The sequence below is a fragment of the Apteryx mantelli genome, chromosome 10 (assembly GCF_036417845.1).
Source record: "Apteryx mantelli isolate bAptMan1 chromosome 10, bAptMan1.hap1, whole genome shotgun sequence".
Classification (NCBI taxonomy): domain Eukaryota; kingdom Metazoa; phylum Chordata; class Aves; order Apterygiformes; family Apterygidae; genus Apteryx; species Apteryx mantelli.
In genome coordinates, this window is record NC_089987.1 from 5,623,656 (window position 1) to 5,735,679 (window position 112,024).

The 112,024-nt window shown below is 39.3% G+C and overlaps 3 protein-coding genes across 6 annotated transcripts; 1 reads left to right on the forward strand and 2 right to left on the reverse strand.

The window, feature by feature from the left end:
* Positions 1–1,214: 1,214 nt before the first annotated feature.
* Positions 1,215–13,947, reverse strand: HSD17B2 (hydroxysteroid 17-beta dehydrogenase 2). The gene is made up of 5 exons (XM_067302880.1): positions 13,638–13,947; positions 8,809–9,021; positions 8,303–8,488; positions 4,433–4,570; positions 1,215–3,322 (listed from the first exon to the last, which is right to left on the reverse strand). Exons 1-5 carry the CDS (start codon positions 13,921–13,923, stop codon positions 2,964–2,966), a joined length of 1,182 nt encoding a protein of 393 aa, XP_067158981.1. The 5' UTR covers positions 13,924–13,947; the 3' UTR covers positions 1,215–2,963.
* A 20,717-nt stretch (positions 13,948–34,664) lies between these two features.
* SDR42E1 (short chain dehydrogenase/reductase family 42E, member 1) lies at positions 34,665–37,646 on the forward strand. Its single transcript, XM_013941259.2, has 2 exons — positions 34,665–34,935; positions 35,771–37,646. Exons 1-2 carry the CDS (start codon positions 34,883–34,885, stop codon positions 36,876–36,878), a joined length of 1,161 nt encoding a protein of 386 aa, XP_013796713.2. The 5' UTR covers positions 34,665–34,882; the 3' UTR covers positions 36,879–37,646.
* A 3,538-nt stretch (positions 37,647–41,184) lies between these two features.
* On the reverse strand, positions 41,185–111,723 carry PLCG2 (phospholipase C gamma 2). 4 transcript variants are annotated; one of them, XM_067302428.1, is made up of 33 exons: positions 111,652–111,723; positions 106,055–106,288; positions 88,149–88,289; positions 85,032–85,125; positions 83,511–83,558; positions 79,226–79,310; positions 78,426–78,509; positions 76,936–76,979; positions 75,667–75,739; positions 74,404–74,505; positions 74,113–74,231; positions 73,695–73,780; positions 72,545–72,665; positions 71,496–71,664; positions 68,913–69,017; positions 68,601–68,690; positions 66,956–67,134; positions 65,989–66,189; positions 64,558–64,677; positions 63,048–63,228; positions 61,808–61,876; positions 60,528–60,637; positions 59,589–59,685; positions 58,624–58,690; positions 58,181–58,338; positions 55,567–55,669; positions 54,107–54,316; positions 52,517–52,662; positions 51,342–51,456; positions 49,928–50,095; positions 49,101–49,189; positions 45,526–45,710; positions 41,185–44,698 (listed from the first exon to the last, which is right to left on the reverse strand). In XM_067302428.1, the coding sequence occupies exons 2-33, from the start codon at positions 106,248–106,250 to the stop codon at positions 44,656–44,658; spliced, it is 3,798 nt and encodes a 1,265-aa protein (XP_067158529.1). In that variant the 5' UTR covers positions 106,251–106,288; positions 111,652–111,723; the 3' UTR covers positions 41,185–44,655. The 4 variants fall into 4 exon arrangements, with proteins under 4 accessions (XP_067158529.1, XP_067158530.1, XP_067158531.1 ...); XM_067302429.1 differs by lacking the exon at positions 111,652–111,723 and adding an exon at positions 111,387–111,410; XM_067302430.1 differs by lacking the exons at positions 49,101–49,189; positions 49,928–50,095; positions 51,342–51,456.
* Positions 111,724–112,024: the final 301 nt, after the last annotated feature.

The window sequence follows — 112,024 nt, forward strand, 5'->3', positions numbered from 1 at the left end:
TGTGTGCTTACATATATACGCTCAATTAGTGTGTGCTATTAAGTGACATCTTAGGGAATTGTTACTAGCCCTTCTTTTAGGCTAAAGCCAATTTCTTTAAGTTTCAGGTGATTTTCTTCACCATGCTGCATGGGGTTTTTTTTAGAAATGTTGTCTGCAAAAATAGATCCAAACTAGGTTTTTTTTAATAGATCAGTTTCCACTGGTAGAACTAAACAAATACCCTCCCCTCCCACCCTTAAAACAGCTTTGTAATAGTTCAGTCTTTTTAGAAAGTCAAGGAACACAACACTTGAATACTGGTACATGAGAGCATAAGCTATAATCAGTTTTAATATCTAAATGAGCATGTTGGCCACAAACATCCACAACTTATGCTGTAGTTCTCCCAACCTTCAGACTGAAACAGTTTGGATTCTTTGCAAGGCAATCCATTAGCAAAGAAAATTTACCTCTAGAACTACAACTGTTAAATGATGTATAATTTGATAACATGTTACAACAGAATTATCGTTAAAACACAAAATAAAGTCCCTGTGGGAATGAAATAATAACAATCTTCAATACTGCAATTATTTGAGACTGGCTAAAAATGTCTTTGCAGTTACTTGAGGAGGCATAAAAAGGCTATTTAGGATATGAGTCTCCCAGGGTGGGGGGGAATCATGCCTTCCATATAGACACCTAGTTTAACACACCTGCAACGTGCAAGATAATATTCCTGCTAAGGAACTGAAGGGGAAAAAAAAATTACATTTTATAACTACAGGCAAGTAACACAGCAGCGATTAAAGTTTGTTATGAAGACAGTTACATAAAACAGGCAACAGGCTATAAGGAGGGATTTGAGTTGCATAATGTTTATTAGCACCTAAGGGCAAAATTACAGACCGCTTAAGTTATACCTTGTCCAGGTGTTAAGTGAAAAACAACCACCTCCACCCAAAATGGAGATGGAGATAGCCTGCTATTCGCTAGTTCCCTAACCCTGAAGGTACTCAAAACTCAGAGGGGGGCCCTGGGTACTGCGAGTGTCCGCAGTGTCCCTGTGGGAGCTGTCCACGCCGGGCTCTCCCGCGGCAGGGCCCTGACGCCTTCCTCCTACGGAAACACGGGCAGCCTCAGAATTGAGGCAAAACCACCTAGCTGGGTGTGGCACTGGTTCCCCAAAAGCATGAAAGCTTAGGTCAGACAAAGAGTCAGAACAATCCAGCTTCTAAACACAATTTATTATGTATTTTTACCGGCAAATAAAAGAAGTGTCATGGAAAAGGTAAAGGAAGAAATGGGCAGGGAGACAGAAGTAGCCCCGGATTGCCTAAGGGAATAATGTTTTTGCTTTCCTTTGAGAAAATGCAGCCAAAAATCTGTCACAGAGACTTGCGTAAATCCACCAGGAGTTAAGCCACGGTAGCAAAAGTCACAACAAAACGTACAAGACAGAAGGATTTCCACACCAGCACGAGAATTAAAATAGTGGGCCAAAATCGCTGACCATCCTCTATGCACTTATAGAAGTCTTGTATTGATATAAAAAGACACATAGAAGATGGAAGGAATATTACATAGGCAAATTAAATTGTAATTTTGATCAGCTGACTGGCAGAATAAGTGACATGACTCAGATTATGACAGAAGATTAGAATTTGTCCAGAAAGACCAAGAAAAGAAGTTCATCTCCATTCAAAGCCCCGAATGTAACGACTTTCAACTTTCCATCATCCGAAAGGAAATGGATTTTGTCATAGCAAGGCCTAGTATAGATGGCCACACCAGGGAAGTCAGATGAATGCGGCTTCCCCCCCCCCCCCAACATATCAGAACCTTTCAAAAAAGGACAGTGCGAAGAGCAATGCAAAAAAGGGTGGGACTCTGTGAGGATTTTTGACATAAGCAGCAGGAAAGCAAGTGGCAGAGAAGCACTCAATGCCCCTACAATAAATTCACTGGAACGACTGAAAGCATAAAGGTGCAAGACGCACGAGATGAGAAGAAAGGGTAGCTCAGAAGACAGACAGCAGACCTCAATAAAGCAGACATGAAGACTTACTGGTCTTCAAGAAGCAAGCACAAACACTCCCAAAGCAGAGGGGGAAACAGGAAGAGTATTAGGAGAAACTAGCTAAATCATGAGTTCTTCACAGACACAAAACTAAATAAGAAATTGTACAAAAAGTGGAAGTGAGATCAGAGTTTACTAACAATTAGAAATAAAGAGGTACAAGCATATACAGGAAGAATACAGAATGTCCAAGACAGCGATATCAAAGTAGCCCTGGATATACTCTTTTTAAAAAAAAAAAGTAAAGGAGATTGTTTCCTTTTTGGTGAAGGTCTTGGAAAAAAATTGAGCAGACAGATCAAAAAAATTTATGTTGCTTAGTCTAGCAAAGAGGACATGTCATAAACATTAGAGCTATACTTCACAAAACCTGAGGGGGAGAGGTGTTAGGAAAGGGTCAATCATTTTTCATGTCCACCAGGGACAGAAAAAAAAGAAAAAGAGTCTTAGTCTCAAGTTGCAGGATTTAGATTAGACATTCAGAAAAATCTTTCCAACAGTAAGAAGAGATGACTTCTAATGTTTACAGTGTTCATGTAGCCATGTAGTCTAAATTTTTTTATTTATTTTTTTTAAGAACAGGTTAGACAGACATCAGCATGTTGGTAATAGTGCCTCTTGAAGCAAACAGGAACTAGATAACCTCTCAAGATACCTTACACAAAAGGCAGGAGAGGAAAGCATCTCTCATTGTTAAACAACAACAGAAAACAAAATTCTTCCAACTAGGCCCTGTCTGGAGATTATCTACCACTTTTCCTGGATGTCACACTTAACAGAGATTTGCCTCGGTTTATGAGGCAGGGCAAATGCAATTTAACAAAGTACAATAAATAGCAGTGTCTTAAAATAGTGTTTTTCTCAGCTATCTCACCACCCAAGATAAATGCTGACGGACGCTTCAGAGGTTCTTGTTTCTAGCTTCTGATGTTCTCAGCACTCTTGGGACAGGCTCAAAGCTTTGTAACTTACTAATGAAAAAGTCATACACCCAGAGAGGAAAGTAGCAAAAGATGCAAAGAAGCATATAAGCCCCTTTGCCAGGGGTATACAAGCCGTGCGGCCTCTTGGCCAGTAAAGCGTGCAGAATGTCATTTAGCACGGGGGAGAGGTCAGAGTCACAGTACGCAGGCATGCGCAGGAGGTAGCTCTTCAGCTCCAGGAGGTAGTCTTCTCCATAATCTCTCCTCACGCCTGCTGGGAGATTCTCCATTAGGTCCTTTTCTTGTTTATCCCATAGTTCGGGTGTGCCTTGTATACCTGCAGTAGTAATCATCATGAGAGAGCAAATGGGTTTGGGGCTGAACTGGAATATTCATCTATAACGAATAGTGAAGAAGGTCTTTCCCCATCTCTCAAGCCCCGATTTACATAGTTGTCCTAAACTGTGTCAATGCAGAAACAAAATACATGTGGGTAGTTACAACTGTTTTTACAGTGGGGGGGGGGGGAGGAAATCATGAAACATAGACTATATGAAAAGCACGTGGTTTATGCACAATTCTGTTACCACTTATACATAAAAAAACTTTCTCACAGCTAAGTCAGTGTCTTTTTTTCCTTGCCATTTTTTCCTTATTCCTTTTGTTGCTATTTCTAATTAGTACTCATTAATGGAAATACGATTGAAAGGTGCAGCAGAAGATCAGCTTGTAACCCAAACAGGCTCCAGAGAAATGTGTTTATAGAGGTGGGAGGAGGAGAATTTGGAAGAGAAGGCAGCAGAAGCACATGGGAGAGGAAGTGGAGGATGAAATCTTTGAGGTTATCTATAGTAACATCAACAGCTAATAAGCATGATGAAAGGTATTGCTGCAAATACTTTGATACAGGATACAGCTCAGTAAAGAGAACTCTGATATTGAGGAGGGTAGGACTTTACAGGCTAAAAGAGAGTCCTGAAGTTCTCATGCAGGAAAAGCAAGCCATAAAACCCAAGTCAAACACAAAGCGATGCCTGCTTTTTAACTTTGACAGGGCCAGAGCAGAGGGAAGTTACCAATTCTATCACTGGGAATAGCTCAGCAATTGATTTTAAGGACAAACTGTGACCCACTGCACAAAAGTTATAACAAGGTTTTCAGTATTCCTCAGTGAGGACCTTTCCCTAAGTTTTGCTTTGTCTCGAAGCAAAAGGAGTTCTCTGCTCTGCCCAGGAAAAAGGATGCCCTAGTAAAGTAGAGGCAGGCAGCGTGAAGAATTGAAGGGGGTAGTTCCCTTTAAAAAAGTAGGTCTTAATTTCGGTAATGAAAGTGAAGATTGGGAAAAAAGTATGACTGCTGAGGATTGTTCCTGGCTCTGTTTGAGGATGCTGGACTACAGGAAAGTTCCAAGAAACAAAGAGAACTATCTAAAATGTCAAATACCAACCTGTTCTGAAGCCCGATGGATGAATTGCAGCAACTTTAATTCCCCATTTGGAAAGCTCTTGCCTCATTACTCCAGAAAACATGGACAGAGCTGCTTTTGATGCACCGTATGCAGCATACTTCGGTAGTGGAATGCCTCCTGCAGGAGCAATATAAACATGATAAAGCTCAACTCCAGCTCTTTCCAGCTTTTGTTTCAGTGATTTAGAAGGATGATTATAGTGAAACCAAAATTACGCAGCTCTCACTGAGGTTAAAGACAAGTCAGTGAGGGAATCATTTCTTTCTGGAAGCAAGGGGGGAAAAAAAAAAAAAAAAAAGGTATTTTAAATTAGCAGTTTGTTATCGCAATTATGCTCAGTAACACCTGATAAGATACCTTGTAATGCAGAAAGAATAAACTGTATTGCATTTGAGGGTAAAAACTGCTGAGAATTGCAATGACTGTTGGTTTCAGAAACACAGATAATGTTTTAGTTCACATGAATAGTGAAGTGATAGTTTAATACCACTGGTTTTGTTGTCACTGTAACAGATTTCAAGCTCCCATGTAAACCACAGTTCCAACAGGGTACAAAATCTCAAATCTAGCTTCACAATGCCAACTGGTGTTCCAGTTTTTCCAGCTAAAATCAGAAAGACCAGAAGTAACAGGACAAGAGTGAGGAAGACCTTTGTGGACAAACCAAAGTTTGTCCAGTTTGGAATCATGCCACTGGTGTGCTAGGAATCCCAGAAATCTAACTCTGGAGCAGAACCACTAGGGATAGTTATATCCCCTCTTCTTTCATCTCAGCAGCATTTGTTCAGATGGAAAAGATAGAAAACAGCAAGTATTTTAGGTGAATTTAAATTAAATCCATATGTTTAAGAAACAAATGTTTCCAAAAAAAGAAGAAATATTTTCCAGATATGGAGATTCCATTTGTCTGTTCTTAAAACTGAAAAACTCATCACTGTTTCAGCCTCAGAAAAATTAAAAGACGTTTTAGGTTGAGCAGCTTTTAGTTTGTTCGGTCTCCCTTTAGAAACGCAGCCTATTTTGTCACTGCACAGAAGATCGCTGCCCAGTTCAGGAGGCGCTGCAAGTGCCGCGGGCCATGCTCGTGCAGCGGGGAGGAGGGACCAGATCACGTAAGCCTTCCCCTCCCCAGGGTGCCTCATTTCTCCTTCCGCCTGCACCAGTGGTTGGGCTGGTGCATCCTCTGATATAGCCTCCATTTCCAACAGACAATATTACACGTTTGTCTCAATACATTTTAATCTTTCAAAAGAAAATACTTTGATAATGGCAAACTTTCAGGCAAGCCACTGGTGCCGTTTGTTCAGTTTTGTACTGCAATGACCAAGATGTCTCAGGGGCTTCATACACAGAGTCAGGCAAATTGCATGTTAGCTTTTCTGCTGTATGCATACGAATGAGTTTGAATTTCAATTGGTTTGAACCAACTGAATCACATATTCTTTCCCTCCGAGGTCAGGCTAACCTCAAATTCAGTTAAATTAGCTATACATAGACAGGAATAGACTCGGCATAATGAGGCCTCACTAACTTTTCTGCTAATGTTTTGCCAAAGGACCCTCAAACCCTGTGTAAAGAGGAAGCTATTTACCAGAACTGGCCTGTGTGTAAGAACATCCATGTGAACAGTTATAGTTTAAGAAGGTCATTATTGATTCCAGTAATGCCAAATTATTCAGGTTAGGGAACCTCTACATTTATCCCTCCAAGGCAGCTTGGGTATTCATGCTAAGAATCTAAACATCTGTCCAAACACACCTGAACAACAGACAAAGATTTCGTTAAAATGTTGGCACTGAACCATAAACATAGGTGTGCAGATACCAAACATACTTATAATAAAAGGAAAAAAAAAGAAAAAACAAAAGATAACATCAAAGCAAGACTGATGCCATATCCTCAAGGTAAGCCATGAACAGAAGGTAATATCTGCACAAGTCCCCTAGGCAGCCCAAGAGGATTCAGGTGGGCACGAATGCACCAAAATGAGGGTCCAAGCAGACAAGGCATACAAAAATTTTAAAAGCAGCCAATGTGATAAATCCTTAAGAAATCTTCATAAAACCAAAATATCTTCCAGCATCATGACATCCTTCATCTAGCAGGTCTAATTTTCAAATGAGCTTTCTTGCTCCTCAGCTGCTGGCTATTATTATGATGATTATTATTGCTTCTGTTTCTACATCTTAGCATCTCACATGTCCTCCTAGAATAGAAGGTTATGTCCTAAAGGCACCAGGGTGGGGGTTTTTTGCTGTAAATACAGGATTTCCCATTAATGGGATAAACCTGAAAAGCACATTATACCCTGTTAATTCTTAAAAAAAAAAAAAAAAAAAGGGGGATTTTATTCATGAAAAAACTTACCACTTCTCTAGTAAGTTAGGATAAAGTATTTTTCTAAGATGATGATAAAAAATATTTTAGAAGAAATATAAATAAACACACACATTCTTCCATTCCCAGGTTATTAACAGACCAGGCTCCAGGACAGGACGTGCACATTATGCTTCTGTTCTGTGAATCTTGGCTATAAAAAGACAAACAGCTTTATCTGTTGCTCAATACATTGGAATGAGAATCTAAATTTAGGCTCCTTTTTATTTAATCAAGATCCTTCTTATTTAATTTAATGACTTTTATTAAAATTAAAAATTAATTTAAAAAATTATCTGTGAAGTCATTTACAGAAGCCTGTCTTCTTTAGAAGAAACCCAGACCTGTGAGCTCAGGAACTAGCACGCAAAAAGATCTCCAGCTGGACAGAAAACTTGTCTTTAAGAACTTTGTTTCCTTTCATTTGCTAACTTTCCTTTTTTCATATATTCCATTAACATATCTTCTTTAAAAAAAGTGAAATACAATATCACTACCTACATATGATTCCTTCTCCTTTTAAGCCTGGGGAGAAAGAATGATTATATAAAGTTTTGCTATTCTGTCATCCAAGCAACTGGAGTTATACAGATGGCTGATATTTCAATTTTTTCCCCTATACTCAGCAAATGATTTAGAACAGCAGCCTGAAAGAAAGCACATGACACTATCCCTACCTTTGGGAGTGGGAGATGGCTGTAGCAGAGCTGAGCAGAAGGTGCACACTCTGAAAAAATCATAGGATAGAGTGAAAAATAAAGCTGGCTTTTGTTTTCTCAGAATTAGATTTGTTTCTCTTCAGTAGGTGATTTATCATTGCGCTTTCCCACTTTAACTACGGTATTTGAGCCCTATGAGAGTAGCGAAGTGGAGCTGCCCAGCTGAAATATCTACCTAACATTTGTTATAGACAGTTACAAATGGCCTCTGGTTTACAAATGGTAAGAGTCTTGAACCTACGTGAAAGATATTTATATTCCAATCTTAACCCAAATTATAAAAAAAGGTTGAACTGAGCCCTCAGCTGTAACCATCCCAAATAGAATACCTATTTCTGCACAAGACAACCCTTGGACATCTCCACAGCAGACAGTATGGTTCAATAACACTCAAAGTGAGGCAATTGCAGCCTTCTGCTGGAATGTGTTCTAGAAACACCTGTGTTTTAGCTCCAGCCTTTCTGGAAATTCATAAAGCTACCCCTCACAGCATCTATAACACAAGATCTGAATTTTATAATCCTTTCTATATAACAGTATTTTAAACTAGATTAATCTCTTCTTCTTTAAGAACTGGTTACTAAAACTAGTCTCCTAGACAAAAGAAAAAAAGGTACTTATTATCTAGATATTAATTTTCATAGGCATATTGACAAGTAAGACTGACCAACACCTTCATCAACATTTATGCCAAGGAAGTTAGTCATTACTAGTGTTGCATCAGAAGTTTATCTGAGGCTTTGTCTCAGCTTACCTGCCATACTTGATATGTTAACAAGCCTTCCCTGGGATTTCCGAAGTAATGGTAAGAAGGTTTTGGACACCTCCACGGCCCCAAAGAAATTCACATCCATGCACTGCCTGTACATGCTCATGGGGAGCAGCTCGCCGTCTGCGGGGAACCCCAGGATGCCAGCGTTGTTCACAACTCCCCAGAGCCCTGAGAGGAAGAGAAAGCACAGGGTTGCTATAAGGCAGGAAACCGGCTCCACAAAGATTAAACTGCTGAGCCTGGTGGTCCTCCAGATTGAAGCTGAGATGCTCCGTAGCTACAGATACACAGCATGCCCTCCTTGGGATACCATCACCATTTTTTATGTGCCCCAGCAAGCAGGAGTCATCAATATAAATACCTTGACTGCCCACAGATGGAGGTAGGGAAGACCTACACACCTAAGCCATGATGCAACCAACAGGTAAGAGATGCACCTAGCAAGCAGGTACATTAGTATCCCCATCATAATGGCACAAAAGCTGTACCTGTATTTTGCACTTTCTCTGAAACTTTGAGATAGGCTTCCTTGACTTGGGTAGGATTGGTTATATCCAGCTGCAGGAGGGAAAGTCTCTGAGAACAGGTCCTTCTCAGTTCTTCAGCCCCAGGTCCGTTCTTATTCAAAACCCCGGCAAATACAACAAAACCTAAGTTATCCAAATATTTAGCCAGTGCATGTCCAATCCCAGTGTCACTTCCTGAAAGTATCAGGAAAAAAAAAAAAAAGTGAGTTAAAAAGTGAGTCTGTCCTGAGCCATTATCTTCTGAAAAATCAGAGGCACTCAATGGAAATACTTGCAAATATAATCAAATAGAGGATGAAATGAAGTCACTCAGAAATACAGCTACAATAGTAGAAGAAAGGTACAGGTTTAAGAGTTTGAGGAACTGGACCTTTGCATAGTCAGCAAAGTATTGCTCATAGAGTATATCCTCTTCACTTTACAAACAGAGCTGGGGGCATCTGTCCATGCTCTCCCACTGAGATATTCCAAGATTTACTTCATACATACAAAGAAAATAAAACCCTGGAATAGCTTTATGCAAGTATTCAGACTGAAACCTGATAACAAAAGTATTTAGGAATAACAAGAGGAAGAAAAAACCACAAGTATTTTACTTTGAAATGACCAATGAACAAAGCAATAATAGGGCACTGGAATTCAAAGAAATCACTAGATAATATTTCTTAATCCAAGGAAGTATTATTTTATTCAACTCTCTACCACCTGAATCATTCTATTATATACTTCTTTGGTCATAAGCTGTTACAAAGCCAAAGCTAAGTAGCGTTTCTTTAACTGTAAAAGAGCTCCTTGCTTTCAAGCCCTAAGAATACTTCAGAAGGGCATTTTTAGACTAAGACAAATAATATCAGCTATTTAACTTATGCAGATTTGCATCACAATTTCTCTCATCTTCTCCAGCATCAGACTTACTCCCAATCTTTGTCCATATAATGTAATGAACTACCAAATGCAGCAAACACTATTAAGGCAAGCACACTTATAATAACAATCTTCACAGTTATGACTGTGCAATTTCCCCCACCCGTTAAGAACAATAAGTACTTAACAAGTAAGTCAACTGATTTGCAAGTCTCTCTGTTCAACTGCATATTTTGCTGTCACTATCTTAAGATACTTTTAAGTGTTCTCTCTCTTGGTATCTTTTCCAGTTCCTCCATCTGTCCTTTTGTCCATCTACAGAGAAACTTCTTAGCAAAGGAGGAAACATCTCACTCATCTGCGAAGAAATGACACAAGACTCTCCTGAAGACAGGAAAAGGGGTTACAGAGACTGCTGTAGCTGTGCCAAGTAAGCGCCAATGACAACATCAGGAGGAAAACGAGAAACTTAAGAAATGAATGCTGCTCTTTTACATCATAAAACAGAGATACATCAGCATGCTGCACAACACTGCACTGTAGCCTCTATTTTAACTGCTGCAAAAAAAGCTCTTGTATGCTGATGTGCGCTGAAATCTGTGGAGCTATCCCAGATTTGGCTGTCTCCTGTAATAACAATTTATTATGTAAATGCTCAGCTTCTGAACCGTTCTGCAACACGGCTGGAAACCTGAATGTGGGACAAAGGGCTGGGACTCCTGCCAGCTTTTTACCATTTCCTCATTTGTGAAAGGGCTGCAATACTCCTTACTTAACCTTACCAGAAATTTTTAAGGGTTAATCTGCAATTTCAGCACGCAGAGGAGGATATTTCAATTGTTATTAATGGGCCTGTTTCTGCACCCTAAATCCTTAGTCAATAGAATTTGATTACCAGAGAGGCTCATCTTAATTAATGCTAGACTTTCATTTCTGGTCTCTGTCTTCTAACTGGAGTTTTATTCCTGAAAGGTGAAAAAAAATTAATTTCCAGGCGATTTGAAAGAAACATGTACTAAATGCCTAGATCAATCAGTCCAAGATGTTGAAAGAAATTATTCATGCTGTATTTAATATTTAAAAAAAAAACAAAACACTTTTTGGCATTTCTGAAATCTGCAGTTTCTTGAAGGTGCACCAGACCACCATAGAGCATGCCTAACTTCTCCCCCACCCCAACCGGAAAGAGAAGGGAAGAGAAAACATACATTCTTAGGATTCCCTGGAGAAAAATGAAAAGGCCTGCAACCATTCTGAAGACATAACAGACTTGAGCTTTGGAGTGGGGTTTCTTTTCTTCTTCATTTCTTTTTTCATGAAAACCTTATTTCTGGGTCAAATCCTTTCCAGCAAGTACATACATGTAGAGCTACACATTACTTAACCCAAAGTTTTACAGCACAGCTTTAACTTGGGAAGGGGAAAGTGCATAAGAACTAGGGACAGCTGTAGCAACCCTGAGAAGGAAATACAAGCAGTATTTATCTGTGCCTGCTGCTGGGCTTATCCAATGCTTTAGAAAACACACACACAAAGATCGGAGTTTCTCTGTTGAAGTCCTGAGAACCTCCACCTCTCAACACAACATTTAAATAATACAAGTTTCTTTCAGCCTTCAGACCTCAGTTAGGTCTTCTATATAGAATGGCTAGAGAATTTCCCTCCCTTACTCCTGTATCAAAAATACTATGTGAACAATTAAGAGATTTCTTTTAAGAAAGGCAGTCAGTATTGACGGTAGCCAAATCATTACACAGAATTCATTGGTATTGTGAACTCATACTGGGCATCAGAAACACCAGGTCAAACACTAAGACTGAAAAGATGAAATTACCTGAAGAAAAACTCATCCCACTGAACATAAAATAACTAAAGCAAGAGTTTTACAACTCCTGGTACTTTGGATCTTCATGACAATTTAATTCCTGGAGATGCTGGATATCGAGTCTATCAAACTACATAAAAGATTTTCGGTAACATTGTCAGCATGTTCGTATGCCCAGGAGTTTCTGCTTAAGGACACCTGAAACACTCACTCAGAGAGAGAGAGAGAGAGAGAGGATCAGCAGAAATGGTTTATCAATGACTTCAAGACTGCTCACACGCCTGCAGCTATTCACGTGAAAAAGCTTTTGGCAATGGGCAGTTTTCCCTTATCGTGGTGCTCTAGTGTATCATTGGCTTAAATTCGTAACGTACAGCAACAGCACCAGTGCAGTGACCATCCAGAGGGGACCAGACCAGTACCTGACAAAACCCAGAGGTTGCTCCATCCTCTGTTAAAACGCAGCTCTCAGGAGGGATGCGTGGTAGCTCTTTAGAGGAGCACAGCAACACTCCTCAACAGCGTAGAGCTGTTGCGGGGCTGCGGGGGTGGTGGTGACACCATTTCTCATGAAATCCCTGCCTCAGGTCTTGTCTAAATGGGGAAAAGTGACACCAAAAATGATTGAAAGGCACCTTGCTATTGTGTACACGCTCACACGCAAATCCTACAGTTAGTAGGGGGAAGAGGACTACAGTCAGAGCAATTTAACCCAGAAAAGCCTTGAGTGAAACTGTTGTTTCAGCCGATTGAAGTTTGATTGATTGCGTACTGGTTTGGATTCAAATAACAACTGAGAAGAGCCTCCTCAGACATGTCAGCTGTGAGAGATGTCCAAACTTGCATTTCTTCAGGATGGTTCCAGCCCGTTTACAAAGAAAACACATTCAATTGCTGGAATACAGTCAAGTGTTCTTCACTCATCTATATTGCTCTCATTCAAATTCTCTAGGGCAGATAAGTTCTGAGGGAGCATTTTTTACTGAAGAAACGCTAAACTGCATTCTTACAAAAGGAAGGAAGACACCCGAGTGTAAGCACAGCCCACTGCCTCTGCAGGGGAGGGGTGGAGGAATGCTCCCTATTCCCTGCTCCTGATGCCCATCTGCATTCAATACACCTGCACAAATAAGGTTAGCCAGCACACAGCTGCTCAACTGGGAGGCGAGAACTTACTGCTCATCTTGTCCTCTCTTTCACCTTTGGTATTTAATCCCTGTGTTAGTGCTTGCTAGCAAAAAACAAATTGAATTATTTTCCAGGACTCCCTTTACAAAGAATGAAACTCTGAACTAAGTAGTTCTATAATTCAAAGAAACTTAATTCAGCTTTCCAGAGGCAAAAATAAAAACTAAAATAAGTTACCAGTGCAAGAAACAGTAGGTAGTCACTCCAATCTAAATGTGTGATTAACACAAAGAAACAGCTATAATCACAGTATTTAGAAGAAGCAGGGGGGAAAAAATATATGTATTTATGAAAACTTAAAACTACAGAAGTGACATCCCTGCAAACCAAAAGTGGGTTTTGAATAGAGCAGAGTGTTAATACAGGGATTGAATTTATTGCTTATGAACTTTCATTACTGGTGAAGAAAATTACTCACTCCTGAAAGATTTCATACATTGTTTCAAAGAAGAGGCACCAAACTGGTATCTTGAAATATATGCATGATATTCATAGCATGTACTATGCAAACATGCACATCAAGGATTAATAAATTGTGGCAAACAAGATTAATAGTAGTATTCTAAAGGCCTCCAAAAATTAAAGTTTCTCCTAAAAGATGAGACCATCAGAAGCATTCTTATGCTTTTTTCACTAGTTAACTTCACAAGTATGTCTAAAAAGCTACTTGTAAAAATTAAATAAGGCACTAAAAAATAGCATCTATTAACATCCTTTTCCACATAATTTCAGAACATTTATTTACCTGAGGGGGAAAAAACCCACTGGAAAAGCAAATAAAATGAGAAAGAAGAATAAAAGAAAACCCAACAAACTGCCTTTCATAGATGCTTAACCTGACACTACAAAGTTCTCTAGCACACCTGTGAGAGAAGCCGGTTTTTACTCCCCAGACTTTGGAGCGGTGCCTTACCTGTGATGAGCACAGCTTTGTCGCCCACGGGCAGCACTGCCCCGGCGCCCAGGTACGCGGAGGAGACGAGACACGCTGCCGCAAACGCAACCAGCCCCCCGCAAGCGCCCAGCGCGGCGCAGCTCAGCAGCCCCAGCGAGGCCGGCAGCAGAGTCCACGCCAGCGCGCCCGCCGCGTCCACCTGGCTCCGCTTGGCCGCACGGAGCACCGTCGCCCCAAACAGCGCCATTACGCCCGCGTAGAGCCATCCCAGGGAGCTGCCGGCGCCGAGAGCATCCATCCGCATAGGCGAAAAGCAGACACACGCAAACCCCACAGCCGGCAGTGAAAAAGCAGGTGTTGCTAACTGCAGCGTGAGTTATATAGGGGCCGGGTGAGGGGGTGGGGCAGAGAGAGGGAACTCCGTTCAAAGGTTTGACATGAGTTGCAAAGCCAACAGCCACAAAGCACAATCTCACTTACCCTTGACATCGGCAAGGAACAGAAGCCTTTCTCTTCTTACCTTTTATTTCTTCTGCCTGATAGCTCCACCTTCTGAACGATATGCTGGCTGGATAATGATTGACAGCGCTGGGAATGGATGTGATGTAGCAAGCTCTGGCTTCAGGACAAATTTAACTGCTATATGTTTCACGTTTAGAGTACATTTCCCTAGATAGTAAAAAAAGAAGTATTTCCTTTACAGAAAATATTTGGAATTTCCTGCCTAAAAAGTGAGTGTAGTTTCGGTGGCCTTAATTTTGACGGGCAGTGACAAAAATGAGTCACTGTATTTATTCTCAAAACCACAAACTCCGTGGCGAGCTTTGCACGTTATCATGTGTGCCACTCCTGGTCCACCCTTCTTCAAACAACCTTCGACAAAAGGCCAAGAATTACCTTCCCTGATTTAGTGCCTATCTTGGGCTATTTACCTATTCCATATTCATGGCAATGCTATACTCACGGTTAACTGAAATCCAAAGGGGTTTGTATGATAGGGAGAGGCTGGGGTGAGGATGAGGATGGAATTTTGGTAGGAGGTAGTTTGTTTCCAAGGGCATTTTGTCAAGAGAACAACACCTGAGATTGAATCTTCAATTGACCTCCAATGATGACATTAACCTTAGTTTTGATAGGAATCATTGGTTCAAAACCCAGAGCAAGCTGAAAAAAAAAAATTCAATCAATTAATGGTGTTCTCTGAAAGTTATTTTAACAATAAGAAAACAATGCTTTAAAATCAATCTAGCTAAAAGGATTGAAATACAACTTAGACACATTTAACTCGTTTAAAAATCCCTGCTAATAGGTTTGAGAGATGAGTCTAAATTATCACATAACCAGCTAACACGATTCAGCTACTTCTTAGAAAGAAAATGCACTGTTGACCTATTTTATTTTAGATAGACACTGAAGGATTAAACTGCAGGGCGTAAACCTAACATGAGATATAAGCACATTTCCATTCCATTATTCCTTTGGGGTTTTATGGGATGGTAAATCTGTTGGCTATAAATTTTTACAGCCAGTAAAAATGTTTACCTACCTCTGTATGCAGTTTACATTAGAGATGAGATCACTTTTTTAAAGGAACATTTTCCTAAAGGTCTGTTTTCCATTCATTATTACTGTGAACAACTCTCATTCATTCATCCTTGTGTGGCAATACTAGTGCACAGAGCGGACTAATTATTTTTATTTCTCTCTGTCATTTGCTGCTTCTGCTTTTATTAGCATTATAAGGGCAATTATACTTGAGGTCAGTTATGCTCTGTCCTTGGTTAAAGCTTCTCCTTAAAGATTTCTCTTGGAGACTGTTGTTTTCCCTAGCTGATCGGTCATTATCGCATGCTTTCAGTGATCGCTGATGGGTTGGCATTTCAAGTGTCACTTCTCACACTGGAGGATGCTGCGCTGGAGTTTTAGTACAGTGGGAAAACGGGCAGAATGAACCACCTCCACCCAGACACCCACCGTGGCCTCCCCTCCGCGCGCTGGGAGGGAAGGAGGTGGGTGAGGGCCAAGCCGCGTGGCCAGCGTGCCGGGTCTCCACACTGAGGTCCCCATCAGAGCCTTTGCCTGCTCCCCGCATAGCCCCACCACGTGCCCTCGCTCCCACCCACCTGCCCACCTGCACGCTCGCCCTCCGGCACGCGCAAGCCCTCCATGCCCCATAGCCGCTGTCTCTTCAGCTCATATTTGCTTCATCGTCTCCTCCCCACACCACTGCCCGACCTCCAGTTCACATCCATGCGCACCTCTCTCATACACAGAACCGGAGGGCCAGGGGGACGTACCGCTGGCGATGCTGCGTGCACACGCCGCATGGGCGCCTGCTGCTGCACGCTCACGCAGCGTGCGTCGGCGCCCACCCAGGTGCACGACGACTGAGGAGAGTTTGGTGGAGACTGATCTGTGTCTGAATTACTGCTGAATTTATATTTTGAACGCAAAATGTTAGCACTGAAGGCATGGGGGATTTCCGGTGAGTAGCTGACCATGTGTTCACCCTGCAGTGTGTGAATAAAATTACATGTAAATCCATACATGGTACATGCCAGGAGAGAGGTTACTATTGAAAAGGAGAGTATGATCTAAAAATGGCCGAGAAGCATTAATTTGGAGTACCCACCTCCCGTACCCTCAGCCCAGCCTGTACTTCTCAGACTCCAACAGACAGGTTGCTAGTTGGGGATTTTTCAGTACAATTTTGCAGTGAGACAAGTTTTAATCGTTTCATTCCCACCATCCATCTTAAGAAAGCATCTGCTTTTTATGTCTGCCATTTTGGTACATCTCCAGTTCTCATTGCTGTACATTAACACAAGTTTACAATTGAGTTTGCATTAGTTCCTGTTTCTCTACAACATGCCTGTTCATGTTATGAATATACATCCCTATCTCACTTCCATCTTGATAGCTCTGCTGGCAAAGATGGGGCTCCTCCAAATTATCATCCTTTCCAGATGTTTTTTGCCTTACAATAGGATGTTGCTTCAACATGACATCTGAGTTACAAGCAGGATTGATTTTGGCTAATTGATTTTGAGCTAAGCTTGACCTTCTATTTTGGCTAGGATATTTGTCTTTCTTCCTAGCTTTTTAGAGGCATCACACAATAACTCAGCGTCCTGTCCCTTTATGCCCTAGTCATCTACATATTCTATACAGGAGGCTGAACACTGCTTCCGTAGTCAGGCTATGACAATGCCAAACAGCAGAAGAGGAATGATTCAGACCAGCCTCCTGGCTTAAGCTGTTCTGTTGTCTGATTACTTACCCTCACAAAGTACTTCGATCTCTGTGCACCATTTTGATAGTGCTGAGGGCTTTGACTGGGATTTTGCAGAACTCGGGTATGCTCCACAGCCTAAGTCTCTTCACGCTAAAAGATATCTTTTGAAAGTCAATTAAAGCAATGATGAAAGAACATGCCTTTCATGAAGAGCAAGCCTTTCATGGTACTCTGCAGCATGAGTATCTAGTCTCTGCATGATCTCTTGAGTCTGAATCACAACTTCTTGAAATGCACTGCCAACCTCTTTTTCCTGGTAATGAGCGTTCTTCTGTCTTTGCTTTTCATGCCTCCATTTCCAGTTCCAAACCTTTCCTGCTGGGTTTTATTCATTCAGTGAATGCTTCTGTGGCTTTCTAGCATAGTATCAGCATCCAGCTCAGCCACTAGGCCCTCAGCCTCTCTGTTATCTTTCCTTGCATCATTTTTCACTTCTTTGGCCAAGCTTCTCTTGTGCTTTCTGTCTTTTTCCAGTAATCCACCAATCAACATTTTTCCTTTCAGCATCTTCCCTTCATCCAAAGGTACCATGTGCAACATCCAATACTTATCCAATATTTGTTTTATGTTGATATTCTTCTGTCCCTGCTGCAACATGAATTACATTGTCTGCAAGCACTAACCATTTTTCTTCACATCCAGTCTCTATCTCAGCTTCCTCTGCCCCTGACCGTCACAGATTTATTTTTTGGTTTAAGCTGGAATTTCTCACAGAACTCTCTAGTTTTCGATTTTGCTCTATTTATTATTTCGTTTGCTGATTCAGCCGCCTTCTGTTTCAGTTGTGCGATGCAATGACTGTCGCTCCCAAGAACCTCTGCTTCGTGCGCCTTTGTAGCTTGGGTAGGGGAAATGCATTTCAGGTTCTGTGGGGAGGTTCTTGGCTACAAGGCTTTTTTTGGAAAATAAAATCAGCAGAAAATAGGTCAGAATTTATTTCAGCAAATAGATCATTAACCAAGTTAGGAAAATGATTCTTAGGAAAAAATATATGTATAAGCAGAAGAAATATGAAATGATTTACTTGGATTGACTACAGCTTCTGAGAGTGCATACACAACTTCATACATTTGGATTTTGGCAGGCTTAAGGGCTACACAAACAGTTGTCAGGCTATAAGTCCTGGATGCAGAAGTTACTGAACTTGCATACACAAAACTCATTTGGGCAAATAGACTTTGCACTTACAAATACTACTGAACTTTCATGCAAGGGTTGAGATAATCCTCTGCCTTCAGAGAGTTATCTATTCACGCACTTAACCTGAAGCACATGAATTGTCCCAGTAAAGGCAACAAAACTATTCATCTGCCTAAAGATAAGAATGTAGCCAAGTACCTTTATGAATTAAGTTCTCTGAGCACACAGACTTGTACTGAATAAGGGCAAAAAAAGGTTATGTGCAACTGAAAATAAGGCTGTGTAACCTCTCCTTTTCTTCATACTATTATTTCATTAATATCCACTTAGAGAAAACAATTCCTGTAGAATCAAGAATATATCTATTAAGAAAAAGTAAGAAATATGTTTTACCTCCCAGTTATTGGAGATTTTGCCTTTATAAATATAGTAACAGATGGTAAATTCAGAGATAGGCAATAAATCGTGAAGATCACTTGGCAATGAAGAAACAGCTATTGCTAACCTTTTGTCAGTAATCAATTCTAATAAAAACTAATAATAATAATAATAATAATAACAACAACTACTTCCTCAGCTAAAACTCCTGTTACTTTTTCAAGTGTTAGAACCTCAGAACGGGGAACTTCTTCAGCACTGATGGTCAAACTGGACATACAAATCCTCTTGGCAGGTACCCCATACAACATAAACATTAGCATATACCTTCAAAAAAAACCCCTGCAATTTCCATTTTCCACCTGAACGCAATGCCTGCAGCAGCTGTATTTCTGAATCAGTAGGCCTCATGTTTACATGCCATATGAAATAAAACCATTGGTCATAAGTTATGCGTCGCTATTTAGATGAACTCTAATCACCCTTTGTAAATTTTCTGCAATAGACATAACATCTTAAATCAGAGAAATCATTAAGATTATGAGCACTCCTCTCTATCTGCAAGGGATGTTTTCTTCTGTAACTCCACAGATGTCTACGCTTCCCTGAGCTTTCAAGAACAGTTAAAAGTGGATTGCACTCTTTCCAAAATAAGTCATTTTTTATCAACCCAATTGTCACTATCCTCCAACAAGAGGATAAAATCAAAAAAACTAAAGGCAATTAGTTACTCTTTAGAAAGCTGGCCAGGAATCATCTGTAGGTTATCCTCATGAGAAATTACACTTGCCTGCCTTTCTTCTGTCATCTGATAACATGAAACGGCTTTCACAGAACCGTCAGTGTTAGAGAAAGAAGAAAAGGCATCAGTTTATCTTAGTCCACTTCTCTGATAGCAACAAACTCTTTCCTAAAGTTTCCTTTGGTACATTCAGCCCTGGTAAAATTCCAGCCCTGCCTAAAACTAGCTCATAGTGTTGTGGTGCCCTAATATATGAGAAATAAAGATGTAACTATACTCCGGGCTGGAAAATTAGTTTGTTTTTCCAACCAGATTTTTATTAGATGAACTCTATACCTTTCCCTTTCCTGCAGATTTGACTCTCTGAAGTTGATGGCAGCATTTAAGTGCCCAGAATACAAATGATTTCCACATTTTCCTAGCCCCCAGTCTACTTGTTTCTTTGCAGGTGCTTCCTGAAATGCAACAGTGATTTTCCTTGCTTTACTTTCAGATGGTTTCTTCTAACCATATGTTGTACAGACTGTATCTACATCAGTAAAAAACACTCTTCTGCATCTTACTTCTGTAACTTTTCCTCTGCATGTCTCCAAACAATGGCAGACCTTTGCAAGCGAGCTAGACATGGACCCACATTGTCCAAAGCAAGATTTTGACAAAAAAGTCCACAGCTCCAAGTCTCTGTGCACTTCACTCTGTTCCCCGCCAAAAAGAAACCCCTTCAAAGGGGGGGATATACTACATCACCAACATTCATCATTCATTGTGGATAGTGACAACATTAAAAATAAATCACACACAACTTTGAACCCCAAGGCATGTCTCTGAGCTCTGAGCATGGGTTCTGCAATGGGGATGAAAGAAAATGAGTGGTAGCATCTCCCTATCGTCACCTGAGTTATTAAATATGCACATCTGTGACATGCCTTCCCTTCCATTTGCAAACTCATATAAACATTTCTGCATCTCATAAACAGAATTCACTTAGATTTTCCTCAGTTATACCAACTAGAGCCTTTGAAATGAAAGCTGAAATGAAATGAGATGAAAAATGAAAGATGATTCAAAAAGTATTGTGATCAACCATGACAATGTGTCACCTGCCCTAAATGCATTCTGTTTTCTGTGACTTGAAGGACAAGTCACTCGCTTTTGAAATGTGAGGCCGTGCACTTTTCCTGTTGAAGAATCATGACTATCCACACACCTAAAACTAGACAGATGATTTAATACCTTGATGAATGAGGGCTCAAATACCCATTAGGTCAAAATATTCCCTAAGAGCCCAATCCCACAGACACTTAGGTACATTCTTATCTTAAAATATATAAACATAAATATAAATACATGCAACTAAATGACAAAAATGTTCATATACATGTATTTAAACATGTGCATACCTGCAGAATTAGACCCTATCTTAAAGGGCATAGTTTATAATTTCTTTTACTAATGCTAAACTATCACTTGACTTTTAATTTTCATTTCACAACTGCTTTTTTAACAACATATACAACAGCCTTAGGCAAGCCTCTGTCTTGGATGTTCATGTGCAAACTTTGCTGGAATCACTGAGGGCTATGCACATGTAGCTTCAAAGGCAGATTTGGGACCTATAACTTTAATTCAACCACCAAATGGAGCTCCAGAATCCATTAAGGAAAAATAACTAGTAACAATCTGTCTTTATTCATCATGCCGAGAGCAGTTAATCAAACCTAGTGGACATTTTTACTTTCTTCTTTCTCTCTCAACAGCTTTGAACACAGAGGTAGCCTTTCTATAATTAAACTGAGCATAGTAGCTCCTAGACAGATTAATTCTGGAGAGCTTGTCAAAAATGTCAGAGGGCATACAGGTTCTGGGTCTTGTCCCTGGGATTTATATATATATATATATAAATTAAATTCAGTGGCTGAATTAACTCATGAAAGCAATGTCAGAGTATGGCTAGGGGCTACAGTCTCGCTTGTCTGCTAATGTATTTTAGGGACTCTCCAGTCATTGTAAGCTGGTTCACATTTGCAAAATGAGTGAGGCCTCACACTTTTCACTTTATTTCTGAAGGGCAAGAGTTTACTTAACCTCACTACCTAAATTTTCTGCAGAACGGAGGGCAGATTCTGGATTCAATTAGTAAAATTAAGAGCTAGGGATAGCCCACACTCTTAACCCTATCGCAGTGACAGCAGTGTTAGAGTCCCTTCTCTACAATAAGGTTACTGTTAAGGTTGCAGCTCAGGATATCACTTCTGCAGTGAACAAGCGTCTCTAGGAACTGAACTGAAATACAGGATGCAAATGGCCAACAGAAGGCAGCTACTTTTACTGATTGCTGAACCACATTTTTACTAGTGACTGGAGGGCAAAAATATCTGTAAACTCATTGACAGACTTTTGAATCAACCTAAAGCTGTTCCAAGTACAGGAGTTACATTCTAAGAAGCTGGAATAAAATTAAGTGCTTTATGCCTAACAATTATTCCAGATACCTGTTTTTAGGGAAGCTCTTAGATATATGAATATGTTTTCTATTAATTTTAAGAGGATAAGCATGAATATCCAAGGTTGTTTTTAGATCTTGATTACTATTAATAATTAGCTCATATGTGTTTTCAATTTCCCTTTTTCTAAATTATAACATTTTAAAGCAGAACGTATCTGCAATTCTTAAGGTTTTTATGTTACTTGTTAAATATTCTGTTTTTTCAATTTAACTTTATAGTCAAATTTATGGACTGAAACTAGGATTTGAAAGTACCAGCCTAGGAGCAATTCTAGCTTCCCTTAAACTGGGTTTTTATTTTATTTTTAAATAAAGGAAAAGCTCAGGTCAAATATATCCTTGTGCCGTGAAATTAGAATTTCAATGCCATATAAAAGTTTTAAAGTTATTATCTTTATATCTGGTTACAAAGAAGAGTTAATTAGCATTACTTTTGATTAAACAATGTAATCTCTAAAGGACTCAGGCAAAATAAGAAGGGAATGTCCCAGAAAATGTCATTCAATGACTCCATAAAAGAGAATGGCAGTGTGCTTTCAAATTAGTCACAAAAACTGGACTGCATTAAGTATTGACAGAAATCAGCAGATATTGGCAAAACACTATGAGCCAAATTCTGCCCATGGAATCCGTTTGTGTACTTGGGGGTATAATTCTGCCTCCATATGTTTAATTGCTAATAACTGGCTCATCTCTCAGTCTTCTATCCCCATAGATATTTTCAAAATGACAAATGGAAATTGGGCATCCAATTATACTTGGAAAAGTGAGTAAGTATCAAGTATCTGTAGTACCCCTAGAAATCAGACACAACAGCAGAAAATAGACATGAAAGAGTTATTGTGAAGAGAAACTATACTGGCATAATCTCTCTTTAAAGGGTATCTTTCCCTTAGGAACGTTTAAGCGCTTAGCTATCATAAATACTCCAAGGGGCAAGATGATAGAATTCCTGTTCCCCCAGTACAGATGAATGAACTGAGGCAAAGAGAGGTCATCTTCTAATTACTCGAAAAATCATAGATGAAAACTCCAGAGTCATGGCACTCAGTCCTGGACCCTGCTGCTTGAATATGCTGCCTTCCCTTTTAATTTCTTTTTTTACATTTCCCAGAATGCCAGTTGTTAATTGCTCTATAGGACCTAGATATCCTAACCACAGAACAACTCCCATTGTGCTAGAAGCCATTCAAGTAAGGAACAAAAAAGACAATTTCTTCCCCCCAAAACATTACCAGCTAATTTAAAGCAAAGTACAACTGTCAAAGATATTGAAGAATACACTGAGACAATAGTGATCAATTTGTTCGGGGGTACTCTTTGAGCACAAGTAACCTAAGGACAATCATATTATGTTTTACAGACATCATAACAGAGATTTAAGATCAGCAGTGAATCACATTGTAGATGCTTATAAAGAATTCCTCCAGAGAATGAAGGAAACATGAGAAAAAATAGGAAGATGCCCAGCTGAAAATGCAAAAAGTGGGCACTGGAGACTGGAATTGCAGGTTCATCAGAAGAGGGAGTTACCATCTCCATGCTGAATCAGAGATGAGCATAGAAGATAAAGACATACATATGTAAATGGGCAGACACAAGTGAAGAAAAATTGCTTTTGCGAAGACAGCCAAGGAAAAAGGTGTTACTAATTCAAGGGCATTACACCAAAAGCCTGAATAAAAAATTGCATAAAGATATTGCCCATGGGCAATTGCTAATTATGACACACCTGGCCTCACTAGTGTGCTTCACAGACATGTTTTCTGTAGCTGGAGACTTCATTCCACAATGAAATACGAGCAATATACTCCTCTTCTCCTATTTATTTTTCCTGATGTTATCATTCCCACTCACTTCACATGTGTTAGTTATACTTTATCATAAACTGAGTTTCAGTATTGCTGAACCCAAGCACAATTAATCAAAATAAAAATATGAGATAAAAAATTACAGGAGTCTAAAGATTATAAATGTGAGGATCTTACTATTCACTCTTTTGTTTTTGAAAGCATAGGGTATTTGGATGTGCTCCAACTTACCAGCAGAACAAGTCTCAAATCCTAGATCTTCACTCAGGCACAAACATTATCAACATTCTGGCAGAGCCATGTACAGCTAGAATTTGTGGAAAAAGTACCAGTGAGATGACAAGCCACTTGAATTTTTTATAAGCTGCCATTTTGCAGAACTGCTACAGGTTCAAACAACACCTTTTAAAATTGGTCCTGAGCACTGCCTCACTATTCAGTACTTCTGGAAGGAATAGTTTATGCCCCGCTCTCATCTTTTTTATTTACCTTTCATATGTCTCCCTTGAAGAATCCACTGCTTCTCTTAAGCACCTTACACATGAACATTCACTTTTTTACTTATAAGGCTATAAGCAAAGAGGGATTGTAACTCAATCCCCCTTGGCCCTCTCTGCTGTCTATCTTCTGGGCTAGGCCAAAAAAATAGCTCATATTTTCAAACTTTTCTCCTCAACCAGGGGAGCTAAAAACTGGAAAGTATTATTCAACCATAGGAAGAGCTAGCCTCAGTACTGGATGTCAGGCATGGAGGACTTACCAAAAAAAAGAGCATGTTTCAGTGCAGGATGAGAAGGAGCATAGAACTGACTTCATTTGAGGACAAAAGTCCAGTTAGAAGAAGCTGAGTGGGACTCTTGCCACTCACTGTGTCCCTCACGGGAAAGGATGTCTCATGCAAAATTCTTTGTTTTTACCCAGTACAGGTCAGAGAGCAGGTCCTCTCTGGAAGGGAAAGTACAGTCAAACCTGAGCCCCAGCTCAGGCAGATGAGTACCTTTAAGGGCTGAGGACTAAGCACAGGTTACACAAAACAAATGAGAAGTATAGGAAACTTTAAAACTGCACTTTAGACTCTGCCAGACCTTGGCAGCATGTTAAATAGCTACTGCAACCTGATGAAAAGGCTAAACCACAGTCAAGTGTTATATCAGTAGCAGGCCTGCACAAATGGGGCTACAATTTACAACTTGTCCATTAAAGTTCAAGCTTACAGTAATGCAAGCCAGAATGTTAAGAGAAAATACAAAGATTTGTAATAAAATTGTGAGAATTGACAATTATTTTCATCCATCCTTTTGAATGCAATTGTATACTTTTATGTTGTGTTGTTATAAAGAAGTCTCTTCGTACAAATAAAGTTCTATTTTAGTAAAACACCAGAAAACATGTAAAGCCTTTATAAAATCAGTACTTATAGTAAAAGAACATGAAGACTTATCTGAACAATATTTAAGGTTTATACTTGGTACCTTGCCTACAGGCCTACAGCTCAACTACTAATAAATTCAAAATTGGACAGCTCCATCACCCAACAGCTTACAAGGGAGTGTAACTGTTATCATGACAGTCACAACTCAAAGGCTACAAACGCAGCCACAGGATACAAGGAATGGAATTAAAAATAGCACTGTCAGCCTTCCTTACAGTGCTCTTGTGCAGCCCTCTGGCATGATGCAGGAAACAGATTACAGCCCACTATGCAAGAAACACATTCTGTAGTGTTTATATATGTATGTTTAGGTTACCCTTAACTTTTGTACTAAATATTCTTCTTTTTATTCCATAAAAGGAGGAAAGTAAATTACAAGGTCATACTCATCAGCATCTTCATCCCAGGGTATCCGATCGTGATATTAACTTCAGTTATTATGTCCAGAAGCACCCACTGGTCAATTTTTTTAAGGAATTTAATAACTCTAATAATTCTAATTTTAAGAAGTCTAAATTATGGAACACAAAAATGATGTGCTATTGCGCCAAGATTACCCATAAAAGCTCAAAACATTGAAGAGAGATGTTCATTAAGACCCCTTCCTAAAGCATAATCTACAGATTCTGTATTCAGTCCTGGTTGCATAGCCTTATTTCTTGTTTGATCTTACCAGAGATAATATGGGGAATAGGTTTGCTTTCTAAATGGGAGGAGTGCTTGTAGCATATTCCCACAAGGGCCATTCCAACTTTGAAATTCTTTCCCAAATTAATGATCTTCAAGACATGATGAGAAGTCCATCACTGACAAAAAGCTTATTGAAAAGGCATAAGCAGTATGATTCCTTCACAGACAGGACACACTGAGAGTTTGGCTGCATAATATATTCTCATTAACAGTTACAAATTATGAGTCATTGTGTTTTTTTAATTGTAATTATAAAAGGCATCTTTTCATAATCAGATAAAACAACATGGAACGGGGGATGATTATGTCTGGTAAATTCATAATGTGCATGCTTCTTAAGTGTGGTTAACCACCTGCTTTAGTTGATGCCTGTTCCCAGCACAGATTACACTTTTTTTGTGAGGTTAGGGAAAGGAACAGGGGTCAAAACTATAGAGGAAATGCAAAAAGTGAAGTCTGTTTGGCTTTTCTGTTAATAATTTGGCACTTAAAGGAGTCTTACTGGCCATTCAAACTGCTTTCCCAGACAGTGTTTTTTAAAAAGGCAAAGGAGCTAGGGCAGTGTCAGTGACAGACTTGGAGAAAGTATTACACTTTGAGTTGTTAAAGCTGAATATGTAAATTGATTAAGCAAGTAATTTTCCTTTATATCATTTTATTCAGCTAGTGCATAAAGAACTCCTTAGGTACACAATTATTTTTTTTAGAACTTGAAGATTACATATTAGAATTGAGAGACTTTCATTATACAAGAAATTCAGTTACTAGAACATGCCATTCTTCTAAATCTTTTAGAAAAACATTTCAGTTTATATACCTTGTCCATAATGCATTTGGTGTTCAAATCTTCCACATTCCTAGGATGAAGGAAGAATTAAGCTGATGTATGTCCTGGAATTAATCCAGCATTTTTAACTAGCACAAATCCTGTTTCGATGGGCTGGATATTCTTGAAAAGATAAAGAAGTACTTAAATGCAAAGCTCAACCAGAATTCTTTTACTGCAAGAATCAAACAAAAAAGTCATATATTTGACTCCCACAGTTATTCAGATCTTGCTTCTCCCTCAAAAGTAGCAAAAACACAAAATTAGTTATAACCAGATGCTGCACCATAACTTCTGTTGAGTTGAATGAAAATTAAGAGCAAGAATAACTTGCAGTAAATTACTTTAAGTTACAGCACTTGTACACTCTCAGTTGAATAGTTCCCACTTTGAACATGTCCTTCATGTTACTGTTTCAGGACAAAACATGTCCAAATAAGATTTTTGAACAGAAGATAAATGTCTGTTTATAATCATCTCTTCTTTGTAACTTTAGTAACTCTGACACTTTGTAGAGTTAAGGGATTTATTTTGTTTTGCAAAAGAGCCTTAACCCTTCAAAATTTTTGGTTCTGAGCAAATCCATTTCAAAAGAAAACTCATATTTGTGCCAGAACCTCTTGAGTTGAAATGGCTCAGAATTAAGTCATAGATCAGGCCACGATAAAATATTTATGAATTCTGAATTCTACAGTCAAACATTAATTTCATGGAGCAGATAAACAGTATCACAGATACATAAGAAAATACCAAGATGCCATTAAGTACGTCTTCAGAGGTCACCTAATTTAAACACAGCTAAAGCAAGAAAGAGCTTGCATCCTTTTCTTGAAGTTTTCCTCTGTTTATATGTTCTATTGCTCAACTAGTCCTTCCTCTGCAAAACTATGTAACTTTTGCTGTGTTTTCAAGGTAACGACAGAACTAAAATGCGCAGTACCATTTTTTAGCCAGCATGTGTTCTGCTTTCTTGCTGTTCTAAGTGCCTGAAAATGGAAGACCACTGCCTAGACCGTGAACACTGGATCATGAATATGAAAACAGCAGAAGTAAGTCTGAAGATGGATAAAATCTGTATGTTTCCCTTCCACCTCAGCAAATACAGCTTTCACCTTGAATCCCATAGAAATGCCACAACAAATTCAGGCTTTAGTGTTCTTGCTGACACATCTCTTCTCATCCTCAGCACCAACACCTGCAGATTTCTTATTCACAGACAGAAAATTAACACAGTACAAAATACAGATTAAAAAAAAAATTTGCCTCAAGTTTATTCGGCAAACGGTATAGCACCTGCTGCTTGTGAAGCCAAAAGATCCTGTAGATCCTTCCAAATGATCAAAGTAGTACATCTCCAACCATCAACTAGATGATCAATTATTAAAGTCAGCAATTCATAGTAGACTGACCTCATCTTGCTTTCACTAGCTAAGAGCGGAAGATCTCTGGAAAACTATGGCTAGCTGAATTTAATTATGAATAACTATAACAGAGAAGCCATTCCTCGTTATCAGTTTGGTAAAACAGAGCAGTTGGATGCACATCGATCACACTTGAAATCCAACTAGATAATTACTGAAATGTAAATATATATAATTCCATTGTAAAATAGTTGTCTATTTAACTAATGAGAAGACTAGCTTTAAGTGACTAAATCAAAGACATTCAGAACTGCATTCCAAAAACTGTCCTCCCTCATTTTGAGAAAAACATCTGTGAAAGTCTTTTCAAGAATATTTTGCTAGTCTTTCGTAGGACAGCTGAACATACTGACTTTTAAGGTATATAATCCCCTCAGGTCAAAGGGCTCAACAGTTTAGCCCTTGTAGTCTTGTGTAGCTGCTCTGCATTACTGGAATTATTCATGAAGTAAAGCTACAGGACTGGATAAAATTTGGCTTTTTAACTATAAAGCACCACAATGGCATTGGATAACATACACTTTTGTACTATTAAGTACTAACATTTGCAACATATTTTACAAACAGATATTAGCAACTCAGAACATCGGATAATACATCAGGTCAAATGACAACTTAAAAAAAATCTAAGCTAAAAGGAGCTTAAGGTCAGTATTTTTAAAGTAACTACTTACTTCAGATGCCTAGACTGAAATGCTTATAAGTAGCTGTTAAGAATCCTTTGAGACTTCATTTATCTCCACAGAGGTTATGAACATTAACATCTGTTCATTCTGAAAATTGGGTTATCTATGTATTCTGCAGGGTACCCAAAGAGACGCACAGAATATGAGCAGTTATTTTGTTATCAAAATAAAAAGACATAACACAGGTTATTCTCTGTCCAGTCTTCCAACCACTAACTTGTCCTAAAATATGTAAACTTTCTTTCTTGCCTTCCTTCTAGGGTAAATAACTAAATGTCACTTCTGAAAGTATGATCATCTACATTTTTGAGGCACTACAGAAGGGAAAAGAAGTCAATTTCTGATGCCTTCACAGAATGTATGCATCACTTCTCATTTCTGAATAGAAAACTCAGAATCAAGTTTGTGTTTTAAGAATCCTTGCAAAAATAATTCAAAGTCGTTTCAGAGCCTTTTATAACAATGATTTTTCAGAAATAAAGCACTAAAGATGACCATAGTGAAACCATGTCGTAAAATCCAAGACAGTCAGGGGAAGCTACCCAGCTTAAGTTGTTCCAGCCTGTGAACAACTACCTGGAAGGAAAGTTGACTTCTGTCATTCCACTGTTTACTGATAGAGTACACATATGCTGCATGAAAGAGCACCTGGATGGCAACCGAGCTGCAAGAACTGATACCATGACATCAAATATAACACATATTAATGGTGCTGTGTGAGATAGCTGTGCTGCATCAACTCTGTGATACAACAGCACCCTCTCTCAGGTCATGCTAAAAAATACATAACTGTAAAAGGAATTGTAGACATTTTAAGCAACGGGTTGAGCTGGCAACTGCTACATATTTCCATCCTACATGACCTTTCCTCATAAGAGGGACAAAGACCTTCTGAGCATTTTGTACCTTCTAAAAAGCCAACTGCATCCTTCTGTGCCCAGCTACATCGCAGGCCAGAGCTGCTGCCACAGCCTAGTGAGAGGAGGCTACGAAAGGCTCCTGACTGTGCCCGGCTTTGAGCGGAGTTGCCTCATACAAATCAGGGGGGATGGAAACGGATCAGAAACGGCCCTGCACTGCTGCTGCCAACATCACATCTGAGTGACTATATGCTTTCTTTGTTGGACCTTCCTGCTGGTCACGTATGAAAAGGAACTTGCTAACTACAGGTGAACAGCTATTCCAAAATCTGTATCCACATCCAAAAGGATCCTAGAACTAGAATGACACTGGTACTTATTTGTTGTTTGATATATATGCAAAGAATTATATAAAGAAGTCGACATATCTTGAACGCAACATATACCTAACCTCTTCCTTCACGCAAAGATCTCAAAACACTCTGCAAATAGTTTGAGGCTTTGCAAGAATCCTGTTGATTTTACTTTCCATTTTAAGAACTTCTTTTTGATAGGGAATCTACTTCTCTAGCCTCCTACCTGCATCTCTTTCTAGTCAGTACCAGAAATAAAAACTCATATCTCCTAAAATGAGAGAACACAGAACAGTTAGATAAGGAAAAAGGCATAAGGCAACTGCTTCGCTGAACAAATATCAAGATATTTTAATTATTCTTGACAAACAGTGAATAACATTAATACCAAAATTGTTTTCCTTTCTCAACATGGAAGAGAGAGCATAAGTTTTTCTATTATTGGAATTAACAGGAAAAAAAAAACTGTAAGTACTATGGTTTGTAGTCTTCACATCACCAAATGTATGACACTTTCCATAAGCAATATTATACAGTGAACAGGTATCCTAAGAAGTCAACACTAACATTTTCAGAAGGTCCAATTTGCAAACTTGCCAAAAATCTGTAAGCCCCATATATCTGACTTCCTGCTTCATTAATATTTGTATAGCACCTCCAATCTGAGCACCCGAAACATAAATGAAACAAGCACCACAACAGCCTCGTGCAGTGAAGAAGTGCAATGTCACCTGTGTTAGGGAGCAGAAATTGATTTGCTCAAGGTCACTCAGGAAGCCTCTGTCAGAGCCAAGAATAAAACTCAGACTAACATTTTTATTCTTATTCCATTCTTCTCCTTTAAAAATATTCCTTTTTTAAAAAGATTGAATGTTTGATTCTGATTTCAGACATTACAGTTCCCTCTACTTCTTCTCACAACATAGCTGCCATTTTCCCCTCTTTAGTACTATTCTAACCAGTTGGTTTTATGTTTTTGTAAGAACACTGGGTGGCTGGTTCTGACCTAGTTTTTAGTCTTGTTCTCTTCTCCCATCCTATTTGTTCAATGAAAAAAAAAAGCATAATTAAATAATACCAAAAAGAAATCAATCAGATAAACCTTACTTTAATGTTTCTGTATTATTTCCCCAGTTGAAATATTGCCTTGCTTCCTGAGACAATACTGTTGGTATGCTTTCTATTTGAGACAAAAATAATTTTACTAGTTAAGTATTTTAAATCACAAGGGGAAGCAGACGAAGTAACATACTATGAAAGGAGAATTAATGATTTTATTGCTCATTCTTTCTAACTTGTATTGCTCACTACAGCTGCTTATTTAGCTCTATTTATTTGCTAATTTAAGGATTTCTTTGCAGACAATTTCAGGTTCATTTCAGCTCAGGCTGTGACAGATAACACACCATTTATACTGCAAATATTTCTATCCTGACACTTTTTGCCCTAGCCTGCAATTCCAGGTATCAATTCAATTACTTAAAGTGACTATAACAGTTTGGTTCTCTGCATGTTGGGATATATGCAAAGCATGCCACAGCATGGCAGAGACTCCAAAATGCCTAGTTCTTTAAGTGAAAATTACTAGTGGAGACCAAGATTATACATAAAGCAGATTAAAAAAGAAAATCCAAGGACAAGTATTCATTATATATAAAGTAAAACTTGAAGTCCATTTATTTGATGATAATACACAATTTACGGTACATTCAGAAGTGTCTCTAAAGTCTTAGGAAGGCCAGGATCTTATGATCTTATGAAATGAAAGAGACAGCACAAACAAATGGATTGTGCAAAACGATGGGATCTGAGAGTGTCAAGTTTTAAAGTTGGATATGTCACTGTAAAATGAGGACGATATTTATCCACAGCTTTCACACAGATGTCACCATTTTGAAGGAATGAATGTTTGCTACTATGTTTTGAAGACAAAAAAGGACTATTTGTTATAACAAGAAATAAACTGTTTAAGAGCAGAAGTTTTACAGTATCTTAACTACAGCTTCCTTATATTCATACAGCTTCCTTACATCCATTTACTCTAATTGTGAGATAATTTGACACAATTTCTTTCAATGTAGATAACACACCAGGCAGAAGATAAGAAAAAGAGGAATGCAGAGGAAGAGGGAGTTCTCAGTCCTGCAAACTGTGCTGCATGGACAGATCACAAAGCCAAGAGGAAAAAATGTCATACCAAGGTTAACAGTGACCTGTTCAAATACAAGGATTTACCCACAGAACACAGAGTGCAAGGTCAGCAACACAGTTCAGGTTGCAGAAAGCTCCATGAGCTACTAGAGGAGAGTGCCTGAACCTGTTGTGGAGGTTCCATCCTTGGAGACATTCAAAACCCAACTGGACACAACCCTGAGCAATCTGTTCTAGCTGACCCTGCTGTGAGAAGAGGGGTTGGACTGGACACTCTTGAGGTCCCTTCCAACCTCAACTATTCCGTGATTCTGTGATACTCCACTGAAATGCAATCTGTTTGTTCAGAAGATAGGTATCAATCACGTCATAATCTACTTCTAGATCCCTCAAAAATAAAACACTTTATGGTAGCAGATCTCAGTGAAAATTCAAGACTCTACTGTACTTTCCAGATGATTACATACTTGCAAAAATCCTGTAAAAATCTTCAGAAAGCGGACTGAGGTATGGGCATACATTCAGAAGCTATGTGCACTGCTACAGAATTCTCATATTCAATGTTTAGGGTTACAGAAGTGATTTTTCTGCTTCTGAACTAGAATTCTCACAGCTGTATGAACACACAATTGATAATGCATGTCCACAAAGCATTTAAGAAATGATCAAAAGGGCTGCCTCGGGACTTTCTCTTCTGCCCACGCAGACAGCAGACAGGAAAATGAAGTGTCAGCTATGACTGAAGTATACCCTCCAAACCAGACACTCCACATGTCTACGTAGGCAGAGCAGCTTTGCACAGTCAGGTTGCTCACATGGTGACCACAACAGCCTCATGCATGCAAGATGCAGGGAGCGTGCTCTGCTCACACACAGCATATGCTCTGTGTTTGAGATTTCTATTTAAGAGCCACAGAGGTCCACTAGCAATAAATAATTGCCAGAAATATTGTTTAATGTTCATAGTACTCTTTTTAGAATCTGCCTCGCTTTCTCACCAGCTGCCAATCAAAATAAAAACCTATTTTGCCTACTTCTCTCAAGATTTTGCAGAATTGAAACTTCCATGATTTAAGTAGTTTTGACACCAAATTCATTTTTTGAGTTCTAAGATTCTCCGAGTGACTCACATATCTCTGAAACAAAAAATAAAAATACCACAAAACAGACACTGATAGTGTCATCCTATGTTGTTTCCCTGTTACTGCTCCCTCTCTCAGACACCTCGCACTGGATTGTATGATGCTTAACTCGGGAGCAATTCTCCTGAAATCAGTTACCATCATGCATCATTTTCCTACTGTCAATAACATTTTAGCCTCTAAACGAGATGTAATGAACTCTTCCGTTAGCATGTTATATGGTATAGGCTGTTGAATGGACATTAGAGTAACTACACATAATAGAGATTATTTAGCCTTTGTGTAGACATGGATTATACTATTATAATTTAGGATAACTAGTGCAGTGTCAGTTTGCTCCACTCTAAAAGTAATAAAGCTCTTACAGATATGCAACAATTTAACAATAATCAGAATCAAACAATGTGCTCCAGAGAAAACCGTGATTTAGGTATCAAATTTTTGTTCTCTAACAGGATCATCTTAAATTTCCTCACTAGCAGTAGAACTGATGGAGCTCAAAGCACCATAACTATAGAGAACCGCTGAAGTTATTTAAATTCTGGAGATCGGTGGCATTATTCTTTCTCAAACAACAAGCAGGCCGGCAGAGGCTCTGCTTACCTCTGGTGGCAAGACGGGTCTAACCTGCTCCAGAGCCAGACTTGGAAAAGCAGCGTCTGCTACCGCAGCAAAGCGCTTCGCAGCACGGCCGCCTGCCCCGGGGAGCTGCGTGCCTTTCTACCACGGGGTACAGCAGCAGGCCATGTCAGAAAGTCTCCCGTGCACCTAAAAAATAGAGGATTAAAGAGCTCTCCAGGCGCGAGGGCTTTCTCCCATGTTCCAGGTCTCTGCGGAGCTGGGATAGTTGGTGTGGGGGCAGCACCAGGGGAAACAACTGTGAATAAAACAGCAAAACTGCCTACATTTTTAAGACCTCTGTTAAGCAGTTTAAATGTTTGATGCCATGTTCGCTCTCTGGAGCTGTAATTACGAAGACTGTGGGTTCAACAGAGCAAAAGGGTCGTTTTCGGATTCCCAGCGGTGGGGAAGTATGGGGAACAGGCATTTAAAGGCGGGCTCCTGGTGAGGTTGTAACGACGGTCCACTCTGTTTTATGGAAACGCTAACGGCTTTTTACAAAATTAGGGTGTGCACTCAGCACAGGGCCCCAACTAGAGACAACCGGAACGGCGGGAAAGAGAAGAGAGTCATTTTTATCTTAATTTATAAGCACGAACACTGGGATCTGGCACAGCTGGAAAAGGCTTAGACATCAAAGACAGTTCGGGATTCCCCGTTGTTTAAAGCAGCTCAAAGGGACAACCCAACGCGGGGCAAACACCTTTGGAGGCGGGAGGGGAAAGGCGGCCTCTCCCAGAGACGCGGAGAGGGGCAGAGCCCGGCTAGCGCCAGCCTCCACCAGGCCGCCATCCAAGCCCCGTTCCCCACGGGGTTGTCCCCGCTGCGGGCGCAGGGAGGCGGCGGGGTACTTCCAGGGGGGACAGGCCGTGCCGTGCCGTCACGGCGCCGCTTCCCGCCCAAACCGCCGCCATCTTGCGGCGCGGCCGCCGCGGGGAGGAGGGCGCGGACTTCATTTCCCGTGAGGCCCAGCGGCAGCGCCGGGGCCGGAGGAGCGGGCGCGGGCGCGGTGAGGGGAGCCCGGGCCGGCGGGGACCCTCCCGCCCGCGGGAGGCGGCGGTCGCCCTGCCGCAGCGGCGCGACGCGGAGTGTCGCTGAGCGGGCGGAGGCGTTAAAGCTCTTCCTGCTGCTCAGGGGCGTTTTTACTGCGTGCCTTTTAGGTCGATCTCCGCAAATAGTGCCAAAGGGAAGAGGACGGAACCAGAAGACATGGCCAAGGAAACAGTTCTGATTACCGGAGGAGGCGGTTACTTTGGCTTCCGGTTAGTGCGTTCAGTAACAGTGGCACCTAAGAATAAATGTGAAAAGTAAGGGAAGCGCGGCTCGGGCGTCCGGGCGGCGCCCTCTCGCTCGCCCCGTCTTGGTTGTTCGCGCTGGGTCGCAGCTGCAGGCAGGAGTTCCTGCGGTGGCGGTCATGACCCAAAGCAGGAAAAGTCCTGAGGATATCCAGCCGTCTCCTGCCTGGTTAGCTTCTCCACTGCCCCCCTTTAAGCACTATAGAAATACAGCAGTTGTAGGAAAGAAAGGGGAGGATTATCAGATTTATCTGTTGTGTAAATACCTGCATTTATACCTGTGACTTAAGCGTAGAGTTTGGGCATATGGCAAAGTATTCATTGCAGTTAACTTAGAAACATCTCACTTAATCCCCTTCTCTCCATAAATTTCAGGCACAACACTGAAAACCAGCCTACTGTGCTGTCAGGTTTGGAATGGCACAAAACCAATAAGATATGCTTTTTTTTTTTTTAATATAGTTGGCTAAGGGTTTACATCTAAAAGGTTTGCTATTGCTGATTTGTAGGAGACAGAAGGAAAGAAATAGATAGATTCTTCCAAAAGACAGCTGAAAGCACTTCCATTATTTCTGCTCTGAATTGCCTCCCCCTTTTTTAAAGCTGGAGCCTGAAGGAACTAGTTCAGTGCCTAAAGTTTCACAGTTAAACCTTCCCCATAGTAGATATTTAAATATTTTAAAAACTGATTAGCAAAAAATGTGGTACTAAAATAGTTAATAGGTTTCTTTTGCCTCCAAGAGAGATGTTTCATCCATCATTATGCTATGTATACTAACATATGGTTTCTATCATGTTTTAGTTTAGGTTGTGCCATATATGAAAAGGGAGTTGATGTGATTCTGTTTGATGTCGTGAAGCCAATTCAGACTGTGCCGGAAGGAATAAAGTTCCTGCAGGGGGATGTCTGTTGTCTCTCAGAAGTGGAAGAGGCTCTTAGAGATGTAATCTGCGTATTCCATATCGCTTCCTATGGAATGTCTGGCAGGGAGCAGCTGAACCGAAAACTCATAGAAGATGTTAACGTGAAAGGCACAGAAAATGTTATCCAAGCCTGCAAGACCACTGGAGTGTCGAGTCTGGTTTATACAAGTACATATAATGTGATATTTGGGGGCCAGATTATAGAAAATGGGAACGAATCTCTGCCTTATCTACCTCTTCACCTTCATCCAGATCACTATTCCCGGACCAAATCTTTAGCTGAAATGAAGGTGCTGGAGGCAAATGGTGCTGAGCTTAGAGATGGGAAAGGTGTATTAAGGACTTGTGCTCTCCGACCAGCAGGCATCTATGGGCCTGGAGAGCAAAGACATCTTCCAAGAATAGTTAGTTACATTGAAAGGGGATTGTTTAAATTTGTATATGGAGATCCTCTTAGTTTAGTAGAATTTGTACATGTAGATAATCTAGTTCAGGCTCATATCCTTGCCTCAGAGGCCCTCAAAGCCAACAAAGGGCACATAGCTGCAGGCCAAGCCTATTTTATTTCAGATGGCAGACCAATAAATAACTTTGAATTTTTCCGACCTTTAGTAGAAGGCTTGGGTTACAAATTCCCAACTCTTCGTCTTCCTCTCTCCCTTGTCTATTTTTTTGCATTCCTTACTGAAGTAGCTCATTTTCTTATAGGTCATCTTTATAATTTTCAGCCTCTTCTCACTCGCACAGAAGTTTACAAAACTGGTGTCACACACTATTTTAGCATGGAGAAGGCCAGGAAGGAGCTGGGGTACAAGCCTCAGCAGTTTAACCTAAATGAAGTAGTTGAGTGGTTTAGATCTCAGGGATGTGGAGCAAAGCCAAGGAAGTATACCATTAACTGTCTTGTTAGGTGTGGAGGATTGGTGTTGCTGTTGATTGCTGTGTTGGTTTCATGGTTTCCATCTGCAGTTACATTTTCACTCTGAAAGATGAAACACTGAGTATGCAGGACAGAATTTAGTTATATTTTTCCAGTTCTCTTAGTTTTGACAGATAATTAACAAAAGGGGGGTGGGGAGGGCATTTCTGCCATTCAGGTAAATATCTTTACTGGTTCTGTCCCCAAAGAACAGAACTGCTGAGTAAAAACGTGTTATTTTTATACACAGTTCTTCAAAGTAAAACTGATCAGACCATCACAAACAAGGTGAAGTTCAGTACGACTGCAAATAGCATTTTATTTTCAGGTACAGTGTATGGAACAAATGACCCTTCTTCCTCACTGGTAGCATTATAGTTTTGATTTCTGACAAGTTTGTGCTACATGACCCAGAGGAGAATAAACTTATTTCTTGGTCACATTCTAAAACTAAATTATGCTTTTGAGCTTGGATGCATATATGCCTAACTAAGAACCTGGCTGAGTTGCTAGATCAACTGTTAGACAATAAATAAATGCATTACTTCTTAAGTGGATATGTTCTGGTATGCTTTTCTGAGGTAACTGACTTATTTCTGGAAAATGTACAATAGTTAATCTAAGTTATAGCAAAGTGCTTGAAGCAGCACAGAGTTGTAGATTTTTCTAACTGCAAAATATGCCTGTTTCAAATGAATGAGTTAGCTAAAGTGCATTCATAAATAACAACCATTATTTTCCCTGCATTTGAGAATGGTTAAACAAACAGTCTATCAAGGACCTTTGATAAGTGCTTATGTTTATGTTCTACTGCTTATAAAATATTTTTAGCCTTTATGAGTATTTCCTTAACACCTGATACCATTTGAACAAAACTTCGTCTCTGTAGTAGGGTAGTAAACACTTTACATAATGGAACTCTGAATTTTGTGGAGTGACAGTTTTAAGAAGACAGAAAATAAGATTTTCTCTAGTAAGTCCCTCATCTCTTTCAGTTTAATAGAGGAAGAGATGCTGAGAACTTCGTATCAAAATGTTAGATCACAAAATTCTTTTCCTTTAACTTGTGTGTGTTACAGTTTCTCAGTATTTCTTGATAAAAAGGGACAGTCTTCCAAGATATTCACATTCTTTCTTCTCTCTAAACTTTAGTCTTTACATTTTACTAGCTGAAGCTACACTGATCTTAAGTTAATTTTTATACAAGTTCCAGTTATTTCAGTCCTGTTAAGCTCTACTGTGATGTAAATGGGGAAGAGAAGGAGCCAGAGAGGCAGTACTTCTACTGCACTGCTAAAGAAGTCTCAGAAAACAAAAGTGGCTAAAAAGAGAAACCAAGCTAAAAGCGCACTGCCACATGTGTTCAAATAGATTTTTTTTAGTTGATCAAAGATGGTGGGTTTTGAGGTTTTAGTTCATTTCCAGAGAAGTTCTTTTTTTTTTTTAATCACTATTGATAATTAGATGCTTTGTGTTTAAATCCAACTTTCCTCCCCTTCATTCCCTTACCAGTGCGTACACCATGAGAGAAACTAAATTTAGTATCTAGGCTGAGGGACAGCTGAGAGAACTCACCTTGCTCTCTATAATAGCCAGTAAGCTGAGAGGATTTGGGGGAGCTGTGTTCCTGTAGTAGGAGCATTGTACTCCTTTATATAGAGCTTATGTGCCTCTAACAGCTTTTCTGTGTTCTACAGAGTTAATCACAGAAGGGCCACTTACCAAAAGCCATCAATATACATCAGAGTTTAGTTTGCATGAAGAAGAAACTTTCTTTTTAATAAAGAAGAAAAATGGCAGCTGTAACTTCATGAAAGCATTGGACCACTGTTCCCAACAAGAAATGTTTTTCAAGTTAAAGTCACATGGTTACTTTCTGCTTTAAGGCATCTGTTTTTGATGTAACATTAACAGAAATAGATTAAGAAATTTTGATGCCAGCAGAGGCAACAGACAAAACACGTTCAAAAAAAATTGCACAGGCCTGTTGCACAGAAACATAATATTGGTATTTCATGCTGACAGTCTTGTAAAAGGCAGACCATTTACTGATAATCTTTTAAGATGCAGAACAGAACTCCTGTGTTCCAGAGGAATTGTGATAGTTCTAATAAAAAGCTGCTACTGCTATTCGCAGTTGTCTCAATGGCGGCATCAGTAGAAAAATCTCTGAGGGTCCCAAAGCAAAGCCAAAACTTGTGCTGTTATTGCTGGCTGAGGTTGAAGTCCATGATAGCTTTTTAGATACAACTGGAAAGGAAACTACTTGGTGCTAAGTGTGAATAGGTCCATATATGTCAGTTGGATTACGTATGTAAGGGCATTTTAAAGGACTGGATCTATATGCCTTATCCAGCAGAACTGGAGCACAGCAGAGTTTTTGCTTGAGTAAGACAAAATACATAAATAACCACAATGGAAATACATTAAAAAACTAGTATCCTTTCCACTGTGCTGCTTAATCTGCAAAGCTCAGCTGGATGTGCACAGCTAAGGGGAGGGGGAAAAGAAAAGAAAAAAAAAAGAGACCATTCCTTCCTCATTAAAAAAGCTGTGCCAGTAGCACTGTCCTGTCCAAGGGTGTTGCTGCCTTATTGCAGATGGGATATGGATCAGCATAGCAGCAGAAACTGTAGTTTTGCCCACATGCACAACATGAAAGAGAATGGATTTTTCTCCCCTTTCCCCCGCCCCCCCAAAAAAACAGTTCATCCTTCCACAGAAGCTGCCCACAACACATGAAGCTTTTCAAGTCATCAAGTCAAGGACAGAACTTTCCACTGGTAACAGAACAGGAGGCATTATTTGTAGTAAGCGCTCACGACTTTTGCTTGAGTACAGGGTACTAAATTGGGCCTAATTAGGAGAAACAAATAAGCAGCAGCTTGGCAATGGCTACCCCAGACTATATAAGTATATAGGTACATTCAGTAATATCTTGTCATTCAGCTCCATCTAGTAAACAAAGCAGAGTCCTGACTACCAGAGACATGAAGAAATACTTTCCCTCTTTTACTTTTCAAAATGCAAACAGGAAATGTGTGGCTTAAGATATTTTAAAGTGGCTTGAAAATTACATAGGTACAAAGACAGTCACAGCTGCTCCATTTTAGGCTTTTTACAATGTGAATTCTTTCTCCTTGTTTTTTATTTGTTATTATTAATACTGCATGAGCAGCTGTGAAAATTAAGGTAATGAATTTTAAGTGTTATGTCTGTTTCCAAATTTTAATCTATTATTTGTTTTCCTGAAAGTGAATTACTAGAAATTCATCTAAAAATTGAAAAAGCAGAATTGAAAATACAGCACAGCTTCAGTTTTTACTGCTTCAAAATTATTCAACAATTGATATGTGCCTCTCTATAAAGAGTGATACTGATGTTTAAAGTGAACAGCATAAGAATTTTTTGGCAGCTGCTTAATCTCACATTCATGGCATGTCAATGTAAACCTAATGTTTGCCAGATGCACACAGCTAATACTTCTAATGTATATATGGATATATTTATTTTTAAAGTTTAAGTGTCAATCACCCATAGAGTAGACTGGATTTTTATAGTCTAACTCGCTAAGTCACTTTCTAAGTGACCCAACCAAAACTTTTCTGTGATCTTCACAGTAAAGTGTCCTAAACACTGGTAGTTTATGCATATTGTAAAAGATCTAGGGACTAAATTACAATTCAGGAATGCACAAGTGTTAAGCAAATTACTTCTGCTTTATTTAAGTCAGTTCAGGATTCTCCGTTTTGTTGGGACTAGTACCTAAGAATGTAGATTAGCAATGAATAGAACTGGGCTTCAAATTCTTTTAAAACTAATAGCTATACTTATTTATAAATACCATTATGGAAGAGAAGAAAATCTTGGCTCTTGACCAATTCAGAAGGATGATTTTCATTATATTTATCCTCTATTTCTAACAAACCAAATGGAATTTCAGTCTGGAACAAAGTCAGCTAGTTAGACTGCACTTGAAAACGCTGACATTTGACTACAGCAGAAGTAACTGTACTTCAGTTTCCATGCTGCATTCAGTTCTTCACAACTAGTTTGGAGAATTCAAAGATAATCATAGTGAGACTGCATTAGCTATCTAGTAATCAGGAAGGTTAGTTTAAAAACTGCAACACTTAAAAATGTTTGCAGCAGAGAAACTTATAGATGCAGTGGTGAAAAGTAAGAACACAGACAATAAAAAAAACAAAGAAAAACCCCATAAAGAATGAGACAACATTTTGGCCACCCTCATTTTGACTTTCAAAGGTTGTGCACACCAATATTCAAAAATTAATAAGTGATAAAAGACCATTTGGTTCATCTAACGACCTCCTGAATGACCTAGGCCACAGATAGCTCATAATGACTCCTGCTCAACATGCATATAACTTTTAATTAAAAGACTTAGAAAAATTTTGCTCACAAGACTTCAAACATTTTAAAATTCACAACATGAACATAGTGTGCGTTCACCCCACAGCACTTCTGTCCATGCAATTAAGGCGACCTCATAGGCAGAAAACATGCCAATATAATTTTATGGTGAACATCAAGATTATTGTTCTTCCAAACTACTACAGACTTTGTCTTTGCCTTGTTCAGACTTTATTCTTTAAGTTGATACAAATCTCATACTCACTATAACAGAAGTCAATACCCACTTGTTATTGAATAAGGTAGATTAGGAGTTGTGGGTTATATGTGATCTTCAGCCTTTTCCTCCCTCCATGCCTGTTTTGTATCCAGATGAAGTGTAATAATAATGATTTCTATGAAAACAATGTCAGTTCATCTTTAACACACATAAGTGTCCTTCCTCCAGGAAGGAAGCCTTCTCCTCTAGGAGAACACAACATAACACACTAGCAGACCACTCTTCAATAAGAATTCACTCATACTGGCTGAAATCACTGGTGATTTTAAATTGCAAAATTCAATGAGCAACGCTTAAACAAAGAAGCATCTGGCATCATTCACATAACTGCTATCAAAAGTTATATATTAAAAATAACATTTTACAAATTTAAAACAGTTTCTATGAGAACATAATTTAAAAAATAGTTAACTTCAAAAACCTGGAAATGTTTTTCCTCATAGATTATAAAATTAGCACACACATTCAAACCTATTTTTATATTAGAACAGTCTCAGTGCTATGAAAAAAAGCTGCTACAAAGTCTGCCCTGACAAAGAATTCAGAGGTGGCTTTTTTTTGGTAACAGGAGTTAAAACACAGAATGCAAGAAACAAGCAGAGAGTTATTACGTCTTGCCCATTAGTTGCAAGTCAACAAAAAAGCCAATGCAGTTTTTTCCTTCCAAATATAACACTTAAACTCAGGGGGAAAAAGTCTAACTGTAAAATGAAATAGATTTTCATAAATGCTGAGGAGTACTTCTTACAACTTTCAACATCATTTATGTCCTGAGAAGGTACACAGGACTCTTTGAAGGACTGTAAAATCTGCTAATTCTCAGGTATTTGCACAGCAGCAGCACCAGGCACTCATGTTCATCATACAATGGCTGCTCTGTGGCAGGAATATAGATAACAAAAGAAGCCAGGACAGGTGATCCACAGGGGCAATTTGGTTATGTCTGCTCTAGAACTGAGCTTAAAAGAAAAAAAAATATATATATATATATATATATTACAGCAGTCTGGACCTCTAGGGTTTCCCTAGCCCTAGCAACTTGTAGTCTCATATTTTTGTAATCAGTCCAAACTTAGCTGGTATTCAAATGCCTATAAATCATGTCCCATCCGTAACAACAAATTCAGGACCTTCCAGGCAGGGCCTTGGGCCACCTTGTCCAATCAACACCAACAACGTGATATTCTCACCAAGTCAAATGGGACAGATGGAGGCTGCTGAATGGCACAGATAGCACCGGGACTGATGATGTGACAGACTAACCACCTCCTGGAGCATGCTGTAAAATGCATATGCAGCAGAGATCCTCCCCCAGGAACAGCAACTGGATCATCCCATTCCACATGGGTACTGCAGATAAGCCCACCCTTACACAGCAGTCTAGGTACAGCTCCTACGTCCCAAATCCACAGCTGATGTAATTTTTTTTTTTTTTTTTAAAGTACAGTTCAATCACAGTTGGGGACTGAAGGAATTTCTAGCAGGAAAAAGAAAAGCAGAGAGTTACCTTTAGCTTTGCCCTCTGGTATTTAATTGAGGGTGGGGAACACATTACAGAAGCCACCCCATCGTGAGACACACTAATATAGCACTTTCATCTCAAGATAAGCCAGACAAGCCTTGTCTTTTCAGAATAACTAAAACCTCAGGGGGGTTCCTTGAACCACCATCTGTGAATGCACAATGGCATCAATTAAGTGCATCTTGAAACAACGCAAGTCTGTGCGGGGAGCAAGAGAAACTGAAAACTGCTGAGGCAGCTTCACCAGGCAACGAATCCCAAATCCATGCAAGCCTTCTGTGATCAGAAATACAGCACTATATGTATGCAACATCTTTTGCCTCAGGCTGTCACTTAGACTGAAGAACTGAACTCCTCTGCACACATTTGAGAGGTAAAGTCAAACATACAAGTAGCAAAACTCCTCCCACGTAGAGATAAAGCAACTAGGAATTTCATATTAATGACATACTGCTAGCATGAAGAACCAACGTGTACACATATCATGACATCTGATTTCAGACGTGTCATCCAAAGACTTTAGTTCTGCTCTTTCAGGAAAGCAAACTTGGTAATCTAGCAAGTTTTCCGATCTGTAACTCAATGCCTTTTGTTTGACTAAATCCATAAGAATGATGTACCTCTAGATTTGTGCGTGTAATCATTCTTGAATTAGACACCTTTTGGGAAAACTCTGTCATTTGATGCTATTGTCTAAGCAGAATTACAAGGTTAAAAATGGACAGTTTGTTAAAAATTCATTTCTAAGCACATTAGGAGCTGAAAGTATTTGCAAGATGATACTATACCAAAATAAATCTCTTCAGAGTTTGAAATATTCTTTTCTGCAAACAAAGAGCTCCTAGCACATACAATAAAACTTTTCCTTCCACTGCCCTGAAGTTTTATGTAATACAACACAGGTTCACACATTTTTTCTTAAACCGTTACACAGAGTTCAACAGGAAAAACACAACTACAGTCTCAGAAGATATTTGGTTTAACAAAATTAACACATTCTCTGGTTTTCAAAAACATAGAAGAAAACTTCTAACAAGAGACAATACAGTATGAGCTATTAGCTGCCCAAAATGTTTTATACAGTGTCAGAGGTACAATCTGCTGCCTTGGGTACTGTAACATACATGACAATGCTGGTGTAAAAGTGCTATTACAGCATTTAATAAATTAAAAACTCACTACCATTTAAGATTAAGGAGCCAGGTTATGAAAGTGATGTGATTCCATGCATACAAATTGTTGTGAATGTCTCATCTATATCTTGCATACACAAATACAGTAGATGATTTGTACTTGTACTTCAGGTATCGATAAGGAGAAGTGAGATTTATGCAAATACATACAGCCAACCACATGTCCTCAACTTTTAAACATCTTGCTGTTATTTTCCTCATGACTCTAAAGTTATGATGCTGGATGCAAATAATACCTTGAATACACAGAAAATCTGGCCTGAACAGGGAGTATGCTTTGTACAGAATATAAATTATTATGAATGAAAAATAAAAACAGTTTTTCTTATAACAAGAAATTATTATGGAAACCCATCTTTCCTCCTCTTCTTCTATTCATTCAGCCTGATGAGACCTTCACTGAATAGGATAACCAGGACAAATCAGTATCTCTTCCTGAGTTGCTCCATAAAGCATGCACCGAAGAATGATTGCTCTAAGAGTAGAATTTGCTATTACTGACTTTCTTCTCCTTTAATCTTAAGGGAAAAGAAAAGAAAAAGTCAAATCTAGGCATTTCTAGGAGAAAAACAGTGTAGCAAGCTCAGTTCACTTAGATATAAACAGCAAATAATATATCAGCACCAAGTACTGCAATTTTTCCCCAGTAAATGAGAATGAACCAGTGATGACTCATGTGACTGATCAGCACATATTTAAAAAAGGTAAATACATTCAAAGAAAAGTTTTCTTCCCACCCTATCCCATAGGCTCAGGAAGGACTAAAGACCTGTTCTAGACCTCCTCCCAGTACAGGAAACTTCTGTCTCCCTCACACCCAGTCCTAAGGTGGCAGGCAAAGGAGAAATACCTTTCCCCTAGGCCTAGGATAACGTATTGATGCTTAACTGACAGTTCCATATTGTTACAACTAACTGTTTTTCTTATCTTTTGTGCTTGGTGGACCTGGAAGTGTGTTCTGTTCCCACATATTTAATACGCTAATGACACACTTGCAGGGGCACAACTCGGACCGTGTAGGAAGAGTGAGGTGATTTATTTGGCTGTATGATCTGGAAAGCAGGAGAAAAGAAGAATATAAACTCCCAGGATTTCATCTTTCACTGTGCTCACTGAAACAGATTTCACTGAGCAAACATATCCCCAAGTCTGCAGGCTTCTAGTGGCTTGCAGCCCAGCCTTGCAGCCCAGCCTTGCTTCATTGCAGCCCTTTCTTGCTTCAGATATGCTCATCCCACTCTGGCCACTCTTTATATCACTGTTGGTTTAATAAATCTGAGATTTCTTTGCTATACATGATGTCTAGATAGAGCTGCTTTGGAAAGGAGAATGAGTATCAACCCACCTTCGGTTGCATGTCTCTTGATATATCTGTAGTTTGTGCTCATTCACATTGAATTCTTTCAATATAGCATCTCTGTTTGGATTCCTTAAATTCAAATGGGTGTCATAAAGGAACAGCTGGTTATTAAGCTCCTCCTGGCGCTTTCGAAGTTGCCGACATGAGGAATAAAGCTCTTCTTCACTTTCCTTCAAAAGAATATTGGAAATCAGCATAAATTGTAAGACACATCCCACAAAACTGTGTTGATTGTTTCATTTTGAAGAGTTTTTTTTTCCTTCCAAAACACATTCTATAGTGTTATAAAATATTTCTGTAAACAAAGTAAGTAACTAAGAAAACACTGAAAAAATAAAACTCAACCTCTACCATGTAACTAGCCATATCACATAGCAGGGGCATGAGGTACATTCCAGCATGAGTCATGAAATGTGTATGTCTAGACATGTATATTGGAATCCTTTTCCCTAATAAGGCATATCAGCACTTTGAGGAAAGGACAACAAATGGTGTATCATGGTGGGCCATTATAACAGTTTTAAAATATATATTAAAAAATTAATTTTTGACTATTCCATCATATTTGCGTATTAGGTCACATACTGCCAGTCCTGGTGCATTCCTATTGAAATCTAGATTAAAGGCGAGAATACTGAGCAGTAAATGGGACCCCTAATACCAGCAAGTACTCAGCTGATCAAGAAGGAAGTGCAGATCCTTTGTTTCAATGGAGCTATGGCTATTTAATACTTGCAGGGGAAATGACTCAGTATTTGAAGATTAATTTGCAGCAGTCTGAGTTTCTGTTCTTGTGCCCACAGTAGAAAAGTCTCTCAAAATTCTCCACAAACATAAAATAATCATCAAGATTCCTTTCATGATTTCAAATTTTTTTAATGCTTCAAAACTGGGGATGCACAAGCAGTCTGCTCTATAGAGTTACTACTGGCTAAGAGTATTGGCAGGACCAAAGTCTTAATTTTCACATCAGTAGCAAAACAAGATACTCATCCTACAAGAAATGACATGCAATCAATAAATGTAATGAATCTAAACACTTTCAGAGATGGCATACCAATAAGCATGCCTCTTTTAGCATTCAGTCCAGACCTAGGAAAAAAGGCAGGATTAGCAACATGCCCAAAAGCTTCAGTTTGGGCATAAAGCTCTTCCCCCCCCCCTTCTTTTTCCTCTCAAAAGATTTTCCTACAACTCCCTGCTGTGGGTTGGAGGAGTTGAAAATATAGCCTCAGCTCTATGCTACAGATTAAGATCAAAAAGTAATTTTTTTTAAAGCTTTGCTTTCCCAAATCACAAAGGGAATATTACAGATTGCCAATTACCAATTTGCACACGTAATCAAGATCCCTAAATATTATTTGTTCTTGTAAATAAACGTATCCACAAAACTAGACTTTAAAACCCCGCTTAAGAACATCCACTTCAATCTTTATGTTAAAAACATATGCACTATCGAAGCTGACTGTAATCAGAAAATGCTAAAAAAATACACACGCTTCCTAGAGCAAGTAAATCAATTTTCAAGCAAATAAAACATGCTTCTAAATGTCTTAAAAACTTCAGAATACTACAGTTGCTACAGTACAGAAAGACTGGAATTTCTCAGAGAAGCAAGAATATTATAAAAGTAAGCATGCACGTGTGTAACTTATCATGTAGGGCCTTTAACAGTTTCTGTTCAACTTAACCAAATTCCACAGCCATCTGTAATCCCCTTTATAATTCTCTATTTCATCTTCAAGAGTATGCAGATGGACTTTCTATATAAACAGGCCTCTTATTAAATTATATCATTTTAAGGAGGATCATCATTTAAAACAGGGCAGAAGAACAAATGGATAAAGCCTTGATCTTTTCTGATGCTTCTTGAATGTTCTGGCAAAGGTTCTAAAAGTTGATTAACCATGGCTAGTCTCGGTTTGCTGCAGACTGCCAAACAAAAGGGAAAAACTTTGGAAGTTCTCTTGCTATTGCATTACCACCCAGAAATGTCAGACATTGTAAAAACAGAGAGCTGTGCTGCATCTTCATTTGGCTTAACAAGCAGAAGGGGCTTAAAGAGCGTGAGATGTGCTACTGTCAAAGGACTTGGTGCTGACGGATTGGGAGGTACACTGCTACTATGAACAACACTAAGAGACACTCCTGCCCCAGGCAAATAATGAGCTGAATTTCTGAAGCAAAACCCAGGCAGGAGGGATTTGCAATGTACCTACAAGTGATACCGTGCTCAACGTGTTAGGCAATGGTGAGTTGTTATCAGTTTTCTCAAAGGTAGCAAGACCAAAAACAGATCAGTTTATCTGGCCTCCTGTATCAGGCTCGTCTCCATGGAATCTGAACGCTTTAAATGTTATTTTTAAAGAACACTGACCTCTTCTGTTTGCACGCACGCACGCGGTCTCAGGTGCTAGCCTCCTCCTGCTTTCATGACCCCTTGTCAGCCAACAGAGGGAAGCTACCATGGCTGCTAAGACACTGATTACACACAGTCATCTCACATCAGGTGGCTTTGTAAAAATCTTGACAAAGAACATTTGAAAAAGGCTGCTACTCCTCTGTTAAGCAGAGTGTGACTAAGAATTCAGTAACTTCTATTTCCATGTATGTGTAACTGCAGGAGCAAGTTTCTCCAGGACACAATGACTTATTGTTAGCAGAACCTGGTGTTTTAATGAGGAAAACATTGGCTGATTATGTGAACTACAGCATAAGCCTGAATGGCTGCGAATGAGTACAAATAAAAAGTTGAACAAACTTTTTCCTATGAATCTAAAGGGTGCTGGAAAGTACCTTGAAATCCCCACTGACTTCCCAGAAGCATCTTTAAACTTGCATCACATAAGCTCTATGCCAAAGTAGTTAGAGTACATAAAATATTACTGAGGCATGGAGAGAGTTTGAGAATGAGCCTGCTTTAAAGTGACATCTACAGCAGCACCTGTGGAACGTCAACAAATGCCGTTCACAGATCAGCCACTTTAATGCCTGGTTTTATGAGCAGGGATGCATCGTTATTTTTTCCTTGTATGTTTAAAAATATTAGTTCCTCAATTATATGTTTTACAGAGGCTTAAAAGAAGCAGATTAGAACTTCAGTAGGAACCAGAATGTGTCTTCCTCATGTTGGTTTGTTGTTGTTTTTCAATGAAATAGGGAACAATGACTTTATTTTCTCTTCCTAAAGGGACTTCTTTTTACATAAGACCTCACGAAGAAGATTATTCTCAGAAGTGAAAGCATGAATTCAGCTTGCTTTGCATGGCACCAGTGGGTTTTAACTCAACAGGGTAAGTCACTGACCATGCTGTTACAGGAAGAATAGTGGAGGGAATGAGGTTTTTGTTAAAAGAAGTTATGCACAAACAAGCGAGTCATCTGTCCACTCAGAGGGAGAGCAACTCAATTTGTATTACTGATCTTCCATGGTACCTAAGAACGAAGTGCCAGGTGGTAGTATAACAGACACAGAACAGAAAACTAAATCCTCATTTCCTGATTTCCACAAAAAAACAACATATGCTCTAAGTGCAGCAAAACAAACCAGTGATTCTCACCAGAACTTGTTGCATTTCACAGTGTACCAGAAGTGAGGCCAGCTCTATATCTTCACTATAGCCGTTCTTCAAAGGAACTGATCTAAAACCTGAAGAAACCATATACAAAGGACAATTAGAGTGAAGACAGATGATTATCTGCAGTCACAAAAATGGTGTAAAGTGTAGCAAGACTAACAGACCCTTCATTGCTCAACTGCTCTGCTGCTGAGAGTAGACTATGCTGTAAAGACTACAGGGAAGCAAAAGGCAAGAATGCAACACTGAGAAAGACATGATTTCATATGCTCTCGAAAACTAAAGACAGATGCAGAGGAAATCAGAGAACTTACTCTAGATATGTCCACATCTAAAACAATTAATGAAACAAATGCGCTGACACCAAATTATGAAAAAGAATCTTCCCAGATTTAACTCAGATTTACTCAGCCCCCTTGCTCAAATGAAATCCATGGTTAAGAGAGTTAAAGACATAGTAGTCAAAGTAAGGAGATAACAATAACATCAAAATATTGATCTTGCTGCTTTCATCTGAAATAAAGCACAAAGTGGTAGAAGAAAGAACAACTGTCCCTTATTGGAACCTTCCACTTTCAGATCAATGAAATCAATGAAGAAATGTCAAGAGAGGGTAGGAGATGGATTTTAAATACTTATACACAGCACACCCAGTATCATAATAAACAACAGATTAAAGGAACTTGGGTCAAAGGAGCACTTCTGTATTTTGGCATGTTGCAGCTGCTACTGAGAGCAAAATCGCAAGACAACAATGCTAAAAAAACATCTTTCTGACTTGGCGCTTTATTATACCTACTGATCTTTACCTGATTTGATTCCTTTGATGGGAAAAGTGGCATGTGCTAAGAAATTGGGATCACTGAACATATCCTCCTCATAAACAACAAAGCGCAGAAACGCTAGATTTGGATCATAAATTTCAAATTTCACTTGCTCTGGACAGGGCACCCAAACTGGATTAAGGCCATTGTCATCTGTAATGAAAAGGAAACATTTGCAATATGAAGCAATAATTTAATTTCATTCACATATGGGTATGTATCTCAGGAAATTTTCTGGGGATACAAAGGCCCAAAAATCCTATTTACCATCTCTCTCCTGTTGTAATCTTGCTTCAGAAGGTTTGTATTTATTTGCTGCGGGGCAGGGGAGATAGGAGAAAACTTGGCAGAGATGGAAATCCATGAAGAAAAGCTACTATTTGTATTTAAATATACAAAACCTCCTTGGATATGTATTTGTAAAAAGCTATTCATTGCTCATATTCATGACCCTCATGCTCCATATCAGTGTAAAAGCATGAAAAATATTGGGAACATAGGTGTACAGTGGCTCATTTTTCATACTTATTTATGAAGCACTGAGTATTTTGGCATGTGTGATACAGCCAGAAAGTTTGCTGTCCGAGGTCTTGGTCACTCCCCACAAAAATCTAAAATCATAATTCTCTTCTCTGAAGTACTCAATAGCCACAACACATATTCTGCTCCTCACTCTGTCTTTATTATCCAGTGGTGTCTATGCCACAGATTTCAGTGGTTTGAATAACTGGAATCAAAGCCTCTTGTCTACCACAGAAACACTGCTGGATCCAGAAATACCAAATCATTAGGAGATGGCCAGTCAGTTTATTAAAGGCTGTTTTGTCTTCCTGCATTTAAAATTCTAGCTGCTGTTTGGCTGCTGCTGAGATATTGCCCCATTTACACCCCTTATCCAAAACTCACCAGGAGTGAGCTTTGGTCAAACTTCTCCTGAGCTGCAGGACATACTACTTTACAGCCTAAGTTTTCTCCAAAGGGATCCCAGCCTTAGAACCCTACTTAAACAGCACAGTCTGAATCTCATGGTAGTTGAATCCATTTGGGGCAGAGCTTTGAGAACCGACTAGCACTGTTAAAGACGTTTTCAAAAGAGCAATTTTTAAAATATGCAAATTACACAAACTCATGTATAGCCAAAAACATTACAGAATTGCAACTTTTTACGAACTATAACAGTTTTTCTCTGAAAGCTGAAGTTTCTCAAATTAACTGGCCCTGAGACAAGCAACAGAATAATATGTATGACAGTCAAGAGCAACAGTAACCTTATTTCTCCATGTATAGTTTGTTGGCCAGTTACAGACATCATAAATTCATATTCAACCTCTATTTTTTATTTTAAGTGCACTGGAAGTATAACCGTATCCCCATAACACAGAAAACTGCAGATACTCACTCACAACTGTTGTCTTGAATTTGTTATTATCATATTCAGCCCCACAAATTTCTACCTCTACAAAGGGACAAGCAATGCTTCTACCAAGCTTAGGAAGATGACGAGCACCTAAAACCTGTAAGAGCAGCAGTAAATTATAACCATGTCTGAAGGAAACTCGTCACCCTTATTTCTGCACAGAAAGTAGCTTTTAAAAGATGACAATTCCACCAGAAGAAAAAAAATATTTTAACTAAAACCCAGAAGAACACACAAAAAAAACCCCACACTTCCTCTCTTGAATAAGTGTTTGCACGTCTTAAACATACTATGCCACCAACAATAATACCCCCATTGCTTGGGTGTCCCAGTGGTTCTCGTTCTAGGATACAGTTGCTGACTTTCATTCACAAATGCTTGTACACAATATGCAGTTTCACACCAGGCTTGTAACATAAGTTTTGTAATCTTTTCTCAGCCCTTATTACATATCTATTTTATGAGCTGTACTCCTGCTTTACTTTCACAGCCCGTTTACCTCTTTTCTAAATTGTAGTGAAAAGCAGTTAATGGGTTTGTTCCTTGATAGCACTTCTCAGAAAACATATTTTTAAAAGACATCTCTTACCGAATAGCAACTGAGAACAGAAACGAGTTCAATTTGCATTTCGCACTAGAAGACAATATGGCATATTTTTCAAATGATGATGATGAGTCCCACCTCTTTATGAAAAATGAGACTGACATTCTGGTAAATCACAGTGTACTAAATAAGCTGGCTTTTTCTTCCATTCATCATATTATTATGTTTTCTGCTTAGTTTCTATCTTCCATTACAAACATCTATCACACTGGAAATCTCTGAACTAGTAGATCTGCTGCTAACCAATCTATAATAGCACCTTTCTAATGAGAAGTCAGTGGAGCAGGAATGCAAGTTAGTTCAACTGCAACTTTTATTAGTCATTATATAAAATTATCTCAGTATCATGTTTTCAGTCCTATAGCATGTGCTTCATTAGCATGATAAAGATATATGTTTCCTTTCAGAAACTAGTTTTATTCTCTAACACTCTGACATTTAAAAACAGTGTTTTGACAATCTGTCAGACCTTGCTCTGAAACATAATAGCTTTATTTTTAGCCTTATAGATATTTATAACTTGTAAAAAACATAATTTACAAAAGAGATTTACCCTCACTGTCATAATCATCTGCAATTTCCTCCTCGATTCATTTGGCACTGGGTCATATTCTTCATTTCTCATGCTTTCTGGCTGCAGAACATAGCCAGTCCGTCCATTAAGTGAAAACAAGGCATGGTTCAATTGCATGTATTTATCTAGGGAGAGAGTTAAACAGTCATTACAGAAAGATTCCCATTTGAATAAATCTAAAGAAAGTATCAGACTAATGGCTCCTCTGTGCCATTCCTTCTGGTCGCCATTTTCTCAGACAGAGCTGGAAAGGTAACCTGGAAGTCTCAGTTCCCTTCAATAGCTGACCTTGACAGGCCATTTCTCGCTAGTTTTAATCCTGATAAACCCATCTCCATTCATAATTAGTTTCCTAAGTACATAGTTCTTAGTTCCTAAGAAAGCTGAGTACAGTTTTCCCCGTGGTTGAACAACTGCTCATTCACCTGAACCTTAATGTGAATATCTTTGCTTGCTTCTCAGGAAGAGATCAAGGTGAAATTAGCCCAATCATTACCTCTAAAAACGGCTTGTCTGGCTCAGAGACAAGTTACAATAGAAGGAACCCTAAAGATGAAATTTAGGAGAACTGCTCTGGAATTAGGCATCTATTGAAAAAGAAAAACCTAAATAGAAGGCAACTACGGGAGAAATACACAAACATAGCTTTAAGCCCTGCAGAGAAAGTATGAAACAGAACAAGGAGAAAATCTTGTAAGCTGCTTCTGCAAAGAGTCAAAGAACAAAAGGAGAACTAAACATGGACTAGGGAAGTTAAAAGTGGAGTCAGAAAGAAACTGCTTTGTTTGTTTTTCTCTGGGTTTTCTTTTCAGTTCTGCTGAAGGAAGTTAAAGATAACCTGTGATAACTGCTCTAGAAAAAAAGAGGCAACTAGAGGTAGAGCAGATTAAAATGTTTTGTTCTTTTCTATCCAGGCATTATTTGCTGATTCCAGACACCTTGGAAAAGGTGGAACCACTGCACGAGTCAGCAAGCCACAGCTCTCTACCAGGTCACTGAAGAGCGATATAGGTCATAAGGGGAACACTGAACTGGCGAGAGCCCAACAGAAAGCTAGGGGGAGATTCTGTCAGACTGGACAGGTTATAAATTGCCCACTGAAATGCATTTTCAATTGCCACTGAGGTGGTCGGGGAAGCTGAGATTTAGCATAATATGAGTGAGTTTGTAAAACACAATATACTGGCCCTGATCCTCAGTTCATTATTCAATATCTTTGCTGAAGACAGCACAGATGCACTTTTAAACTGCAACTTATGTTTGATGACTTCATCTGCCGGCTGCATTAACACCACAGCTACCACTCACATCAATGGCATCTGGTCCTGGGCTGCTAGGCCAGCTCTGCAGAATGGCAGGTACAGCTTTCAGAAACTGATTTCTGGGAACCTGTTCTATTAGGTGATCCACACATTCACAAATAAACTTTAGTTCTTTCACCTTTCCTCTTGCTGTGAAGAACAAATAAATAGGACAGCCACAGTGACTGGAATGGCAGAGAGGCCAGAAAGGGGCTCATTAGGGGTAAAACGAAGGGGGGATTAAATTCCTCTTTAGAGGGAATATTACCTGCAGTTTGGAAGTTCAGAGCCACCATCTGGGAGCCACAAAGCCAGAGGCGAAATGGGTCGTAGTTGGATGAGTCAACTCTCTGCCCTTTAGGGTAGACACGTGTCAATCCCTTCTGGTTGTATTTCAACAGCTCAACAGGTTTTTGCTTAACAATGCTTTCTGCCTTGGTTTCCACAAAAGAACGGATTTCTTTGAAATCAGGATTTTCTACATAGGGTAGGGAGAAAAAAGGGTGGTTACTAAAGCAAAAAAGAAGTCACAATTTATAGTATATTTCCACTAACACATTGTTTTACTTTGTGCTTTAATGCAATAATTGAGAATGTTTAAATGCAGACATGGCAAATTGGTTGAATATCAAGTCTGAAAGTTAAAATTGCCTGCCTGTCACATCCTTTCACCACTCACTGCAGCAGGGCAGATAAAGTCTGTAGTCGTGTTCTCATCTCATCATTGCTAATAATGCGCTTCTGACCATTACAATACATTTAAATGAGACATCTTTTCCTGGGTGTAAATGGGGAGAAGAAAGGGTGAGTCAGGGTTAGCCAATGCCTCAAACAATGGCTGTAATTATAGTGTCCCAACCATACTGACAGCTTATTAAAAATGTTTGCAAAGAAACTTAAGGAAGAAGGGCATATTTGCTGGGTTCTCCAGCAGCAATGACAAAAGCTGGAATAAGAAGTACCTTTTTCAGAGTCAGGTTCCACACCTGCACTTACACAGACCCCATTTCTCATTTATATTAGGAAGTCTATAGACCATTCCAATAGCTTACAAGTCCTTACATAAATGGCAAACAGGTCCTTACGGTAAAATTATATAATGCAGAACAAATCTGTCTTAAGAGGTTTACAAATCACAAGCGTTCAGCTAGAGTTCCTCATCTCAAAAAAGTCAATCGACAGGTAACTAGTGAGCTTCGCTATGAAAGTCATTGAGAGGGTGCCTCTGGTTAACTAAGTTGGAAATCTGTGACAGTTTCAAAATATATCCTCTTCTAAAGCCTCCTTTCTAAAGGAAACCCACTGACCCCGAGAGGCTTCCTAGTCTTTGTTACTGTGATTTTACTAACTGCAAAAATGCAACATTATGGAAAATGAAAATTTGGGTAAGTTCTCAATTGTTCTTGTCTCATTTATGGTCTTTTGTTCCTCTGTCTCTCATTTCACTAATTTGTTCCACATTTGGTCTCACACTTAAACATTAACAGGTTGAGATGTATGCTCAAAACAGTTCTTATAAACCACTGTTTTTTATCTGACATTTTATAATACGAATAGCATCAAGGTCTCTCTAGTGTGCAATTCCAAATTGTCACTGAAAACTCCACATGTGTGAGGCAGAACTTTATTTTCCAGTAGAGAATTTATTTTCTGTTCTAACATTTCAACTAATATCTATAGAGATTAATAGAGAAGGTAGAATTCAGATGTAATATTAAAGGAGATCACCTAAATTGTCCTTGGTTTTGCTTGTTGGCTTGCAGTAGATTACCAAATCAGATAACTCAATAGCAATTAATTGATTCTTTTCCCAGTACTTCCTCCTGTTCTCCTGTAAAATTTAACAAAGTTTAACATTATAGATACACTAAGCATAATGATACCATAACTCCAGGGTATACTTCAAGGAAATGACAAAGTTAATGCATCCTTTCTTGCCCCAATTCCTATTTGACACTTTAGACACTTGCATACAGGTGATATATTTTAAAACCCAATTCAGAGAACTGATTAACCAAGTGGTTTTTTTGGTTTTTTTTGTTGGTTTTTTTTGTTTGTTTTTTTAAAAAGCAACTGTTTCAGTGCTTCCCTGAATCAGTCCTACCCAGAAGCCTGGCAACAAAATCTTGATCAGGACTTAAGTCTTCCTAGTAACTCCCAAAAGACTAAATTCAAACGCTATGAGCATTGTTCCAATAGTTCCCTATTTGCACAGCAAACCAGCAATATTAGTAAGGAAAATCTCATGCAATCATATAGGCATCATCATAATAAGCCCACTATCTATCTCCGTATTTACAAGTACCTGCAATGGAAGCTGAGCAAAAGTCCTTGCTATCAGGGACTGGCAGCTATTGTAATCAGTGAGACTTGTACTGAGTTTTTGGCAGGAGGCTCTTCAGACATAAGAAGTGATTACAGGATAGGACATGTCAGAAGAGTCACATACTGAACGGTTATTAGCTTTGGTACAATAGGTTATAAAGCAGCAGTAATTAAGAAGCCTTCCAAAAGAATTCCTTCAACAGGATGAACTGAAGAGGAAAAAAACAGAAGCTGGGGAGCCATCCATTTCCAGAAGCAGTCACTGAAACAGAGATACATTGAAGTATAAGAAAAGCAAAGAGGAATGCAACATTAAGACTTGAAATAGCCTTGGAAAAAAACTGCAAACATGAACTCCATCATACTTAGTGCTCCACCACCGTTTCCCAGACATTGCTCAACAGTAAGCAGTGCTCTCACTAGCAAAGGCACTTCCAGACACCATGAGCCCATCTTTAGATATAACTCTAGTGATAGTCAAGAAGGAGAGTCAGCAATGAACAACTGTCCCTGCGAGCATGGCAAGTGTTAGCATTAAATAGAGATGACAAAGTACATAAAGTTTAGATAGTTTTATTTTTGGTGTACAATGGACACGGCCCAAAAGTATACTGATAACATGCCTGTATCGTATTGTAGTGTTGTGTTGACTCACTATGCTTTTTCCTTCCCCAAAATACAGACTGGCAAAAAAGGCTTTTCCTTTTCTTTTTCCCCCTCCCCATGCAGCAGTCTATCATGTGAACTTTCAAGAAGCCACACCGTGAGAAAACCCTGCTGATTGACAGAAATGAGTTTTAGAGCATCTTTGAACATAGACTATTTAATGCTCCTCTAACTGCCCAGAGGGGAAAAAAAGCTGCCAAGCTCCTGAAGAGCATTGATATGTCATGAAAAACATTCCATTTAGAGACACTTCTTCTAGGTTATGTTTCTCTTTCTCATTTTTATTTCTAAACGAAACCTGGCATTAGAACCAGCTCTGTCCTCCCCCAACAACAGATCAACAGCTCCTGTTGCTTCTTCCCTTGCTGAATTTACAGTCCTCTGCTTGTAACACCAACTTGTTTGCTATAAAAACTATTCTGGTGACCCTCAAAGCATTATCACTCCAGATGAAGGATAAACAGCACAAGCCAAAAAGATACTAAAACACATTTTGCATCATTCATATGACCTAATTAATAATAAAAAGTGAATAAAAGCAACAAAGGAAAGAGTATACTTAAGTATGGTCATCGTAAAGCTTTTTGGTAATGTCAAAGACTTTAAATACTAGAAAAGAAGACTGAGAGGTAAATTAATACATCAGAGCACAAACAGCAGGTCCTGAAGAATGTCCTTTTTTATGCAGCAGTAATGGTATATGGACACAGAAGCTAAGCTTAGGGAGAATCCTCTAATCTTGAAACAAGGATTTAGAAAGACTGCTAGTGAAAAACTGGTAAATCCAGAATTGGGCCAGTTACAAATAAATAAAAATACTTGCCAAACAATTCCCTATTAGTGCCATTGCATTCACTGAACAGCAGAGTTAGTAAACAGAATTAAGAGGAGTTTAGGCAAAGGCAGCTCAGATTTCACATATACTCACTAGTGGATTCACAACTCTGGACAGAACAGTCCGAGATCTGAGTTTCTTCTGCTTAACCCTAGGATTGCACCAGTGTAATCAGGTGTAAAACGGTAAGGGTATCTACTTTGTACTACTATGTACACTTCTCCACTGAGGTGCAGAGTGCAACACAGACAGTACTATGCTGAAAAACTCCTGTTAACATAAAAACAAAACTTTCTGATGACTGGTGCTCAGCTAATTTATGTAGCATTCCCAAAAAATTTAGGCAACAAGATTCACGGTATCAATAAAATGAACAGACAAGCAGCCATATGCAAGAGAGTCTAGGATCAGGCTTTAGCAAGATTCAACAGTATATGGAAGCTAAAGATCAATTCTAATCTAAATTTATAGCATTACATTATAAAAAACAGCAATGGGATATATTTTTATCAATACCTCTTCTGCAGTTTTCCATGTGATTTCACGGATACCTTGGTACCATTCAAATAGTTCTTCTACTTTATCAGTTGCAAACTCAACAGGTGGATCTTCTGGATTCTTGGGTTCCAGAATGAAGACAAAAGGCTTTTTGTGTTTCCCTTGTGGCATTTTCACTGTTAGGCAACACAGCAGCAAGAGGTTTATACTAAAATCCAACAGTTCTTCATATTGCAGTAAGCTGTCAGTGTTGTTGATTTATCACAACAGCTAATGCTAAAGCCCTGGTTATTGTAATAAAATCTCTTATGGGGCTGAACACTTAGTATCATTAAGTTTCATCATATTGCTTGTATACATATATAAATCAGTTCCACAAAACCTTTTCTGCTAAGCAGAAAAGAGCCCTGTTCAACACAGAAGGCTCAGAAGTCCATGTATAAGCATCAGAAAATACATACCAACATTGTACGTATTGAGTACCAGTATTCCACGACACAGAGAGCCTAATGGATTGTCCTCGATAATCTGTGAAAAACAATGGCTTAAATTTGACCCTCAGTCTTTTCCCCTTGAGTGAATATGCACAGGACAATTAACAAATAATAAATACACACAATTAAATCCAACCACAGTTTCACTGAAAATATGCCCACTGTAATGTTTAAAAGTCTGTTTCCATTTCAAGGATTTCTCATTTTGAGAAACAGATGATAGCCTCAATAGTGAGAGTCAAAACAGGGAGTGCAGTTTCTGTCCTGACATAACTACTCATTTTCTAGTCTGCTTTAAAGCTACAATAACCAGAAAGAACAAAAATATTTAATACATGTATTTTCCTCCAAAGACTCCAAGCAAACTCTTGGAAGTGATCAAGTGCAAGAAAAGTATTCAACATTTTATTTTTAAAACCTCCAAATGTCAAAAGTGCTTACTATGTGTTTTGTTAAACAGATCTTTGCCCCAGACTTTGGACTAGATTTTTAGGTGCTTTTGGCAGACAGGATAGGGTTAGTTATGCACAAAAACTGGATAATGGAGTGTGAAAATAGCTAGCAAAATGTGTTTGTGCATCCAGTTTTCCCACTTGCAAACATCTAGGTGGTAATTATGAAGGCAGATTAGTTATAAGTTTCAGGCATATTATTGTTTCCCTAAGTTATCTGAAAAATCTAACCTGATTTTCATCAGCAGGAAACAGTTATAACCTCCTAAAAACCCACCACATCACTTATCTCCTTAAGCAGTTATCTGTGAGGGAAGCCCTGCCAAACATACCTGACAGCACAGAGAACACCAAAGAATGCATTAATTTCTCTATTCTGTGTTCTCTCAAACACAGCATGCACAGTCATAATTCCATAAACCAGGCTTCCACTTTCAGCAGGCAGCATCTTCTAGGGAAATAGCAAAGCTTGAATCTTACCTGGCTTTCAAGCTCAGCAGAATCAGCAGATGACATGTCTTCAACATAATTTGATGGAAAATAGTGTTGTACTTTTTCTCCATAATCCCCCTTCCACCTGAATTTAAAACAAAAAAGGACAGAAAGAGAAGAAAAAGACCTTCAATAGGTCATTAATGAAGCAGCGATCCTCAAGAAGTTGGTCATTAATATCCAATACTAGCTTGCCTAGTTGACTATCACCAAAAAAAAAAAAAAAGTGATGAAGTAGCTAAAAGCTCTAACAAAGTTATCATTAACAGGTGATTTCAGAGGGATTACAGCTACTGTAAACTGGAATTAATGATTTAAGGGGCTTTCCCCCCCTCCAATGCTAAAAATAGTTTCTGCAGGACTATCAACCACGATAGTATAGGGAAACATTAGATTCCCAAGCTTTCCAAGCAACTTGCAAACCAGCTAAGAAAGCAAGCCACTTACAAAAGCAGACTATACAGATAACTCAAAAAAGGACACCCCCCCTGCCCCAACAAAGGGACAAAAAAACCCAACCAACCAAAAAAACCCCCATGGTTTGTTCCCTAAGAAGTATTATGCAGAGCAAGGAAGAAAATGGAGTAATGATGACAATGATAATAGATGCCAGACTTCCCAGAAGATACAAGTGTTCAGGAAGGATGAATGCAGTAAAGCACAAATGCTGGATACACCGGGATATGAAGGCTCTACCAGGCTGAGGTTATTGCTGTAGGGTAGGACAATGGAAAAGACATGAAAGGAGACTTGAGGTTGGGTTTTTCAGTTTTGTTTAAGATGCTGGCATTAAGATTTATAAGGCCACAGCTCACAAGCAGCAATCAGATAACAGGCAAAGAGTTTAAGAACTACCACCCAAAGCTGATTTTTTTTTCTCCCTAGTAAGTCATTAGAAGTTCTCCTATGAGGAATTCTTGTCCTTACCAGCCTCCAGTTTCCTTTGTGACATTATGAATTAGAGCCCCTCGGCAGAAGCTCAGTTCATCACTTCTTTTGGCTCTGTAGTCATATAAGGCTTTCACTGTTCTCTGAGGCTTTAAGAGAAACAAAGAAAAGGGGTCAGGATAGGCGGACAGGTCATAAAATGATCAATAATATGATCTTTAAAAGGGGGGGGGATTAGATCCCTTTTTTCTTATGAAACTTAGAAAGCTTAATACTAAGGTTCCAGAGTGACATCTATTGGCAGAAGGAAGCAAGTGATGCTACTTAACAGCTATTTTTCAAATATCAGCTAGGAAAAAAAACACACAACAACAACAAAAAAGACAAGGCATATTTCTTTTATGGGTGCTGCAATGTAATTATGGTAGAACAAAAACAGTGAGCAATCAATCCTCTTTTTTGCCTGTATTCAGACACAGTTGGAGCTTGCAGGCTTAGATACAGTTTAAGAGACTCCACTTCAAAACCACATCAGCTATCCAACTGGTCTAATTTCCTTTAGGAAAAACTCCAGTTTTAGCAGGACAAGAAATTTCTTTATCTTGAATTTACTACTAGCCAAATTATTCAGTAGCAACATAAATTCATTAGTCAAAAAAGACTAAGAAGAATTACAGCCACATAATTTACAAGCAGGTGAGCTTTTATGAGAAATCAGAAGCAGGCAGGCCCTAACAAAAATTAGAGATATGTAGATGTTTGCTGTGCCACTCGTTTTTAAAACATTATATACTAACCAAAGACACTGCTTTTATATAGAAAACACAATGAAAATCTGCACCTATTCATGCAAGCAAGCCACTTTTGCTAGTAGAATTCTGAAAATTTTGTGCACAGACAAATAACAGTGCTCATTAACAAACACACTCAGGGTTTACGTGTTGTGTTCTATTTCCATGAAGATTTGGCCTCCTCAGATTGAATCTTCTCTTTGGCTAATTAATTTCTGGGCATATCTGCATAAGCATGCATGTCAAATCAAATCACCTCCACAGACTCAATAGCAAAGTGCCTGATTTCCCAGTATAGGTGAATCAATACAGGATTTGCACAAAGAAAATGTGTGTGTGCGCAAATTTCAAAGAGACACTGGGAGAAAGTCACACTCTTTATAGTTCTGCTATCCAGCCCTCCATAAATCAAGCGGACTAACACTTTCGATTATCCTTTTCATTACTGCTAGCAGGAAATCGACAAACAATTATCATCTTTTCAGAAGTCTAAGAGAAAGTGTGAAGAATATCTTTCCTTAAGCATACCACTGCCGGGGTGATTTCACTGGGTTCCACATACATCTTGACATCATAGAGGGAATTAATATCTTTTTCCTTAAAAAACAAAACAAAAAAAGTTACAGGAATTAAAAATTACGAGAATACTTATTGTTAACATAAGAAATCCTTGTAGAAACCACCTTTCTGACAATACTTGGGCAAACAAAAGAGGAGGGAAGCCAGACACCTATGTTATGCTCATTTCTACAGTTGAACTCGCAGCTTTGGCTTGTCATTTAACCCCTCTATGCCTCAATTTAATCAACATTAAAACACAGTGAAACAGCAACACCTCACAAAAGCATCTCTTAATTCATCAAATGCTTACAAATAGCTTTGAGATTGAGAGTATCATTCTGTGTGCAACAGAGGAAGACAACACCCACGTTTAGGATTTCTGTGTTCCAGTGGTAGCCCTTCAGTTCCAGTAATGGTTTCACTATTACATAAAAAATTTTCCTGCAGCTTTTAACAGACATATACTTGAAAACAGAAGAGATCATCTCATGCTTCCCGAACGCCAGTTAGCTAAGTTAATCTTGTGAAAAAAAACATCCATCCAGAAAGCAGACACCTATCCTATGCTAATTATCTGGGCTCCTTGTTTAGTCAATGGACAAAGACAGGTACTACTTGGGGAAATTTTCCTCATGCTTATCTCAAAGAGTGAGCCTTCAAAGGTATCTCTCACTTCTTAGCACAAAAGACACCATCTCTGAGATGCCTACAGTGAGGTGAGACAAGAGTCACTGTAGGTCCTGGTGGAGAGGTGCAGCAGAATGATTCATTTTTTCTGAAATACTTAGCGACTGGCATCTGCATGATCATTTTAAGATCTATGTCTACTCCAGCAACAGAAGAGAAGGCCAACTATGAGAGGCTATTTTCAAAAACTCATTTTACAGCAGACTGGCAATCCCGAGCTTCACTGAGCAGCTTTTCCAATGGGATCATGAGGAAGGCAGGAGTTTACCCATAAACAAAGATGAAACTCTTTCCTTCAGGTACCTCAATCACTTTGCGAGAGAAGTCAATGTAACCATTCCTGTCTTATAAGTAAAAAAAAAAAAAAAAAAAAAAACACCCACACTCAGGCACAGACTGAAACTATCTGCCTAAGCTCCCCAGAAGGTCATTTATCAAAGCCAGAACTGATCCCAAGTCTCCCAAGTTGAGATGTGGGATTTTGTCCTCTACAGCCACTCATACAAAGACCATCACTGACCGTGCTGTAGCGCTCCAGCAGCTCCTCAGTCACCGGGTAACGCAATTTCATTTTCCTGTACAGCGGATGCTTCTCATAGTATGTTACCAGCTCCACTAAACTTTCAAAATAGGCCGAGGTTCCCAGCACAAAGTGGCGGCCTTCCTGCTGAATTCGGAAGTGCTTCACTTTCCCCTCAGCTCTGTAAAATAAGTTCAGGTGCTGTAAAGGTGCAGATACTCATCCCAGTGAAATCTCCACTGCTGCAAACCAGACCATAACTGCTTTGTACATTTTTAATATGCAACATAATTTCTCCTTTTCCCAAAGCTTGATTAAACTCACAAACATTCGCATTTTTCTACAACATACAGAGCCTTGGGCTAAACCCATGCATTTGTCTACATTGAACTTCCCTACTTTTTTCCCCTCTATACAAAAGTTTCCTGTCACTTTCATACTGAAAAAAAAGTCTCTGGTTAGATTGAGAATCCTTCTGGAATTTGCTGTTGCTGATCTACAGTTGTTCCTAAACAATAAGACACATTCTCCTCAATATGAGTAGCTGGTTTTTTCCCTATGCCCATTCTGATAACTACAGGAATCAACTTCATAAAGAAAAAAAAATTTTTTTCTTGTGTTTAAACACAAGATTCATGCTCTCACTGATGACAGTAAAACCATCTACTGACAACCTTTCTACCCACAGAATATTCCTGCATGCTTTTCGAACTGCAGAAGTTTTGGAACTTCTCATTTTCCACTTACTCTGAAATGGTTTAATTAAGATTCTGCAGCTCAACAGACTTCAATATTCACCTTGCTAACAGCAGAAATATTAAAAACAAAGCCTGCAGTTAACCGGACAATTCTGGACATCTTCAATACACAGTAAGGCATGTAAGTAAGAGAAAACAAGTATTTGCTTTCCAAAGCAATTTTATACCTTGCAGAAAGATGCATTTTTAAAGAAACACAACTTGATTTGAAGGCACAATGGAGAATATCAGAATTCTATACATTTTATTAATGCTGCTACAAGAACCACAGTTTCAAAAATATTTCCCCTGGCAAGGAAAACCTACAAGTAGATAGAAAACAGTTTCATTTCAACAGATACTGAACGAACTTCCATCAGCTACAGGACAGGGCAGGATTTCCAGGGGATAAGGATCTAGAATCACTGCTGCATCAGCACCAAAAAGAACCTCAAAATAGCACCCTGTAGTAAGGAGCTTCAAGGAAGTGAAGAAGGGCCACACACAGGTCCATATGGGAGGAAAGGGACAGTTAGCACCCACATTTGTTTTTATAAAGAAGTATGCAGGTTTATGCTGGTCACAAATTAACTGTTGTGCATATTCTCACACATTTTGACCCCATATGCACCTACTGTCAGGATGCAATCAACCATGCAAAACTTCACAAGCAGGATTTTTCTGACTCTGGAAAGACCACAGTACTTTTTAAATGAGAAAAACAGAACACTGTGGACCTTGTAGGTAATGTAGTTATATCCATCTTTTCCTACCTGAAAGTCATGGCAAACGAATCTGGTTCCTCCCTCTTTCTAATGAGAAAGGCTCCATCTCGAGGAATACGCATCAACATGTCTTCTGCCTCTCCCCGACTCAGGTTACTATAATACCAACTACAAAAGTTAAAATCAAAATGGACAAAAGATTACAAAGCTGGCCAAATGTCATTCAATAAGAAGAGACAGTGTTACTAGCACTAGAGTCTCAAACATTACAAGAAAAATTATGCATTATTTCTTCCCCATCCTGCCCATGACAGCATTTCTTCCCCATCCCATGACAGCAATTGTTACAAAACACTAACATGGCAGCTTATTTGGAGTAAAACCATCAGGAAGATACCATAACATCTTTTTCCTTAAAAGGATAAAACATAAATTAGCATTTCTTCCTGAAACAAAGGCACTGGATCCTGCTTTTAGTCCATCATTCTGTTTTCTGTAGTTGATTCAGAGTTTTAACATAGTAGATATAAAGAAAAGACCAAATACAGGCAAGAAAAAAACACCAGGCATTCAAATTCTTTGATTCAGACCTTGATTCAATCTGTCACTCTAAGGATGGGCCTATCAATACCTTATGCGCCTTCACTGAAGGTGTGACCACTTATACTGCCAGCATACTCCCACCTCCACAGAGAAGCAGGAAAACTAACCCTTAAACTGTTCCCTCCCCTCACACTGGCTTCAAAAGTCACCTATGGGTGGTCAGTGTCTCCCAGATCAGGTCCCAGGAAAAAAAGAAGTTTGAAGTTACAGATGTGACTTCACATTCAAAGGAGATTTCCTTTTTCTGACTGCAGAGAAAACAGATCAAAGGGCAGTGTCTACACAGTGTTCTGCCAGCAAACAAGAACAAGCTCTGCCCAGAATCCATGTCTGGCAAATACCAGCTGGAAACAAAAACCAAGCTATGCTGTTTCTTACCAGCATGGGGCCAAGCTACCCTAACCAACTCTGACAGAGGTGAGATGGAGGGGGGGGATTAAGGAAATGTAACTCAGCTTGGGCTCACTGCTCCAGTAATAGAGTTTCCAGATGGCACAGACCATGACCACTTAGTTGCCAAACCACAGCCATCTACTAAACATCTAATCCAACCTGCTGGGCATCGTAAACCACTGAGCAGAGAAGTAAGGAATTAGCACACTTTCAAAGCATTACAGTTCTCAGCGATCTTCCCAATCGCTGACAGTAAATTGCTTTCCCGGGGCTGCTCCCTGCTTTACCAGGCTGTCACAAAGTCAAGGTTCTTGCTCAGCATCTTTCAAGGAAGCTTATTCCTACAACACCTGCGAGCAAGTAAAACTTCAGGTGTGCTCCAGAATCTGGGGGAATTTTACAGGAAAAAAATCCAAGACCTTATAAAACAACACAAAGAACTCTGACTTAACAACCCTGGTGCTTGCCTTCTGCAGTACATACTCTTTAGTCTCATGAGGGCTGGGATTAGGCACAGCATCGGTCAGACGCAGTTCAAACTCAGCACATCGCAAGTGGGCCTCCTTGTAGTGTTGAATGAGATCATAGATACTATCAAAAGTGAGGTTGTCCGTCAGGTAGTATTTCACATTGTCCCCATCGCCTGAAGAACGAATACGGCAGTGCTGGACTCTACCTGACCTCCTGAAGAAATGAAGAAGGAGACAAGGAAAAGAAAGGTAATGCAAGAGTTTTTCCTCTGAAGGGTTTCCTCACCCATTCCTGGTTAACTCTACTTGTTGAGCTTAGGAAGGGGCAAGAAACCTGTGGCATCTCTTAAAACAACCAAAGAGAAAAAAAAATTATAGGATCAAAACTAATAATTTTCAACACAAAATGGTTTAAAATGTAGCAAACATTTATTCCCTGCAGAAATAGCTCTGACTTGGGAATCCATCTGATTTACTGTTACTCTTAAAGTTTCAACCAGAAAAAAGTCACCAAAAATTCTTAATTCTTTTCCTTCCAGAGGGATCCTTTTTCACTGAAAAGATCTATCTCTGATAATAAAAATAAACTCATGAGACTACCTGTTCAGTATGGATACCAGTAATTTATCTCAAAATGAAAGACCAAATTTTGGCCCATTCATTGAATAAATAACAAATTCTGCATCCTGCCAGAGCATTAAAAAAAAGGGGGGGGGAGGGTGAAATCAAACTGGTCAGTTCTCTCTTGATAGCTCTAACACTTCAAATAGAGCCTATTTGAACACAATGCACTATGCTACCCTGAAGTTTAATCTAAAAAGTGGTCTTTCACAACCCCACCAATAACATTCTAGTAAAGATAGCAACTCCTTATTTATTTCCACTTAGCTGTAAATGCATACTTAAAAAATAGAGTTATTTCTGTGCAATGAAGTAAAATAAACAATGCTCATGTAAAATTTTTAGGACAATCACCATACCAGAACGACAAGGTGCAATCATTAGGGAAAGCTTCGCTTTCCCTAACTAGGAACGTTCCATCCTGGCCACCCATTTCAGCACAATATTCCTGGAGCAGCTTCTCAGCAGTTGTCCTCCCCTCTTTCATTTTCCCATGGAACCACTTCTCTTTTAAGTGCAGTTCAGTACGTTTTACCTCCTAGACCAGAAGAGAAGAATTTCTACAGTCCACTTCTAATTTTATGATTTTGATACAAAGTATTGCTTATTGATATAACCATCTCCTATTTCAGGATTTCAGCTCATATTTTGCCCTAAACTCTCCCTCCACAAACAAGCTGACAATCTCTACAGTCACATTGACTTTTCCCCAACCGAGCCATTTCTTTGGAGCAGTGATCAACTTCAGTACTGTTCAAATACATAATCAACAGAAAGCAAAAGAACGCAGCAATGCAATCACTGATTTATATTTTAAAAGCAAAGCAGCCTACTGCTAATCCAGAGAACTTCCATTCTGGTGGGGTTTTTTCCCCCCAGAACCATCTATGTACTTGCTTACGCATTAATTATTCTACTAACATTAACATCTAGGTGAACGAGTATGTGGTTCTGCAAATGCAGAGCGCAAATCTCTGAACCATACACATATGTTAGCAATGAAAAAGCACGCATGGAAACCAGAAAGTTCTCAAGAAGAAGCCACGCTGAATATCACTGCTATTGTAGCCCTTACTGAGCCTCATGCTTCTGCTTTAACATGGCAAAAGGCAGATAATACATGCTCACCTGTGACAACCACTTTGATAACAAGAAGTGAACAGCATGTACTGTCTAAGAGGTGTGCTGTATTATTACATATCGAACCTAATTTCATCATACTGTGTAGCTTGAGAATAGCAATAACAATTAGCCAAAGGCATATAACTCACAATAAAGACTTTGAGTGTCAGTGCGCGCGTCAGCATAATTTTGGTAGTTAAATGCTAATATTTCATTGCCCTTATACTTCTCTTTATAAGCCCAAAGTTAGCCAAGGGACAAAGACATTTTTTTTAAAAATAAGTTCATGAGAATGCATTGGCAAACACCCTTTTTAATTATTATTTGCAGATACACTTATCTGACACAGTTTCTCTACAATTTCAATAATATCAGCACCTGTAAACAGTGAAATAATCTGAGGGGGAGAATTTGACTTTAAAAAGCTTCTTTAAAAGCTCACTTTCTCCATTTCATATTAAAGAGAAATAGAGAACTATTCTCTTGATGCAGGCATCTCATTCCCATCAGCATTAGCATCTGCACCCCAAGCAGATGAGGGAGCACAAAACTTTATTAGATTGATTTGAATACTTTAGTTGCATACAAACAGGAAATATAATCAACACAGAGCACCAGACTATAGGCTGAGTAAAGCTGTATCATTTTCTTCAAACTTGTTTCATGGAAGCAGTAAAGAACTTCAGTTCAAAAATCGGTAATAGAACAAATCTGTGTGTGGCTTCAGGCAGGAGAAAAACTCATTGTAAAGCTTTCAAAAACTAGTGACTTCAGAAGACTAGTTTTAGTTTCTTCAATCTAACAACTGCATAGAAATCCTAGAGTAACTATCTCTGTAATTGGGGGAAGGAATACACTTAAACAACAAAACAGAGCCATCACCTTTGATGAATCTTCATCAGCATTCTGTTCAATGTCATCGCTGAATGATAGCTTTTCATCAGCAATAGCACAGTAGTGCCGAGTCCATTTCTAGAAGTTAAGACAGATATTAAAACTATTACCAAGACAAACAGCCAAACCCACTAATCACAGTTTCCAACAAGGTCTAACAATAAACAAAGTGCCTTCTTGCCCTCGCTCACATCAGTTCAAGTGAGGATATTACTTACAAAAATATTGACAACATTCACGTATACCTCCGATATTACACATCCTAGTAACAAACTGTTGCAAATGCCACATAAATTCTACCTGTTCTATTGTGTCCCACATGTAAAGTTCTCCTTGTTGCTTTTTCTCTTCTTTCTTGTCTTCCAGGTTCACATCAATGTCTCCTTTTGGCCCCAGCTTTTTATGCTTATTAAAAAAAAAAAAAAAGTATATAAAACTGGTCATACTATCTCAGTGTAACTCAGTATTATTGGAAGTAATTTCCCTCCATTACCCAGCCTTCTGTTACTACCATAAAAAACAGCATTTCCACAAGGTTTTATGCAGCAGGGGTGGAATTTATCAGCTCAAAATTTAAATACCATACTAAAGACTGAAAAGTTAGTAGAGGTATCATTCAAGCAATGAGGAAACAACTATTTTGACAAGAGCTCACCATTCTTCAGAGGACAGAAAACATGAAGTGATGTTTGCCTAACAAAAAATAAAGATAAAACAAGAATCACTCTGAAGAGAACAGGACATAGTTCTCCTCCATAGGGAGGAGAACAAGTTCTACTTTGTTCTCCTCCCTGACATCTAAAGCCCTAACTTGGCAGAACACCGCAACTCATGTGTAGAAAGAGAGAAGAGGCAAACCCAGGAGAGACCTTGGCCCTGTCACGCAGCCCATGCCAGATCTATGCAGCAGTTTGAAGGATACCAGAAGGATGGAGGAAACGGTAGGCTACTGCAGAGCCAGGACCAGTGTCAGTGCTTGTAGGGGAGGGAAGACAACTTTCAATTCACAGCTGCCAAAGTGCATGTTTTTTGGGGGGCAGGACACGTTGTGTGCTTGACAGAAAAACACAGGCTGGTAACCCGAAGAAGTAGTTTCTGTGTCCTGTGTAACTCCTGCCATAACATACTGAATGAAGTCCTCAGTTACAACGAAAAATGATGACAAGACAATTTAGACCATCCCAATGCATCAGTGAAAAATTTATGACAGGAAAGAGCAAACAGAACAAGTTATAAAAGCCCACAAAGCTAATCTTTGTAGAAAAGGTTGAACAAATGAAATAGCAACAGTTGGGCTATTCTGAGAAGAGACTTTAAAAGGAGAACCAGGCTGGCCACAGCATAGAGAGCAAAATAGTTAAGAACGATTCTTCTTCTGTATTTAAATACAGACTGAAACAATAAGATGCAAGCTATGTGGAAAGGCAAGACTCAGCAAAGCCTCCCTTGAAAGCGCTCATGATAAATAGTAGTTCAGGGGGCTAAAGGTCAAGCTTCAAATACTACTAACTGCCATTAATCATGGTATTAATCTACTCATAGTTAGTAGTCCTTAAATATATTCAGTTCTGAGCAGCTTACTGTAGAAAGATTCAATCTTACAGCCTTATCTGAAAAGCACAACAGGCACCTAAAGCAAGAGTCGCTTCTGACTGTTTACAGACATTTTCCAAACAAAAGTCAAACAACACAACTAGCTCACTGACAGGTGCTGATCTATTTTTAAAGACTCTTTAATGCTCTTTTAGGATAAGAATGATATTGATACAGGTGTTTTCTAGTGCAGAGTCACTGTAATTTGTAATTCCCTTTAAAACAGCTCTGCCATTTTTTTTTTTTTTTTAATGGATGTGCCTACACAACACCCCTTCTATGCTCTACCAGCCAACAGCAGACTTTTTGGAGAAAAAAAAATTCTAAGCACAGAGATTGAAATTCTCTACTTCCTGTTCCTCTGACCTTCCAGTGGGGTGCTGTCACTTCCAGTGCGGCATTAAAGAACTGTGTGCTTACTCTTGTTTCTTTTGCTCAGAAGTTTAAGATATATGACACAGTACTGACACAGGAGCTGGAAAACTGAACCATGGACAACAGTAATATTTTGCTGAAGAGATCTTAAACAGTCTTCAGATTCTCTGCCAAATTTTGCCCTTCAAAACATTCTACTCCAGTTTCAATCTGAGAAGTCTTTCTTCAGTTATCTGCCACGTGTTGACATGCAACAGTACAGAGTAAAGCGTCTGTATTGCATCTGTAAGAAACCCTTACACTGACTGCTTCCTACCAGTAAGACCTCAGTTTTCAGAAGCAACTGTCTAAATTGCATACGTAAATCGCACTTTCTGTGTATTAGTTACTAAATACCCATATATTTCTGCAATTTGCAAAGCAAGCAATCCTGACAACTTAAGTCTGTCACCTGCAAAGTGCTTTGGATTTCATTAGAATGAGAGGCATTCTTTGAAAGACCAGTTAATAACATTAATCTAACTTTCTATTCCAGAACATACATTTAACATTTTACAGCAGGCTGTTACTGTACAAAAAGTCTATGATGAGCATCTGCACCAGTGAACCCTTGCTGAAATTCAGCAGTGACATATCAGGAGCTGGAAGACCTTTAAAAAAAAGCTGACATTTCACCTGGCACTTGAACTAGCAACATTAATTGCAAAGAAAACCAACAGCAAGCCGCTTAATATGCATTTTAACAGAATTCCATAAAATGTTGCCAAACTTTAGTAATACATGCTTCTAGCACACGGATCCTTATCCCCAACAGAAACCAGCAGCTAAGTTGTGAAGTCAGAAGTAGTACTCCTGACTCCTGCTCTTGTTTTTCTATTTTATCTACCAGGACACAATGCAATCCTGAAAACCTACTTTGATGATGATTTTTTCTTTCAGCTGGGTTGGTGATGGCAGCTGATCTGCACTGGCTTCAATGGGCTTCATTAAAAGCTGATCCCCAAACACCTCCTTGAACACTTTGGCCATGTGTCGCTGCTGTTCCACACTACAGTGCTCTTCAATTGACAGAATGACTGGGTATCTTTGATGAAGTAAACAAAAGTGAAAGTAGACATTCAGCTTCTTTTTGCTACAACTGGCAAAGCAAGGCAAACAGCCCTCACCTCCCCTCCCAAATCAAAAGAAACTTTTAAAGCAAACAAGATAACAGAAGGCATAAAAGTAGATACACAACAGATAACAAGTGACATGCAAACATAAAATCATTTAGGCCAAAAGGGACCTCTGGAGGGCATCTAGTCCAATCCCCTGCTCTGAGGGGAGCCAATTTCAAAGTTAGATCAGACCTTTGTCCAGCCAAATTATGAATATCTCCAAGGACAGAGATTCCACATGCTCTTTGGGAACAGTTCCAGCATTTGACCATTGCGACATGAACATTTGTTTTTCTTCTCCTCAAAGTTTTCCTTGCTTTAACTTGTGTCTGTTGCCCCTCTTATGCACCTCTGGTAAGATTTTGGCCCCATATTTACTATAACCCATATAATCAGTTCAGGAGGCATGCTATGAATTCTACCTCTTCTCAGCTACAGCCTCCCCTACAATGTGAACACTACCTCATAGATATTTTGCTTGTCAATTATAGGGTGTTTGTTTGTTTTTGTTTTAAGACATACTATTCAGAATTTGAAGTTGCACATTTCAGTTAACAGATGAATACCCAAGAAAGGAAACAGGAATGCCTTTAGGGTACTCACTATCTAGCTCAGCAGCAAATTGTTATGTAATGGGACTCCTCCTCAAAATTGAATCTATTAAAGAGCCACATATGGGCATTAATGAAAAAGGCTAGGATATCATTCCTCTCCCCTAATTCTTTTTTCCCTAAATTGATGAGGCAAAAGAAGTTCAGGAAGGCTCTAACCATTCAAAACCAGGCTTAAGGAAAAATCAAAACCTACTCAGATGCAACAAAGGCATGATCTTTGATTGCCTGTACCACATCATCAAATTTGATTTTTGTTGTCCGTGTCCATCCATGATAAATGATTGGCTTCCCATCTGGACCATCCCAGCAGTCCACTAGAAAAGACAAGCAGAGGAAAAAGGAAGAGACCAAGCAGTTACTTAAACTATTGCAGTAGAAAGAATACAATATACATCTAATTCTTCAAAGTGTTTCATACAATGAGTCATAGACTTTTATGTTCTATTAAAATATTCTACTAGGTGGCTTTATATCTCTCACAGAGGAGATTAAATTCACTTAAGTAAGAGCAATACAAATAAAATACAATATAAAATTTCCCAAAAGCATTCCCATTAGGGAATCTCAAAGTAAGGAATTCAGGCAGCTAAACTGTCAGTTCATTAGTTTACATTAATGGTCCAAGTGGTAAATAAACTCCCACAAGTGATATGTTGGCAGTTTATCTATTTTGTTGATTATAATCCTGAAACTCTAATTTGAGATACATTTTGCATTAACCAAACTGAACAGGGCCCTTATTAATTATGACAAAAGTTGATCAGCCAGTAGCAACCAGTTTTACAAAGTAACTGGTGGAATAACATGAAAATCAAGTCAAACCTTGTAACCTTGAAATAAGGTACACAAGCACAGGGATGAAGAAGCATACACAATTAGTGGAGAACAAAGGCACAAAACCAGCAACTGATTTACAAGCGAGTTAAATGGGATGACAAATAGCACAAAACTAAGAAACTCAAAGACTTAGTCTTGTCTGTATGAAGAATGAAGGTAACTAAGCTTCGCCTATACCTCTCTCTATATATACTGCGCATGTAACAGGAGTTTGAATCTTATATTCTCATATAATAAATCAGTGATTGAATTACTGGTATATGATGGAGATAAGATTTAGAAAGATCTTCTGGAAATTCCAAGGAAACAAGAACCAGAGCAAGTGGACAGGGTAATAGCAGGGCATAAGAACAATGATTTAAGGAATCAGCATTTCTGAGATGAGTAACTTCAACTTTCAAAAAACAAACCAGTTCTTGATTTCATTTCTTTTTTTCTGTCTTAAACAGGGGAAACTGCCTGTATGGGGAATATGTTGCAAACCATTCCACAAGCTCATTACTCACACTCAATACATCGACATCCCATTCTCAGGCACCTGATATAAGCTTCTGTGGAGGATTCACTTCGAAGCTGGTCTCCGGTCAGGTATCTAAGGAGCAAAAGGAAATTGTAAGAGAAGACAAGCAGTCAGTTTAAACAATATCCCACTCACTCACTGGGGGTCATTTTTCTTCCTGCTTTTTTGTTTGTTTGTTTGTTTCTTACTCGCTATGAAAGAACTGGATTTTGCTGAACCAGATGTTATCACATTTTAGGATGGACCTATTTATAGAACATAAAAGGCTCAATCTAAGGCCCAGCCAACTCTGACAGATTTCTGGAGAGTAAATCACAAGCTCTGAAACATACCCAAGCTTCATCATACTGAGGGGAAATCATGTGTTTGAACACAGACAGATAATGAGACTTTCAGTAACTTACGTGTTATGAGAGGAAGAAATCCAGTAGTGGGACAAAGGGTTATTCATGTCCTGCGCATCTATTGATTCATATTTCTCATCCCAAATACTGTTCTCTTTTGCAAAAAGGTAAGTGAGAAACTAAAATACAAAGAGAGACCAAATTTAAATGTTTTTGACCATACAAGGTCAAAAGAAATCCAAAAATGTAGCAACAGCAGCCTAAAGAATCTGCCATCCAATTAACAAACTAGGAACTAGCAATGAAAGAAAAATGTCCATGAGGAACTATTAGAAAGTATCATCATCTCACCTCATCAACAAAGAGGAAGGGTTCAGCAGTTTCTCTCATAGTGTCATCAATAAACTTTGTCATTCGTTCACGGACTTTACTGAGATCTTGTGCCCAAGACTCCTAAAAATAATAAAGAAGTAAAAAGCTTTAGATGTTGTGATATGCTATATAAAATTAAATGGAGAAGAGAGAGACCTACAGATGTGATTCATTAAAGCTCACTCATCTGGCCATTTAACTGCCAGTATGTTTTACTGCACCCACACAATTTAGTTTCCTATGCAATGTTTAAGGGGGGGAAAAAAAAGTTCTTCATGCAAGTACCTCTATATAGGTTGGAGGCCCACAAGATACACACCAGATCTGTAAATATATGCATGCACACAGTAAAAAGATGGCCTCTGAAGGATAAGGCTTAACTATAGTCTCTCCTCCCTTCTAAGTGCAACCTGAAAGTCATTTTAACACAGTGTAATAGGGAGAAAAAGAAAGTATCAAATTCATACAGGAAATGTTGATCTGAGTTTTTGACAGTTATTTGCAAACCTGGAGTTTAGCAGTGCCTAGCCAACATCACAAATCTAAAATGCATAGGAAGTAATGAATTGGAATGCAGATAAATTCAATGAGCAATCTCAGAACCATTCCACTATATTCTATTGTGAATTTCCACTATATACTACTGTGAATGTCTATCCTTAGAGATTGGCCTATATAGCAAATTATGATTTTTTTCCACGGTGTCTGTGCTAAATAAGATTATATACAACGGTGAAGACAGGTGCAACCCCTAGCTCAATCCTTATCTGCTTGCTGGTATGGGGCACTGAACTGTCCCCATTCAAGAGAAAATTCCCTTTGACTCAAATCACAGCAGTCAGCTCACTTTTTTTAGGCAAGAGCTGCTAAAACAGGGCCACGGCCAAGGTGTTACCCCAGATGTACCTGCAGTGACAGCTGTAACTAGGCCACGATAACATCTTTGACAAATATGCAGTGTTTATTTTCAACTTGTCTATTTATCTACATGACTAAATAGAGACCTGTTAAAGTCTTATTTACAGGGTCCTCCTCTTCCTCTGATGCACCTTCAGAGTCTTTATATGGATGAAAAATAATAATTCCTGTGACCTTTAATGTCAATGAACAAGAAAAAAAAATCTTTCCAAGACCTACTGTTGCAGCTGACATCAGTCATACTCTGTGACACATTACATTTCCTTTAAGTATATAATTCTGTGAGACAACCTCAAGAGTTCAAAATTCCTATAACCTTCTCACCTGCTGCTCATGTAGCAGGAATCTCTGAAAGTCATGGAGATGAACTGCCGAAGCATCTGGACGGTCAGTGTTTCTTTAAAAGAAAAAAAAAAGTGAAGCTAAAGAAATAACAGATCATGTGTCATCAAATGTTATAGCAGAAAGTGACAGGGGGTTGTATCTTGGATTTACAGTATAATCCTGCTGCTACCACTAAAACCTTTTATAACTTCAATAGAATTTAGATTAAAGTTGTAATATTGAATTATGTAATCACTGTATTTTGAGCCTTCAAATAAGGCCTCCTGGATCCCTGATCCATTTTTGGTAGTGATTCATTGGAAAAACTACCAAACCTGTTTCCTGCTTTGCAGAAAAGAGCAGCATTCACTTTACAAGGGTGTTGTTAACTTTAGTTAAGGCATATGGATATACTGTTATGTTAAATTATGGCAGAGCCACCCTTCCACAAGTAACTCCTTCCATGTTTTATTCAGATGATCTACAGTGATAAATCAAAACCTGAAAAAGGAGGCAAGATACAGCCACACTGACAGAAAGGAGCACAGCTGCATCCTCTTTTGTAGGACACAAATGCTGCATCATCTGGTACTAATAAGATATTTACAACCCACTCATCTTTGGTAAATCTATGGGTTTAAGCAGTCTCATCAAGTTTAATTTACATGAGATGACCAAAGACTAAAGAAATAATGTTGTACACTTGGAGCAAATTTTTTTAAGGAACTCCCTAAATCTGTTAGTATAATATTCAAAGCTAGGATAAACTGGTTTAATTCATGGTCAAAATATTACCAGTGCCTGTGACCTCCTTTTTCACGCTGTATACATCTTACTTAATTCTCAAGTCCACCAAGTAAAAATTACAGAAACTGTTTAGGTCAGCACCGTGCTTGTATCCAGTCAAAGCCTGTGCGCCACATCACTCTCCAGACTGAAGATAAAATTTCTCCATCAAATTCTGTCCTCTAATAGTTCTGTTCAGCTCTTAGTAAAATCAAAAGGCAGGCAAATTTGTTTGTTGACATCCATGCCATTCATGTAGTCAGGAGGTACAAACATTTATCAAATGATATTCAAGACTTGTTTCTATGAGAAATTCACCTTTCTGAATGTAATATATCATTTTTTCCCACTTACTAAAGCATCAGTACAAAAAACAGTGATGTAATTAGAAAAAAAAAATAGGGATCTGTAAGTGGACTACAAAATTCTGCAGCACTGCAACCATAAAAACATGTGAAAAATAATACAAATGAAGAGTCTCACCCAAGAATGAACACAGAGGAATCCTTTTTGAATTCATCGAGAATCTTAAAACAAAAAACAAACAAAAAAAAGAGGAGGAGATAAATAATAAAAGAACATACAATTCTCCATCAATAATAACCATTGCTTTGGGAAGGGGACCAAATATGAATTTCTACTTTATAGAAGCTGCATGTAAGGTGGCAACATACATTTTTGAGTTCAATGGATAAGAAAAAACATACTGTAAAGGCTGGCAATTGCACTCCAGGCTTTTCAATGTGAAAACACGCAATTCTCAGGCAAGAAACTTGCCATTGATAAGGCATCTTATACACACAATCAGTCAAGTTTCTGGGGAGCTTTTATTGCTTGATATCCCAGAAAAACTGGAAGTACTTATCTTCCATCGTATTTATTCATTTGAGTGTAAAACCTAAATTGCTTCCAGCTTGGATCAGCATAATTACAGATTGCAGGAAACTTATCAACCGACCCATAAGCAGTTGTTGAGCAAACTGAGGAGTTTCCTTGAAATGATCCACAAGGGATGATAACAACAGTTTAAGGAAGTCAGATAGCCTCCTTATTCTGTGTTTTACTCTTAGGTAACTTTTTCCTCAGGCTAATTAACTAGATTTTCATGAGCAAAAATAAAACCCAGACAGTAAATGGAGATTCTTTACTACCTCACAATAATTTCATGATCATTTTTAACCAGCACAAGAAAGAACAATTGCCAAAAGAAACAGCACTGACTTTTATTATGGAAATTTCTATTTTAACAACTGCAAGTCCAATCAACAATACACAAATGTCATCAATTAAGACATTTACACAAGTAAGTCCAAATTAGGTGTTTTCACATAGTTATAAAGGCTGCCACATTTTCAGGATCACTAAATATATGCAGATGCCACCAACTTCATGAATCTATGTAATGAACACATGGAGAACAGTAGTCAGGCACTTGCCCACATAAATTAGTGAAATGTAACTCTACTGCCTTTACACACTCCCAAGGACTCCTTAAAGCACATCATGCTGTGGACTCATCCCTGGTTATCTCTAAGCACAGGACACAATGACAGGGGTAGCTGTTATTTGAGGGTCAAGAAACATCCCAGCATGATTTACAGAATGTTCTTTGCGATACAAGACCATGCAAGTATGGAAAAACATTGCTTCTATCAGTAAACGAAACAACCAGATCTGATGTAAAGACACTATATACTGAACAAACTCACAAGAAAAGCTCTTCCTAGAAACTCCATTTCATTTGTGCATCTTTCTACTACCAACACATGAGAAGCAACATAAAGGACTTATCTTCCTAAGCCAATTACTGATGGTGACTGTTACCTATATGTTGAGTACAGTAATATGAGAAAAGCCCTTTTTATGTTACAAGAAGGGGAAAAAAACAAACACAAAGAAAAAAAAACCAGCATTCGCTCTTTATTCTGATCAAGCAGTTTAAAAGTATGATGACCGCTTATGAAAAAGCTTACCAATTTCTGTTGTTCAAACATGATTTTCTTGTAGAACAAATGAAACTGTTCAAAACTAAGTTCTTCCTTGTGAGCACCTATTTCCTGTGATAGAAAGTAGCATCCAGTGAATTTAGAATTCCCTGTATTGCATTTGTATAGCAAACAAGTTACTCCTATTCCAAGTGCAACCCTCTTACACATTTTGCTCTACTTTATTTTTTAAGAATACAAACAGGTAAACAGATTCTTAGTTTGTAACAGACTGCTCCTAGCCCGCATCTCTGGCCTTATTAACTTAGTGGAAATGGAGTCAGGATGTAAAATGTGAGAGTAAAGTAGTGTCTCAGTCAGTCATTGTTAGCTGGAGCAACACAAGCAAGAATGTATGCTTTAAGGGTGGAGAGCTGGAAAGTAGGAAGAGGTGGGGATCTTTTCAATTCCTGTAGGAATGGGAAAGACCTTCAGAATATTACCATAAGTGGTAGGGGAAAGTTATTAGTTCGATCATATTGCAAAAGAATTCTTATTCTTATTTAATAACTCTTATCTTGAACAATTTCCTATGCATCTGCACAGTTAGCAGCAGCACAGATCCAAACCCAATTTTGGTTTTAGGGAACATTAGAAGGAAAAGTAGGAACATTTAAGTCTATATTTTCTTAAAGTCATGGTTATATGCAAAGCCAAATTTGTAAATTAAGTGATATAGTTTATAGTACATTGAACTGAACTGAAACAAAAATACAGACAATACGCTGAACAGAAATGGCAACACCTACGAGATAATACCAAACAGATGTAAGTTAACAGGTAATTACCACAAATTTATCCTTCAAGAACTTCACGCTGCTCACTTTGAAATTTACTTGGGGAAGGACAGTTTTCAGCTCTCTAAGACTGATACTGAAAAACAAGAGAGCAAAAAAGCAACAGTTCTATTGCATTCAGTCAGCTACTAATATATTTTCTATCAACACAAAAAAGTGACTATTGAAACATTTTTGGTAGTATTCATCTCACATAACCATAAACCTCTATAAACTAACATCTACATCTAAGCAAGCTAGATGTGTTTTCTAATCAGTGGGGAGAAACAGGCATTTCACCTATTTTGGCCATATATATTTGGATGAAATGAATCGCGCTGCAGAGACACTCATTTCTCTCCATTAACTGTTAATCAGATCTAGATAATCAGCTCAAATGTAGCTGTTTAAATGTGGTCAGATGAATTTCAGCCTTTCTTCCATTGCTTCAATCCTACTGCAACAGTGATCTAGACAGAGAAAACATTATACAAACGATATACAAAGACGATGAGATGAAACAGAAAATTAAAAGCTCAAGTTTTCTATACACTGATAATCTTTAATTCCAGCTGTTACTCACTTGGATGGTAAAGTTGATTATCAGCAGCAGACTGCTTCTGCAATACCTGAACATGACCTCATCCTCCTTACACAACCAAGTCTCCCCAAAGAGGACTACCTTCAAGATCTGTTTACCTAGACCTTCTGAACCTTTTCCTAGTTTCAGAATATCCACGGATATAACAGTATCAGCAGAACAGTATTGACTTCAAAAAGCCAAAGTTTCCAAATGACAGTGGGACCTTTCAAATAAGACATACATATTTCAGATTATAAGCAACACAGTGCTTACATACACCAAGTATTTAGGCAATTCTTAGACACAAAGCTAAATTTCTTAATTGCTGCAACACCTTCTGGCCACACTGTACAAAGTCTAATTGTGTATGCTGTATATATGAAACAGACTTCTTTTGTTGATACAAGGGTTTATATTAGAAACAAAAATAGTCCATTTCATAACTGTGAATATAGCTCATTTTGAAAAATGAAATTTTCTTCACATCTTCCTGTTCTCTCATCAACCTCAGATTTTATTTTCAGTCTCTTAGATACTACTTTTATAGCCTCCTTCACTGCAATCTCAGAGCAGCTCACAATTCTTAGTGCACTTATCCTCAAAATATAAATAAGTGGTAGAGGAGTGCTATCATAACTCTCTATGAATACGAGAGAGGGTTGGTTTCTAAAGGAGCTAGGTGCCTAAATACTTTAAATGAGTTATTGGCTTGATCAGACACTACAGCTGAGCCAATCTAATAGCGAACTGCTGCTATAAAAAGCAACTCCACCCCCCACACACTCCATGTGCCCCACTCCTTTCCCCTGCTGCCCTTGTCCCACATGTTTCCATATGCCAGCTCCGATGCTCATCAAACCCTTTACTAAGCTGATTCAACCTGCTAATCCAGCAGAAAACTATCTGAACAAAAGAGAAAAGAGAGAGAAAGAGAAGTTTTCCACTGGCTTCATGGGCTGAAACAGCCCACCTCATGTCCAGATCAGCACCATAGCCAGAATAAGGGAAGTGGCAGGAGTGCCTGATTAGGAGCAATAAAGATAGTGGATGAAAAAGGAAAGAGTTAGACCTTGACCATTCAGCAGCACCAAGCTGGTACACCAACTCAGTCATCTTGAATAGCTCTACATCAGTGGCCTACTATACAACTTGTCTTTAGCATAGGAAAGAATGGAAATGAGGTCTCCTGTTCTGGACAGAGATTCTCAAAGGCCAGGTATGTTCTGCTGTGGGCTCTCAGTGAGAAAGACATGGCACGAAAGTGGGACATGTGAAGGGCATGAGGGGAGTAAAGATACATGACAGAAAAGAGAAACAGGGAAAAGACAAGGGAACAGAGGCGCAGCATCAATGGCTGCTACTGCCAATGCCCACTAAACATTAATGCAATACCAACACTACCCAAGAAAACAAGACTAAGGAGCTCTGCCTTGACCTACAGTGAATTCATAAGCCATTAACTCTGTGCAAACACAGGGTCAGAACAGAGTCACCTGAAAGCAAAAAAAGAAAGCAAAGTCATGCTTTTATTCTACAAACTGTCCATGCAAGCAGCTGCCCTGTGAGATATTCTCATCCCCATTGTGTAGAGAGGGAAAGAGGCAAAGCAAGAAGTAACTTAGCCAAAATCCATGCCAGAGCCAGATTAGAACTCAGGAAATTCCTGGCTTTCCGCCCTGTCGCCAGACCTCTGGAAAAACACTTATTTTGGGAGCAAAAACGAACACTTCATTTGTACCCTAAACATTGAGTACAAGCAATTTCCTCTAGTCAGACAAGCACAAGCTAAAACAAAGAGCTGGGACATCATTACCACTGGCAAAAACTCGACCAGTTAAACACTGGCCTGGAAGCCTAACCTTTACAATTAACCTCCCTAGAAACTGCAGCACTAAACACAATGAAACTCAGTTCAAACTCCTTTCCTGAAATTTTCTAAAGGTGTGAATCATCTAGCAAGAAAATGAAAAACTGCCATCTCCACAGTGCAAGTCCCCTTGATCCTGAGCAGACAGCCTTGTAGTGACAGAACAACCTAAAGCATCCAATAAAACCTCTGCAACAGACATACACTGCCAGCTACAGCTTCTCTACCCTAACATTTGCTTTTGCTTCACGATCCCTCACTCCCATTGCAGGATTAGTTTTTCCAAACCCATCAGGAGGTGTTAAAGGCAGAGGGTACTTTGCCCTTCCCTGCTCTGGCTGGCTTTGGAAACACTGTTCTTGAAGTTGTCTCAGTTCACGCTGAAGCCAGCTGCACAACACCACAGCTTGTTTATAGAATGGTGTTATTTCCTGCTGTAACATGGTCTCATTCACACAATAAAACACCATGCCTTATTTTGCTTTTAGGAAAAGGCTTAAATGAGAGGAAATGCGTGTTCTTCTCTCCACTGAAGTACACCTTAGAAAAACAGAATGCTACAGAAAGAAGGCAAAATCGTGGTAAAGTAATATATACATGGCAGAGGAGGAGTTAACATTCCTCTCAGTGTCCCACAACTTCTGGCAACTCTAATGAGAAGTGTGCCGCTGAATTCATTAAAAAAAAAAAAAAGTCTCCTGTGCTGTGCAAAAGCTACAAAAGCACTTCACACACGGACCTGAAACAAACTACTGAAACTCAAATATATGAAGCTACACAGCACATGGGGAGCTGCAACATAATGGGGCTTCTTTGCATGAGAAGCAGCAGTCTGTAGGTGATTCCTTGGCTTTGGTCTCTCAGAATACGTGTCAAAGAGACAAACCCATACAGCCAGGCCAATTGCACCAAATTACATTTATCAAAGCAAGACCTCAGAAAATGGTTTTGCCCTTACGCCAAACCATTAACTTGGCTTCCTCCTATTTCTGTCCTCGAGAGATGTCTTCTGTTTCCCACTGTTAAAATAACTCTCTCACACTGTACTACCCTGTCATACCAATAGTCCTCTTTCTCTCCGGTAATATCCTCAGGTATCTCTTTGTTATCTCCTCTCCCTCTAAATGTTCTGTCCTCTTCTTCTCAGGGCTCTGGTCCCCTGCAGGAAAGAATTCATGTTACTGCTGGGACAACCCTATAACTGGATGTATCTGGAGTAGCTGTTGTGACTAGTTTCAAACTAGGTACTGCACCTATTAGCAATGTTCTAGCCCCACTGGGACTGAGACCAGGGAAGGCTAATCAATCAAATATTTTACCCTGGACCTTTAGCAGCTCAACTCTGCTTTTGCAGCTTGATTGTGCACGAACAAGCTTTCGTTAGCAACGAGGGAAGATGTGGTGGCATAGCTGCACAGGAAAACTAACAGCAAATAACAGTCCACACTGCTGGGCTCTGACTTGACTATCAAAGAGCAAAGACTTCTGTAAAGCAAGCAACCTAACGTAGCCGCACAGCTGAGTTGAACCATTATGATAAGAGCACGAGAAGATAAACCCCTTTCCTTATACAGGCAGGGTTATTTTGGACTAAAAAGCAAAATGGTTTATTTTTCATAATTTCCTACCTCATTATATCACATATGAACGTGACTGAGTGTTATGCACCTTGTGTGTTTATCAAAAGGCAACAAACAAGTTGTCAAAGCAACTGCAAATACAATTTTCAGGGGTCTCTCATAGTTCCCATCTTGGCCAAAGTATTCTATTCTTTTCATTCCACATTACTGTCTGCAAGGAAAAGTTCACTAAAAACAAATTGAACATGAAGAGGGAGAGCTTCTTACCTATTTCTTCTAGTTTGATCAACAGAATAGATCTGCTTTCTCAGCCAGCTTGGGGAAAAAGGAAAAAAAGATTTAATCTGAGAATTAAAAAGAAACAGCCAATGGAATATCAAAATCCAAAGATGAAATTCAACAGAAATATTTAAAAATTAAAGAACATATGCCTTTTAATGAAGCAAAAATATTTCCAGTTGCAATATCAAAGCATTCTGCCAGTTTTATAACACTATTTACAAATAAATACTTTTCTGCTGCTTAGTACTGCATTTTCAAGCCACATAACACAGGAAGGGGAAAGGCAGGGCAGAAAAGAACGAACAGCCAGAAACTGTAAAAATGTAAGCGGACAGAATGGGCCAAAACTTCAGCTAACGTAAACCAGAATAACTCCATCAAGTCAATGATTTATGTCAACTGAGGTTACTGGCTCAAAGGTCTGTTAGATGCATAAAATTAAAAGTTTGGGGGGGAAAATAGAGAATTTTTAAGAAAAATTGTAATTAGAATGCATGTCAGTTTCAGGTGCACAGCAAAATAATATTAGCAGTATTAAAAGTAAGTATCTAAAAACACACAATTTTGGTCTAAACAATGATCACAGTATGCCATTAAAAAGCTTATATTCTGTCTCCAAGGGAGCACTTTGTCTGCTGCACCTTTGGAACGTAGCACTTAATTGTTACACGATATTGTAGCATGAAGGGCAGAAAGCAAAGAATACTTTTTCCCGGACTGGAACTGCACGTAGGTAAAGACAACATCAGTATCAAAGCTGCAATTTGGACAGTTAGCAAGAAAGGACAGAGTATATCCTTGCAGCAGGTAACAGCAGTGACTTACCACAAGAAAAAAATGTCAACAGTGCTAAACAATAACCAAGTATAGAGACTGTATTAAAAGCTTTTTACAAAATTGGAATTCTGGGCATGAGTAGTTTTGAGTATGAGTAGTTTTGAGTGCAACATCCTCTGAAGCACTAAGGTTGCAGTTTCACCATCATATGGCTGGCTACTGAAAACTAATCCTCAGAAATGTTCGTTTTCAGCCTAGCTCTCGGAGTCAACTGACCATATTGCCATATGATAAAACAGTGCCAATACAAAGGAGAATTGCAAAAGTGCACCTGGGAATTATTGAGATGCAAGAGCTCCGACATGGACTTCTACTACCACAAGCTTATTGTGATAGCATTAGACATATGAATTTTCCAAGAAGTCAGCATATACTTAGACCAGATACTCTTGTGATCTCATTAAGAGATACACTTTTTGCGTGCAAAGAACAAGGCAAACAGTTAAGTTCACAGCGGTATAACAGAGTGCAATTCCGCAACAGGTACATAGCAAAATGGACAAGGTGAATTTCTACATGAGCTGTCTGCATCAGATACTAACTGGAGAGTAGTTGTTTTTAATGTAATTGGCAGGCACCACTTCTTGCATCTTAAAAATTGCTGTAGGTTTTCCACTTTCAATTCCAAAGAAACATCGGGTCTCACAAAGTGAGAGAATGTCCACATACCTCTCCGTGATTGCAGGTGTGGGAGCACTCATGACCTCTTGATACAAGATATTCAAGCCACATAGCCATTTATCAGCATCATCTTTAGAATCGGCTGCGAAAAAGATAAAGAAGGAAAGAAAGAAAGAAAAGAAAAGGGAAAAAAAAGCATGCTGTAAGAAACATCAGTGCAAAACCACAACATAATTTGCTGTGTTTAGATAAACCCTAGCATACAGAGCTGCAGGTTAACCTTTCTCTTTGATAAATATCATTACACAGGCTTCATGCTGCCAATCTAGAACTAACAATAAACATTGTAAATTTGGGGTTGGGAGAGTTAATCCTGGAAGCTATGTCAAAAAATACCTCCTTTTAAAACTCTGCTTATCGGAGTAGGTGAGTTTCAATATTACAGCAGAAAGACTATGGAACCATTGCTAAGCTCTTGTAATAACACAATTAAACTTTTTTTTTTCCTAATGTCTCCAAAGTGGCCAAAGCCCAGGGACCCGGACCTAAACCTACAGCAACTAGACACACACAGACAAGAGAACTCAGTATGTTGTATTCTAACCCCAGTCCATAATATTCCAAGCAATCTATAAGAAAATTTTAAAGCACTGGCTTTTGATGGACATTTACCAGCTCCTGTGTGTCATAATCATACCTCCAAACACAGACTGTCCCAGACTAGGTTTAGGCAAGAGGAACAGAAGGGAGCAAGGCATGAAACTAATGTAACTGATTTATAACACATTCTAATAAAAGGTAAGTTTAGAAAGGTCTAAAACTGCCTACCCAGCTGTAACATTGCAGGGTTGGAAGGAAGATGCACCTGAACTCTAAACTGATTTAGAGTCTAAACTGGTCTTGTTTTGTTTTAAATTTAGTTTGCCTTACATTTCCCAAATCAGAAGAGTCTTCTGCATAATTTATCATGATCACATTTGGTAATGCTTCAGCTCTACAGAAGCAAGACGATGCACTGCATGCTGTGAACAGCCTTCTCTGGGGAACACTGACTAAAGCTGAAAACAGGTTTTTTTAGCCTTGGATGAGATGCTGTCTTTACAGCTTCCAGTTGGGCAAAGTCCATTTCTCTAGCATGCTGGTTCTGAAACTCATGAAGGCATTCTTCAGCTGAACTAGTTCTGAAAAATTATTTTCACACAGGAGGTCTAATCTGGGCAAATTCTTTAACTGTCTTCAAAGCAAAACAGTCTCTCAAAAGATTAAGATTACATTTTATTTAAATATACTTTAAAAGAACGCTATATTCCCCCAAGGATGAAGCTAGAGGCTAGCCTCAAATCCCCATGGAAATGTTTTTCAATTAGTTATGTTTTCGGAAACGCCACCACCATCAGTGCCAAACCAATTCTTTTCCCAAGGCAATTCAGCCCTTTATGAAAGCTACCATTCTCTTCTGAGTAACAATTACTTTGTATTGTTTTAAGAAACCAAGACAACGTGCTTTAACAAGGAAAAGGATTTCCCCCGTAATTGAAAACTGTATCAGTCGTGCTGTTCTGCAGTTCAGCATTATGGCAACATACCTCTTGGTACCAAGTGTTTTCAAAGTATTGGCAGAGACCTGTTTTTCAGAATTGCCTGGGGCAATGGGGGAGGGCAGAGGAAACCAATCTAAAAGTAACTGTGCCAGGTACTTTAAAGCACAGCTGTTTACTCAAAATTTTCACAGACTTCATCCAACAAGGGTAAAACTTGATCTGAAGTTAAAAATCTATTACACAGGATTATATTGTCACAAGCAGTCTTTAACTTCCAGTGCATCAGACTGCAAAAACAGGCTTCTAGTGCTGCAATCCACAAGCAATTAATTCTCACACACTGATGAAACATTTGCTATAGGTAGTACATCACTTCTACTTAAAAAAAAAAAAAAAAAGAGTCTACTGTTAGTGCTTGAAAGCCTGCAAAGCACTCCTAACTTCTCCCATTAAGATTCTGCATTGAATTTCATGTTTATGAAATGCACAAGCGTGTTCCTGCACAGGACAGAGAGAACTGCCATTCCAAATAAGTGGCCTGTGTGACTCTAAACCGGGGATCCATCAAGAACTTTTAAAGGAGAAATCTCTCTGTAAACTTCGCTAGTTAAAAACTGCATTCAGCCTGTGCTATAAGAACTTACACTCCTTTTCATTTCAAAATTGTTGTTTTTGCAACCCCAGACAATCTCACCTGAAATAAAAAGTGTCTCAAATCTTTCCACAGAAATAGCATATGTTTTCCTCTGTTTCCTATGTATCTCTTTATTTTCAATTTACAACCCTTCAATTTCATCCACAGTCCCTTGTTCGCCTTTAGAAGATGTTTAATATTATCAGGTGACATGCATACACAAGCAAAACCAGAGTTTAATTTTCCAATTTAGTCTGCAATTGCTCCTAAGTGATATGAAAGTTTCTGTGATATAGCTGTAGTCTAACTCTTTATAGCTATCAATTCCAGAATCATTTTGACCAGACTGAAATGCCAGGCCAAAATTCTGGCTGCAGAGAGGATGAGCAAATCCTCTGCTGATTTTAAAGAAGAAAATATTTCACCTCTGCTCTTCAGTGTTGAAAGCCTTACATGAGATATTTAACCAGCAAAAGCTTGCATAACTGCATGAATTGAACTATGCACTCTTTCTAATATTTCTGTTAAAGAGGTCTCAAGAAGCAATGTATTGAGAGAAACGTATACTAAGAGACTACACTACTTTGCTGCTTAAATAGTAACTGTCTTGTGGTGAGTGACATGCATTTACCTTCTTTAAACATGCAGCAGTGTTGATCTGCAGAGCATAAGACTGACTGCAACAACTGAATCATGTACTACACATCTAAGTTACACAACTGTTCTGTTTAAACAATGCAAGGGGAAAAAACTCTCACGTACGAAAAACACTCTTTGAAAGCAAAACATTCAAAATGCAGCAGTTCATACACATTAAGGGCTGGCTTAGTAAAAGGTCTCTCTCAGTTTTTAAATATCTGGTGCACTGTTGAACTGCAGGAGAAGTCAAAACAGCAGTACATTTTGCACTACTTTTCCATCAACATACTTGATTCCAGAGTTCAGTAGTTAGGTTTAAAGAAGAAATAAATAATAATAAAAAAAAAGTACCTGCTAAACTTAAGGTGTTGAGGACAAACTGGGTACCATAAAAAATAGTAAAGCAGTGTTTTTCTTTTTGTTTTGCTTTGCCACGCTCAAAGTCTTTTGAGTTCTTTCCTGGGCGAATTTCCTTTATTTCCATCAGATCCACTGAAAGCAAACAACATTAACTCAGTCAGTACAACTGTGGTTACATTCCAGATGATCCTGAAACAACAAGAACAACATCTCATAACATATAAAATTAACTTGTAGATGGTTTTGGGACAGGAAATGCAAGTTACATTAGCCTGCGATCCAAGTCTTCTCTGACACAACTATCTAAATGTACTACTGACTAAAAGACAACAGTACAGAAGGACCAAAAGAAGAAAAGAATATCTTGTCATATTTTTATCATTTGATTATCACTGACTATCCACCAAAGTTTATATACATAATCTTTGGGGTTACATGGTTTAACAAATGACATTTAGCTGAGCAAGAAATTTCCAACTGAAATGTCAACTGTTCAGAGACAAAAAAAGATGTTACATTTAACTTCATGCATCTAAAAATTATACATTGCATCTTAGCTAGTCAGCTAGCCTCCCAGTACAGTCACTGGCATCTGTAAGAAGAATACTTAAAGTAAGTATATTAAGCACCTTCCAGAGTCCAAAGAGAGAATCCAGCCTCATAATTAAAACATTTATGAGCCTTTTCCTGGTCAACTCCAAACAGATCTTTATCTTTTGCAAAGCAGAACGGGAACACTGTGCTAGCACATATTTTCTGAAGTCAGTTCCCTTTTTATCAAACCCTTGCTATATGGCCTGCATAATATCAGTGAGGCAGCACTGAAATAGAAATACGTGCATTCTCAAGATAAGACACTTATTAGAAAACTGAGGAAGTGGTTTAGTTCTGCCTGTGGACCAGACAAATACACAGTTCTTCCCACTTCTGGACAATCTTGAGTTACGAGCAACAGGAGGAAGAGTGAAGAAAAACATTTCATGGCTGCTCTCAAAATGTGTTTATCAGGCCTAACAAGACCCAAGGAAAACAGCTGAGGGTTTCTGTCCATGTATTTAACAACTCTGCAATACAAAAAACATGTCTTAAATGAGCACCTCATCACTAACAGAGCACACAACACACTTAGCACACTTAACAACAAGACTCCCAAGAGAGGAGGAGCTGAGCATTACTTAAAACTTAGGTCTGTGGAATGCTGTATTTCTATGGCCATTGTGAAAGGGAGGGAGAGAAAAGCAAGGAGTTTCATCAATAAAATCTGGATAACGAAACATTAATTCATCCGGGAATTTCTTACTCTTTGCAAAGTATCCCAGGCCAAACTTTCCATCTGGCACTTCTTAACCCCAGCTATTAACTCAACTTCCCACAGGAAAAATGGGACATTAGTGGTCAACCTGAACTTTAATGCACTGTACAAACATAAAACAAAAAGATTCTCCTGGACGCAAGCATCTGAATTAAACTTACTTTTCCTAGTATAATTATCTTCAAGGTAAAGCATCTAATGTCTCAACCTCTGCATCCCAGTCCACCAGGAAAACATCTACAATCTGCATATCTGGATGGCTAAAGTTAGGCCCCTAAATTTAGATGCAAGCTTCTAAACTAAATACATGGCATGATTTTCACGAACAGCCCACAATCAGAAGCTCCCAACGATGTCTTGAATCCTCCAATAATCAGGCCTCTCATTTAGCTCTGTAGCTGTGTATCTAGATAACCACCCCAAAATGCCTGCATCTAAAAAAGATGTTCTAACCCCACCTCACCCCAAGTATTTCACATGAATATCAACAGAGACAAATCAGGATGCAGAGATGGAAAGTAACTACATGGAGAGAGGAGGCGGTGGCATGGCCACAATAAATAACGTGGGACTGTGCCCCTCACTGATTCATGCTAGTGACAGGCAAGAGCAACCTCAGCCACCTTCTCTCCCTTCCTTTCACCCAACAAATGCCTGCTGGGAAACGCAATTTTTAACTTGGAAGTGAAGCATATTTTTCATTTCAGACTCCCATAATTCTCTATGTATGAAACACAATACCAGGAAGACCTTCTCAAAGCATAAATTCAGCAGCGATAAAAAAGATTTCACAACCTTCATTGCTGTTGTCACTTCAAGTGACTCTTACCTCATACTGACCTCTGAAACTAGCACACAAACTTGCTTAATGTCTTCCCTCAGTTACGTATACGCTCACTATACTTTTTGCTTTGCACTCTAACCTTTCAAACCTACCATCCCATTCTCTTGTTTGAATGTATGTATTCACACATATATGCACAAGGACTTTTGCATGCACAGGTTTCACACTGATGTTGCTATTCTCATATTCTTGCTTTATTCACGCTGCTTTAAGTACTGGACCATGAGGGTCGATGCTGTTAATAATAACAAGAAGTGTAAAATAACTGTAACTTATTTTCCTTCTGCAAGCTAGTAACCAATTCAAATAAAATTATATCCATCTTTTGTACAGTAATATTGAACTGGTAAAATTTGTGCACATAAAAAGGCCTTATAGGAACCATATTGCTATTATGGGATCTCTCAACATGTGCGCTTTAGAACAAGTCCAATTTCAAAGCATATCATAAGGCAAACATATTATTGTTTCTCCAACTTGTCTTTGAAAAAGAGATTACTATACCCTAATTGCTAAACATTCAGTAAACAGAGGAGTGTTCAGTAAGAGAACAAAAAACCCACCCACATGAGAGAAAATATTCATAAGACTTTGAATTCAGAATTTTACATTCCTGTACTTTTTAGGCAGCATTCTATATGGAGCTGTCCAACAAAATCCTGGCAAAGTATCATTACACTTAATAAAATAATTTATGAAACAGATATATGAAACACTATGTGTAAGAAAGCATTATTCAGATTTTTACAGTCAGAAAGATATATTTCCATGTTCTAGTTTCACAAAATGAATAGAAACTACATTATCTACATTAACTACATTTTATTAGGTGTGGTTTAGTATGTATTATTCTGTATTGTTGAAAGGAAAGCCAAGTGTGAAAACTGGAAGGGGGAGAGAGACATGCAATACAACGAGCATAAAACTCCGCTCTGGTGCCAAGCTCTGCCGCCTCCCCCAGGAGGTTCCAGGTGTCTGGCGCTCTCCACGCGGTGCACATGAAGCCTAACAGTTCAAACGGCTGACCTAGCCGAACTGGGACAGGAACAGCCAGGAAAATCCGCAATGTCTTTCAGACTCAGATTAGTAAATCAAGGGTACCAATTTAGTTAAGCAATTGCTGTGAACTTTTTATATGAAGTGCTGGAACCTTTCTTCTCAATCACATGTTCAAATTGCAGAGCCATATTCTGCCCTGGCTTCACAGACAGATATCCGTGGGGCCTGATACACCTGGAAGTGCAGACCTGGACAGAGGCAGTTTGCCAAGCGTCAGATCAAGTCCCATATGCTTGCAGGTGCAAGTTCCATAAAACAGTAACAGATTAACACTTTTCCCGAGGAAACATAAATCAAAGTAAATCCTGCAGCGAAACCAATTCACACCCAGCAAGACAAGGAGGGCACTCCCAACACACTCTGTACCCATCCAAATACTTAAGAAGCCTACTGTCATACTAAAAACTCGAGGCTGCTAGTTTACATTTCGTCCATTTCTCTATGTGGTTATTTCTGTGGCTTAAAAGGATCTCCTCGGCAGTCTCAGCAGTCATCTCCTGGTTCTGACAACTCCCTCAAGCGACTGGACTCAAGGCACCTTCAATTACCATGCTCTTCCAGGCTCAGAGCTGGATGCGCGGTATTAGTGGCTTATGGAGGCAGCTCAGAGTCTGAAGTTGCTAAACTTCAGCTTTTGCTGTTGGGCAAGTCAGCTAATTCAATGGATCATTACACTACTACATAGCTACTTGCCAAAGACTGCACAGATTAATTGCTTAGTGCCTTCCAGAGCACCTACTAGAGCTCTTTACTGCCTCAAATTTTGCAATAAACTTTTGATCCTTGATATCTCTGCTGAACTCCATTCAAATAACTTAGCAACAGATATCACATTTAGTCACACTGTTTTAAGTATGAATTACTAGTACCCTTCTTGCACTTAAACAGTACTACTCAGAGGCAGATGATAAAACTTGGATTCCATTACAAAAGGTGCTTTGCAAGCTAAGCAGAAGACATGGCATAAAGTAAGCACAGGCAGTGAGTGACGTGAATAGGAGAACCGCAAACATTATATTGTTGTATATAACAACATTATGCTGCTCATGCCACAAGCACTTTAAACTGGAACAAACCAGCACTGCTGCTCCAAGGGAGCAGTTCTGCCTCTGCCCGCTGCCTGCACCCAGGCAATGCCCATCCCTTGTCGGAGCAAAATCATTTAGCAGCCAAACAGACAACTGGGTTAGGAAGCTGACCCTGGTTGACGCTAACCAGTACCAACAACAGAACCACTTATGCTACCTCGAAGTGCCCGTGTAAGTTCACTGTAGGAGTGCATGTTTGCGCAGATCAGCTTTGCTCCAGTCAGGTGACTCCAGGCTGGAAAGTCATGCAGATTGTAAATAAATGCAATGAAGTCAGAAAACTTTACAGGCTGCCAACCTAGCAAATTACCCTTGACAGAAGAGTCCTGATAAACAATGCAAAAGAGAACTGATAGTGACATTATGGACTATTTTATAGAGTGCTGTAAGATGAGGCTCCTGATTCAAAGTCCAGAGTCCACAGGAGTATTTCTGTGACTGTGGCTGTAAGAGAGGCCTGTATCAAAGCTCAGATGTATGTTTTTAATGGAGGAGGATGAGCAAAAGCCTACAGAGGGATTCAAGGGGGGCTTAGAGAGTCAGAAATCAGGCCATGAGCATTATCCGCTTCATCCGGTATTTTCAACAACAGTCTCAGGAAAGCTAAAGGGAAACTCCTGGCAATATTTCAGAGAGAAAAGTAAAGGACTCTGACCACCTAAGCGGTGTGGACTGAGACACAGGGTGGGAATTCTCTACCTGAATACATTCACATTGTCATTCGTGTCTACGTGGTAACATTTTGCACAAGAGCTAGCTTTCAGAATCCATTTTTTCAACAATTTGCATTACAAAATGTTCCAACGCTTTCATTTTGGAAAGGCAGAAACTGAACTGTGATACCTATGCTATGTGCAAATGAGCCCCCATTAAACGAAGAAAGCCTTTGGTTTCCTTTTGCAAATGTACTTCATGGCGGTTAGTGAGGACAATGGCTTTGTTCTCACTTCTGCAAAACTGATGATTAACTATCCAACAGTTAATGGCAAGGTGTGCCTTATCAGCCTGTTTTATTCAAAACAGCAATGAAACACGGATCTTGGGTAACTGTAAAGGAAACAGGTGAGGCTTCTCTCAGAGAAGGGTTTGGTCACATGAAGGCAGAAATCTCCCATAGCACACGAGTACAGATGGGATATGGAAAATGATTCAACTCATGCAAACTGTGAAATTTAGTGAGACATTCAGCAGCCCAAGGAAGTCATTACAGGTCAGCCACAAAAGTATCTGTAAACATGGCGTTACAAGGCTGCAACATGAGAAATGGTACATCTTGAGAAAGCACACGTGACTACATTTCCAAGGGGTCCTCTGGGGATTTAGCTGTGTGACTGACAAAAGCTTCAGAGAAGCATACCGTTAAAACCCACAGGGTTTTAAGTAATCAGGTCACACAAGCTGTCATGTACAGCAATAACAAATTACCATCTTACCAGCTATAACTACGTTTTAAATCAACAACTTTTTTCAGCAGAGCAACAACATATTACAGCTCTTCCCAGTTTGATGAACTCAGAATCAAGAAGCCATAAATCTCAAATATTGATATAATATTAAAAATTAACTGCACAAAATAAGGATAAAGTAAAATTTACATATGTACCCATAAAAGTTTAAATTCTGCCCTGTGAAACCAGAAGTTTGATCAAGCACATTTATGGTGCGCAGGGCTAAGAGGTTCACGAGCTTCTGCCCCGGGTTCACTGCCTGGCCGGGGCAGGAAGTCTGGTCTTCCGAAGTTAGCACCATGCACTGCAGACCTCTGCTGCTAAAGGGAAGAAATCATTTGAAAACAGCTAAGGGCTACACACCTTCATTTCTTCATTTGACCACAGAAACCAAGCTCTAAATACCCAGCTGAAGACTCACACACAAAGAACTTAAAGATCCCCTGGGTAAGAACTGAAAGACATCAGTTTCAAAACAGAAAAGGTGAATCTTAATGTCTCTTTGAAAAGATACTCCACAAAGAGCAAAAAGTGAATTCACTTTTGCAAAGACATGTTATTTGTACTGTATTCAGAAGACAAAAGAGAAAGAAAATGATAAAATATGAGCTTAGAGTGTTCAGCATGAGTTAACTATTTCTTTCTTTTATTTACTGGTTCATGTCTGTTATAGTAAGGAAATTCAGACAGAAAAAAAATAGTGGTGACAGTAAAAAAAAAAAAAGTTACTACCAGAAACTAGCAGTGTCAAGTCAAACATTCAAACCGTAAGCAGCACTTGTTTCACACTTCTCAGCAGAATATGCAAATATCCACTACTTCTCCCAGAAAGGTAGAGATGCAGTAAATGTTTACATTAGTTTCTCCAAATGGATAGAAATAACAATTTCCCACTAAACAGCAAATTCATACTGCCATTAAAAAAAAATTATTAATTAAATGACTTAGCTGTTTAGCCTATTGAAAAAAAAAATCCCTCAGCTATGTTTAACAATGTAAAACACTTCCATAAATAGCTGCTTAGGTGTTAGGATTTTTTAGGTTACCCAGAGTATCTGAGGGCCAAAAAGATGCACAGAACCAAAATTTGCATGCTCTCTCTCTCTTTAGCAGGCTGTTTTAGCAAGGATTTTAATAGCAAAGTTAGCAAAACTAAATTTGGGGAAAAACATAATGCACTATAAAATTCACAAAATACAAAGATCAACATTAAATAAATACCTTCCTTGTTATCTAGAACAGCATCACCTGTGGCAACACACATTAGACTGCCATTACATTAATTATACATCCCTGGGTCTTGCCTTATCCCCAAGACTGCCATGTGGCCTGATCCACTCCTGTTACCTAGATGATTACCTAACAGATGCACTGCAGCCCCCAGCTTGATTATAAAATATCCAGGTGCAACATGTTGCAGGAACGTGATTTCTACTTGGCAATGTAACCCAATATGAAAACATGAACACAGTGCAGTCTTGCAGATCTAGAAACAGCAGAGCAGCACCCTTAGTTTCTATATCATGAACTTGCTAAGTTAGTTCTTCATTTCAATTCACTCCCTTTCTTAATGCACGCTTGAAACATGAGAATTCCCCTTGTGCTTTTGGAGTTTTTTTAGCATACTCTAGAGGACAAATTCAGTAAAATCTTCTAAGCAGGAAGAAAGTCTCAAGTGATCTGAACAATCTTGGACAATTACATCTATTTTCATAGGTCAAATGAATTATTAGTAACACTAAACAAATTTGAAATGCCAAGTGTATTAAAAAAAAAAGTGGGCAGTCATTTTATTCTACAAACTTCTGAAAAAAATTAACAGAAAAACAGGAACAGAGAGGGAATGTGAAATTAACAGCTCATGTTAATCTCAAAATAAAATACTATGCAGTTCTTGTCATATCTTTCTATTAAGAGTGAAAAAAGAAAGTATAAGACCCACCGCATTAAAGTAGGTCTGGACCATAGAGAGAAGAAACGGTTACTACACATTATACCAAGGCATATCACTAGCATTAAAAGCCTCAGTTTAAATAGCCTTTATTCCTGTACTTAGTAATCTTGCCATTACATTAATTAGGAGTCTGAATCTCTGCCATTCCCAAACACAGGCACTTCATCCTCTGAGAGGAAGAAAAGTTTTCAGAATAAACTAGTATCAACACGTCTATCCACTTTTCTCTTTCAACCTTGCCTGTATCCTAACCTCTTGGTCTATAAACAACATTTTAACAGCTGATGTGTTATGACCACTTTTTCTAAACATGGCTCTCCAATTTCTTAAACCTTCTTGTTGTATGTTCACACAACTAAAAGGTGACTAGATTTTTCCCCGAGTATTTTGCAATAAATCAAGGACATCAAAAAGCTAGGTCACCTTTCTTTGCCTAAAGAATAAGGGATTAAAATATGGTTCAACTCACTTTTACAAAAGGAGGTCATTACTTTAGATACAAAAATTCCTAGGCAATCAAAAAAAAAAGGGAATTAATCTCATGCCCTCAGCAGAACCTTTCTTGAAATTCATATGGATTTATTAGAGAAAGACACATTTGCACATTCAGTGAAGGCACCACTGACTTCTCAGAGCATAAATTCTCGTGGCTGTGAATCATCAGATAAGTAAACTACAGGGATTCAAGGAAGAGATGCAGAAATCTGCATGTTTTCCAGTGACTAATCAGATTCTAGTTGCCACAAACTTTCCCTTGCAACTCTCCTTAAAGCACTTCACTTCTGATACACAATGAAATGCCTATTACAGATCGGCCTCCTGAAGATTTACAGCTTGTCAGCTACTTGCTCTACAAACTTAAATACTGTAACTTTTTTGGGCCTTACTTTACTCATGTGCATATGTGTATCATAACATGAGGAAATTTGGAAGGCTTTATTTGGTAGAACTGAAATGCACTGTAAGTCAGCAAATCCCAGGTGGTGGTTTCAGTCTGTCTCTTAGCAGAGTACTGCCTGAAGCAGGTCTCACTCCTGGCCACCCCTTGCTTTCCCTGTTCCTCCCACTGCTCTCCGGTAGTTCCCTCCACTGCTAACGCAGTTATGACAGTACAATTGTTTGAGCTATTTGGTATCCCAGCAGTGAAACAGCACAGCAAAGTAGCTGGCACAGAGGAAGAAATGACCCCCAGAAACCATGGGAATGTGGAACCCACAGTCTTTGTGCAGTCTGTGACAATTCAGAGTGGTGGAGAAACACCACTGAGTGTGACCTGAGGGTCGCCACACAGAGCCACCCACAGTTGCAAAGGATATGTGGGGAATGAAAATACACAGCAGAACTGTAAGGAGGTGGCATGATGAACAAAGCATGGCAAACTTATATGTGTGTAAGTCACAGCTTCACAGACATATATCTAACACGCGTAAATTTGTTTCTGCAGAAAAGGACCTATTACAAAATAAACAAGCAAATCAATTCTCTCTATCAGGAAACTGAAGCCTCCTTGTCTGATGCGTTGATAAAGCAAATGTCAGTTTAGCTCTGCTATAGCTATGAAGATCTGTAGTTCTTAAATTGCAAATCCATAAACTCACAGTGGTCAATAAAACCTATGGGTAAATGATCCACAGCCCCATTTGCACTAGGTTATCACTAGATCAGAAACATCTTTCCACACAACCTGCATTCCCCTGCTGCATGATGCCTTCCCTAGCACAAGGCAGGTTCTAAGTCAGGCTGTGCTACAGCAAGGAAAAAGGGAGGTGGGGGGGAGACTGTGGTCTAGCACAGCCTTCTAGGAGATTTGTTAAGTTTTCCTGTCACTGGTATCTGATACTAGCTGCACAGCTTGTGTCAGGGGTTTTAGACCCATAATCCAGCAGAAAGTATTCCTCTGTTGCAAAAATACTCCCTATCTTTTTTTCTATGCTGTGTTTTACATTCAAAATTCCTCACCTTATCTCAATGTTTAGATTACATTTTTACATTGTCGATGTTTTGCCACAGAATATACATTCTTAAACAAACCGTATAGATGAAAAAACAAGCAACTCCAGTGGACTGTAATTCAAAGCAGGAACCTAACTTAAGGACTCCAAACTTTGCTATGGAGGAGCCATTCATGCTCATAACCAACTATATGGATAGACAAGTGAGACTAGCCTTCTAAGTTATCTGCTTAATATTAGGCTGTGAAAATACCATCTCAAAGTTATTTCACACCAACAGAAATACCATTCCCCATCAAAACCTTCAGTCCCCCAGACCATGCATTCTTTACCAGAGTACCTAACCTTTCACCAGGCCAGTCTATCCATGGGGCAGCACTTCTACAAAGTTCATCAAAACTTATTACTCATCCAAGAAAGGGATGAAACTTCTCCTACTGAAGTCAATGATAATGGCTCCAAGGAAATCAGAGTTAGTATGCCTACCAAAAAATATAAATAAAAATAAAACAAGGGCTTCAAAGCAAGAGTGATCTCATGAAGTATTAATACTATGCTGCAATGTGTAAAGCACAACAGAAAGAAAAAAAAAAAACAACTCAATGGAAAAACATTTGCCACCAAAAGTTAAACCAATCTTTGGTCACTGATGATATAAGTAACTTAGGAATGACAATTCAAGAGGTTCTGAGCCCCTTGAGCAGTCCCATAACCCACTTAGCAAACTTTAGGTTACCTTCAACAATTTAAAATGATGGAGGACAATGTAGAATGAATAAGAAATAGAATTAGCAAGTAGGAGCCAGAAGAAAAGGCCCTGACATTTTATAGCCAGCATCTACAAATATTTCCCTCAAATGAGCTTAAGAGACATTTGGGTATCTAAAATGTCTGCGCAGAACAATAGCAAGATGGCTGGAAGAAACGCAAGCATGAGTGAACACAGTCACAGATCCGTTTCCCTCAGCTATTTGCATAGCTCTCTCCAGTCACACACAAGGAAGCACATGTGGCTGGCATTAATTTTAATACCCTAATGGAATCCTGCATGGCTAACAGCTGTGATGAAAGCATCGTTCTCAAAGGTGCATTGCTTCCTTCCGTCCATCTGGGTTTTGCACAGTGGGTCGTGCTGGATCCAGCTGAAGCAGGAAAGGCACATGTAACGATACTCTGCAGTCTTAGCAGGCAACAAAAAGAACAATAGCACTAAGAACTGTCCTGGCCACCATTACGCCTGCAAAACACTCAAGGATGGGCAGAAACTCTCTGCCCATTGCTAACCTTTCCCCTTTCATCTAAAAGGGGACTTGAAGCTTCTGGGAAACAGAAAGTGTAGACAAATTTTTTAGAAGGTGCTCACCAGCCTCTCCTAACATTACAGGCTAAAAGAAAGGAAAGACGCACCTCACAGACACTTAACCTATGTTTGGGTCTGGAAAGCATTAAATTTTACAATGGTAGAATCACAGCAAATCCAAGAAATACAGATCATACAGGAGGTTTAGAGTTTCCTACATACAGCAGCAAGGCTGATGAGCTTGGACAAGCTCAACAGCTCTCTTGACTTTGTGAAAACTGAGACATCATCCAACAACTCACTTGAAGCCTTGGCTGCACAGCTGCACAGAAAAACAAGACTGTTCACGCACAGGTTACCCACACTGCTAGGATGACTGGGAGGAAGGGTGTGAGCAGCCACTAATGAGTTGCTCCTTCCCCTCTCTTGCAGGTGGGCAGGGAGGACTGGCACTAATAGGGAAGTTAGTACAAAATGTCCCCTCTCCCCCCCAGGGGGGAACAACAAGGTTACAATGTGGTGCACTTTGTACAGTCCAGCTTGTAATGCCAAAACATAGCACCAGGTGAAATAAGAAGTCATATTTGCAGAATTAAGAAAAGATGCAGCACTCTTCTCAGCACTGAAGTAATTCCTAAGCTTTAAAAAAGACCTTCAGTTGCTCTATTAAAACATGAAAATTTACTTCATACGTATCAGCTGAAAATTTGGCCCCTTGATCTTCCATTGAAATACCAAATCTTCCTAAAGAACAAAAATAACCTACATTCTTTCACTCAGAGGAACATATACAGATGTTTCTCCCCAGTTCATTTTTGTTAGAAAATCCCTTCTGTACATGGCCTTTCAGAAGGTCAGTGTAAAATCTCTGACACTTAAATCAACTGTCTGAGTTGCACAAGCTCAGAAGATTGAGACTGTTTAAACTAGAGATTTCCTAGCCTTTGTATATCTTCACTTGTTATCACACTGCAGGCCTGGGTCTAGAAAGAGTTTTCTAAAGAAAGGTATCTCCATTTTAACTTACTCATCCAGAGAAAGGCACCTGCACCGAGCAGAAAATGGCCACAATTTTAGCAACTTTGTTGCCCTATTCAAAACAGAAAAGCTGTCAGCTTTTTAACAAGAGAGACTCTTCCAAGAGTAAAGGAGTTTAAAATACATAGTACTTCCATAGTACTGGCCCTGGGGTATCTAAACGTTATCAGTATAGTTATTCGTACATCTCCTTTGCATGGATGCATTTATACCAGCATAAAAGTACGTTCATGAACATGTGACTTAATTTAAACTACTTCCAAAACAACATTAACAAAACTTGAAAAAGGCCCTCATAATAGCCTAACACTTTATCCAAGGTTTACACCAGTATACACTTGCATTCTGGGCCTATGCACTTCCCAAAGATCAGGACAGGATTTAGTTATCTTATTCTTATATCACTATTGCAAATGATACAAAAACTTGGAGGAATGGCTGATGCAGCAAATGGTTGTGCTGCTGGTCCCTCGCATCCACAGGGACCTCAACAGGTTGGAGAAAAGGACAGAGAGGAACCTCAAAGTTCAACAAAGGGAAATGCAAAGTCCTGCACCGGGGAAAGAACAACTCTGTGCACCAGCACATGCTGGAGGCCAACTGGCTGGGAAGCAGCTTTGCAGAGAACCACCTGGGGGTCCTGGTGGACAACAAGTTGAACACGAGCCAGTAACGTGCCCTTGCAGCATTGTACCTGGCCAATGTCACCCTGGGCTGCATTAGGAGGAGCGTTGCCAGGTTGAGGGAGGTGATTATTCCCCTCTGCTCAGCACTGGTGAGGCCACATCTGGAGTGCTGTGTCCAGTGCTGGCCTCCCCAGTACCAGAAAAGCATGGACTTACTGGAGTGAGTCAAGCAGAGGGCCACAAAGATGACTAAGGGATTGGAGCATCTCTCATACAAGAAGAGGGCGAGAGAGCTGGGATTGTTCAGCTTGGAGAAAAGACGACTTGGGGGGGGGGGAGGGTCTTATCAATATGTATAAATGTCTGATGGGGGGGGGGGTGTCGGGGAGTAAAGAAAATGGAGCCAAACTCTTCTCAGTGGTGCCCAGTGACCAGACAAGATCCAACGGGCACAAACTGTAACACAGGAAATTCCACTTGAACACAAGAAAACACTTCTTCACCGTGCGAGTGGTTGCACACTGGAACAGGTTGCCCAGAGAGGTGGTAGAGTCTCCAGCCTTGGAGATATTCAAAACCTGACTGGACACAGCTCTGGGCAACCTGCTCTAGCTGACTCTGTTTCAGCAAGCGGTTGGACCAGAAGATCTCCAGAGGTCCCTGCCAGCCCTAACAATCCTGTGATTCACAAAGGTTTAGAGAGACAGAAGATCACAAACTATGAAGAGGCACTAGAGAATACAGAAGCTTTGCTATAGCTATATACTTAACAAGCACAGAGCAGAATCACCTTTATTCTTCTGTTCAGTCACTTCCCAAATCATTTCCACTGCCTTGGGCATGCTGAGCTGTGCATTTTAGAGTAGTACAGTAAATTTAACAGTAAAGAAGAGCATGATACAAATACAAATATCTAATATGCTGTGATAAGTTTAAATGATTATTGTATGGAAGGTATAAAGCCAACAGCAGCGTGAAAGTTTGGCAACTGTAGATACAGTAAACAAGCTGCTGAGAAAATAAATACTGCACCTGCTGCCTAATTCCAAGCTAGACCCCAAATAGCATAAAAATAGTTTAAATTAATGTTTAAAAGAACAGCAAAGTTCTTTTTGTAAGTCTTACAGAGGAGCACTGTTTATCATCACCATATCTGCAGAAATTCATAGGCCATTGTTTAAGGACCTGTGCAAAAAATGTTGCAACTCTGAAAATATTCCTTTGTTTTTAAACCAGCTCTCTTAAGAATGTCCATCAGCAACTCCACTTGCGTGTTCTTGCTGCACACTACAAATAGAACTGTATTTATACAAAATATTTGAAATAATACATTTAGGCACAATCCTGCAGTCTTTATTCAAGTAAACTTTCATTGTAGTGAATGAAATTTTTACTTCAATACAAGACTTGGGGCGGGGGAAGCACCCTGTGTCTCTGCCTCGCTTTCATATGTCTGAAATTTTTCTCATTGCATATTTATTGCAATTTCTTCTTCTTTTAGAACCAAATCCTACCCCTCTGAAATCAATACAGAGGCTCCCCCTTATATCAAGGCTTCTAATGCTAGAGCTGTCTTTCAGCAGTTTATATGATAAATTTTAGAGGTATTTACTATTTTCCCCACAATCAAGTGAGTTTTGCATCCTTGCAATACAGAGTACTGATCAGCCTGCAATATGAGCAACTATGGCTTAAAGGCACCTGAGTGTCCTTCCCACATCCACAGTTCACCAGCAAGAAATTCAGTATATGACATTCAAAATTCCCATGGCACAACACTACACAATGCAGTTAGAAAGAGAAAGAGTGTGCACGCACAAGAGAGAAACAATATTTTTTCCCCTCAATTTCAAAAGGAAGAGAATTACAGCAAGTTATAAAAGCTGGTCTCCATCCTCTCTATTAGCAGTCTATTTTTGTGTCCAAAAACTTACGAGCTCTCTTCTCACTATCTGATTTAGAAACACAAACCCTCTAACAGGTGCAAACGTTCAGTTTTCTGCCTTCTCTAAAAGAGCAGTTGCCAAACGCAAGTTAAAACTGTACGCACAACAGGAAGCAGTTTTACTCTCCCACCCATACTCAATATTAATTCTTATTGGACTGTAGTATGGGGAAATAGCAACCATTAAGATCACATCACTAATTAGTTCTTACACAACACTCCTCAGTATTAAAACACTGCATATCAAACAACAATATTATGAGAGATCGTAATTCTATGCACTTGGCCACTGAATATATACAGTATTTCAAATGTGTGAGGTTTTTTATTTTTCAGAGTCAACACAACCTACAAGTGAATATTTCAGGTCACTCATATAAAGGTATATATACAACCAAAACCAACTTTTCTCCTAGCACAAACAACTTGCCTTCTAGCCCATCCATTTAACTATCACATATGAAAGGCTTGGATCCATAATTTTTCCACTCTTCAAGCAAAATGGAAATCCGAGTCTCAGCCAAAAGAAGTAATAGCAAAAAATGAAGAAAAAAAAACAAAAAAACAAAAAAAAAACCAAAATAAGATTTCCTTCCTCTTCAGCAAAAACACTGTCAGCAAGTTAAAGCTGCAGTGACTTTCATTTCAAGTAGATCAGACATGATTTTAGCACGAACTGTAACAAGTGTTCACATAATATTCTAAAACAGTACCTGTAAAATATGTCCTTGGTTTTGGGAGGTTTCTTAGCTTTTTAAAGCAACAAAACAGTATTTTGCATACTCATCCTTTAGAGTATGAGATATTCTCAGATCTGAAGCTTCCGTTATTATAAAGGTCACTTAAAGATTGCTGAATTAAAATGACTACTACAGAACTAGAATTTACAGGGAGAGAGGCAAACAGCCCTTTGGCTAAATCACAAGCATAAAGCAATATTCCCTGCTCTGGTAATGACTGCTTGTATAAGTGGAGGCAAGTCATTACCCTATTAAACTATTCAGGTTTAAAATTTGATTTAAAATATTTGCCTTTTTTTCAAGTGTTAAAATCTATACATAAAGCAAACCTTAATTAGCAGGTCTTATTACTACACCCCACCCAGGAAGCTTTGACAAAAGATTATCATAAAGTCAAGCACTGAAAAAAGTTCACCCTGAAATCTGGAATGCACAGTCCGTACAGCTTGAAATCTGGCCCCTTTGTGCAAATGCTTGTGACATAGTCTTTAAATACACGAACACATACTGGTTTTGCCACAGGACTCTAATGCCTCATTCACTCAATGAACAGTCATTTTCTATTTTGTTTTAAGCTTATTGTTCAGGGTGTCACCCCAGGCCTTATTTGCCAAGCACCTTCAAACCATGCTCTCATGATCAAATTATTCATTTCCTTACAGGACTTTTTTTGGCAAACCTCACTCTGGGATCTGAGCATATCAGAACCAGTAATGGACTTACATTCACACACATCATTATAGGAAGGGATAATTACCCTCATTTTAAACACAGGAAACTGGAGCACAGCAAGATTATGATCCAGCATGCCCTGTTAATCAGGATGCCCAGCCCTGTTTATTTTTCCTCAGAACACTGCTCATCACCAAATTTTTACCACCAATAATAAAAAGGTCCCACAGATAACCTGGTCCTTCATTCCATGACATGTCCTGTTCCAGCTCCAGTTGTGCAATGAATGCAACAAGATCCAGGGGAAACATTAGCAACTGGATATTTACTACTTGTAAGTAAGGGACGTGAACTAAAGTTGCACAGACAACCCCAAAATCATGCAATTTCTCAGTGCTTGTCTTTACAGCCTTAAAGATATCGGTATTTTTAACTTACTATGTATTTACATTAAAAAAATAAATAAATAAATCCACCAATCAATGGACAAACTCCATTCTCCTTCACCTGCCCAGTTTCGATGACTTGAATTTACAGCCACAGAGAACACCAGCACCGTGGCTCCTGCCGCTTGAACTACTAATTGGTGCCAGTCACAGCTGCTCTGTATGTGGGCTGCACTGCAACAGCATGATGTAGATTTTTTTTTCCTACTGGAATTCACGTATATTTAGCCAAGATCCAGAAATGCCACAGGGAGAAACATCTGCTTATTCTCCATATCTGTGACCTTTTTCACTTTAATCACCCTCAGTTCTACCTCTTTCTCATGTTCCTAACCCCTTTTTCTTCTCTCAGCACTTGATCGACTTGCTTCTCACAGAAATCCCTGTCTCTGCTCAGTAAATTCTAGTCTCACCTCTATAGGTTTCTTATGCTATTTTTACTCACTCACTTCAATACACCTGCTCAGCCTTCCCAGTTCTCCACCTCCAAACTCCAATTCCTTATCACAATTTCTTTTCCCAAATAGCCCCAGTTCCTCAGCACCAAGCTTCTCATTTTAGCTGAGGCTAAACATTAAATGATTCTGGCAACTCAGACAAGCAATTCAATTCCTTTATTGAATACAAAAGCCATTTAGCAATCGCATAGTAAAACCATGCCTGGAAATTAAAAAAAAAAAAAAAAGATGTTTAACATACAGTCGTATGCAAGCACAGTAATTACACTTTTTATAACTATAGCACTGCGCATCCCAAAAACTGCAAGCTGAGCTTGCTTGACATCAACCATGTTTGGTAAGAACTGATAACTAGTTTCACTTTATTCTTCTTTGTAACTTTTACAGGCCCATGCAGCTTTATGGTCCTCTTCTAATCTCCCAGCATGTTATAAATAACGGTTTTAGCCAGTTCAGATATCAACCGAAGAGACAGCATCAACTCGGGACCTTGAAAACATCTCTCATATCTCACAGCTTCACCCTCCTAAGTCACTGGTACTTTCCAGCAACTGTCCTAAATACTAACTTCTACCCTAAAACAGCAAATTCCTTAAGAAAATAGAAATTGCAACTCAGTTATCTTGTATTTGGGGCTGTGTCTTTTTGAAGAGAGGAGAGGTAAAAAAGTTTTAATTTACAAGACAGTGTGATGCTTGATGATGCAAAAGAGCTCTGACTCAGTAACACTATTCATACAGAACACAGGTAGCATCAGACTCAAAGGTGAAAACTTTGAGAACAGGGTCCAAGGAAAAGCATGTTAATAAGATAAGTATAGCGTTATCTAAATAACTAGTGAGCCACAGAAGATTGTTCACCTACTGCAACAGTTCAGAATATTCCTAGGAATTTATCAAATCCTTTTCAGCCAAAAGCATCATTATGTTAATGTAAAGCATCATTAAATCAATGTTTGACAATTACATTAATTTATTAGTAACTCCAAGTTCAGGTACACTTTGCAAATACTCACAGAATCCTTCAATCTTGTCAGCTGTCTTGCTCCATGCTACCTGTCTGGTTTCCATTATGACTTGAATAGTCCTCCTTTCCGGATTACTCTTCTTAAGACTGAACACTGTCATAACAGTTCCCAGCTCCAGGGTCCTTTTGATCTGGCTTTTCTCATACTCTGGCAGCACTCCATAGTCCATACTCTTTCTGGGCATTTTTTTTTTTTAATCAAGCGTTTATGGTTTTCAGTGTGCTGAAGAGAAAAAGCAAAGAACACTTCTTATTTCTTTAAAAACACATTTATATAAATAAGGTAAAGCTACCCAACAGTGATTTCTTCCCATTCAAATACATGGCAGATACATGGTGAACATTAACAGCATCTTGCCAATTTATCCTGCAAGAAAGTAGGAACAGACTTCAGAGGGAGGTGACACTAATTGCTGATGCATTGTTACAAAATCTGTTAAAAATGAAGAGCTGGGTGGAGTAGCCACCACATGCAATGAATTGTTTTAAAGCTAGCAGCAAGACTAATGCCTCTATTTTAGCAGCAACATACTACTAACTGCTTCCTCGGTCTTGTAACACAGCATGATGCAGTGTTCCAGAGTAAAATACGGTGAGCTAAGGTCAGCTTAGCCCAAATATGTAAAATCGCATGAATCAACATACTTCCCTAAATGTTGTTTTAGGCATGCAAACCTTCAGTTGCATGTACACATCCATCATGACAAATACAGATTTCCATCTTTAAAATCTCATCAGCATTGCTACATAAAGGTATGTGACACAGGCGGAAACACACAAGAAAGAAGACCTGGAAGAAATACTGAACATAGGTATACCTAACTAATAGGACAAAAAAGCAAAAACTACAAAGAATGCAAAGCATCGAAATCCAAGTAGAACAATATCTGGGTCATAATAAAGAAAGCATTTAAGTCTGACAGTAATTAAAAATAAATAAAACTGAGGAACACATAGGAAACATGAAAAATTCTTCTGTTCAAACCAAAGCAGAATCATGTTAAAAACCTCTGCTAAAAGAGCAATGTTCACTGAATCTGTAGTGTTTTCTGCAACATTTTCTACATTCCTTCCTACCCCAAAAAGGGGTGTAAATGCAATTATATGGCACAAATTGCTTTTATCATGACAGTTTATCTCACTCACCAAGCCCCCATCTTTTTTGCTAGTATAATCAGTGGCCAAATTAGGATTACTCAATGGGATAGTTACATGAACCAGTCTTGAACAGTTGGCCTGAAAAGTACCTAGTACAACAACGAACAGAACCCTTTTATGTAATACCTAGCAGGTTTTCAATATTAAGGATATCACTTATAAACTATACACACACACCAGATGTGAAACATAAGCCTAACACACCACATATTCTGTCCAAATGCTCTTTCTTTTACCAAGCACTCCATAGTACTAAAAAGGAAGAAAGAACCTCTGAAGTCTTCATATAGCAATACTGTTTTTCCCCCCAGAAAACAGCAAACATTGCTAGGAGGTCCAATGGAGAACGCACTTCCTTAAACAACGTTCAAACCTTGAAGGTACTCATCTTGATTTGATGACTTTGAGAGTCTCACAAAATGTCAAAAAAGGATCACTTCAACCCTATTGAGTCCCTTTCAAGCATCTGAACTTTCACCCACTATTAAATCTTTGCTTGTGGAGATTTTCTCTCATTGACATAAAGGGAGAAGTGGCTCTTATTAGAAATGACTGTTCCTATAAGACTTTGCTTATTGTTTTAGAATATTTGAAGACTTACGTTCCATAAAAAGACCTCGCGAATTCTATGTTAAGCTGGAAAAACCTTTAGTTCTTGAAACTGAGGCTAATTCAATCTCCACGACTGTAAGAAATATCTGGAAATCCCTTTTGTTGTTAAGTATTAACAATCTAGATATCAATATGGGAGAACAGATATCTGCAACAGATTAGAAGCACTTTCAAAATATTTCTGCTCTCCCACGATTTTTTTTTTTTTTTTTAATATTCCCAACACAAATACTATCTTCAGATGGTCAAAATGCTTTCCTTACGGTGACTGCAGCAGGATTGCTATTCTTGCTCTGTCTTACACCAGGAGCATTAACTTGCTGCCCGAAGAGACTTCTGAAATCTGGGAAGGCTCAAAGGCTCTGGAGTCTGTGTTCCCATTTTTTTCTATTACATCAGGAGGAGCTGAGAGGAAATGCTAATGACTGAGACCAGGCAATTCAATGACAAGAAAACGCAAGAACTAATGAAAACAGCTTGTGTAAGCTCTTTGGGCAGTAGAACTACACTGACCTATAAGGAAATTTAAACAAACTGACTGTCTTCCTGAGAACATCAAAGAAAATGAGGGAAAAATACGAGTAAATACAAATACTGAAAGAAATGTTTGCTATGTCTAAAACTGTCTGTTCATGCACTTTTAAAACTCCATGGCTATGTGGTAGTTACTCCTATACAGGCTATTTTTCCTTACTCACAGGTCAGGTGGCAGGTATTCGTGCACATACACTCGGGACACATCTTGGCAGAAAAACAGTCAGAAGGAAGACGCATTTGCAACAGCTCTCAAATATTAACACGTTTCTGTAGTTCCATCTCCCACACATCATCACATCAAACAGCTAACTGCAACCTTGACTACTCCTCAGCAAGATTATTTACAAACAGCATGCCTTGGAAGCTGCTCTTTCATCCATGCACAAAGAAGGAAGTGCTATAATTTTCACACAAGTAGCTGGAGCTGGTGCCACACAGGTCCCAACCATCCCCCTTACGCAGTTCCTTGAGCCGGACAGGTCTAAAGAATCCCTGGGCACATTCAACCACCAGCCACAGCAGCTCTTCCTCTCCTCAGTCCACCGCTCTCCATCACAAGCAGTTCCAGTTTCCGTGTTGATAACTAATTCGACCGTGCCGCTTCTCGCTTCCCCTTCGTGACTTCTTCCAACCCTCCTCCTCCTCACCCCATGTCACCGTCTCCTGACCTGCTTTGTACTAGAGCTCTCCTTTCAGCTCGCTCTCATTAACACTACAAAATTCTTTCATCCTGTCACTCACTGCTTCCACAGTCCAATCTGTCAGACTTTGAAGCTGTCCAGTACTAGCTTTCCTGTCCCCTCTTAAATTCCACCACTTCACGAAAACACTTTCTTTTGGCACACAAAGCAAACAGAGTCTTCTTACCTGTGGGGTGGCCTTTTTTGCATTGCCTGCAGTGAACTTCAATTGCTCTGGAGCAGGAATCATGTCTTACTCTGTGTTTTGCAAAACATTGTATAGTTTATATGGCGTTCAATATCTATTAGTTTGTTAGCGTGTAAGGAAAGGGTCCTCCACTTTTCTATTAATACTGAAAAAACATTATATATGCCAATCTTGTGATTGAGAACTGTGAAATATTTTTAATGGTGATATATTTTTAAGGGTGATAAGCAACAGTAGATTTTAGCTAGAATGTAACTGATTCTTTTGACTCCATGGGACTAAACAGATAATTATTTAAACGATCATGGATTTGCATCTAACAAGATAGTCAGAGTCTCCTCCTCTTGCTACGGTGTTTTGTAATAACAGAAGAGCAAGTACGGGTGGTTCTTAAAAATAATAAAAGTCTTTAAACAGTGTTTGGTTTTCAAAAAAAAAAAAAAGCACACTTAGCATTCTTGCTTTGCTCCCTTCATTAAGGACTGTACTCAGATGAACATACCTTAATTCAGAACAAGCCTTAAACCACTTAATACCTCAACTGCAATAATAAAACTCAACTTGTAAATGAGTACAGTTTTTTCCAGAAAAATATAACAAAATATACATCTGATCTGCCTCTTACAGTACAAGGTGTAGCTGTAAAGTGAAACATGACTTGGATCAACATGAAAAGGAATTTCTAAATAGAGCCATTTAATAAAAGGCAATGAAACATTTTTTGAGAGATGTAGTCTCTTAGTACAAAGGAACTGCCTCTCAGAGGTGGCTTCCTAAACAGCTTCCGCTGAATATAATATACTGGACTTCCCCTTTTAAAGTAGCTCTTTCTTCCAAAAACAGGGCAAACATTGTTTTTAGTCTAACTTAAATTGTAAGTCAAAAGCCAGGTTTTTAACTTACTGTGAAACAATGCTGTAGCTGAGGATATCTACTTCATCAGTAAAAAATTAAAAAAAAGATTAAAAAAGGAAAAAATATTTTATTGTTTGATCCATCTAACAAACCATTCCTGTATTGATCCTCATGGGAAAAAGTTTAAGAATAATTGTGAATGGGTGTTACAGCAAGTTTCCTAACAGCGAAACATATTCGACCTCCCAAAAGAACTAATGGAAGCCCTTGACATCAGACATAACCTTTATAATAGTCATCTTACACCCACCACTGCACAACTATTTGAATCAACAGTTTTTCCACCCAGCAAAACCCTGTTATGACCCTCATCAACACAGTATCTGGCTACCTCCAAACCAGTGGGGTATGACACCCATATGTGGAATAATAGCACTACTTCTCTTGTACAGAGGAGTCATTGAAGCCTAAAGTAGAGTCGTCCAGCATCACCCAAATGATTCAAGTGAGCTACTACTCACAGAAACATCTCCTAAGGTCTGGTTTAGACACAGATGCCAATGCATGACTCTGTCAGCACTATGGGAGCAAAACTTTGGTGCCATCCTGTCTCGCATGCAGGATCGGTGCTGTTTGCTACTGTTTGTGTAGTAGCACAAGAGTAATTTCTACATTTCTTTTATTGAGGAGCCTGGCTAATTTGGACTGGAAAGGAAGACTCACTGCCAGTAACCAAGTGAACAAGGACACTGAAAAAAAGACCTGCTTTCTTAGCTTATCCACAGAACTACGCATTTAATTTTGCTTCATTACAGTACTTCACAATTTCAGAAACAAACTCCTCTTATCTCAAGACCAGTCTCCAAAGCTTACCTAGCAGGCCTCTGACAAAACTGAGAAAACAAGGAAAAACTATAGCAAAGGCAGATTACAAGTGAACGCGTTGGCAAGAAGAGCTCGGACAAGCACTGCCGAGCCCGTGTTGCCGTGTAGCCGCGGCCCAGCAGGTGCTTCCCGCGCCGGGCCGGGCCGGGAGCGCAGCCGGGGCCGGGAGCGCAGCCGGGGCCGGGAGCGCAGCCGGGGCCGGGAGCGCAGCCGGGGCCGGGAGCGCAGCCGGGGCCGGGGCCGCTCAGCCCGCGCGGCTCCCGCGAGCTTCGGGCAAGCGCCGGGGCGCCGTCTGCCGCCTGCCCTGCCCGACCTCCGCCCGCGCCTCGCCCGAGCAGAAGCGGCCCCGGCCATTAGGGCAGCGCTAATTAAGCATTAGCTAATACCTCGAGGTTCGTTAACGCGTCCAGGCACCGCTCTTCGCCCAGGGCGGGCAGAGGCCTGCGGCGGGGCCGGGCAGCTCGAGGCCCTCGCCAAGCCGCCCTTCCCCGGGGGCGGGAGCCCCTCAGGAGCCGCCTCGCCCGGCCCGGCCCGGCCCGGCCCGGCCTGCCGCCGCCGCCCCGGCACCTGCCGCTCGCGGGGCCGCAGCGGAGCCGGCGGCCCGGGGCAGGGCCGCGCCCTCCCGCTCGCTCGGGGCCGCCCGACCCTCACCTGCGCAGCGGCAGGGAGCTGCTACTGCTGCTGCCGGCCGTGTCCGCACCAGTGCCGGTGCCTCTGCGGGCCGCGCCGCGGCCGCTCCGCGCTGCACTTCTGCTTCTGCCGCGACCGGGAAGGCGCGGTCACGTGACCCCCCCCCCGCGGCCACCTACTGGCGCCGAGGCGCGAGGAGCCCCGCGGCACCGGCCCGCACCGGCCAGGAGCGGCCGTTGGCGAGCGGGCGCCCCTCAGCCCCCGCCGGCCTCTGCCTGCCCCCAGCGCCCCGCAGGGCGCCCCCGCCGGCCCTCCCCGCCTCCCTGGGAAGCCGGCTCCGAGCGGCGGGCAGAGCGAGGGCGGCCGCGGGGCCGGGCGCGGAGCCGCCACGCTT

Excerpts from the sequence above, each read along its gene's own strand:
- HSD17B2 (XM_067302880.1), bottom strand. The coding sequence starts at position 13,923 with ATGCGGATGGATGCTCTCGGCGCCGGCAGCTCCCTGGGATGGCTCTAC. Across the intron at positions 8,489-8,808 it reads AGAGAAAGTGCAAAATACAG|GGCTCTGGGGAGTTGTGAAC; the intron begins GTACAGCTTTTG and ends TCTTCCTCTCAG. Across the intron at positions 3,323-4,432 it reads TCCATCGGGCTTCAGAACAG|GTATACAAGGCACACCCGAA; the intron begins GTTGGTATTTGA and ends TTACTACTGCAG.
- SDR42E1 (XM_013941259.2), top strand. The coding sequence starts at position 34,883 with ATGGCCAAGGAAACAGTTCTGATTACCGGAGGAGGCGGTTACTTTGGC. Across the intron at positions 34,936-35,770 it reads GGCGGTTACTTTGGCTTCCG|TTTAGGTTGTGCCATATATG; the intron begins GTTAGTGCGTTC and ends ATCATGTTTTAG.
- PLCG2 (XM_067302428.1), bottom strand. The coding sequence starts at position 106,250 with ATGCCCAGAAAGAGTATGGACTATGGAGTGCTGCCAGAGTATGAGAAA. Across the intron at positions 59,686-60,527 it reads ACAAAGGAAACTGGAGGCTG|GTGGAAGGGGGATTATGGAG; the intron begins GTAAGGACAAGA and ends TTTTAAATTCAG. Across the intron at positions 50,096-51,341 it reads ATTCAAGACAACAGTTGTGA|ATGACAATGGCCTTAATCCA; the intron begins GTGAGTATCTGC and ends TTTTCATTACAG.